Raw genomic sequence first — 144179 nt, 5'->3', positions numbered from 1 at the left:
AAATCAGTCAGTCACAGGACGACAAATACTACATTGTCTCACCATATATGGGAAATCTAAATCAAACTTGCAGAAACAGAGTGCAAAGGTGGTTATTGGAGGTCATGGGAGTAGGAGAAAGGGGCTACTGTTTAAAGGGTGCAAACTTAGTCATAAAATGAGTAAGTACTGGAGACCTAATGAACTGCATGGTGACTATAATTAATAATCTGGTAGTTAATATTCTGAAAGGAAAGGGGAAAATGGCAACTCTACCTATGTTATATAATTTCTGTGACTCTCTAGAGAAATCATGGTTAAGTACCTGCTACTCAGAGTGTGGTTTGTGGACCAGCAATATCAGTATCACTTGAGAATTAGTTAGAAAGGCAAAAATTCGGCTCTGACTGGGTTCGGCGTTTCGGGCAATACGGCGGCGGGGAGAGCAGGAGCTGACGCTAAGATACTTGAGTTAGCTTTAGCAGAAGAGAAATGGAGGAGCCGTAGAACATTAAGGATGAATTCAGGAAGACCTGAGACCATGGAAAACTTGCCTGCTCTCTACACTATTTTCCAAGGAGAGGTCTGGTCCATCGAACTCACATGTCCTCCTGTCGGGTGGACAAGCCTTCTGAGATAGTAGATGTCGGAGACAAAGTGTGGGTGAAACTGATTGGCCGAGAGATGAAAAATGATAGAATAAAGTATCACCTCTCCATGAAAGTTGTCAACCAAGGGACTGGGAAAGACCTTGATCCCAACAACGTTATCATTGAGCAAGAAGAGAGGCGGAGGCGTCCTTCCAGGATTACACTGGGACAGAAGATCACCCTTGAGGTGTGCTGACACGACCTGCAAAAAGTGCGGCTGTAAAGGCCCTTTGCAAAAGATGGCTTCATGCAGCCAGGTGGGACCAGATATTCTTTGATACCTGATGAGGAAGAGGAGAAAGAAGAGACAAAGTCAGCAGAATTTGAGAAACCTGATCCTTTGAGGATTCTTCCCCGGAAAAGAAAGAAGGTTCCAGTTTTCTCAAGACCACCTATTAGAAGATTCTACTGAGCCCTTGCATTACATTGAGCTCCACAGAGACAGCGCCAGGGCAAGTGAGAGCCGGATGGGCGAACTCTGTGCACCCGCTGAGGAAAAACAGCTAAGACGGGCAAAGGAGCTCCTAAGAAAGCTGAGAGGCAAAATGCCATCACGTGCATTCTTTGTGCAAACTGCCGGAGGAGCACAAGGAAGGAGCACCCAGCTGCTTCAGTTAACTTCACAGAGTCTTCTAAGAAGTGCTCAGAGAGATGGAAGACCATGTCTACTAAAGAGAAAGGAGAATTTAAGACATGGCAAAGATGGACAAGGCCTGTTATGAAAGAGAAATGAAAACCTATATCCCTCCAAAAGGGGAGACAAAAAAGAAGTTCAAGGATCCCAGTGCATCCAAGAGGCCTCCGGTGGCCTGTCCCATTGGTGATGTTGCAAACAAACAGAGATACGGAATCACTGCTGCAGATGGAAAGCAGCCTTAGGGAAAGAAGGCTGCTGAGCTGAAGGAAAAACACGAAGGGGATATTGCTGCCTACTGAGCTACAGGAAAACCTGATGCAGCAAAAAGGGAGTCGTCAAGGCTGAAAAAAGCAAGAAAAAAGAAGGAAGAGGAGGAAGATGAAGAGGATGAGAAGAAAGAGAAAGATGAAGAAGGTTATGATGATAAATAAGTTGGTTCTATCACAGTTTTCTTTTCTTGTCTATAAAGCATTTAACCCCTTGTACACAAACTCACTCCTTTTAAAAAAAGACATTGAAATGTTAGAAAAAAAAAGGCTCTCTTTCTCCACTGAATGATCTTGGCCCCCTCATTAAAATCGTTTGGTCATATAAAAAAAAAAAAAAAAAAAAAAAAAAAAAGAAAGGCAAAATTCAGGTTCAGCCTGGACTTACTAGGAAAAAAAAGGTAAAAAAAGTAAAAAAGTTTTCTCATTTTAACAAGATCCCCAGGTAATTTGTAGAACATTAAAATTTGAGAAGCACAGTCATAGTACATTGGTGAATCATAAAATGCTATAAAATATGAGCTATCATTAGCCTATGCTCACCAGAAATTGCCACAACCCAGCTTTGTAGATACATTCTGATTCCAGCAAATAAGGAGCATGAAGTGAGAAAGCATGTCTACTTATATTTTTTAAGGTTGCTCCAATTCCAGAACATGTTGTTTTGAAGTATTTTCTTTCTATTGTTTGTTTTCTAAGCTGGTCTCAATTCCCCAAGTCAATAGACACCTACATTGAAAGCTCCACAATTAAAATGCAATTGGTGAACTTTATTGCTGAGTTTTTCAATTGCTTCAGCACCATTTCCTAGTAATTCAACAGTGAGGCCCAGGAAGAGTAGTTTGATAAAGTAATAAAATGTTGAACGATACAGACTTAGATTTGCAGTTTTATTGGCATGTTGTGCTTCCCAGATTCATTTTGTGTCTTACATCTCCTTCCTGGGAAAGATGCCTCAGTGTTTTCCTGCTGGCTGTTTAGGGGTTCTCCATTCTTTTTTCCAACAGTGTTTTTGTGAAAGTGAGAACTCAGGAAGTGGTTGATGATTTGGTAGGAAAGGACATTGTCCTTGGATTAGGGACTAATCAGGCCCTCAAAAACTGTTTTAGAGAGAATATGCTTTGTCAAATTTTTCTTACAATAGTATGACTCAAAATTAAACACACACACAGATCACCCAGAAATCATTTCAGTTTAGTATTCACTAAGTCTGGGATGGGGTCCAAATTCTTCATTTGTAATACACTCCCAGTTGGTGCTGGGATTACTGATTCCCAGACCACACTTTGAGAAGCACAGTCCTGTCCTACCAAAACTCAAGAAGACCCAAACAGTAATTTTGAAACATGAGGCTCCTCCAACATATTCAACAAAGACTTCTGATGAAAACCTATGTCCAGAAAACCAACGTTGATTTGCTGATTCTTTAGGAATTTAGAAATTAAAGGACACATATTAAAACTATAAATACATTTTTAGACATCACACTTTCTATAATAGCTAGAATAAAATGCATCAAAATGTTAACACTTGATTTTCTCTTTCTTTTTACTTCTGCATTCTAACTTTTCTGAAATAATAGACTTAACGTTGTGATAAAACTCAATAAATGCTAGCTTTTAAAATGCATATTTTTACAAATTATTCTACTCTCATGCTATACACACTGAATACTAGGTAAAAACTTTTTGACTTCTGCATAAATATCAATGTAACATATATTCACATCCTCTCTACCTCTCTTCTCCATCTTCTACCAGTAACTTTCTGACAGGGACATCTCTGAGAACTGCAAGAGTCAAGTTTTGGCAGAGTCCAAGTGTAACCAGACATTATTTTCTAAGGTAAAGAATTCCTCTTTGATTTTTTATTTTGTCATCTTAATGGCGAGGGTGTATGCAGTATCATTAGTAGTATATATCTGCTACCTTCTGAGAGTCTTTGTAATGAAGAAGTCTCAGAAAAAGCTGGACTTCCTAGAAGCACTTTGTGAAACTTCTTTGATTGATAATTCCATTATTGTCTTCCAGCAACTCAAAGACAAAACCCAGATCGTCATTGATGATTCAGTTCTATAGACAGGTAGAAAAGAGCCATAAGAGTAGCAATGTAGTCTGGCCATTGCTCCCTTAAACTATGGCCTTACACCATCTCCAAAAATTCTCAACATTTCTTGAGCATTTGTGCACAGGGATTGTATTAAGAACATTTGAGGGATTATCTCACTTAGTATGCAATCTATTTTCCTTATTTTATAGATGAAAAACATTAGAGGTTAAGTATGTTGTATGCTGATACAGCTAGTGACAAGACAGCAGGTAATTGGCTAACTCTGGGTCATAAGACCTAATGACACTTTCAGAAGTCAGTTTGTCAAAAATGTAGTATTTACCAAATCATCACAGATTTCTTTCTGACTTTCCAGACTGATAATTAACCCCAAACTTATTTGTTAGCTGCTTTCATTCTGCTTAAACACACATTATTTTGTAGCCACTGATTAATTCCAGGTTGTCCCTAGGGGCATCAGAGAAAAGATTTACTTATTTCCCAAATTGACTCCATATATGTATTATTATGTCTTATAATTTTCTTACTTTAAAATAAAAATTTTTGGAGTCCTTTTATCATCATTATTCCACGTTTCCACATCATTATTCCATTTGGTTTTCAGTCTCCTTTTATCTTAATGTTTCTCATTGTGCTCCTCTTAAAGGTATACCTTCTTTTGGGACAGGGGCCATGTAATTTTACTTGAAACAACTGACCTTTGGGAATAAAATACTGAAAGATTAGAAGGGAAAAAAAGCCTGCTAGCTGTGATTGCTTCTCTATTTTCCAAAAAGTGCTTATAACTGAGAGAAATTATTCTTTGAAATCTTTCAACTTTCCTTGTTTAGGACAGTAAATGTTAATTTCAACAAAATACCCCCATCAACAATGAAAAACATTAAGAGGTGACACCAATAACAGAAAGATGTAATAGTCTTATATTTGTCCCAAACAGGAGTTGTATGTCTTAGAGGCCTAGTGAGAGGGAGTCATGCCAATGAATGAAAGGAGAGAAGTTGGAGGTAAGATGCCTAGCCACCTCACCACTGCCTCCTGAATTCAAATGGCCAGGGCTCATAACCCCACAGTGTTTTCCACAAGTTCAAAGAATAAAACTTCACCAAACTTCACATGATAGGGGACTCTAGTAAAAACATGGCCAAGCACCTGCCTTAGTGCATGAGTCATTCATAGTCCCAGAGATGCCAAGCACCTGCCTTAGTTCATGAGTCATTCATAGTCCCAGAGATGCTTTTTCTGGGTAAAGCAATATTCTGGAATTTCATCTGGGAGGATTTTAAGTGTAGACTGATATAAAAGCTATAGAAAGATCACTTCCATCTCAGGGGAAAAAAAAAAACTTGGAAGCTAGAAAAATTTCAGTATTTTTAACAGGGATATATTTCTTCATCATTGCTGATATTTTGAAATAAGTAGAAACCATTGCTCTCTCTGCTTCCTGATGCTCTTTTTATAATTGAGCCTTGTGATGTCATCAGGTGTGAGTTGGTGACATCATAGAGCATCGTTGAGTCAGACTCATCATCCAAGTACTGCAGAAAGGGCAAATGCTTGAGAGAATGACTGAAAAATGTTGCAATCTCCTCCTCTGCATGAGTCAGAGAGGAAATTGCTACCACTTCAAGTTCACTGAGGAAGTACATACCAAGTGCTGGAAGCACAGGGAGATCCCCAGCTGACTTTGTCTGAGCAACCCCAAACCAAGATCAGAATGACTGCGCCATGAGCTTGGGACAGGCCACAAGTAGAATTACAGGTGACAGACACAGAGGAAATGGAGAACGTAGGAACTTTGAGATGAAATTAAAGGCATAGTGAAATTCAGACTTCTTATAGTTAACAGAAGCTCATCCTTTATCTCTTTGGAAATACAGATTTCCCCCTGAGCAGAATCCTAATGAGGTAGGATTACCTTTAATGAATCCTTAAAAGATAACCATGAGGAAACCTCAGTTTCCTCATCTGTGAACGATATAATTGTACCTAACTCAGAAATACTATAAGGACTCAATGAGAAAACATACAGTACACAGAAAGTATTCAAGATCTGGCATATAGGGTCTACAAAAGATAAGTATTGCTAATTGTGTGTACATGTGTACATGTGTATACAAAATTGTGTTTGTAGTTGGGATATTTTTTGTATCTCCATGACAAAGAAAGATGAGAAAAATTCTGGTTTTGGTTTTGGACTCATGAAAGGTGATTAGTAGCATGTGAAATGTTTTATGTGGGCAGAACCCCAGTAACGAGTCCAATAACAATGCACCATGACAAAGTTATACTATATTCTGGGTTAATGGCTTTTCAGACTCACTGGGAGTCAGTTTAGGTAAAATATTGTGTAAGTTTCCGTGTCAAAGACAAATTGCACAAGATGGAGTTAAAGATACAAGAAGATATTATTTAAGACTATTGCTGCAGGGGTCAAATATATTGTAATAAGGGAGAGAGACTGAATTCAGTTCCCTAAAAAACAAAAGGAAGGAGAGTTTTAAGCACTAGGGTGAGCTCTAGTGGAAAAATACTGAGGACAGTGGTGGGGAAGGTTGGTCATTGGGAGTAAGCCATCTATGTTTGCTGTTCCCACTTATTGAAGTCAGGTTCCTCCCTCCATAGAGACTGGAAGATAGAGGGCCCTATCTTTCTTGATGTTTACATTTCAAACAGAAGGCCCCAGGCTCTTGAGAAAGACATTCCTGGATTGTAAAACTGCCAAGAGGCTGGGAGAGATTTATGCCTCAGAGAAACAAAAGAATTTGAGTTGCAAACTTTCTAAAGTAAATACTCTTAAAGAAAAAAGAGGTAGAAGCCTATAGTCAAAAAGAAGCCTGCCTATGTTCAGGTCAAGTTGAAGAGAACTTCAGGAACATCTTAGACACGCACCCAGATTGGCAGGTGTGTTAGTTTTTCATCACTGTTACAAAATATCTGGTATAATCAATTTTTTAAAAAGTAAAAGTTTATTTTGGCTCAGAGTTTCAGAGGTTTCAGTCCATAGTTGCCTGGTCCTGTTTCTTTGGACCTGTTGGCAACACAGTACATCATGGCAGGAGCTTGCAGCAGAGGAGGCCTGTTACCTGGTGGTCGCCAGGAAGCAAAGACAGAGACAAGAAAGGGCTGGATCTAAAATTCTCCTGCAAGGGCAAACCCCTGATGACCTAACTTCCTTCCAGGAGGCCCCACCTCTTAAAGGTTCCACAACCCCCAACAGTGCCATGGGCTGAGGATCACGCTTTAGCACATGGGCCTTCATGAGACATTCAAGATTGAAACTATAGCAGCTGGGTCAGTATCAGTGCACCAGTGAAGGAAATCGCCACCTAAAGCTACCTCCAGGTGCCACCTGTCCACAAGGCACGGCCAGGCGCTACCTGTCCAAAACTAGCTCTCACTCCCATTTGCAATGACCTGACTCTTCCTTTTCTGTCTAGACATTCAATCATTTGAGTCAACCCTCTGCGTTAGACAACAAAGAGGGTACATAGACTGGTAAAGGTCATGGTTAGGATTCTCATGGGATTGCGGGGGAAACAATTAAGAACCTACTGTAGGTTACCTCTGCTAATCCCACTTTCAGGGCAAGACCCTCAGAGAAACACTTCAAGGTAGTTGAAGTTTTCACCAATTTTTTCCTATTTGTAGCTCCTCTCCCTGTTTCAGATACCATGTGCTCACAGTCTCTTGCCTTGCTTTTCTTTCCTTCCCAGAAAACTTTCTTCTCTACAATAAATGTAAAAAACTGGCTAACTGCTTAGAGGAAGCCAGAATGTTCATATACTGAGAAGTCCTAAACTCAGTGGGATTTCTGGTTCTTATCAGTAGTAGGATGGAATTTGGGAGGCTCTTCCCCCTTGATGCTGAAGCTGCCCCCTTCCAGAAAATGGCTGCCACATTCAAACACAGGGCAAGAAAGTATCAACAGTGACCCAGCCTCCTAAGGACAAGTGTGGACAGCTAGGAAGTGGTCCAGTACCACACAGAGGAACACAGACACTAAAGTAGGTACCTGGAGGTGGAGGAGGATGGGTGCTCCTGGAGGCTCTTGAGGAAAGTTATCAAAATAACAGGTGCAATCAATCCTAGGACATGACGACCAATGTTTCTTCCCTATCACTTTGCCTCAGACAAATTCTAGAAGTGAAAAATATGTGTGACCCCAAAAAAGGGCTCCACTATTCACTTTACCCCTCAAGCATCATCTTAAGCCTTTCCTCTGACTTCAAAGTTCTTTTAAGAGAGGGAATTTCCCTTAGTCCCAATGCCATATCAATTGATTTGATACCCCAAATCCCTCCGATAATGCACGTTTCATGTATACACCCAAAGAAAAGTTAAATGAGCTAATGTAGGTAATGCAGGAAAAGAGTATCTGGTACATAAGTGTTATACTCATATTAACTATTATTTATTGATGATGATGATGCCACAGTCTAATTGTGAGGGAACTTTGGCAAAGCCAGAGTATAAAAGTACCCCAGCTACAGTGCTAGGTCAGCACTAACAAACAGAGGAACCCAGTAAATTTCCATAAAGGAAGATGTAATTGTTCTGTTCTTTTAAAGACTTAAGCAGAATGGGTAATATTTGTCCAAAGACAACTTCCCCAAGGATGCTCATCTTGTTGCCTTGGATTAGTCAACTCAACCTATTCTTAGTTGGGACTACTTCTACGCAGCACAAGAAATACATGTAGGATCTGAATGGGGAAAATTCCAGCTCTCAGGAAGTGCTTTTAAGGTACTTCTTTATAAGAAGTTTTTCAGTAAAGCAAAATGTAAGGGAAAGTCCTGTGATACTTGAGGGACAGTCTCGACTCTTGTCAGCATCCCTGAAAGGGGTCAGCCAGACGGATTCATAACACCAGGTCACACAACAGCAGTTTTTCTTCCTGGGAAAAGCCAACTTCTAAAAAATCACTATAGAATTATTGATATAGGGTAGTTCAGAACTAAATTGACCTAGCAGGGTGGGTTTTTTTCTCAAAAGGGAACAGTGCAGCAAAGATAGTTTGTTTTCATGCCTGACCTAAACCTTTCACTTCCCCTCACAGGACAGAAGCAGATGTTCAGTGCAGGGCTGGGGAGGGAATGGGGGAGATGAAGGAAACAAACCAAATAAAATTGTTGTTCAAGATATCCTTTAAGAGGGCTGGGGATATAGCTCAGTTGGTAGAGTGCTTGCCTCGCAAGTACAAGGCCCAGGGTTCAAATCCCCAGCATAACCCCCAACAGTGCCATGGGCTGTAAAATTAAAAAAAAAAAAAAAAGAAAAGATATTCTTTAAGACATCAGACAGATACTAGATACTCATTCTCCCATTTAAGTGTTTAGAACTTTGGTAAAGAAGAGCATTTTCATCTTCATTCATAAATTAATTCTTTTGCTTCACCTACTCCACCTTTTCTTTAAAGGCACAAACAAAATTTTAAAAAACAGTCAAAAATACACAAGTCATCTTTTTAACAAATGGTGCTGGAACAATTAGGAATCCACAAAGAAAAGGGTTAATGAAAACCTTACTTCACATCATACACAAAAATTAACTCAATGAATCACATACCTAATAGTTTTTACCTACATAGAAGAGAAAACTATAAAATTTTTACAAGAAAACATAAGAGAAAATCTTTGTTACCTCAGGGTCAGCTACGATTTCTTAGATAAAGCACAATTCATAAAAGAAAAAGTTGATGAACTGGACTTCATCAAAAATAAAAAGTGTTGCATTTCAAAAGATACCAGTAAGAAAAATTTTTAAAAGTCACAAATGGGATAAAATACTTGCAAATTATGTATCTCATGAGGAATTTGTACCTGGAATACATAAAGAACTCTAATAATTCAACATGAGAAGACAACCCATTTTTTGAAATATGCAAAGTATTTGAAAAGAATTTTGTTTCACAAAAGAAAACACATGAAACAGACATTAGTGATGTGCATCTGTAGTCCCATCTACTCAAGAGACTGAGGTAGGAAGGTCACCTGAGCCCAGGAGTTCAAGGCCCACCTGACCCCATCTCAAAACAAAAAAACAATATGTCCAACACACATCAAAAAGTTGCTTAACATCATTTGTCACTAGGGAAATGCAAATTGTAGCCAAAATTAGATATCACTGCATGCTACCATTTAAATAACTATAATCCCAAAGACAGACAATGACAATTGTCAACTAGGACATAAAAGGAACCCTGATACATTATGGGTGGAAATGTAAAATGGTACAGCTACTTTGGAAAACAGCATAGTTTCTTTAAAAGTCAAACGTTAATTAACAATAATACCCAGCAATTCTACTTCAGGCGATCTATTCAATAGAAGTAAAAATATACATCCACACAAAGAATTGTACACCTATATTATGCTCAGTGAAAGAGGCCAGTCACAAAAGACTATAGATTTTATGTTTCTGTTTATATGAACTGTTCAGAATTGGCAAATCTATAGAGACGGAAAGTAGATAGGTGGGTTGCCAAGGACTAGGAGAAGGGATTTGGGGAGGAAATAAAAATATTCCAAATTTGGTTTGCGATGATGGCCGAGAACTCTCTAAGTTTAAAAAGAAAAAAAAGCATTGAATTGTACAGTTTAGAAGGTTGATTCTGCGGTATATAAATTATACCTCCATAAGCTACTAAAAAAGAATACAAATATTATAAAAGCAAAGTCAACAAATGCTCATGTCAAAAAAGAATGAGTTTAAAACTGATTTTTCTTATAGGGTAAAAGCAAATAAATCATGGGTCTATATAACTTAGCGTTCCCTTTAAAGAAAAGAATAAGAAAGAAAGCAAAACTTCTTTTAGAAAAAGACTTTTTTCCTGGCTCTGATCTTTAACAAATAATAACAAAGAAAAAAATTCGCACGTAATCCCATTGGAGAGCTTTGGTAAAAGTTGAGAGAATGTTGTTAGAGTTTTCTGTTGCATAAGAGTAACATACTGGGGGGTTTTCAAGATGGCGGCCTAGAGGGTGGGCTGCATTACGTGTTGCTCCAGAACTCAGGATTCAAGAGAGGAGATATTGAGACGCTTGGGACCAACTCAAAGTAGCCGGGTGACTCTCACCCCCTGGGGGGGTATCCGGGATGGGACGGGGGTCCCGGAACGCAGGAAACTTTGTGAAGTAGAACTGCCGGCGAGACGCCCCTCCCCCCGCTGGAGCGCCATAGAGGAGGCCGCTCGGCACAGCGCTGGGACTCGGAGCAGCCACTGGGGCTCCGGCGGCTGCCCGGGGGAGGAGTGGCGGGGAGAACTGTGTGGACTCAGGACACCGGGGCCTGCCCTGAGGAGGAGGAGAGGAGCGTGGCCACTTGGATTCGGAGAGACTGCGCCAGAGCTGCAGGCGGTTGCCAGAGGAGAAGCCGCGCGGCGAGCTGTTTGGAATCAGAACGACGCTTCTGAACACCGGGGCCTGCCCTGGGGACAAGGAGGAAGAGGAGCAGGCCGCTTGGATTCGGGTGACTATACGGGAACTACAGGCGGTTGCCAGAGAAGGGGCTGCGTGGCGAGCTGTTTGGACCCTGACCACTTCTGAACCCCGGGGCCTGCCCGGAGGAGTAGGAGAAGGAGGAGAAGGAGCGCGGCGGGTCCTTTGGACTCGCAGTGACTGCATTAGCGCTCCAGGCGGCTGCTCAGAGGAGAAGGCGAGTGGTGAGTTGTTTGGTCTTAAAGTGACAGCTCCTGAACACAGGGGGGCTGCCTGGAGGAGAAGCGTGGTGGGACGCTTGGTCTTGAGGGACCACACCAGAGCTCCGGGCGGTTGCCCAGAGGACCCGGGCAGCGGGTCACGTGGATTCAGAGCCACTCAGAGGGACTGCTCCTGAACACCCAGGGGGTTATCTGGAGAAGGAGGAGGAACGGGCAGGGTCACTTCGACTCGGAGTGATTGATTGCCCCGGGCTACGGGTGGTTGGTGGGAGGAGGAGGCACGAAGTGAGTTTCTTGGACTCCTAGTGACCGCACCGGCATACTGGGCGGCTGTCTGGAGGAAGAGGCCTGTGGCGGGTCTCTGGGACTCAGAGCGATTGTTCGGGGCCACAGGTGGCTGCTCAGAGGAGGGGCCACAGCAGCCAGGCGATTAGGTGCAGAACAGGGTCCCAGGATCTAGGAGGCTTCTTGGGTGGAAGAGCCGCACAGAGACAGGCTTAGGGCGGAGCGAAGGTTCCAGGCCTATGGGCAAATTCTCTGAGGAGGGGCAGCCTAAGGAGATTCATCTGCGAAGGGTGAGGCTCCCAGGCCCAGGAGGTAGGGCCGGGCCCCTGGAAACTTTGCAGAGGAAGGCAGCCCAGCCCAGGCAGTAGCTGTAAATTGAGGGGAACCTCTAGGAGGAAACTGACCAGCGAGACCTCCCCACCGGGTGAGTCTTCCCTGCTGGGTGAGGTTTCCCACAAGGACGGTAAAACCAGAGACTCAGGCCCAAACAGGCCTTGCCTCAGCCCACAGCCTAGGTCCCCTTTGGATGACCATTGGTCAACAAGTGGAGGCACCTCTGCCCACTAGCAGGGAATATACCCCACCTGAAGGCCACCACTCCTAGAGAGGCAGCTTCCTTGTGGAGCACCGCATTATCAACCTCCTCCAAGACTTCAGCCTACTGAAGGCTAGGAGGGGATATATATAGAAATCTTCAGGGTCATTGTAAATCAACAGAGGAAATCTGCAATATCTCAGCGGTCCACTGATATCTGAACAACATGAGAAAACAAGGAAAGAAAATGCTGCAAACAAATCTAGATGTTACATCAATAAAACCCAATGACAGCATGGCAGAAGAAATGACAGAAAAGGAGTTCAGAATGTACATAATTAAAATGATCAGAGAAGCAAACGAGGAGATGAAAGAGCAAATGCAAGCACTGAATGATGAGATGAAAGAGCAAATGCAAGCATTGATTGATCGCACCAATCGACAGTTAAAAGAGCAAATACAGGAAGCAAAAGATCATTTCAATAAAGAGTTAGAGATATTGAAAAAAAAACCAAACAGAAATCCTTGACATGAAGGAAACAATAAACCAAATTAAGAACTCCATAGAAAGCATATCCAATAGGATAGAACACCTGGAAGACAGAACCTCAGACATTGAAGACAAAATATTTAACCTTGAAAACAAAGCTGAACAAACAGAGAAGATGGTAAGAAATCATGAACAGAATCTACAAGAACTATGGGATATCATGAAAAGGCCAAATTTAAGAATTATTGGGATTGAGGAAGGCCTAGAGAAACAAGCCAAAGGAATGAACAACCTATTCAATGAAATAATATCAGAAAATTTCCCAAATCTGAAGAATGAAATGGAAAATCAAGTTCAAGAGGCTTACAGGACTCCAAATACACAAAATTACAACAGACCCACACCAAGGCACATTATAATGAAAATACCTAACATACAAATAAAGACAGAATTTAAAGGCTGTGAGAGAAAAGAACCAAATTACATTCAGGGGGAAACCAATACGCATATCAGCAGATTTTTCAATCCAGACCCTAAAAGCTAGAAGGTCCTGGAACAACATTTTTCAAGCCCTGAAAGAAAATGGATGCCAACCAAGAATCTTATACCCAGCAAAACTTACCTTCAAATTTGACGATGAAATAAAATCCTTCCATGATAAACAAAAGCTAAAAGAATTTACAAAAAGAAAGCCAGCATTACAGAACATTCTCAACAAAATATTCCATGAGGAAGAGATGAAAAACAAAGAAACAAATCAGCAAAGGGAGGAATTATCCTAAAGGAATTGTCAAATAAAGGAGGAAACAAGTTGTGTCAAACAAATAAATAAACAAAATTTTTAAAATGAACCAAATGACCGGGAAACCAAATCATTTCTCTATAATAACCCTGAACGTTAAGGCCTGAATTCATCAATCAAAAGACATAGACTGGCAGACTGGATTAAAAAGAAAGATCCAACAATATGTTGCCTGCAAGAGACTCACCTCATAGAAAAAGATACCCATAGATTAAAGGTGAAAGGATGGGGAAAAACATACCATGCACATGGACTCAGCAAAAAAGCTGGAGTATCCATCCTCATTTCCGATAATGTGGACTTCAAGCCAAAGTTAGTCAGAAGGGATAAAGAAGGTCATTTCATACTGCTTAAGGGAAGCATAAATCAGCAAGATATAACAATCATAAGCCCCAAACAGTGGCTCATCTATGTATGTCAAACAAATCCTTCTCAATTTCAGAAACCAAATAGACCACAACACAATAATACTAGGTGATTTTAACACGCCGCTCTCACCACTGGACAGATCTTCCAGACAAAAATTGAGCAAAGAAACCATAGATCTCAACAACACAATCAATAATTTAGACTTAACGGACATTTATAGAATATTCCATCCAATCAAGAGTGAATACACTTTCTTCTCAGCAGCACATGGATCCTTCTCTAAAATAGACCATATATTATGCCACAAAGCTAATGTTAGCAAATACAAGAAGATAGAGACACTAGCATGTATTCTATCAGATCATAATGGATTGAAGTTAGAAATAAATGAAAGAGTAAAACACAGAAACTATTCCAACATCTGGAGATTAAACAATATGCTATTATATGATGAATGGATAACAGAAGATATTAGGAAGGAAATTAAAAAATTCTTAGAGGTAAATGAGAACAAAGAAACATCATATCAAAACCTCTGGGACACTATGAAAGCAGTACTTAGAGGGAAATTTATTTCATGGAGCGCATTTAATAAAAGAAGTAAAACTCAACAAATAAACAACCTAACACTACAGCTCAAAGCCTTAGAAAAAGAAGAACAGAACAGCACCAAAAGTAGTAGAAGACAGGAAATTGTTAAACTCAGAGCTGAAATCAATGAAATTGAAACAAAAGAAACAATACAAAAAATTGACAAAATAAATAGTTGGTTCTTCGAAAAAATAAACAAAATTGATAAACCTTTAGCCACACTAACAAAGAGAAGACGAGAGAAAACCCAAATAACTAAAATTCGGAATGAACAAGGAAATATCACTACAGACAGGATGGAAATACAAAACATAATTAGAAGCTATTTTGAAAATCTATACTCCAACAAAATAGAAAATTTCGAAGACATCAACAGGTTTCTAGAGACATATGAATTGCCTAAACTGAATGAGGAGGACATAAACAATTTAAATAGACCAATTTCAAGTACTGAAATAGAAGAAGTCATCAAAAGCCTACCAACAAAGAAAAGTCCGGGACCAGATGGGTTCTCAGCCGAGTTCTACAAAATCTTTAAGGAAGAGCTCATTCCAATACTTCTCAAAGTATTCCATAAAATAGAAGAGGAGGGAACCCTCCCAAACTCATTCTATGAAGCCAATATCACACTGATACCTAAACCAGACAGAGACTCATCAAGGAAAGAAAATTTCAGACCAATATCCTTAATGAACATCGACGCAAAAATTCTCAACAAAATTTTAGCAAATCGCATACAAAAACATATTAAAAAGATAGTGCACCATGATCAAGTGGGTTTCATCCCAGGGATGCAAGGTTGGTTCAACATCAGGAAATCAATAAGTATCATTCACCATATCAATAGACTTAAAGTCAAGAATCACATGATTATTTCAATAGATGCAGAAAAAGCATTTGATAAAATACAGCACCCCTTCATGCTCAAAACACTAGAAAAAATAGGGATAGTGGGAACATTCCTTAATATTGTAAAGGCCATTTATGCTAAGCCCATGGCTAATATCATTCTAAATGGTGAAAAACTGAAAGCATTCCCCCTAAAAACTGGAACAAGGCAGGGATGCCCTCTTCACCACTTCTATTCAACATCGTTCTTGAGACTCTGGCCAGAGCAATTAGACAAACCAAAGAAATTAAAGGGATACGAATTGGAAAAGAAGAACTCAAACTATCCCTGTTCGCTGATGACATGATTATATATTTAGAGGAACCTGGAAATTCCACCAGAAAACTCTTAGAACTCATAAGTGATTTCAGTAAAGTAGCAGGTTACAAGATCAATGCCCATAAATCCAACGCATTTTTATACATAAGTGATGAATCTTCAGAAAGAGAAATTAGGAAAACTACCCCATTCACAATAGCCTCGAAAAAAATAAAATACTTGGGAATCAATCTCACAAAAGAGGTGAAAGACCTCTACAATGAGAACTATACAACACTAAAGAAAGAAATTAAAGAACACCTTAGAAGATGGAAAGATCTTCCATGTTCTTGGATAGGAAGAATTAATATTGTCAAAATGGCCATACTACCTAAAGTGCTATACAAATTCAATGCAATTCCAATTAAAATCCCAATGACGTACCTTACAGAAATAGAGCAGGCAATTATGAAATTCATCTGGAAGAATAAGAAACCCAGAATAGCTAAAGCAATCCTTAGCAGGAAGAGTGAAACAGGGGGTATTGCAATACCAGATCTTCAACTCTACTACAAAGCAATAGTAACAAAAACGGCATGGTATTGGTACCAAAATAGAAAGGTAGATCAATGGTACAGAATAGAGGACACAGACACAAACCCAAATAAATACAATTTTCTCATACTAGACAAAGGGGCCAAAAATATGCAATGGAGAAAAGATAGCCTCTTCAACAAATGGTGCTGGGAGAATTGGAAATCCATATGCAACAGAATGAAACTAAACCCATATCTCTCACCATGCACGAAACTAAACTCAAAATGGATTAAGGACCTCGGAATCAGACCAGAGACCCTGCAGATTATAGAAGAAAAAGTAGGTCCAAATCTTCATCTTGTTGGTCTAGGACCAGACTTCCTTAACAGGACTCCCATAGCACAAGAAATAAAAGCTAGAATCAACCACTGGGATAGATTCAAACTAAAAAGCTTTCTCTCAGCAAAGGAAACTATCAGCAATGCGAAGAAAGAGCCTACAGAGTGGGAGAACATCTTTGCCAATCATACTTCAGATAGAGCACTAATCTCCAGAATCTATAAAGAACTCAAAAAACTCTACTCCAAGAATTCAAACAGTCCAGTCAACAAATGGGCTAAGGAAATGAATAGACACTTCACAGAAGAAGATCTACAAGCAATCAACAACATATGGAAAAATGTTCAACATCTCTAGTAATAAGAGAAATGCAAATCAAAACCACCCTAAGGTTCCATCTCACCCCAATTAGAATGGCGATTATCAAGAATACGAGCAACAACAGGTGTTGGCGAGGATGTGGGGAGAAAGGTACACTCATACACTGCTGGTGGGGCTGCAAATTAGTGCAGCCGCTATGGAAAGCAGTGTGGAGATTCCTTAGAAAACTTGGAATGGAACCACCATTTGACCCAGCTATCCCACTCCTTGGCCTATACCCAAAGGACTTAAAATCTGCATACTACAGAAATACAGCCACATCAATGTTCATAGCTGCTCAATTCACAATAGCCAGACTGTGGAACCAACCTAGATGCCCTTCAATTGATGAGTGGATAAAGAAACTGTGGTATATATATACTATGGAATATTACTCAGCCATAAAGAATGATAAAATTATGACATTTGCAGGCAAATGGATGAAATTGGAGAATATCATGCTAAGTGAGATAAGCCAATCTCAAAAAGCCAAAGGACGAATGATATCGCTAATAAGTGGAGGTGACACATAATGGGGGGGAGGGAAGGGTTAGAGTTAGGGTTAGGGAGGGGGGCAAGTATGGAGGAAGGAACTACTGTATAGAGGGTAAAGAGGGGTGGGAGGGGTGGGGGGAAGGGAAAAAAATAACAGAATGAATCAAACAACATTGCTCTATGTAAATTTATGATTACACAAATGGTATGCCTTTACGCCATGTACAAACAGAGAAACAACATGTATCCCATTTGTTTACAATAAAAAAAAAATAAACATAATATTCGAATGTAAAAAAAAAAAAAAAAAAAGAAAAGAAAAACAGTAAAAAAAAAAAAAAAAAAAAAGAGTAACATACTGTAGAACTGAGTTTGGGTTACAGTGACTCAAAACCAGGAAAGAACTCAGAGTTAAAATTAATTCATAAGTTAAAATTAAAGAACAGAGACTGTCACAATTACTGCTGCTTCAAATTTAAATTAACCTCAAAGAGTCCACTCTTTGAGGTCTCACAATAGGGATTGTGAGAGAATCAATGGAGAAAAATAAAAAGGCTTAATGAGACCCTACCATGTTGCTTGAAGTACATGTCACAAAAAAATTTAAATATTCTTTCATCAGCAACTAAAGCTATAATGTACTGATAAAAACATTTTTTAAAAAAACTGACTAAAACTAGACAAAGAATTTGAATAGACATTTCTCTAAAGAAAATGCACTAATGGTCAAAGAGCACATGAAAAATGCTCGATATCAGTAAGCATTAGGGAAATGCAAGTCAAAAACCACAATGGAATACCATTTCACACCCATTAAGAAGGCTACTGTCAAACTAGTGCAGCCACTCTGGAAAGCAGTGTGGAGATTCCTTAGAAAACTTGGAATGGACCTACCATTTGACCCAGCTATCCCACTCCTCGGCCTATACCCAAAGGACTTAAAATCAGCATACTACAGAGATACAGCCACATCAATGTTCATAGCTGCTCAATTCACCATAGCCAGACTGTGGAACCAACCTAGATGCCCTTCAATTGATGAATGGATAAAGAAACTGTGGTATATATGTACAATGGAATATTACTCAGCTATAAAGAATAATAAAATTATGGCATTTGCAGGCAAATGGATGAAATTGGAGAATATCATGTTAAGTGAGATAAGCCAATCTCAAAAATCCAAAAGACGAATGATCTCACTGATAAGCAGATGATGACACATAATGGGGGGTGGGAGGGGGGCAAGAATGGAGGAAGGAGGGACGGGACCGTATAGAGGGAAAAGAGAGGTGGGAGGGGTGGGGGGAAGGAAAAAAATAACGGAATGAATCAAACATCATTACTCTATGTAAATGTATGAATATGCAAATGGTATGCCGTTACTCCATGTACAAACAGAAACAACATGTATCCCATTTGTTTACAATAAAAATACATTTAAAAAAACGAAGTCTACTGTCATAAAAGTAGAAAATAACAAGTTTGGTATGGAGGTGGAGAAATTGAAACCCTTGTCTACTGCTGGAAGGAATGTAAAATGATGCTGTCACCATGGAAAAACAGTATGATGGCTCCCCTGAAAATTAAAAACAGTTGCCATATTATCTAGCAATTTCACTTCTGGGTGTATAGCTTAAAGAATTGAAAACAGAGACTCAAAAAGATATTTTTACATCCATTTTCATAGCATTATTTACAATAGACCAAAGGTGGTAAGCACCCTTTGTATCCATTAACAGATGACTGGATAAACAAATGTGGCATACACATACAATGGGGATATTATTCAGCCTTAAAAAGGAAGTTCTGAGACATGCCAGAGCATGGATGAACTTTGAGGATACACTGAGTGAAATAATACAAATGCTATATAATACCATTCATGTAAGGTCCCTCTACCATTGTCAAATTCCTACAGACAAAAAATAAAATGGTGGTTGCCAACAGTTGGGATAAGAAGGAATGGGAAGTTGTTTCAGGCTTACAAGATGAAAAGAATTCTGGAGATTGCGCAAAAAAGTGAATATAGTTAGTATTAATTATACGTTTAAAAGTGGTTAAGATGGTGAAATTTATACTGTGTGTATCTTAACATACATAAAATTGTTTATTTTTAAATTTTAGGGACTGGGGAGGTAGCTTAGTGGTAAAGCACCCGCCTAGTACATGTGAGGCCCTGGGTTCAATACCTAGAACTGCGGGGAGGTGGAGAAAAAAGTAGAAGAGTTTTATACCATATCACAATTTAGAATTTTTTAATGTTCTTAATCAGTTTCTCCACTAGGTGAATTATCCTATCAACTCACAACCACAATTGCCAACCAGCAACTGTGAGCAAAGTCTGCCTGATACTAATGGAATGTCGAACCAAGTGAGCCAGACCTGTGACTTTCTAAGAAGAAAGGTGATGTTCAGGTGCTCTTTAGTAGCTCTTGCATACTACATGTGAATTCATCTTTCGGTGCCTCCACCTTATCTTCTTAAGGCTTGAGTTTTGAGAAGAGGTAACAGATGCAATAACATCTACAAAATATTTCAGCCAACACCTAAATATATATTTTTTTATGTGCTCATGGAACGTTCTCCAAAATATACCAGATTTTAGGTCCTGAAGCAAGTCTTAGAAGATACAAAAAAGTTCAAATAATTCGTTGGATCTTATTAGATAATTCCTTGGAAATTAGAAATCAACAAAGAAAACTACAAAAACTATACAAACATATATAAAGTGAATAATACAAATTTAATGTTGAGTGGATCATCAAAGAAATGAGGGGAGAAATTTAAAAATTCTGAGACTCCAACAAGAATAGAAATACAACATATCAGAACCCATGGGACAAAGCAAACAGTTCTAAGAAGAAAGTTTATAGCTACGAATACCTTTCTTAAAAGAAAAAAAATATCAGAAAGGTCCAAAATAACCAATTACTGCATCTCAGTCCTAAAAAACAAGAAAAGATCCTTCCCAAAGCCAATACAAGGAAAGAAATAATAAAGATCACAGCTGAAATTGATGAAATAAAGAACAAAAGATTAATACAAAGGACCAATGAAATAAAGAGTGGGTTCTTTGAAAAGATAAACAAGATTGATAAACCCTTAGCCAAACTAACCAAAAGAAAGAGAACACACCAGTTAATAAAATTACAGGAAAATAGGAGGTGTTGCAGCAGACACCACTAAAATCCACAGCATCATTAGGGAAAGACGATTTTAAAAACTTATATTCTAATAAATTTGAAAATCTAGAAGAAATGGAGAAACTTTTGGACACATACTACCTACCAAAATTGAACCAAGAAGATATAAAACCTAAATAGAACAGTAACAAGCAATGAGATTGAATCGCTAATAAAAAGTCTTCCAACAAGGAAAAGCCCAGGACCAGATGAATTCATAGCTGAACTCTACCAGATCTTTGAAGAACTAATGCCAATGCTCCCCAAATTCTTCCATGAAATAGAAAGGGTGTGAACAATTCCAGACTAATCTTATGACGCCAGTATCACCCTGATGCAAAACCACATAAGGAGACCTCAAGAAAACTGCAGAGCAGTGTATCTGATGAACATAGATTTTTAAAAATCCTCAATAAATTGTTAACCAATAGAATTTAAAACTACATTAAAAAGATCATACACCATGATCAAGTTGATTTCATTCCTGGGATGCAAGGAGAGGTCAATATATGCAAACCAATAAATGTAATTAAACGACATAATTACAACCAAGGACAAAAATCACATGATTATTCAATAGATAGAGGAAAAAGTCTCTCACAAAATTCAATAGCCCTCCATGATAAAAACCCTGAAGAAACTAGGGATAGAAAGAACTTGCCTCAACATCATGAAGACTACATATGTCAAACCCAAAGCTAACATTGTACTGAATGGGGAAAAACTGAAAGCATTTCTCCTACAATCAGTACAAGACAAGGATGTCCACTATCACTACTTATGCTCAATATGTTATTTAAAGTTTTAGCCAGAGCAATTGGACAAAAGAAATAAAAGGGATACAAATAGGAAAGGATGAAGTGAAATAATTCCTCTCTGTACATTACATAATCCTATATTTGGAAAACCCTAAAAGTTCCACCAAAACTTATAGTGTTGATTTTTAAAAATGCAACATAGTAGCAGCATACAAAATCAACATGCAACTATTGTAAAAAAAATATATGAACCACTTCAACATGTAGAACCCCTATAGCTCAGGAAATCAGAGAAAGAATCAATAAATGGGATGGCAGCAAATTAAAAAGTTTCTGCACAACAAAGGAAACAGCAGAGCTAAAAGACAGCCTATAAAATGAGAGAAAATCTTTGCAAGCTACTCTTCCAAAAGAGGATTAATACTCAGGATATATGAAGAACTCAAAAAGCTCAACACTAAAAAAAAACCAATCAATAAATGGATAATTGAACTGAATGGACATTTCTCAAAAGATGCACAAATAGCCAAAATTATATTTTTAAAATTCAACATCTTAATGCCAATAAAAATTACACTGAGATTCCATCTCACTCCAGTTAGAATGGAAATCCTCAGGAAGACAAATAGCAATAAATGCTGGCAAGGATAGAGAGAAAAAAGCAACTCTTCCATACTGTTGGTAGGACTGTAAATAGTGCAGCCACTATGGGAATCACATTGAAGGTTCCTCAAAAAACTAAAGCTAGAACTACCATATAATCCAGCTATATCACTCATATTATTTATGCAAAAGAATTTAAGTCAGCATTCCACAGTGATACATGCATACTCATGTTTAATAGCAGTGCCGTTCACAATAGCCAAGATATGGAACCAGCCTAGGTGTCCACCTACAGATGCATATATACAATGGAGATTTACTCAGGTATAAAGAAAAACAAAATTATATCATTTGCAGGAGAATGGATAGAATTGGAGAACATCAAGCTAAGTGAAATAAGCCAGACTCGGAAAGTCAAGGGTAGCATGTTTCCTCTCATACGTGCAAGATTGAGAGAAAAAAGGATGGGAAATCTCATAAAAATAGAAAGAAGAACAGTATAGGAAAGGGAAAGGAACAGGGGATGGAGGAGGAAGGAGAAGGGGAGATTCTGGAGAATGAAATAAACCAAATTATGTCATGTACATGTAGGAATATATCACAACAAATCCCACTGTTATATATAATTATAATGCACCAATGTTAGCAACATTGGTAAACAACCAAACTTTTAGGGTTCAGACAAAAAGACAAAGAGATTTAAGGAAAGCAGCAATAGTATCCAACTGAAGACTGAGAATCCAGACAAAATGGAAGCAAAAAAGGAACAATGAAGAAACAGAAAACAGTTCTGCAAGTTTGCAGGAGGAAGCAGAAATACGTGAGGGTGGAGATAAAAGGTGATGGGAGCTAAGCAACTCAGTGAGACCCTGTCACAAAATAAAATACAAAAGAGGGCTGGGAATGTGGCTCAGTGGTCGAGTGGCCCTGAGTTCAACCCCGGAACAAAAAAAAAAAAAAAAAAATGGTGACAAGAAATGGAGAGGGGCACACAGAGGGCCAAGTGCCTCCCATACTGCCTCCATCTCAGGTCCCTCCACACATATCACCCCTCCTCCCATTCCAGGTGTCGAGAGGAAGTGAGAAAGAAGATGTGCCCAGCTCTGGATGTCATTCCACCCCAAGAGGTCCAGAGGCCCGAGGGAGAAAGGCTTGCTAAGAAACCCTGCTACCAGAGTCAGCTCTATCAGAGTGAATTCAAGATCATTGGGCAAACATCTCCCATCCATGCCCTTGCCTAAACTCAAATACATACATAACAGCAAGACCGCTTCCCACCTGTTACCATGGCAATGGACTCGCTTCTTCCTCCCTGTCCAAGGTTAATCCGTGTTCTGGATCCCTGCTCCTCAGGAATCATGTTTCCTCCACATTCCTTCATTTCCACTTTCACCCATTTTCCTCCCCTCCTCATGCACATATCCTCAGATATGGTCTATAACTTAACAAATACAAAATAAAAAATAAAAACTCCTAAGTCCTATGTGCCCTTTTAAGATGCTCACTTCACAGTCAGAATTCTTAAAATTTCAGTCCTCCATTTGTCTTCTTATCCTTACTGCTTCAGCCAAGTGAAATCCTGCTGCACCTGATCTAAGATTAGCAATAATGCCCCCGTTATCCAACGTACAGACATTTTAAAGTATTATGAGGTTGCTCTGCAGCACCCGACCCTGTTGACCAGGCTGTGGTCCTTGAAACAATCATTGCCCTTTGCCACCTTTGACTCTCTTCCTTCTTGGTTTTCCTTCTTCCTCAGACTGAGTGCTCCTCAGACTCCAGTAGTCATTCTCAGATCCTCTCACTGGGGGTCCACATTACCTCTTGATCTCTAGTCCCAAAACATAGCACCATGTAACACTGAGTAAACCTCTAAAAATACTGATGAATAGATTTGGTTCATCTAACACAGTGATTCTTAACCCTGGCTGCTCACTAAATTCATGGGCACTACTAACCCCTTTGGATCTAGTTCTGATTTAATTGGTCTTGAGTGAAGCCCCAGGTACCGGTCTTTTCTAAAAGTTTCCCAGTTAAAGTTGAGTGTTCAACAATAACCTAGTCACTTCATGCTAGATCTAGAAGGACAGGAAATCTGCAAAAGGCAGAAGTGTCATCTTAGAACTGTGCCCTTTCGTTCGATTTTAGGGAGAGCAATAAGATTCTGAGAGAGTAAACTTTTAAAGTCTCCTTAAAAGTTTACATTAGAAAGTTTAAAATTGCCTCATTTAATGGTCATAAAAAAGCTATAATTCCAGGAGACCGCTCTCACCCTCTCAGCCAGGAGCCTAAGAGATCAAGTCAAAAATTTCATTGAATGAACCTGTGGTCCCAAGGCTGTGAACACGAATGGCTCTTCCTCTCCCTTCTGAGTTTGCCAAGGTTCTTGGGAGTGTCTTTGCCACACCCTCCCCTGTCTTCCAGGAATCAACAGGCCCTGACCCAGAGGCACCGGCCTGTCCTCCCCCTTCTGCTTTGAGGGTGCAGAGTCTGTTAGGCGCTTACCTGGCTGGAGTACTTCTGCAGGTTACTGGTTACTATTGACGAGGGAGGCACCTCTCACCAGGATGGCGTGACCAAAGAGGATATTCACACAGAGGCCGTTTTATTTGTTTCATGTGTTTAATGATTTAACTGTGATTGTGGATTCTGGGGGTTGAGGGTGAAAAGGTAGGGAAGGAGTTGGTTAAAAGAGAACTAGACAGATAGGAGCAAAACAACCATAAAAGCTGTGAGACTCCACCACACTGAGAAATGATTCCATTCACTAGCCCACCTTTTCTTCCCATGGTTTGCTCTACTTATCCAACCACCTACCCGCTCATCCCAGAGGAAGAGGAAGGAAGTTCACAAGGAGGGCCAACACTTCAAAACTGCATCTTGAATTGTGACTTTAGTAGCAAGAAGATTTAGTCCTAAATGTCCAAACAGTGCTGGTGGAAGATTCTGGAAACCTCATGTTGCCAGGAGATAGGAAGTCTGAATATTTCCTTTCAACCACCTCCTTCTGAGCAAAGCTTCAGAGTTTTACCAGGAAAAAAGAAAAATCCTTCGAAATTCATTGCATGAAAACTCAGGCCTTTATCTGAAACTCAGAATAGCAAAGCATAGATGTCCTATATTGAAAAGGGCTTATGAACCAAATTTATGCTATTGTTGGTAAAAACCAGATTCTCCCTATTTTACATATTGGAAGAGTGGGCTAAAGAGAAGGGAAAGGGGCAACGAGGGGACAGAGCAACCCATCTGCCAAGGGCAGAAAATTGAGAATGATGATTGCACAACATGTGGGCCTAGTCCTAGCGTTTGCCACAAAGGTTGCTGTGCTTGTGACTTCAGCCTCAGTATTTGTCACTTCTCTACTATGAGAAAAGGGTAAAAGCTGTTTCCTGTTACAGAGTGGATATGAGTTTGGGGTGACCACTATGGGAAGCAGTTCTGTTAGAGGGCTTCCCAAAAAGCAATGAGATCCCTACATGACATGCACTGATAAGCAGAGCGCCTGTTGCTGAGAGTTGCAGAGAATCAAGTCAGAGGTGCTAGGGTTTTTTGTTGTTGTTGTTTTTGATGCTTTTTGTTTTTTAATCGAGGATCGAACCCAGAGATGCTTAACCACTGAGCCACATCCCCAGCCCCTTGGTTTTTGTTATTTTTCAGTTGCTGAGGCTGGTTTTGAACTTGTCATGCTCCCACCTTGGCCTCCCATGCTGCTGGGATTATAGGCATGTGCCACCAAACTCAGCTAGGCGCTAGGTCTTCAAGACATCTTTTGGACCAGACACAATGACCATAGCAACACACTTTATTGAAACTGTCTTTCAACCTCTAGTGATCAACAAATCTATTACATCTAACTTCTGCTTCCTCATTCCTATAAAACCTTTTAAAATAAAATAAGTTTGTTGGCAAATTTAAGGATCTATTAAGTACTCTGCATAGGGTCAGTTTTCTGAAGAAGAGAAAATTCAATGTGATAGAGAATTAAATTAGAAAGTTAAAAAAGAGTCATCTAATAAAGAGTTAAAAAAAAGAAAAAAGGAAACAATCAGAAAACCCCCAAAATCCCTGGAAATCTCCTTTCTCCCAGATAATAACCACAGAACCTGATTCTCTATAAGAACCACACTACACCAACATTCTGCCTGAGTTCTCTCATAGCTGACTCATGTTTACTCAAGGGTTGGGAGGGCAAAATTCAAGTGAGAAGTGAGGTGTTTGTTGAGTTTCAGCCACATTTACAAACTTAGTCAAGCTCACGCTCGGTGTGGGTTTTGCAGCTGGTTGCCTCTCCTGGTGATTAATGCAATTCCACAGAAACATTCTGTTCTCTCCTCCTACGATTACCCAGGGCAAGTACCACTGGTCCTTGGCTAGAGGTGAGAGGAAAGATCAGTGTAAAGAAGATATATTTGTGGGGCTGGAGTTGTGGCTCCGCAGCAGAGTGCTTTCCTGGCATGTGTGAGGCCCTGGATTCAATACTCAACACCACACATAAATAAATAAAATAAAAAATCCATTGACAACAACAAAAAAAATTTTTTTTAAAGAAGATGGATTTCTGATAAAATATGGCAAGATGAGGAAACCTGATGCCTTACTCACAGTGGAATCCTTGAGTTAAGAACTCTCAAACCTGGACTGCACTGTAATGCAAGAACCGTTGTCAGATCAGTGTTCTTGCTGGGGAAACAGGAACTTGAAACCTTGGCTTTCCCAGGTTTGCTGTGGACCACAACCCAGGCCCCACACAGCCTTCAAGCCTTTCTAAGTGACAACTTAATCCTGGGTCTTCCTTGACTTATTTCTGGGAATCCCTCTCTCCCATATCCTAACTCCTTTGAACAGAAAACAAGACCCTCCAATATCCAGTCCTTGCCTCTTTCTCTCTCTCTCTCCAGTCTATTTTCCACCATTTCCAGTCTCAAACTCTTACAAAAGAGTCAACACAAAGTTCTGTTTCATATCTGTACCTTCTGTGCATATCTTTCCCTCTTTCTGACCACCTAATGTACCCAATACTATCGAAGGTGTAGCCAATCCAGGGTTTTCCCTAAGACCAAGGAGAGGCCAAGTCCCCAGGGGCATTGTGAAACGAAGCCACGAGGAACAAGCAAGTTCATGTTCATTTTGATGTCACCCTGTGCAATCGACTTCCTGGGCTCCTCCAGATCCCTCCTTCTGGAGATGAACAAAGCAACACCTCTTTCCAAGCCGTCATGGTTAGCCCAGTTCTGACCAGAGGGAAGATGACGGAGGGAGGCTTGAGGTGGTATTTTTCCTTAATGCTCCTGAGGAGAGTAAAGACTGCCTTTTTCTCAGAAGATTCTAGGTAACAAAGATCCACACCCCAAGGAAGATACTTGCAGAGTTAGACATGGACCTGTGAGAGTCCTATCCTAATACTACCCCCCTCCTCTTGGTCTTTCTCCCCACTTGTCTCCATCTCACTTCACCATTTCCACCAAGTTTAGTGTTTCTTGGTCACCGGATATGGATTAAAGATTTAGCAGAAAATAATCAAGTTAATTCAAATATTCATTTCTTCAAATCTTTTCATTAAAAAGTCACATTTAGATTTTGGATACATTGGAGAAAATGCAAGTCTTTATGTGGCAGACTTTTCTAATATGCTTTCTTTGGGATAATACAAAAGATGGTTTATATTAAAAATATACTTAGAAAGCTATATCTATTACTCAAAATACCTTTGTAAGTTCCTTTAAAACTGTCTTCCAAAACAATCTCAAATATGTGGTGTACCAATCACTGCTCGATGCTAATCCTGTGAAACCAGGGAACATAATCAAACACTTAAATTCTAGCAGCAATACTACAAGATCAAAAGCAACAAAGAATACTCTGAAAACTCAGAGGAAGAAAGTTTTAATTGGAAAGATGAGACACCCTAGAGACATTCTAGAGACAAATAAGAATTTGGGAGGAATGAAGACAACCACATTAAAAATTTTCTGGAATAAAGGAGTACTACATACAAATCGCTAGAAATTTGAATAGTCTATTTCTATAAGGAACAGCCTAGTTGAAGGCATAGAGTTGGAAAGTATTGAAGGTTAAGTAGTTCAGCACAGCTAACCAGAGTTAATGGCAGTATCATGGGGGGAAGAAAAAAGTAAATAGAGGTTGAGCTCCATCAGGAACTTGACATTTCTACTCTGCAAAGAAAAGACATTGCAAACAGAAAATATCTTCACATGGAGCTCAGTTTTTAAAAGCTGACTCTGGCAGCTCTTTATAAAAGAGATTAGAGCAACAAGAAATGGGAGCTGCTCAGGCAGGATTGGTCATGTTCTTGGATCATGTTGTACCACAGTTGATGTTACTCACTGGAGGTCATCTACTCATTTGACTTCAAATGACATTCAGCTGTTTTCAAAAATCAACAAGGAGGAAAAGCCAACTGTCATAAGAATATTAAAACCAAAAAGTTCCCCCCAAAAAAATTCTCGAAGCTTGGAAAATACAATCATATTGAAATATGCTTACATTTTAAAGAGTACAGGCTGCATTGAGATATGTAAGTCGAGATGTGTTTGTCAGAAAGAAAATGTTGCTTGAGAGTTGATAATGGGGACAAAGTGTGTATGAATCTGTGGGAAAAGTATAAATATGTCAAAGAGAAATAAAAGAGTGGAAAGACAATGTGTTAATGGTTAGTTTTCATAGCTCTCTTGTTCTTCAGACAAAAGAGTTCCTGTCATTCAGTCACCAATCCAAATCCAAGTTAAGTTATTTTAACTTAAAATAATCAAGAAGCACTGTAGCACTATAGAGTGCCTTTTCCTTTGTTTCAACTCCAACTCAATTCTTTTTTTTTTTTTTTATACCAAGGATTGAACTCTCAGGGACACTTAACCACTGAACTACATCCTGAGCCCTTTTTATTTTTTATTTTGACATAGGATCTGCCTAAGTTGCTTAGGGCCTCACTAAGTTGCTGAACTTGGCAATCTTCCTGCTTCAGCCTCCTGTGTTGCTAGGATAACAGGCATGTCCCACTGCACCCAGCTACTCCAACTCAATTCTGTTAATATGAAGACTGAGTTTCAATTGTGTGTATATTATATATATATATATATATATATATATATATAAAATACACACACACATTCTCATATATATATATGAGAAAAACTTTATAAATAAAGTGTTATTTTTGTTACTATTATTCATATTTGGGCTTCTTATGTAACAGAAAGAAAAATATTAATCAATCTCTTAGAAACATTGTGAGATGTAAATTAGTTATGTAGTGAAAACTACAGCATCGTAAGTTTCCACCAAAGTGTTCAATGTTTTTTCTTTAGAATTACGTAAAGTCAGCTGCATAAAATTGTGGCTCATACTTTAAATAGGACTTAATTACATAAAATTTGTCTCACAACCACAACAGGGAACTGACAGAGTAGTCTTTGTTTCTTTTTTCCACTAGTTGCTGAACAAGGTTCTAGAATAGCCTTCAGGGAATCTCAGTACCAAGATTGTAGACTCCTGTGATTATAGACTCATAATTATTCAAATCATGTTTTATTTTAATAACTCAAATGTTCTCTCTTTTTGTATTAAACAATATATTTCCTTCTCCTTTTTTTTTTTTGATACTCAGCAGTTTCTTAACTACAAAATCAATTTCCCTTTTGTGACCATCCTAACATAGATATTCATACAAGAGTCTCCATAAAGTACTATCCTAATTAAAACAGTGCTTAGAATCAAGACTTTTTAAATGCAGATTGCAAGACCCATTGGTAAATATGGAATTTTTCTCTGGAAAAGAGAGAATATTGTAAAATAAATAAAGCAGATGATTAATAGAAACTAAGATGAAGCTGGGCATGGTGGCTCCTGTCTTTAATCCCAGCAGCTCAGGAGGCTGAAGAGGAGGATCTTGAGTTCAGAGCCAGCCTCAGCAATTTAGCAAGGCCCTAAGCAACTTAGTAAAACCCTGCCTCAAAATAAAAAATATAAAAAGGGCTAGGGATGTGACTCAGTGGTTAAGCACCCCTGGGTTCAACCCCCAATACCAAAAATAAAATAAAATAAAATAAATAAGATGAGCCATGCCACAATCTGATATTATTTGCTTTGCCACCTCTCTCAACTTTCATTCTCAGAAGTAAGATAATCTATGACATAAGGTTATTAGGAGAAATAAACCAAATCATGACCATGAAATCAGTTTGTAAATAGATTTATATGTGTTATTTTTATTATTATGGCCAGAAGTTATCAACTCTGGATAGCCTTCCAGTAATGTACACATAGGGTGGGAGGCTGGAGTTGGGTAGAGCAAGGGGAGCACAGATCAAGTTGTAGACAGGATTGAGGGGCAGAGAGGAAGAGTAAAAGTTAGACTTGGGAAAAAGAGTGCTATAATATGGACCTGCATGGAGTCATGTGGAAAAAAATAAGACAAGTAAAATATGTTTACATATAGACCAGAGACCCTGCACCAAATAGAAGAAAAAGTAGGCCCAAAATTTCATCATGTTGGTTTAGAATCAGACTTCCTTAACAAGACTCCCAAAGCACAAGAAATTAAAGCAAGAATCAATAAATTGAATGGACTCAAACTAAAAAGTTTTTTCTCAACAAAGTATATAATCAATAATGTGAAAAGAGAGCCTACAGAGTGGGAGAAAACCTTTTCCACACACACACTTCAGATAGAGCACTTATCTCCAAAATTTATAAAGAACTTACAAAACTTTACACCAAAAATACAAAGAACCCAATCAATAAATAGGCCAAGGAACTGGACAGACACTTTACAGAGGAAGAGGTACAGTGGTAACACTTCACAGGTGAGAACACAAAGTCCTGGCAGAATGAATGACGTGCTCAAAGTCCAAAAACCATGAAACTTTTACTCCTCTGTGTCTGGCTCCAATACTACTGTAATTTTGCAGACAAAAGAAATCATGTCAGAACTTTAGGTTTCACCCAAATGATTCCTTGACCTAAAACATGAGTAAAACTTTCTGGGCAGGTGAGAGAAAGAGAAGCATGTCTATATCTTCACCTCATTTGACCCAGATTAAGGTCAAGAGCTAGCTGTTCACAAATGAGGTAGCTTTATCCTTTGTCAGTATTAGGTTCTTTTTTTGTTTTATTTTGTTTTGTTTGACAATGAACTGACATGATTAGTTAGAATATTTTAGGGGGTTAATATCTTTTACAAGAGAGGACTAAATCTTTACTTCCATGGTAAATATATTGAAACCAAACACCTTGAGACTAAGACCACTGGGGTGGAAGTCCACAAAGTCAATATGGCACTGAAAATAGCACAATAGATAAAGGGGTGAACAACAATGCGACTTGTGGCCAGTCCAGGCCTGAGGACACAGTGATAACTTTAACTTTACTCCAAGCCTCAATGGAGAGGAAGTTCAAAGCCAGTGAGCCATAATGGGAAATTCATCCCCTTTCGACATCCTCTGTTTTTCCCTTTTTCATTTCCACAGTTGCAAACTAAGTTTCTATACGCAAGCAGACAGCTATGGGTAAGCCCAGTTGAAATACAGCCAACTGACAAGGTCACACATAGATGTACACCACTTGGTAGAAGACTGGAGAGAACTTCAGAATAGGACCTTTAACTTTTCATGAAAAAAGAAAGTATTTGATCAGAAATTTTCTTAAACACCAAAAAATACCTATTGAACAGATTTATGAAAATTATTAAAGTGTTGGGCTAACAATACAGTTAAAAACTTTGTTCATTAATGCATTCAGCAAATATTTATTGAGCAAATTGGAGATTCAAAGATGTGTAAAAGACTTACCTCAAAGGGCTTTGTTTGTCGTAATTAGGAAATAAATATGTGAGCATAGTATGCTATAAGGAATTAAAGGAGCTATGGCAGGTGGGTGGGCAGGTAAGTTTGGAGACAAAAAAGGGAATTGGCAGAAAGCAAGAGATAGGAAGTATTCATCTTTAATAATGTGTAGGTGCACTGGCAGATAAAGAAAGGGAAGACTTTCAGGCCAGTATGAACAAAGGCACTCTGACACCACTGGAAAATATCAAATAACTGGGACTACCAGAACACTATTACGGAGTGTAAAAGACCAGATCCAATAAAAATAATTCTGGAGAAGAAAGAAGGGGCCTCATGAAGAGCTGTGAACTATATGCTAAGGTGCTAAACCTCCATGGAGAACTTTAAAAAGCCTTAGAATTTTAGAAACTTCGCTCTGGGTGAAATGTAGAGATTTTCTTGAATACAAGAAAAGAAGAATTAGATGCATGGAAATCAGTATGAAGTTCACTGCAATGTATTGGACAAGATCATGAAGCATGAACTAAGGCATAGGTAGTGAAATAGAGACGCATGCAGATCAGAGGTTAGAGCTCTTAAAAGAGGGGAGATAATAGGTTATGAGCAAAAACCCAGGTGACCTGCTGACCCTCATTCTCATTCTTCCAAGTACTCATGTTACTTGCTCAAATGATTCTATGTGGAGCATAAATGAGTAAGACAACCATCTAAATTCTGTTTCACTTCTCCAGTACAGTATTCAGGAGTACTGCTGATCAATAAGACAGCTGAAAAGTAGGCAAAGTAGCACAGAAACAGAACACAGAGTCCAGGGTAATAAAAATAAATAATTCTCAGTGGTTGCCAGATATTGACAGTTGGGGTTAGAGTTTGACTCAAAGGGTTAGCAAGAGGGAATTCTGGGTGAGGAGATGAAACCGTTCTATATCTTGATTGTGATGGTGATTTTATGATTTTCTACTTTTGTTATAACTCATAAACCTGTACACCAAAATGGGTGTATTTTACTATATGAAATTATTTAATAAGATGAAAAGGCAAATGTATGTATGGAACACTCAGTGGTCAAGTTTATAGGAATCTGAGAAGGGAAGCCTACTTACTGTTGGGTATCCACCCATTCACTTAACAAACACTTGCTAAGCCCATGATCCATGCCAGGAACCATGCTAAGTGCTGGATACATGGTAGGAAACAGGTTCCATGGAACCTAGAGTCTACAAGAAAAGACACCCAGTAAATATTTATATTAACTTGATCACAACTGTGATAGGAAGAAAGGAGAGAAGAGCATACTGTGAAAACATCTAACAATCTTCCCTGAGCTAGTATACTGAGGCTAAACTCTAGCTTAAGGTGGAAAGGTTGTGTCCAAGGCAAAGAACATTTGAGAAGACCCTGAGGCAGGAGCTCTCACATACCCATGCACACACTCAACACTCACAAGCTCATGAGTGCCACACAAATCTACCTATCCACTATGCACATATTTCCCATTTTTCTCTCAGATCTTTTATGCTTATCTTTTATAACTTTTCTATAATATAAGCTCACAAAAATTTTTCCATAGTTTTCCCATATCTAACACATACTAGATAGGTCACTTCAAGAAAATTATTTAGCTCTTATGTTTCCTCAGTTTTCACTTCTGTAAATAGGATTATTGATTAGTAACCAATCTTCAGGTACTAACTAGTAATTAACTATGAATTAACTAGTAATTAATTAGGTTATTATAAAAAAGAAATTGGTTAATACAAATAAAATTTAAGGATAGCACCTGGAACATTAAGTTATTACTACTACTACTATGTTTACAAACCTCCTTTTTGTTTATTTATTTTCTCTTCACAGATTTTTTTTATTGGTGCATTATAGTTATACATAATGATGGGATTTATAATTACTATTTGTACATGCACACAATATAACAAAGTAATTTGGCCAGTATCACACCCTAGAACTCTCCCCACTATTCCCTCCCACCCTCTGGTTCCTTTCCTCTACTGATCTCCTTTTGATTTGCATAAGATTCCCTACCCCTCTGCACCTTTCTTTTCCTTTGTCTTCTCTAGCTTCCACCTATAAGACATAACAACCCTTGACCTGAGTTTGGCTAATTTCACATAATGGTCTCTAGTTACACCTATTTTCCTGCAAATGACATTTTATTTTTTATTTAGGGCTGAATAAAACTCCATTGTATATATTTATCATATTTATTTTCTTACCCATTCATCTGTTGGTGGACACCTACACTGGTTCCATAGTTTGGCTACTGTGAATTGTGTTGCTATAAACATGGGTATACATGTGTCACTGTAATATGATGACTTTAATTCTTAAGGATAAATACCGAGGAGTAGTATAGCTGGGTCATATGATGCCTAGTCTTTTTTTTTTTTGGGGGGGGGGGGTGCTGAGGATCGAACCCGGGGCCTTGTGCTTACAAGGCAAGCACTCTACCGACTGAGCTATCTCCCCAGCCCCTCATGTCTAGTCTTTTGAGGAACCTCTATATTGATTTCCATAGTGGTTGTATTAATTTATAGTCCCATGAACAGTGTAAAAGTGTCCCTTTTTCTCCAGCATTTATTATTATTTGTTTTCTTGATGACTGTCATTCAGACTGGTAAGAGATGAAATCTCAGTGTAATTTTGATTTGCATTTTCCTAATTGCTAATAATGTTGAACATTTTTTTCATACATTGGCCATTTGTATATCTTCATTTGAGAAGTGTCTGTTTAATTCACTTGCCCATTTATTAATAGAGTTTTTGGTTTGTTGAGTTAAATTTTGGGGGTTCTTTATGTATTCTAGACACTAATCCTTTGTGAGAAGGGTAGCTAGCAAAGATTTATTCCCATTCTGTAGGTTTTCTCTTCACATTCCTAATTGTTTCCTTTGCTGTGCAGAAGTTTTTTAATTTGATGTCATCCTGTTTATTAACTCTGGTTATTATTTTCTGAGCTTTATAGGGTTTCTATTGAGAAAAATCATTGCCTGTGTCTAAAAGTTGAAGGGTTGACCCTACATTTTCTTCTAGGAGTTGCATAGTTTATGGTATAATTCTGAGGTCTTTGATCAATTTTGATCACCTGTACCAGGTGAGAGATAAGGGTCTAGTTTCATTCTTCTATGGACAATAACCAGCAACATTTGTTAAAAAGGCTGTCTTTTCCCCAAAGTATGTTTTTGGCACCTTTGTCAAGGGTCAGATGACTGTGAATGTATGTCTGTGTCTTCTAATCTGTACAATTTGTCTACATGTCTATCTTTATGCTAGTATCATGAAGTAATTGTGTAGTATAATTTGAAGGCAGATATTGTGAAGCCTCCTGCATTGCTTTTCTGAATTAGAGTATCTTTGGCTATTCTGCATCTTTTATTAATCCAAATGAAGTTTAGCACTCTCTTTGTTAGTTCTGTAAAAAATGTCACTAGTATTCCAATGGAGACTGCATTGAATACATTGCTTTTGGAAGTATGGCCATTTTAACATTGTCTGCCTATCCATGAACATGAGAGGGCTTTCCAATGTCTGAGGTCTCCTTCAAGTTCTTTCTTCAATATTCTATAGTTTTCATTGTAGACATCCTTCACCTTCTTGGCTATATTTATTCCTAGGTATTTTATTTTTATTATTATTATTATTATTATTATTATTATTATTATTATTATCATCAATGTTTTTGCTACTATGAGTGAAATTGCTTTCCTGATTTCTTTTTCAGAAGACTCATTATTGGCATATAGGGAAGCTATTGGTTTTTTATGTTGATTTTGTAACCTTCTACATTGCTGAGTTTATTAGTTCTAGCAGTGTTTTAGTGGATTCTTTTGGATCTTGTAAGTATAGAATCAGATCATCTGCAAACAGTAATGATTTGACTTCTTCCTTTCCAATTTTCATCCGTTTTATTTTCTTCTCTTGCCTAATTGCTTTGGCTAGAATTTCTAACAGTGTATTAAATAGAAGTAGTAAGAATAGACATCCTTGTCTTTTCCCAGATTTTAAAGGAAATGCTTTCAGTTTTTCACCAATTACTATGAGTTTGATTGTAGGTTTTCATGTATAACCTTTATAAAGTTGAGGCAGATTTGCTTTTATAAATTTTCTTTTTAGTTTTAAGTGGACACAATGCCTTTATTTTAGTTATTTTTATGTACTGGTGAGAATCAAACCCAATGCCTCAAATGTGCTATGTAAGTGCCCTGCTGCTGAGCTAAGACCCATGCTCAAGGCAGGTTTCATCTATCCCATGTTTCCTCGGTGTTTTTTATCATGAAAGAATGCTGAATTTTGTCAAAGAACTTCTCTGTATCTATTCAAATTACTGTGAATTTTGTACTTAATTCTATTTATGTGATGAATCACATTTGTTGATTTGTGTATACTAAACCATCCTTGCGCCTCTGGAATAAAATCAACTTGGTTATGGTGTACAATCTTTTTAATATGTTGTTGAACATGTTGTTCATATTTTTTTAAGTATTTTTGCATCTATATTCATCAGGGATATTCATCAGTAGTTTTCTTTCTTTGATATGTCCTTATCTGGTTTTGGTATGAGTGTAATACTGGCTTCATAGAAAGAATTCTAAAGTGTTCCATCCCTTTCTATTTCATGGACTAATTTGAGAAGTGTTGACATTACTTCTTCTTTAAAGGTCTAGTAGACTTTAGCTGAGAATTCATCTAGTCATGGGCTTTTCTTTGTTGGAAGGTTTTCTCCTACTACTTCTATCTCATTACAACTTATTGATCTGCCGAGGTTTTCGATGTCTTCTTAATTCAATTTTGGCAGATTGTATTTGTCTAGAAATGTATCCATTTCGTCTAGGTTTTCCAATGTTTTGGAGTATAAGTTTTCAAAATAGTTCCTAATGATCTGCTTGATATCTGTGATATCTGTAGAGATTTCTCCTTTTTCATCTATAATTTTATTAATTTGGGTCTTCTCTCTCTCCCCCCAACCACCTTTTTTTTTTTTTTTTTTTTTTGTTTCATTGATCCTTTGGACTTTTTTGTTGTTGTTGTTCTCAAGTACATTGATTTTGGCTGTGATCTTAATTATTTCCTTTCTTCTACTAGTTGTGGAATTGATTCAAGGGCCTTGAGATGCATCATTAGGTTGTTTATTTGGGATCTCTCTGATTTTCTTATGTAGGCACTTACCATAAAGTTTCCTGTTAAAACTGCCTTTATAGTGTCCCAGAGGTTCTGGTGTGCTATATCACTATTTTCATTTGAGTCGAAGATCTTTTAAATTTCTCCCTTTTTTCTGTCACCCATTCATCATTTAAAAGTGCATTTTTCATGTGCACTTTTATGTGCACTTTTCATGTGTCCATGTGTTTATATAGCTTCTGAAGGTTTTCATTGTGTTGATTTCTAATTTCATTCCATTATGATCAAAAAAGATGCAAGGAATTATATTAATTTTTTTTGTATTTGTTAAGAGTTGCTTTGTGACCTAAAGTATATTCTATTTTGAAGCAGTTTCCATAAGCTGCTAAAAATAAAATGTATTCAACATTTTTTTGGATGAAATATTCTATAGATGTCTGTTGAGTCTATTTGATTTATAATATTTTTCAGGTCCAAAGAGTCTTTCCTGAGTTTATGTCTGCATGACCTAACTAATGGTGAGAGCAGTACATTGAAATCACTCAGTATTATTGTACCAGGGTCTGTCATTTCATTGAATGTGTCTCTTCTATGTAACTAGCGGCACCCACATTTGGGGAAAAATATTTATCATTGTTATACCTTCTTTTTTGGATCATTCACTTTATGAAGAGACCTTGTTTCTTCTAATTAATTTTGGTGTGAAATCTTCTCTGTCAGAATGAGAGTAGCTACTCCTGCTTGTTTTGAGGCTCCATTTACATAGTATATCAATTTCCATCCTTTCAACTTGTGATTATCTTTGCCTGTGAGGTACTTCTTTTGCAAACAAAATATAATTGGTCTACTTTTTAAACTCAATCTTCCAGCCTGTGTCTTTTAATTGGAGAGTTGAAAATATTTACATTCAACTTAATTATAGAGAAATGTTTATTAATTTCTGCCACTTTGATTTATTTAGAAGGTTTAATTCAGTCCTATCTCTCATTTGCTTAGCTACTCTTCCAATGAGAATGTTCACTTATAAGCTCTGAGTTTGTTTGTTTGTTTGTTTGTTTAGTTTCTTCTGAGTCATTTCTTTAAGTTCTATAGTGCTGGTTTAATAGTCATGCATTCTTTAAATTTCTGCTTATCTTGGAAGATTTTAATTTCCTTTTTTGTTTTTTTAATATCTCTTCTGGAGGTAGTTATCTTTGTTGACAGTTATTTTCTTTCAGAAATTCTATCCTTGTTCTGTATGTTAGGTATTTTAATTATAAAATTCATGGAAAGGTTCTTTTTTGATCTTGTCTATTTGAGGTCCTGAATGCTTCCTATATGTGAATGTCCATCTCATTATTGAGGTTTCAAAAGTTTTATTTTTATTTCTCTAAAGGGGTTATCCATTCCATTAGTCTGAATTTCATAACCCTCCTCATTTACAATAATTCTTAAATTTGTTCTCTTACTATTGACCCAAAATTCTTGTATATTCTGATCATGGTTACTTTTTTTTTTTCCTTAATATTGTCTGAATGAAAAGTAGGCCCAAATCTCCATCATGTCAGCTTAGGAACTGAATTCCTCAACAAGATTCCTACAGTGAAAGAAGTAAAATCAAGAATCAATAAGTGGGATGGTATCAGACTAAATCAGTTTCTTCCAGCAAAGGAAACAACCAAGAACTTGAAGGAAGAGCCTACAGAATGGGAGAAACTCTTTGCCATTGCACTTCAGATACAGCATTAATCTCCAGGATATATAAATAACTTTAAAAAACTTAACACCAATAAAACAAATAACCCAATCAATAAGTGGGCAAAGCAACTGAACAGGCATTTCACAAAAGAAGAAATACAGTCAGTCAACAGCTATATGAAAAAATGTTCAACATCTCTAACAAATAGAGAAATGCAAGTTAAAACTACACTGAGATTTCATCTTACTCCAATCAGAATGGTGGTTATAAGAATACACATAACAAAAAATGTTAGCAAGGATAAGGTACACTCATACATTGCTGGTGGGATTGAAAATTGGTGCAAACTGGTGTAGGGCTTCTAAGGACACAACCTTCTCTTGCCAAAGTGTCCTAGACTGATCTAGTGAAACCCCTTCATAGACTCATGGACGTCACTTCTACAGGAAAAACAGACTGACGTCCATGAGTGGCACCTGAGGTTCCCCCCAATGCATTCCTGATTGGATACTGGGGGTTTGTTTGGGGTTTGTTTGTTTTGTTTTGTTTTTGTCTTCTATTCTTTGTATAAAAGTATCACTGAAGTTTGAGGGTGGTTAATTTGTACATGGAGCAAGACGTGCTGTCTTTTGGCTGGGAAAAGTTTAGCAGCAGCGTCTCTATCCTGTGAACTTGTAGTATCCCTGGGGATTCACAGCAAAGGGGAAAGCAAACAGTAGCAACAACCAAAGCAAACAATAAATAGCAATAAAATAAATACTCAGTGCCTCCTATGACATCTACAACACTAATTACCACAGAAGTAGAAAAATAGGATAAATAAAGAGAAAGAGAACAAGTTTAGTTATTAGCAGGAGAAGAAAAGAAAGAGAAGAGAAACAAATGAAAGCAAAACAAAACTAAAATATACAAAACCACATCCCTAATCCTCAAAAGGCAAGGCAAGAAAAAATAACTACATTTAGAAAATGCTAAAAATGAGAGAAAAAAAATGTCAAATGTGTATATGTATATATGTCCATGAACCATCAGCACACAAGAACACACACACAGGGCTTGGCGCAGTGGCACACACCTGTAATTCCAGTGGTTTGGGAGCCTGAGACAGAAGGATCAAAAGTTCAAAGCCAGTCTCAACAACTTAGGCTCTAAGGAACTTAGTGAGATCTTGTCTCAAAATAAAAATAAAAAAGGGTAGAGATGTAACTCAGTGGCTAAGTACCCCTGGCATCAATCCCTGGCGCTGAAACACACACACACACACACACACACACACAAGCACACACAAAGGAAAAAAACTGTTAATGAAAAATCATCTCCACTGAGGTGATAAAAATAGTGGATAAGAATAGATGGTCACTGTCTCTGCCCAACTGTCTTCCTTTCCATTTGTTCTTGGGCTATGTACTGAGAGCAAGAGCAAGGATTGGAGGTTGTTAACCCCTTCCTGTTTCTGTGTTGCTCACTGAGCTGCCAGTTGGAGTGGCCTAAGCCTGAAGCTGTTCAAATAATTCTCGGCTTCCCTCCTCACCACTATGAGGTAGGATGGAATAGGAAGTACTGCCATTTGGAGTTTTGTCTGCACAAACCAGATCAATGCACTTCCAAGTTGCAGCTGCTGCTGAATTCTGTTAGGGGAGTTCCAGGACCTGGGGATTAGGTCTAATCTGGTTTCAGAGGTTTTGTTGGCGGGTGTCTGTCCTGGAGAGATTGGATCAACATAGCCCGACAGCTTGGCAGTTGCCAATCTCCGTTAGGAGTCTGGATCTCAGGAGCCTCCCAACAATTCTATTCAAGGGGCAGGGAAGTCAATCCTCCGTGCACTCTGCCTTCCCAGCCTACCCAGGCATAGATCCTGAGAGTATTCACACCCATCTGTTTAGATTCCTCGACTGCTTGTGCTGATCATGTGAGTTGCCACACTCAAAGGAGAAGCAAGTTGGGCTCCGCTTTTCGGACCTGAATACCCCTGGGTGCAATCTTCTCTGTGCCTGTTTCACTCACGTTGTGATAAGTATGAGATAGAAAAGGCCAGGCAGTGGAGAGTAAGGAAGGGACAGAAAAAGGACGACAAGAGGGCAAACACGAGGACAGCCATCCTAACATGCCCCGACTTGTTATGAAACAGTTCCTGTTGATCAGAGAGGGCATAAATCTTCATTTCGCTGAAAGCAACTGCATAATTCATAATCCAACCCGCACCCACCACGGGATAATTGAAACATCAAAAACCAATCTAGAGGAGTTTATCAACTTCTCCTTAACAGCCTTTAGAAGGAGGAGCGCTGTAGGACTCAAAGGGCACTCGTGCCCCTCCCCCGCGCACTGCGTCAGGAGTTTTCAATCTTTCTCCCACTTTCCGTCTTAATACAGTTCCTGCTTGCTTGCTTGCTTGCTTGCTTGCTTGCTTGCTTGCTTGCTTGCTTGCTTTTTGGGCGGCGTTGGCAGTGTTCATTCTTCCACTCCGTGGGACGCAAACCCGATCCTGCCTCCTGCTGGTTCCAGGGACACCCTAAGCCACACGATAGGTGCTTGCCAAGACCGCGGGGCAGTGTTTGCTATGACCGTCCAGCTCTGCAGCATCAGCGGCAGCATGGCCGCCTGGAGATGGCTCCATCTCAGCTCTCCACGGCCAGTTAAGAAACAGAACACTTTTCAATCCCCAGTTCACAGGCAGCCTCTGGATCAGACAAGTTCAGGCCGCTCGTCTGATCTCAGGTTTTTCCATGCCAGATCTGTCTGTCATCGTGTTTCTCTCTGTGTTCTCCCTCTCCTCTATGGTGAGCCAGTACTACTGCTGCCGCCGCCATGGCCACTGCGCAACCAGTTCAGCCCCATTGCTTTTTCTTCTTTATTCAATGTACCCAAATTTCGGAGACTCTAAGATCCTGTGACTGTCCAATATTACATTTTGGTGACATCCCTCTTTCACCCACCTTGCTGAGAAGCGGCACTCCAGCTGCTTGAATCCTGAGCCCCGGAGCAACTAAGAATGCAAACTTCCTCTACTCCACCATCTTGAATCCATCTTCTTTTTGTTCCTTAGAGAAACGACAGGCATATCATTTTTAGAAAGATAAAGAGGAACTACTCTTTGCTTCATCATACTAACTTCCTGTGAATGAAACCATAGACTGTAACTCATGACTATTAAACAGAAGCTTGGGGACTCCTCCTTTGTAATTTTAATCCCAATTTTTTTGGGGGGGAGGGGGGACAACGGGACTGGGATTTGAATCAGGCTAAGTGCTAAGCACATACCTGTCACAAGCTATACCCCCAGCAGCTGTAATTTAATCTTTAAGAGCACATCTTGAAAATTTTCCTTTCCAGGTGTGATGGAGCAACTGTTACTGGACTAACCCTCTTTCCATAAACAGTTAAAGTGGAAATACTATGTGAGGCGATTGTTTTTAAGCAATGAACAATAAGAAACTCAACACTGTAAACTTGGAGAGAGGAGAAAAATCATAAAGGAAACCCAGTGATACCCTGTATTTCTTCCTGAGTACAATTTTCCAACTATACCATAGGAAGTTAAAATCTAAACCAAGCACAGTGGTCCTGCTGAGCTAAAGAGACAAAGATCAGAGTTCAAATGAACTGAAGCAGTTGGAATTTATATAGTAAGGCATCAAAAAATAAGGAAGCTATGTTGGAGGTGGGGAGAAGTGGAGGGTTTCAAAAGTGTGGAAGATTTCTTATGAGACCTTGACTCAGAGGTAAGATGCACATGCTTATGGTAAAACTTCCTGAGGCTTATAGCAACTATAGAGAACAGTTACTATAGAGATAAGAACAGAATAGAGATTCTAGACATCCAACAGTGCTGAAGTTCTGGCCAAGCCATAATAAAAAGATTTTGTTACCAATTTATTATCACTCTAAGCATGTAACTTAGATACAAAAAATTAGGACCAGGTTTCAGGTCTACTCCTGGCTCATCCCAACAAAGTCCAAAACGAAGCCTTTATAAAAGATCAACAGAGAAGACCAAAATTGGAAGTTGAGATGTGCCAAAACAAACGAACTTGGGGAACATAGTGAGCTTGCTGAAGATGTACCCTAGCAAAGCATAAAGACAAGCCCATGGAAGTGCAAGGTAATCAGTCAGTAATTGAACTGCCTAAATCAAGAAAAGCTAACTTAAAGTTAACATTTCTCAATGAAGATAACAAAGTCCAGAACCTAGAATTTTCACAAATATATAATCAACAATGTCTCAAATACAATCTAAAAATTTGCTAGATATGAAAAAGAAAAAAGAAAAAAAAAGTACAACAGACAAATATGGTCCATAGTCAAGGAGGAAATATCAGTCTCAACAGTGCTGCAATGTTGGGTTTAAAAGTCAAGGACTTAAAAAAAAAAAAAAAGTCAAGGGCTTTAGCTACTATAAATATGGCTCAAAGTACTAAATGATATATGTTCTAAGAATTAAGGAAACTATGGGCTTACCGAGTGAAAAGGCAGGAAATCTCAGCATAGGAATTTAAACTATGAAAAAGAACTAAATGGAAATTCTGGAGCTAAAAAGTCCAATCACAAAAAAAAAAAAAGCCACAGTATACCAAAAATGGTAACAGAAATGCATGAAAATTGGAACACAGGAAAATATATCTACAAAAATTATCCATACTAGGGCTGAGGATGCAGCTCAGTGATAGAGTGCTTACCTAATATGCATGAGGTTTGGTCCCCAGCACCAAAAAATTACAAAATAAAAAAATAAAAATAAACAGATGCTCAGAGACCTGTAGGACAACTGGAAATGCTCTAAATAAGTTGGAGACCCAGAAGGAGAAGGAGAAAAGGAAAAAAAATTCTAAAATGATAATTAAAAGTTAAGCCAACGACTGGAAGAAGTTTTTGGAATGCACATATCTGACAATGGACTTATATCCAGAATGTGTGTGTATATATATTTTGAAATTTAGTAATATTAATACAACCTAATTATATTTTAATGGGCAAAAGACAAGCCCATGGAAGTGAAAGGTAATCAGCCAGTAATCAGCACTTAACCAAGGAAAATACATATTCAATAAGCACAAGAAAAAATATATACTCACCATCATCAGTCATCAGGGAAATGAAAATTAAAGCCATAAGATATGCTACACATTCATTAGATGCTAATATTGAAAAGATTGTCGATACCAAGTTTCAGGGGAGATGAAGAACAGATCTCTTATGAATTGCTATTGGGAGTAAAAAATGGTACAGTCACTTTGGAAAACAGTTTGGCAATTTCTTTAAGGTTAAACAAACACTTGTTTGAACCAGTGGGTATTCACTCCTATGTATTTACCAATACAAAATGAGGACAATGTCCAACACCAAGATAGGTCACAGCAACTTCATTGATGAAAGCCCCAAACTGGAAACAAAAGTTCACCAACAGACGCATGGCTGATGCGTTGTCATTTACACCATAGACTACTACTCAACAATAAAAATATGCATTACTAATAAATACACCCATGAGCATGAATCTCAGAAACATCAAGCTGAGTGAAAGAAACTTAACAGAAAAGGGCACATACTGAACGATTCAACGAAAGTGCTACAAGCGGCGATGCTGATCCCTAGTGATAGAAAGCAGATTGAAGGTTGCCTTGATCAGCATATGGAAGGACTGGCTGTGGAAGGGCATGAGGGAGCTTTCTGAGGACGAGAGTGTCCTGTTTTGATTGGGTGGTGGTTACATGGGTGTATACATTTATTGAACTATACATTTATAATGCCTGCATTTTATTGAATGTAAATTATACCTCAGAAAGTTGATTGTTAAAAGGTCACTTGCCTAACTGAATTAGAAACTTTATCTTCATTATCTTTCTGTGGTGAGTCATTCGGCAACAAGTTTTATAAGGAGCAAGTTCTTTATGAATCACACATAAGCACCCCGTATGAGTGTCTAACCCCTGGTGTTACATTTCATGACTGAGAAATAGGGGCCTGTTAAATTAATAATGCTCCTGCCCATCATGTCTGATTCTGGGCTGCAGAAAAAACTCTGATTTCTGCTCTCCTTTAAATGCCCTCAGGAACTATTTTTGGTTCCTCTATATTTATTTTGTAAATAAGTCATACCATCCAACATGTTGGCTACTACAAAACTTGAGGGTCTATTCCCTACAAAATCTGCCCCAGTCTTACAGCAGAGGTAAATGGTTAGAGTCTCACTACATAAAAAGCTGATACTATTGTTGGTCAAATATGCTGTCCTGTCACCTTCCCTTGCTCAAGGAACCTCTTATACAGTTTTTGAAAACGCTGGCAATAGGGAAGAGACTTGCCTTTTCTTCAGATACTCCTATCTGCAATGGGAAACTGATGGACAAAAGTGAAGTATCATAAACAAAGGGCACTTCTGGCCTGTGCAGTGGTCATACATGCTAAGGCCAATGTCCCCCATTTACTGGAAAATCTCCCTTGCTGATTTGGAGCCTTAATAAGAATAGAAGGCTGATTTTAAGTCCTTTGGGTATAGGCCAAGGAGTGGAATATCTGGGTCAAATGGTGGTTCCATTCCAAGTTTTCTAAGGAATTTCCATTCTGCTTTCCAGAGTGACTGCACCAATTTGCAACCCCACCAGCAATGTGTGAGTGCACCTTTTCCCCCACATCCTTGCCAACACCTATTGTTGCTTGTTGTCTTGATAATAGCCATTCTAATTGGGGTGAGATGAAATCTTAGGGTAGTTTTGATTTGCATTTCTCTTATTACTAGAGATGTTGAACATTTTTCCATATATTTGTTGATTGCTTATGACAAAGCCACATCAATGTTTCTAGCAGCTCAATTCACAATAGCTATTGTGAAACCAACCTAGATGCCCTTCAAAAGGTGAAAGGATAAAGAAACTGTGGTATATATATACAGTGGAATATTATTCAACCATAAAGAAGAATAAAACTATGGCATTTGCAGGTAAATGAATGGAGTTGGAAAATATCAAGCTAAGTGAGATAAGCCAATCCCAAAAAACCAAAGGCAGAATGTTTTCTCTGATAAGCGGATGATGATACATAATGGGGGTGGGGTAAGGGAAGAATGTAGGAAGGATGAATTGTGTAGAGGGAAATGAGGGGTGGGGAGGGGTGGAAAGATAATGGAATGAGACAAACATCATTACCCTATGTACCTGTATGATTACACAAACAGTGTGACTCTACTTTGTGTACAACCAGAGAAATGAAAAGTTGTACCCCATTTGTGTACAATGAATCAAAAAATAAATTTGAAAAATACATTTACTAGCAAAATCAATAAGAATAGAAGGCAATTCATAAAACAGTACTACAAGTTCAAACCCTGTATTACTTTTTGTATTATTTTCTATTGCTGCAAAACAAATTACTCTGAATTTAGCAGCTTAAAATGACACTTGTGTATTAACTAAGAGTTCATTCAATTAGAAATCTGAGTAGGCTTGGCTAGATTCTCTACAAGGGCATGTCACAAAGCCAAACTCAAGGTGTCATCTGGACTGAGCTCTTATCTGGAGGCTTTGGGGCAGAATTTGCTCATCATATTCAGTTTGGCAGAATTCAGTTCTGTGTGGATGTGGAACTAAGAACTGAGATCCTGTTTCCTTTTTATCTATCTAGAAACTATCTGCATCCATGGCTCATGTTCCCCTTGCTTCATCCTGAAGGCTAGTAATTGTGGATTGCATCCTTCTCAGGATTAGATCATCTCAACTCAGGGACACTTTACCACTGAGCTACATCCCTATCCCACTTTTTTTTTTATTTTGAGACAGGATCTCTCTAAGTTGATAGGGCTTCACTAAGTTGCAGAAGCTAGCCTTGAACTCAGGATCCTCCTGCTTCAGGCGTCCCAAGTTCATATGCACATATGTACATATGCCACAATCCCAGCTGGTTTCCCTGTCTTAAGGTCAACTGAGTAGTAATTTTTAATTACCTCTGCAATATTAGTTTGCCATGTTACCTAACGTAATCATGGGAGTAACACTAGATCATGGGGCCATCTTAGAATTCTGCCTACAATCCCAATGCTAGATTCTGTCCAGTACCACTCATCTGTGCCTTCAGAGATACTACTCAAAAATGAAAGTTGTGCTACACTGTGATTCAAAGACCACTCTTCAATTGCAAAAATTAAGACTCACCATTACAGAAAATACCACATCTGAAGTTAAACAAACTGTGTTTCAATCCCAGAAAGTCAGCATGAGCTGGAGAAGTGACACCAAAGCAGGATTTTCTAGAATGCATGGATTTGGGGGAAGCAAGGGCATGACAAGAGAGTCATAAACAGGGCATCAGTTGAAGCAGTGATGAAACCCACAGGAGAGCCTGCTGGGGAACAATGAAAATAAAACAAGAATGGCGAAGCAAAAGTAAAGATGGCTTTTTAAACCAGGACAAGAGTTTGCATTTGATTAAATAGGCCACACTGAGCTTATAAAAGCCATTTTATACTGACATTCTATGGTGTGTGGAGTGGGCTTTGGTTTATTGCAGGAAAAAATATATGGGAGGAAAAGAAGAAATTAGAGTGGCAGGGGGTTCAGAATACTATTCTCCCTATTCTTGTGTTGGTTTAAATGTTTCCATAATAAAAAGCTGGGTTAAAAAATGGCTGCAAATTAGTGCAGCCACTCTGGAAAGCAGTGTGGAGATTCCTTAGAAAACTTGGAATGGAACCACCATTTGACCCAGCTATCCCACTCCTTGGCCTATACCCAAAGGACTTAAAATCAGCATACTACAGAGATACAGCCACATCAATGTTCATAGCTGCTCAATTCACAATAGCCAGACTGTGGAATCAACCTAGATGTCCTTCAATTGATGAATGGATAAAGAAACTGTGGTATATATATACAATGGAATATTACTCAGCCATAAAGAATGATAAAATTATGGCATTTGCAGGTAAATGGATGAAATTGGAGAATATCATGCTAAGTGAGATAAGCCAATCTCAAAAAGCCAAAGGAAGAATGATATCGCTAATAAGTGGATGATGACACATAATGGGGGGAGGGAAGGGTTAATGTTAGGGTTAGAGTTAAGGTTAGGGAGGGGGACAAGAATGGAGGAAGGAAGGACTGTATAGAGGGAAAAGAGGGGTGGGAGGGGTGGGGGAAGGGAAAAAATAACAATGAATCAAACAACATTACTCTATGTAAATTTATGATTACACAAATGGTATGCCTTTACGCCATGTACAAACAGAGAAACAACATGTATCCCATTTGTTTACAATAAAAAAGAAAATGTCTATTGTAGTAAACCAGGAATGGAAATGTGAAAACCTTGACATAGGTAGTGGCAGAGAAAACAGAAACAAAAAGTTAACTCAACAGACATGTTGTCCTTGATAATGAATTTAACATAACTTTAGCTGAAGGGAGAAATAAAACTGACTCATGGATACAGCCTTGGAAATAAAAAACATAATAAAAAGAGCAATCTGTCAACTGTCTATAAATTCTTGCACTTTAAGTGATGTAACTGATGACTGAATGGTTGAAATGTGTATGGAAATTAATAATCTGGGTAAATTAAATTTGTTTGTACGTGTCTTTCTCTATGACACCACATTAAAACATTAGACAGTTTTTACTCATTAAATTTAGAGGGTCTGTTTGGAAAAGTCTGGCTTAGAATGCAGCCGTAATTGATCATTTACAAAAAATTATTTTGTGGGATCCTAAAGTGATCTCTACTCATTTTTTCTTTAAACAGACAAGTGTGCTATAATATATCACATTTAAAGTTTTCTATAAATTGATATCAAATTTTCCCCTTTTAAAAAATTCTTCCACGAATATTTGAGTAGAGACACCATCCAAATATTTGCTTGTTTTCCCATGTATTTTTAATTTTCCCTAGGTACACCTAAGAAGTTATATCAGACAAAAGGGCTATCCTGAAAATGAGCAATTCTTATTTTCATATCTCCAAGAGCCTAAAAAGTATTCTTTTTAAATTTTAAAGTAATTCTGGGAGGAACACTTCTCTGGAGCGAAAAGAAAGGATAGCTTTTTAAAGGCAAATGAAAGTGATATCTAATGTTAAAAAATGTCTGGAGCCAGTTCAGAAGGCAGACCTCTTGGCAGACAGGCTCTCCCTGAGACAAATGCCCAAACTAATTCTTGAGAGCTGGAAGAGAGGAGCAGTTCATCTCCAGAGCAGTCCATACCGCAGATCCTGGGAAAGCCAGTCAGGAGGTGCCTCACACTCCCTGCAAAGCACCTGAAACTGAAGCCCTCCGTGAAACCCATTTGGATGCAAGTAGAAGGAGCAGGCTGTGCAGATTAAGATACCATGAACTGATAAATAGTAACTTCAAACCTGAGCCCCAAATCAAGCTAAGGAATCTATTATTGTTTTGCAATCTGAAATAATTCTCTATTGACAAACCTGAAGAATTACTATGCTGTTCCAACAGAACATACATGCTGGATCCAACTACAAAGCTCCCAGAGATGCTTGAAATCTTTATATTCAGATCAATAGCCAGAATTCTGTCACTTAAAAAAATAATATGTAGACCCAAAGCAGTGTATGTCTATGCAATTTGGGAAAGTAAAATCAGTAATAACTCTTCGCTTTCTAACATTTGCAGTTACCATTGAGTACCTGCTCTATATCATTACAGGGGTGGGTACTCTAAAGCATAGGGTAGGTGTTTAGTTGATTATCATATTTCTTCCCACATGGGCAACTTTAGGTAGTATCATCCAAAGTGAAGAACAACAGGTTTATTCATATGTGTACCAGACAGAATAACTCATGATAATCAAAGAAGTTTCCTAAATTTAAAACAATTAAATCACTTTTAATCACTATAATACTTTTAAATTAAAGCTCAATAATTATTTTTTGTTTCCCTTAATATTTGTCTATCAGGTAAAGCATGGTGACATACACCTAATCCCAGCAGCTCGGGAGGCTGAGGCAGGAGAATCACAAGTTCAAAGCCAGCCTCAGCAACTTAGAGAGGCTCTAAGCAACTTAGTGAGACCCTGCCTCAAAAAATAAAAAAGGGCTGGGGATGTGGCTCAGTGATTAAGCACCTATGAGTTCAATTCCTGGTACCAAAAAAGAAATTTTTTTTTTTTTATCTATCAGTATACATAGGATTCCTGATCAATGGCAGTTATTATAACTAATACAAATAAATTAGATCAATAATTATGTATAAAAGCCTTCATAGATTCTGAAGACTATATAATTTCTCAAAAAGAATTATTTATAAGTTCTGGAATCTACTGTATACAACACTCTCCCTATAGTTAACTACACTTTATTGTACACTTAACAATGTAAAAAGAATAGCTCTCATGTTAAGGGTTCTTAAAACTATAAATTTTTTAAAACATGAAATCTTAATCTTATTTATAACAGAAATAATGTTAATAAGTCCTCTTTTCCTGGTGCTTAGTTAAATGGTGACCCCCCCCCCCCAAAGATAAGTTTACATCCTAACCCTCAGGACCTGGGAATTAGGCAGATCCTAAATCCAGTGACAAGTATCCTTATAAGAAATACACAGAGGAGAAACACAGGAAGAGAAGGCCACATGAAGATGGAAGGAGACCAATGTCATACTGCCATAGCAAAGGAACACCAGGAGCCACCAGAAGCTGGAATTGGCAAGGAAAGAATCCACTACAGCCTTTGGAGGGAGATGATTCTGACAACACATTGATTTCAGAGTTCTGTGCTCCAGATCTGTGCAAGAATAGATTTCTCTTGTTTAAGCTACTACATTTCTGCTATTTGTTACAGTACAGCAAAATAATATACCTGGGGGACTTAAAAACCAGAATGAGCTAAGAAAAACATTTTCTGAAAGCAGAAAGACAGACAAGATGACTCATGATTTCATCTTCTACTCTAGCATCTATAGCACAGAATCCATTGTGCCTTGCACATTGCATGCATTCATGGGCTGCTACATCATCCCTGTGGGTGTTCCACCAAGCCATTCTGTTACCATCACATAGCTACTGCCCCACCACAGCTACTCTCCTGAGTCTGCATTTCCCAGTTGATTTACACTACACTGTGCACTAGAACCATCTTCACATATGCCTCTCAGAAGCCCTGAAACTCCTGCTAATTCTGGGGAAGTCTGGAGTGGGACCTAGAAATTTGTATCCTTAACAAACTTCACAAAAATCCTAATATCCACCTATGACTGAAAACTTGAACCTAGGGCATTCAGCAACTGGACCATCTGGCTACTCTAATCCCCCTTTGGAGGGAGTATGATTCTGACAGGGATCAGGGAGCACAGGCTATAGGACAAAGAATAACATAAGTGGGACACACTTCAGTAAGAATCTACAGTCTTACTCATGGAAGTAAATACTTCATCCACGCAATATTTCTGGGTCTACACAGACTCAAAGTTGGCATGAGAGGACTGAGACAATAAAGTGAAATCAGACTTTATATGTAGTGGAAGCATTAGAGTATTTCTGGATTAAAGTACATACTCCACATGAATGATGAAATGTTTATGTACTAAAGTTTATGTCAGAAAAAAAAGAGCTGTAACATTAAATTTAATTTAAGAACTAGTTATTGAATGTCTACTGTCTCAGATACTGTGTGAGGTATAGGTCCTCTAAGGTTGAATATGACAGCCCCTCCCCTTCTCTCAAGCACTAATCTGGTAAACCAGAAGCATGGTTATAACTAATCTCAAATTGCACCTAGGCCTGATCTCAGGGCCACCACTAAGAACAAAGCCAGTGGCTAAAATGAATTTCTCCCTGTGGTTACTTAACAGTACAGAACTGATGTTATTAAAAAATGGAAGTCAGTGGCAGTAAGATTAAGTTGACATTTATTAAAAGTTAGAGGAGTATGAGGGAATTCTCCACTCCTGATCAAGTAAAAATATAGAAAGAATGTTAATGTTACTGATTTGACTAACAAATAGAAGTGAAAGATTTGGTTTCTGACTCTTGTGGGAATTCCTTAGTGAATATCAAACTACAATTCTAGAATTAGTCCTTTGCAAAAAGGGACAGCCCAATGTAAAAAAAAGAAAGAGTCCCGCTATGCCCATTTTCATTAACATGTGATTGATGTTAAATTATATGGCTAAGTTCAGACTTGTGATCATCATTAATTCATTATTATTTAATAGTATAACTCTGGCTCAAAATATGACCTCCCCTCAAAACCAATGATCCCAACCAAGATTGGCATATGTTAATTCACTCACTGAAACAATATTCTACAAGCTCCTACCTTATGCTGGACACTGTAGTTGAGGTGGCAGCAATGAGCACATCTGCTTGACTTCTGTGAGGCTCATACCTAAGGCCTATTCCACCAAGAGTTTTTTCCATATTCCTGTTGCAGACATCACAGTATCCTCTCCTGCAAGGCCCCTAGGAAGCCTGAGGATCTTTCCCATCATGATACCCATAATATTATCTGTAAAAGGTGGAACACAAGATGAAACTGACTGTCCTGGATTCTAACCAAACTGCACCGGAATCACCTGCTGTTCCCACAAAATACTATGCGTTTGCTTCATGCTATCTCATATCTCACATCCATGTCAGCCATCCTAAGGATCTAGCACAAATGTTCTATCAGAATTAAAACACCAGACAGAATATTTGAATCCTCCCCATTCAATGTAAATTCCTCTTCTGAATGTCTATAATTACTTTTTCCTTTTGTTACACTACTTAACAGCAACCAAGTATAGTCAACCTAATGAAGGGCATACCATCTGTCACATAAGCATCTTAAAGCTAAGAAATGTCTTACATTTTGATCTCATATTATCTACCATATATCTGTGTGTGCGCACACACAAACTCTCTCTCTCTCTCTCTCTCTCTCTCTCTCTCTCTCTCTCTCTCTCTCTCTCTCTCTCTCACACACACACACACACACACACACACAAATATCCTTGCCAGACACTGATTCAATTGATTAATTATGAAAAGAATAATTAATCTCTACTCTTTGGGATTAAGAGAGAATATATAAATTCACTTGGGGAGAGCTCTCTGTATAGCTATTTTCAGTGGGCATATATCATTTCTATAGTTTTGGTTAGCATCAGGTTGTATTTGCAAAGCAAATTATCCTTAAGATTTCACTTGTATGATTTTACTTCTTATGCTTTAGTAAGTCAGGTCCTCAGCTGACATGATGACTTGGGCCTACTTTTTCTTCTATTGGGTGCAGGTTATCTATTCTAGTGCCTAAGTTCTTAATCCATTTTAAGTTGATTTTTTTGCAGGGTAAGAGATAGAGATTTAATTTCATTTTGCTACACATGAATTTCCAGTTTTTCCAGCACCATTTATTGAAGAGGCTATCTTTTTTCCAATGTATGTTTTGGCACCTTTGTCTAGTATGAGATAACTGTATTTATGTGGGTTTGTTTCTGTGTCTTCTATTCTGTACTATTTTGGTGGCAATACCATGCCATTTTTGTTACTATTGCTCTGTAGTAGTATAGTTTAAGGTCTGGTAGTGTGGTGCTCCTGCTTCACTCTTCTTACTAAGGATTGCTTTGGTCTCTTGTTTTTCCAAATTAATTTCATGATTGCTTTTTCTAGTTCTATGAAGAATGTCATTGGGATTTTAATAGGAATTGCATTAAATCTGCATAAGACTTTTGGTACTATGACCATTTTGACAATATTAATTCTGCCTATCCAAGAGCATGGGAGATCTTTGCATCTTCTAAGGTCTTCTTCAATTTCTTTCTTTAGTGTTCTGTAGTTTTCATTGTAGAAGTAAATTCAAGAATCAATAAATGGGATGGATTCAAACTAAAAAGCTTCTTCTCAGCAAAGGAAACAATCAATAATGTGAAAAGAGAGTCTACGGAATGGGAGAAAGTCTTTATGATATGCACCTCAGGTAGAGCACTAATCTCCAGGATATATAAAGAAATCAAAAAACTTAACACCAAAAAAAACAAATAATCCACTCAATAAATGGGCTAAGGAACTCAACAGACATGTCACAGAAGAAGAAATTCAATTGATCATCAAACATATGAAAAAATGTTCATCATCGTTAGCAATTAGAGAAATTCAAAACTACTCCAAGATTTCATCTCACTCCAGTCAGTATGGCAATTATCAAGAATACAAGCAATAAGTGTTAGTGGGGAAAAAGATACACTCATACATTGCTGGTGTGGCTACAAATTGGTACAAACACTATGAAAAGCAGTATGGAGAGTCCTCAGAAAACCTGGAATGAAACCACCACTTGACCCAGCTATCCCACTCCTCAGTTTATACCCAAAGGACTTGAAGTCAGCATACCACAGTGACACAGCCACACAAATATTTATAGGAGCTCAATTCACAATAGCTAAACTATGGAACCAACCTAGATGCTCTTCAATAGATGAATGGATAAAGAAAATGTGTGCACATATACACAATGGAATATTAGCCTTAAAGAAGAACGAAATTACAGCCTTTGCCAGTAAATGAATGGAGCTGGAGAATATCATGCTAAGCAAAATAAGACAAACCCAAAAAACCAAAGGCTGAATGTTACCTCTGTTAAGTGGATGCTGATCCATATGGGAGATAGGGGAGGTAGGGAAGAATGAAGGAACTTTGGATTGTGCAGAGAGGAGTGAGGGGTGAGAAGGGAGTGTGGGGATGGGAAAGACAGTGAAATGAGAGGGACATTATTACCCTATATGTGTATGATTACACTACTGGGGTGACTGTACCATGTATAGTCAGAGGAATGAAAAGTTGTGCTCCATCTGTGCACAATGTGTCAAAATGCATTTTATTGTCATGTGTAAGTAGAACAAATTAAAAAATAAAAAAGATTTCACTTGTATGAAAGAAAAGGTTTATCTAATGTACAGAAATAGAACTAAAGTAGATTCTCAGACTGTATATCATGGTATTCTGGAGTGTGTGAAGCCTTTGATATTGAATATAGGGTTTGTGTCCATATGCTTATGTACATTTTTCCAGGGAAAAAATTCATACCTTCCACATTCTCAAGTTATAAGAACTAGGTTATATGTGTAGTAGTTGTGATGATTGACACTGACAGATGTGTTTGTCCTCCCACATGTTGAAATGTCATGTAGGGAAAGAGAAGAATACCGTGTACTACTGCCCCCAGACGTGTCCCTCTCAGGGTGATACTGGTAATCTCCAAACTGTTTTTCATGTGTTTGCTGCTCCCAATAACTTTTTGGTTTTTTTAACCATATGAGCTTCTGAATAATCATAGTACCTATTAAGCTTCCATGATATTTTCAGAACTTAAACCTCTACTAATGATGAACATTTTTTATTAAATCTTATATACCTTCAGGAAACATGTTCTCAAAAAATCAAAATTAAAATATATTAAGTAATTAAAGATATTTATCTTTGTCATTAATAGTATTTTTTCTATCTACAGAAATAAATAAGAGCAGGAAAAGAAAATGCATATCCTTAGGACAAACATTCAGGTATTAATGTTCATTTAAAACCATGTGTGGTTTTTTTCCTAGTGGAAGAGACTGGGTTTAATCACACCATGTTTATTTATAGATGCCAAGTGACTATACCTAATTTTTGTCCACAAGACATACCAAGCAAACATTGTAATCAATCCTTATGGTATCTTTTTAAAAAGAATGTAAGTACTTAGCTACAAAGACACTTAGTCACTTATCAGACTTATCATTTTTTTAAAATAAGAGTTTTTTAATGAATCAGATTTGTCACAAAGAATTAGGATGCAATTAAAGCCAAATACATTCCTCAGGGCATGCCAGAGGTAAGCAAATGTTAACAGCATCAAAGTTGCTAAAAAAAAAAATGAAAGTTTTCTTCTGAATGACAATATAAACATCATGGCACATTATCATTATTTGACAATAGAAAAGAGAAAGATATGTTTCTATATTGACTTTTTGTTGTTTCTCTAAAGATTTAAAACAAAAACTTTGATAGATCATGTAAAATTATAAGTTCTAGAAGGTGAGCCATAAAGAGGTTCTCTTTAAGAGCATGCAATAACCTACAAATAATGTGTCTCATTTCAATGCATGAGAAGAAGCATATTTACAAACCAGACATGGCTCTTTCAGCCCCCATTTACTTTATCTACAAATACTCTAGTTAGGCACAGTGATACCTCCTTTGAATGTATTTAATTTTAAAAATTAAATACACTTGTTTATTAATTCACTTATTTATTTCCATTTTATTGATTAACACATTTCAAATATCCATGTTACAGGTCAAATACATACAATAATTTTAAAGACAAAAATAACAATTATATACAGTTTGCAAAGATCAAATCCTAACCATAGATGCCTTCCATCTAGTCCAATGACTAGAGACCCGCCAACACCAATAACAATTACCAGGTAGTGTATCAGACTATAAGAAGCCTCAACACTATAACCAGATTTTTTTTTTCCTTTCAAATTCTTTCATTTTCCTTAAAGAAGTGTTTACAATTTACCTGCCCAGAACCAGTAATGGCAACATGAGTGATGCCTTATGCCACAAACCAGTTTTCTCCTACCCAAAAGCTACTGTTAATTGAAAGCAATTTTACCATTCAGATCAAATTCAGATGTCTAGATCCCAGATACCTGGGTATGAAATATGCAAATCTGCCAAAAGAAATTAGATATTTTTCTTCTTTCTGTTAATATAACCCACTATATAATAGTGAACTAAATATGTTTGTTTCATAGAAACAACTTACATTTGCCAATACAGGGCAAATGGTCTATGTACAGATACATTAGGACTGCCTAACTGACAGTGAGTGTTGCTGACCAGGCTCCAGGGCAGTGGAGCTAATATGGTGGTGCTCTCTGCTGAACAGACTTCCCCTTCAGGATACGTCGAATCTGGAAGAGAAATAAAAAAGATTTATGAGGTTTACTGTTGTGGGTCAAAGTGATACATTTTCTTCAGATTTTAATGCCTTTCTTATATACTCTACAGCATTCCTTGAAGAAATGTGTAAAATATCTGTCAAGATTAAAGTGATTCAAAAAATGTAACTCCTTTTAAAGCTTATTTAAGAACTCCTATAGTGATTTTTGAGTGCAATACAATCAAACATCTCCACTAAAAATTATCTGAAAAATCATCTTAAGTTGAAAATCTATAGCTATAGCTATAGGTAAAATAACATCTTTCCTCACAAATTCTGAATTATTATTTATGAAAATATTTGACAGTAATTATAATATATTAAAATACCTCAGTTATCCTGAAGCCAGCCTAACTAACAAGTTACCATACTTAATAAGGAAGTATAACCTACCTAATTAAAGTACATGCCATGTCCACCTTATGCACACACGTATAGCCTTAATACCCTTCAAGCCAAAAGAGCTGTCATAATGTCATAATATCCAGGTGTTAAATAAAGCAACTACTTTTATGGGTCACAGGAAAGCTCCCAGGTTCATTCAGAGGCTAGTGATTGATTGTATGCCTCAGTCTGACAAATTGTATCATCTGTCTTTGAACCTCAACAAATTAGAAGCAACGATTCTAGAAGAAAGAAGACTGAGGTAGGGGATTTAAATGATAGTCTGACAATAAGAGCAAAGGGAAAGGCCCTCTCCACTCCCCAATACACACAATACAAAAGCAAAAAGGAGAGTAATCTAAGAACATTTTTAAGGAAGCAAATGTGCCTCCAGACCCCAATGCTCCCTGAAAGCACTGTTACCTGAGAGCAAACAACAGTGAAGCGGAGCAGATCCTGGGCTTCAGACTCTGATGTGCACTAGTTAATGATGGTTCCTGTCCTCAGAACCTCTCTAGATACCGACTTCCTCAGCTGAATGTACTGCAAAGTTTCTGTAACTCTTAAGTGACATACAGGAAATCTGCTACAAACTACAGAGACTCTAACTTATGAAGAGGGGTTATGGTATCATTATGGTCATAATGACAGCCAGAAATCAAATAAAGTTAAGATGCATTTCACATATCTTATTTTAATTAGTGACGGACACTGACAGAGCCTACCTGAGGAGCACCTTTCACTTAAACAACCTCATCCATCTCCCTTTATTTCAGACCAGAGTACCTGAAGGTATTCCCTCTTCCTCCTGTGACCCTTACCTGTTCTCCCACAGGGCCATCAGGAACCAAATGCACTGGCTGTTCGTTCTCCAAGTTCCGGGTACTTGGGTCTGCTCCCTTCCTCATCAACAGGCGGACAGCATCCAACTGTGTCACCCGATACTGCAGGCTGGCAGCAACATGGAGTGCAGTGTTTCCATTATAAGCCTGAAGACAAAGAAATAAAATAACTCACATCAGGAAGGGGGACTTTCATGAAAGGAGCTTGAAAACTTGAAGCAGGTGTAACAAAGGTTACTTCATCTCTGGTGTTATTAAGGCTTCTAAAAGCACCTTTGAATTCACGAAAGACAGGCAACCGGGCAGCTCCAAGAAGAGGCGAATGAGTTCCAGATTTGCTTCTTCGGCTGCCAGATGCAGTGCTGTGCGGCCACTTTTACGATCCTTGTCAGAGAAAAGAACAGAAAAAAAATTAAAATCCAGATACCAAGGGTTGGAATATACTTTTTACCCTGTCTCTCAAATGTCTGAATCAGCCTTAGAAACTTAACTTTGAATGTTCTCTTCTACACAGTCTTCCTGAAACCCAAGCTAAATGGAATCTCATTCCTCTTCAATTTCCTACTAATTTGTCTATTTGACTCTCATCACAACCTATCCTTGTAAAAAGGGTGGCCATAAAATGTAGAAACATGATACTTTTTTATCATGTATTATAACATCAGTAAACCATTTATTATGTATCACCATTTTTCTACTTTGTAGTACCAAGTTCAGCTATCATGAGCCATATCCCTTTGCTCTTCTGTTAGTAATCCCCCCAAATGCCCAAGTGATTTATGATGTAGACATTTCCCCCTAAAAGTAACTAACACTGTGCTTTAGGACACAGGGAATACTCAGTAAACAAACCCCCAATTTAAAAAGAACAAAATATTTTATAGCTTAAAAAACAGATGCTTGGTGAGGCCAAGCAGATTATTTAACAATAAAATATAAAGTGCTCATGAAAAAAAAGAATAAAAGATGTTTAATTCCTGATCCTACAACAAAGAAACCCACACAAAAAACACTATATTGTCATAAAATACAAATGGAAGCCTAAATGACAATATCAATTTCAAGCATTTTCTTTTCCTTTCAAAGACTAATTTATTTCACAGCTAAAAAATCTTTTTTTAAAAATATGTTTTAGTTGTAGATAGACACAATACCTTTATTTTATATATTTATTTTTATAAATAATTGAACTCAGTGCCTCACACATGCCAGGCAAGTGCTCTACTACTGAGCCACAACCCCAGCGCCTAAATGATCTTTTTTGGAAAATAATCCACAGATTACAAGCAAATCAAGAAAGCAGATTAAAGATCTTTTATAATGTAAGCTTCTTAACTATCCATACATTGATACTCACTCCATTAATTTAAAAACAAGAAAAAAGTTGTTTTCATCTGTACTTGGGAATAAGATCTTTTGCTCTAACTACTTATCTCTCCAACCTCATCTCAAACCTCTTGTGAATTTACCTTTGCTTCCACTGCTGCTCCCATTTGAATTAGACACTTGATGGTGTCAACTAGACTCTTATTCTTCAGTAAAAGCTCCTGAACTTCAGGTGAATGAGGCTGTTGATTTCTCTGGAGCTCATGTACCACAGCATTGTGGGCCAGGACGGCACAATGGAGGGGAGTCAGGCCTAGGAGAAAGGGACAGTAAAGCAGGGGTCAAGCATCTTGTCAAGTCTTTTGATTGCACTGTAATTAGAAAGTTTGAGGATGGCCTCTCTGATTGCCTATCAAGAGACTCCACAAAAACTAGTAAGGCCATCTGAATATGACTTCTATTGGGCCTTACTGCTAATTTTACCTAAAGAACATTTTAGTTTTAATTACCTCCCGTCCTTCTTAGTATGATACTTAATACCCTTAGAAGGTAAGGGCTCTACTTTCTACATGGTTCTTCTCCCCTTTTCATCCTCACCAGCACTGGGGATTAAAGTCAAGTGTGCTACCACTGAGCTACATCATCAGACCTTTATATTTTAGGGTCTCACTAAGTTGCTGAGGTTGGTCTTAAACTTGTGAACCTCCTGCCTCAGCCTCAGCTGGGATAACAGGTGTGTGTCACCACACCCAGCCCTCCACATGGCTCTTAATCCAATAAGGTTTTAGTTGCTTACCATCATAGTTAGTTGCCTCAAGATCCACAAACTGATTGCTCCTCACTGCTCCCTTCTGGATTGCCTACAAAATTTTAAAATAGATATCGTTAGCAAAATATGAGAACACAAACACTTACCTACTAGTTTTCCTAAGAAATGAATAAATCAACTCAAAACACTATTTCAGTAAGCAACCTACATGCAACTTCTAATATCTAAGCCTTATCTCTTTGGCCCTGCAATGGTGGAAGTCTGGTTCACTGCCTCTTACCTGAAGCACCTGGGAGTGGCCCTTCTCAGCACAGACGTGCAGAGGTGTTCTTCCCCAGCAGTCTGTGGTGTTCACCTGGGCCCCAAGATTTACCAGATCCTGCACGATGAGATGCTGATTGGCAGCCACTGCCACCTGAAAGGCACTCTGTGGATATTCAGGGGAAAAAAATATTATTTTAAACATATAACACTATAACAAAGAAAGTGAAACTAAACTATGACTGAGGGGAAAACCAAAACCCACAGAGAAAATAAATCCTATTAATAAACAATCAGACACCATAAGAGGAGGAAACTAAAATATGCCCAGGGTGTGGCTTAATTATACTTAATCTTTGGTCAATAACTACAAAGTTAACATTAATAACGTCAAGGCTGATGGTGGCAAAAAGTCAATTATTTCAAAGTTAATATTAACTAAAGTCTCTTGATCTTCAGCTTTGACGCAAGGTGCACTCGAAACAGTCATCAATCACTTCACCATGACCATATCTTTGCCACTTCAGACTCTGTCAAGTTCCCCACCTGTCCATTGTGCTCCTTAATATCTAGCATGTGAAGCGCATTCATCTTTCTTGCAAGAACATAGGAAAGTGCTCTTCTCCCTTGAGCAACAGCAATGTGGAGGAACCTGGGGAATGAGGAAAGAAAAATAGGTGAAATTCATTTGATTTCATTAAGTTCATCTTTAAAAAAAAATCTTTTTTCAGCCCTTTTTTGATATAATGGTGCATTCAAATGAAACATTACAGAGCATAATCAGTCTTTTCTGCACGATGGATGGTACACCTAAATTGTAACATGGTGAATTAGTTACAGAAATAAGAGAAGAATGCCCAACTCCATGTTGACTGCTTTAAATTACTTTTAAATACTCATAAAAACCCTAAGAAGGAGTATTACTTTTTATACATCAAGAAATAGAGGCAGGTTATTTCAAGAACTTTGCCCAAGGCCAAGCAGACATCAAGACAGATCAGGGACTGAGGTTGTGGCTCAGTGGTAGAAAAACTGCCTCGCATGTGTGAGGCACTGTGTTCAATTCTCAGCACCACAAATAAATAAATGAATAAAATAAAGGTCCATTGACAACTAAAAAAATGTAAAAATAAAAGATCAAGATTTGGTCTACAAATCAACTCACCATTTATGCCTAGTAATGATCTGTTTCTGCTCTATAAACACAGTACGGCTGGCATTCAAAACCAATTTATTCAAAGACACATATTTTTATTAATTTAGAACAGGTAATTATTTCAGTCAAAAAAAAGGCATATCCTTTCTTGAAATATTAGCTATCGCTAAATAGCACTTTCTACCCACACTGTTGCTTGTTAACCAATCGCTAAGATATAACCTGGTATACTCTAGAAATGCTATGCCCACTAGTCCCAACAAGTGTGGCATACCAAATTAAGCACAGGAGACAAAAGGATACTTACGTATCACCATCTGCATCCTTCGAAAGAAACTGGTCCTGGGAAATATTTGCCAATTTATTTTCTTCCTGCTCTACTTGCCACTGAAAAAATGACTTCCCTAACTGTGTGGTGTTCATTTGGTTTCCGATAAGGTTTGGGAATGGCTGGGACATGTTTAAAGAGGCAGCACCTGCATCAAGTGGCCGCAGGGCTTCACAGGCACTGAAGTTCTGCAGGTGAGCATCACTTGGTTGCTGCACACTGGGGGAAGTCTGAAGGGGAACAGCAATATTCTCAGATTCCCCATGACCCCTTAGAAGGGATACAAAATTTTGGTTTGAGCAGAACTGTGGTTCTTGACCATCAAAGAGGTTTGATTCATAGTTAGGCGACTGGGAAGTTCTAGAATAAGGACTGTATTCCAGAGTTGGGTTGGGGATATAGTGGTGCTGCTGCTGCTGCTGCTGCTCTACATTCTGGTTCTGTGGAGAATACTGGTACAGGGAAGCCTGGTCCATCACTTGTGGGGAGCCACTGACTTGGAATGGTTGATATTTCTGAGGTGGAGAGAAGACATGCCCTCCATGGAAGTCCTGACACTGCTCTTGAGGGGAGCTTTGAGGTACCACAGGGCTCATCCAGCTAACTTGGACTGTGTTCAGGGAAACTGGGCTGCATTCATTTTTAATGTTTATAATGTTCTGAAGTAGATCAGCACTGCTGTCTGGTTTGGATTCATTGTGATGAACATCTTCCATGCTCTCACCAGGTGTTGGTGTTTGAGGTGGTGTCTGAAAAGAAAGAAAATTCAACTTGTACACGCACTTCCTTCTAAGATTTTTCCAGAGGCTAGGGGTGTAGCTCAATGGTACAGCATGTGCTAGGGTTCAATCCCCAACATGCACACAAAATTTTTTTAATAATAAAATTATTCCAGGAAGGATATCTGAAGGGTATTCAGAGGAAAACAATGAGATACTTACCAAAAACAGAGCAGACCTTTTGCAAGCTGGTCCATCAGACGGAAAATCAGGTCCTTTTCTTTTCCCACTATATGATACTGTGCTCTTCAATTCTATACTCAAAAAAGGGATGTGGAATCTGTGATCATTCTACTTCACAAATTTTACTCATAATCACACTGTTATTTTAGTCTACAGCCCCAATAAAATTATGAATAAACGTTACTCTTACCTGTGAATTGTTCAATGTTCACACTCTGTGTCTATAAGGAAAATAAATTTCCTATTTAGTATATATAAAATGGTTTCCTGCTTAATACACACCAATAAAGAGTTATCTCTACTACTCTTTATAGCATACCATAAAGCTCTGATATAGTTATTCTATCAATATTTATTTTCTACCTCAATATTCATTTTATCTTTCAACTTCTCCATTTATACTTTCATCTTAGATCAACTCAGGTCAAGATGAAATTACTAAGACCCTTTGATTTTTCCCTTTCTAATCAAATGTTCCATTTCAGTTGAACCTTATTTATTTCCTTATCCCTAACTTGCTTTCACTTTTTATTCACTAAATTTCTCTTGCAAACCTAGGTGCCTGGCACTGGGTTAAATGATAGAAATATAACAGACAAAAAGACAAATAGGGTCAGTCCTGTGAACTTGGTCATTTATGAAAAATTTTAAGCGACTTACTAAAACTAGTTTTGTAAAAAAATAAAAATAAAAAAATAACCCTAACAGACTAGTCTCCTCCCAACCCCACTCAAAATGAAAACTAGATGCCACCTTAAAATCATCCACGGCTTGGCCAGAAGTCTTCTGTTTATGACTTCGGATGTGCAGCAGGAGCTCCTTCACCGAGTTCTTCACACGAACACCTTGAAAGGGTCCTCTCTGCTGCCTGCCAACACCCATATGGGGCTCAACTGTTTAAAGAAAGCAAAAGATGCCCCAATTAAAACTCTTCACAGACACAAATCCCAATGATCCCTAAAGTATAGTTGCCTTTGTATAAAGGCTTTCCAATTCTCTCTGGTCAATGGCCTTGTGTGTCTGCTCTCAAGAATTCTGTGTTGCTCAATAGCTCTCTGCACCCTAGGAATTAAAGCTCAGCCCAACAAGGTCCAGGATCCCTGGAGCCAGCAGAAAAACCCAAATGACGCTTTCTCTATAATTAAAATAATTTTTAATTATTTTTTTCTTTGGGAAAAAACCTTGGGGGAGTAAAGAATAAATGGTGCATTTTTAGCTTTTCAAACTAAAGGTTTTATGTTCACATAGAAATATTGAAGTCTCTTAATTCCACTCATCTAAGAAGGTACAAAACAAATGAGTAAAAAACAACTTCCTCCAAAGATCCCAGAGAAGCAAAAGCCTAACAATTAACAATGCTTATATTTATTTCTTATGATTTCCCCCAATTCAACTGTACTACGGAAGCTACATAAATTTACTGAGTTTAAACACATTTTTCACATACATACACAGGACTCCCCTTCATTAAGTGTTTTTAGAATTGCTTATACGGGCCTACTTAGTAAAAAGGAAATCTGCTTGTTTCACATTAAAACTTCAGAACACACTTTAAAATTTTCTCTAGAAGTACAGTATCCTACATCTAGTCACTACTATGTCACAGCCTCTTGGGAAATATGATGAATACATTGAAAAACTCAGGAAATGAATAACTGGGCCACCCTGTGGAGAGTGGGTAAAATTAAGAAAATGGGACAAGAAACAATGTATAATTTGAATATATTTATCATACTTAATACATGAGAAAAACAACTCAATGATGAAGCAAATTAAATGATTACTTGGTCTTACATTTAAGTTTAGGGATTTCAACAGATACCAGAATTGCCACAATCTAACACAACATTCCTCTGTAATGACAGCAGTTAGCAACTCAACGTCACAGGGAGAAAAAATGCAGTTTCAGGAATCCCCCTAGGCTGTGCGGGAAACCAAGAACTAGGAAAATAAGTTTCAGCCAGAGGAAGGCCAAAAGTCCTAAAAACCTCAGAAAAGGTCCTTAATACACTTACACACTTTTCAGATAGGCTACCCTCTTAACACACTGTGGTTTAAGTCACTCTTTAAATAATTTTAGATGAAAAATAACCTTTTAAAACAAAAGACAAAACAGGAGTGGCTAATAGTGGGAAGAACTGAAAAAAAGATTATGTTCTTTTAAAATCATGCCAATAAGACAACTTTTGAGATTATCTAGGTGTTAAATTTTACTCACACCGCATCCTGTTTTCCCCCAAATTATGCCACTCTGTTCATTAAGAAAGGAAGCTAATTCACAACTGAAGAAAGCAAACTGTATGCCTTTCTTCGCTAGACAGAGCTTATCCATTCTAAAGCACACAGAAAAACAAGACCACAAAATTCTGGGCAGGCTTCCGAAATTCCCCAACGCCACAAACTAAAGGCATAACGTGTTGTTTTTCAGATCACCTTCTCCTGTTCACATCTTGATTAAGAGGGGTCTGTTCTTTGATGGTAAATTTCCAAGGTTAGAAAGAAATAAGTCATGACTTTTAACAGTTCCCAAAGCCTTATCCTCTGCCAGTTTTTCACTAAAATTGCCACAAGAAAATCACACCTATACCAGGCCCCCAAACTTCGGCATAGTAGATTATGGGGGGGAGGGGGGGGGTGGCAGAGGGGAAGAGGAGGAGGGCGGGCGTGAGAGCTCAGTCTAACATCCTTCGCCAGGAGGTCAGCGCTTTAGTCCGGTGCTTCAAACTCGGAGGCCGGACGGACGGCGCCCGCACTTCGCAGACTGTCAAAGGAGCTAGAGGGCACCAGGTAAGACATGCAGCAGTCGCCTAATAAATGATTGCTAATGTGCTTAAGTCTTGCCGCTAAGGAAGGCGCAGGGGCCACCTTCCGTCTGGTCAAGGCCCTCACCTCCGGGCATCCCGCCCTCCCCTCCCGACCCCGTGGACCCCAAGCAACCTGGGCGCCGAGGCCGCGCCCCGCGGGGCCGCCGGGTACCTTGCAGGCGCTCGGCACGGGCGCCGCCTCTTGTCCGGGACTCCACGGCCCCGCAGGAGGACACCGACGAGGCGGAGGAGAAGTCGGAGGAGTCGGAGCCGGGCGAGGCGGGCGCCGAGGGCCCCGACGACGAGCAGCCGGCGTCGCAGGCGCCCGGGGCGGCGGCGGGCGGCGACGCGCCGTAGAAGTAGGCCAGATTGAGCGGGCTGGTCATGAGGCCGCAGTCGCCGGCCGAGTCCAGCAGCCCCTCTCCGCCGCGGCTGTCGTCCAGCAGCTTGTCCACGATCATGCTCCTGGGCTCGGCGCTCGGAGCTCCCCCGACACCTGCGCCACCGGCTCGCTGCGCACGGCTGCCTCCGGCCGCGGGGTGGCTGGCTAGGGACCTACGGGCGGCGGGCGACGCGGACGCGGGCACGGGCGCGCCGCGGGCTACCCGGGTATTTAACCGGCCGTCGCGCCCGGCCGGGCCAGGGGCGGCGCCGGAGCCTCCTCCCGACCCCTCCTCCGGATACGCCGTTTCCAGTAAAATGTACAGGATGAGGCAATATGCCCTCCGCCCTCGCCCCGCCCGCCCGGCTCCGCCCAGACCGACCGGTTGTTTTCCAGCCCTTCACCTGGAAACCTCGGCCCGGCGCAGCCTCAGGCCTCCCGCCTCTGGCACCAGGACCCTCGCCCCAGCCGCCCGCCCAGAGCCAGCCCTGCCCTCGGCCCGCCGCATTCCCGGCTGGGCCTCGGTGCCCAGGAAGAGGGCCTGCAGGGCGAGGCGGGAGGCCTGATTCCGGGAGTGGGAAATCCTGGAAGGTGCGTGCGAGCCCCGTGCCACCTTCCTGCCCACCCGGCGCGCCGGCCCGGCGAGCTTCTCCACTGCCACAGCTAATGGGTCAGAACACTTCCCCTTCTCAAAATTTAGGAGTTCGCCAGCTTTCTTTTAGACAAGGTCCCAAAGTCAAAGAGATGTTGACGCATTTTTCTGTCCTTAAAGTATCTTGGCTACACTTTTTTTTTTTAGTTGCAGCTCCAGAATAAAAAGCACTGCCCACTCTTTTATAGACCTCAATACGACAATAAAGCCATCTTAGCTTAATGATGTACATACGTGTGTCTAAGTATATATGTAATTTTTTAAAGTCTGTATAGCTTTACATTGGGTTTGATAAGCAGGAATTTGAACCTTTCCTATCTTGAATACTTTCCCCCAATGGATTTATACGAATATGTATCGAAGTCCAATTAGGGAAAAAAACATGTAAGTTTTCAGGAGAAAAAGATGCATGATTAAACCTATCTTTCAAGTACATTATAACTTGGAGGGATGATAAGGTAAGTACGCATATACTATATGCAAAGGAACCGATGATGATTAAATATCACGAGGGATACAAAGTTCAGTGAGCAGCCTAAAAAGAGAGGCGACTTGTCTGGGAGAGGAGAAGGGAGGTCACGAGGAAAGTTTGCAAAAGAGGTGACACTGCAAAGGCCTTAAAGGGTGGGTGCGATTTCAGCCACAGTGTTTGTAGGAAGGAGGACAGCATGAGCAAAAGAATTAAGGAGAGAAGTCAGCTAAGACTTTACAGTCCCTTACAGGATGCTCAAAGGGAAGATGCTGACAAATGTAAAAGATAACTTGGTGCCTCTGGATGAAGCACCTTCAGGGACCCACTAAGACACTGGGTCAGTTTACAGGACTTAAGACTGAAGACCCAATGGCCATTTTAAAAGACTGCAATAGCTTAGGAGAGAACCAACCTGGCCCTGGGCCAGAAACAGTAGTAAAGAGGGGAAACAAATGAAAGCAGAGCAGGGTCACAATCTATAGGTCTGGCATAGTTGGTGGTGAAGGGCAATGAAAGGGATTGGTCCCTCGGTGGCTTGAAGCCATGAACAGGTGAACAGGGATGTGAAGTTCAGATCAACGGGAAATCAGCAGAAACAGAACGTTTGGGTTCTAGGAAAGGGGGAAGGACACAATAAGCTTGGATTGTAACTTCATTAATAGATACCAGGCTCTGGTGGGAATAGTTCCATAATAAATATTTCCTTGTTTCTCACAAACGTGGCACTACCCTGTAACTTGTTAATGTCTCTCCCTCCCTCCAGTTTTTGGTAACATAAATAAATAAATCAGCAACAACTCTCAATGTATCTGTGGAAAATACAAGCTCTAGTAATTACAGTTCCTTAGAAACAAAATCACTTAAAAACGAGATGTTCGTGTGATGGTTAATTTTATGTGTCAACTTGACTGGGTTAAGGATGCTCAGGCTGCTAGTAAAACATTATTTTTCTGCAAGTCTATGAGGGTGTTTGTTAGCATTGAATCAACAGACTGAGTAAAGAAGATAACTTTACCAACACAACCAGACATCATCTAATCTATTAAGGGCCAGAATGAAACAAAAACGTATAGTCTCTCTTCTTGAGCTCAGTTATCTGTTTTCTGTTCTCAGACATTAGCACTGCTGACTCTTGGGCCTTGAGACTCCAATGGAGGATTATGTCATCAGATCCCCTGTTTCTCAGGCCTTTGGGTTTATATCAGAACTACACCACTGGCTTTTCTGGTTCTCCAGTTTGCAAACAGCACAAGGCGAAACTTCTTGGTCTCCGTAATAGTGGGAGCCAATCCTTCATAATAAGTATCTGTGTATCTATATATATGCCCTATGGGTTCTGTTTCTTTGGAGAACCTCAATACATTGGACTTTCTCAATTAAATCTGTTTGGATTTTTTTTCCTCCACATTAATACACTTTATGTATAATAAAGGACTTAAATGCCCATCCAAATAAATTCATAGGCAATTTCGTTTTCAAAATGAATCTTCCCTCTAAAGTTATTTACTGTTTTACTTGGTAAGTAAAAATTCAGTGGGAGGCATGATGGTTCACACCTGTAATCCCAGCTATTCAGGAGGCTAAAACAGGGTGATTGCAAGTTTGAGGCCAGCCTGAGTAATTTAGCAAATCCCTGTCTCAAAAGGGATTAGGGGTGTGACTCTAAATAAAATGAAAAGGATTATGGGTGCTTGCCTAGCATGTTCAAGGCCCTGGTTTTAAATCCCCACTATGAAGAAAAAGAAAAAAAAATTCAAACTGAGGTAGGATAAAATAAATAAGGATATGTAGAAAGGAGAAAAACAGGGAAGGACAAAGGAATTGTCACTGCTTTAATTTTAAAAGCTCCATAAAGGAGCTCAACTTCACTATCACCACCCTAGGCCTGTTTTCCTCCAGTCCTGAATTCTTAAAAGCTCCACTATATCTTAAGAGTACTGTAAGTTTTTGTTAGTTGACAGAATGTTACTTTTAGACTGATTAAAAGAACTCCAAACAAAGACCAGTTATTGTTTGGATATGCCATGTCCCCCAAAAGCTCCTGTATTAATGCAGGTGAAATGATTAGTCCATCCTACTTCAAATAGACTCATTGGATGGTAACTGTAGCCAGGTGTGGTGTGGCTGCAGGAGGTGGGTTACTGGGAGTTTACCCTGGAAGGGTGCATCTTCCCTGTGGCCCCTTCTACCCTATCCCCCTCCCCCCATCTCTGCTTCCTGATTGTCATGAGTTGAGCAGCTTTCCTCTGCCATACCTTTCCACTATGATGTTCTGCCTCATCTTGGGCCCACAGCAGTGGAGTTGACCAGCATGGACTTGAACCTCTGAAACCATGAGCCAAAATTAACTCTCCTTCCTTTAAGTTATCCCTGTCAGATATTTTGGTTACAGTGGTGAAACACTAACACAAAACCCATGATATGGGTATTGTTCAAGTGCTGTTAACTAGGTAATGTCAGCCTGAAGATTCTAAAAAAGAACTAGCCCACTATGACCTACTCTATGCTCCATTTTCAAACAAAAGAATTGAGTTCATTAAAACTGACACCACCCCTCGTATGCTTCTCATGCTTACCATTTAAGAAGTTTCCTTTAAAAGAAGACCTCTGAGATCCAAAAAGTATATCTCACTCTTGAGTGCTGGCACCCTCTCCCTTTGAGTGCTTTCTTATTTGCTTTCTTGAATAAATCTTTGCTTGTGCCTCTTTTCACACATCCTGAAATTCCTTTCTGTGGTGTAAGAAGAGAACCTGATTTGAAGTTCCCTTTTCTCTTCGGAAGTCCTCCTCAGGCCCCATCAAGTGACAAAAATCACAAAAATCATGGTCTCTGGAGAACTTAATATAGTCAGTGAGCCACTAATGTTTTATAATAAACAAGTTTTCCATAAAATACTAAAGCAAAAGTACTAAAGCAATAGTGGTTTGAGAAGACCACAATCCCCAATTCCCAGAAACTCTCCCAACATGGTCAGGAATAGGTTTTGTTGACATCACTTCTTATAAGAAGAAAATTTAGATATACTTTGCTTCATTTAAATGTTGAGGTATAAACTTGATTTGGTCTATTAGTTTGAATGATATAACACACCCATTGTTCTAATCCAATATGGATGAACATTCACTCTGGGGAAGAAAGTCACCATGTTATCAGGACACTGGCTGGAAAAGTCTACTGAGGCCAGACCAACTTGCCAGTCGTTTGAATGGCTACTTTGAAAACAGATCCTTGAACTCCACACAGCCTTCAGATGATTCAGTAGATAATACTGATTATAATTTCATGAGAAACCTGAGCCAGAACCCCAGTGCCACTTCCAGATTCCTGATGCACAAAAACTATTTACAAAAGGTGAGAATTTGTCCAAAGTCATCATAGGTAAAGAGAGATTAAAATTCTCATCTGTCTGATACTGGAGTCTGATCTTTTGCTTTAAAAAGGGAGATAAGAAGACTTATTTTTTCAAGGCTCAGATGTACTATCTATATCAAAAGACACTAAAAAAGATGAAAATGACATATCAGAGTTTTGTCATTCATGGAAAGAAGAAATCTATTCCAAAGTGACTGGAAGAAACTGTTAAATTAGAACTAAAATTGGCAATGCTATCTTTCCCTTGGCTTTATAGCTGTTAATAATTTACCTTATTGGGTTTTATGTAATAAAACATTTTGAATAGTTTTATGGTCCCAGTTATGTTGTAACTCCATTTTGAGATATAAAAGGAATGTATGTGTTGTGTGGCATGTGTGTTGCTCGGTATTGAACGCAGGGCATTTTGTATACAAGGCAAGCCCTCTACCACTGAGCTACACCCCGAAGTAGATAACTATAATTAACTGTAAATGTAACAAACCTGAAAAGCCAATAACTATTTATAACAGCTTTTTACACTAGAAATGAAAAAGCCAGTATTTTACAGGGTGAGTTATCATACTGTGTTGGCTAAGGAAGTGAACAATCATAGGTGAAAAACCAATAAAGACTGCTCATTTATTTTCCTGGAAGCCTTGTAGATGAAAAATCAGCAAGAGAAATCACAGCACTGTCAACTTCCAAATGTACAGTTACTCCCTCAATTAAAGACATTAACTGCAAATGGATCCAGTCTGCTGAATTATGCTTATGCCTCAGAAAGGACAAATCTACATAACTGTTCAGACTTGCTATGTTGGTTATAGTCATCTGGTACCAGCACCAGCTAATTATCCAATCTTTTATATGAATGCTTGACAACAAACACAAGGTGTATTGAAATGTTCCAAGTGTACAATAACGTTTTTGAATCTCATTATTTATCCTGGAACAAGTACATTGACAGTTACAATGATGGTATAACAACAATGATCAGCAAAGTTGCTGGTATCTCAGAACAAATCAAGGCAGGGCAGCAAAATGAACCAATAATCACTGGATTATTCTTCTCCACCACTCGCTTGCAGATTTTTTTGTGTGTGTCTCTCTTTGGAACTGGGAGTCAAACCCAGGGTTTTGCGAATGCCGCCACGCAGACGCTTTGCCACTGAGCTGCTTCCCAGTCCTACTTGCAGAATTATTTTTTAAAACCAGTTTTACTTTGACAAAGTCCTAGATGAAACTATGGTTATTAATTTTATTAACTCTTGACCCTTGGTCTGGGAATGTAGCTCAGTAGTACTGTATTTGCCAAGTACATGTAAAGCCCTAGGCTTAATCCCCAGCATCACAAAAACAAAAACCAAACAAACAAACAAAAAACAATAAATCTTGACCCTTGAAATGTACATCTTTTTACTATTCTATGTGGCCACATGGGAAATATGCATAAAAGTTTGTGCTGCATATTGAAGTAAGATGACTGTCTACTAGAAAGGGCCTGTGTGTTAGACTGAACAACATGGCTTAGCCATTTGTTCTAATCAAACACCGAGCTGGGAGCTGAGCTCATTCCTGTATGCCATGGCACACCAATTTTACTTGACTGACAGGGACTTTGACAGACTTTGGTATTTGTCAAATTTTAATTTTTTTTTAAATGAACAAAGTAAGCCTGTTATCTCAAGGAAAACAGCTAACAAATATTTGTTGCCAATGATAAAATTCAAGTTTTCAAATGAATATTATGAATGAAATGAATTTTGGAAGACTTCTATCAGACATCCTGAGCTTGACAGCTGCCCAATACTTGAAGACTTTTTTTGATGAGACCTATGGTGATGTTATTCACAAATGTGATTTTTTTTATATTACATAAAGAAATATGACATCATTTGGAAAATGTATATATAACTAAATGAACAAAGCAACATGGGGTAAAATATCCATTCAAAAGGCAATAGGGACCCATGGATTTAAATGGGTCAGTGTATAAAAAGTTCATCAGTATGGTTTCAGGTTCCACATTGCATCTACCCTTTAAATAACTAGCACACAGTAGCCCTTTCCCATGTTTATCTGCAGTTTCATTTTCTGCAGTTACCAGCAATAAACCATGGTCTGGAAATATTACATGGAAAATTCCAAAAGTAAACAATTCATGTGTTTTAAATTGTGCACCATTCTGCGTAGTGTGATGAAATCTTGACCTGCCCCTCTGTCCCATCCTGGACATGAATCATACCTTTGTCTAGAGTATCCTCACTATATCCACTGTCCACTCTTAGTCACTCAGTAGCCATCTGGGTTATCACATCAATGGTCAGTATCAGTATCATAATACCTGTGGTCAAGTAACCTTTACATAACAGCCTATGACACAAGGCCTGTCTCTCACCTCATCATACAGGCTTTGTATCATCTGACCTCATCACAAAAAGAAGGGTGAGTACAGTTCAGTAAGATACTTTGAGAGAGAGGCAATATTCACATAATTTATATTACAGCATATTGTTGTAACTGTTCCATTTTATTGTTGTTCATCTCTTACCATTCCTAATTATAAAGAAAGACTATAGTAATGTTGTTATAGTTTGCATCTGAAATATTCCAAGGCTCATATGTTTAAAGTTTGTTCCTCACTGCAGCATGTTCAGAGGTGGGGCTTTTAAGCAATGATTAGATCATGAGAGCACTAACCTCAGCAATGGATTAATCTGTTGAAGGAGTCATAGCTGGATAGACTAATGGGAGGCTGTGGAAACTATAGGAGGTAAGACCTAGTTGAAGGAAGTGGGTTCTCGGGAGCATGCCCTTGGGAACTTCACCTCTTGTCACCAGGTCCTCCCAACCCCAGCCTTTCTCTCTCTCCTTTCTAAGCAGGAGGTGAGTAGCACCTATGCTCTGCCACACACTCCTGGCCATGATATTCTGCCTCACCATAGCCCAGAAACAGAGTCAAGTGACTAGACTATGAGCCCAAATAACTCTTTTCTCCTTTAAGTTGATTTTCTCAGGTATTTTGTTATAGTGATGGAAGATCAACTAACAAATGTTAAAGACTACCCAAATTATCTGAAAAGCTATTAAACTGTTTTTTTCCAACTAAATACCTGCATAAAGCAACATTATTTTCATGTACTTCACCAAAACAAGTTAAATGCAGAAATACACATAAGACTCTCTCTCTTCTGTAAAAACAGACATTAAGATTTACAAAAATGTAAAACAATAGTTTTTCTCACTAAACATTTTTCTAGCTTAAGAAATATAGTTATTTAAACAGTAAGCATAGATTTGCTAGAATGCAGACAATGTTATATTGTCCAACTAAATAGTTCCAGATTGGACTATTGATGGTTGAATACCTGGTTCTGGAAACTTCCTCTCTTCCCTATCTCTATTTCCACTGTACAAGACAGAAGAAAAGGTTAAATTGAACTCACTGCCTCATTAATATAGAAATGAGATATTGTACTTATAAATCTTCACTATATAGTTGCTTAACAAACATGTTTATTAAACTGTTTTTCAAAACATTCATATCATAATCTCCTATCCCTTCCACCTTTAAACACAGATAATACATATCTGTCAAAATAGATGAAGAATAATCATAAAATTTCATTCCTTATATAAAGACATGAATGCCTTATTGCCACATCTTTTCAAGAATTTTAATTCTATAACTTTGATTTTTTTTATATAATCTTTTTTGGTTTTTTGTTTGTTTGTTTGTTTGTTTGCAGTGCTGGGGATCAAACCCAGGGCCTGTGCTTGCAAGGCAAGCACTTTACCAACTGAGCTATCTCCCCAGCCCTAGATAATCTTTTTATCTAGAACTTTTAATTCAGAATTTAAAATTTAAAGTTTTGGGGGAGATTATCTTTGACATTAGTCTAGAGGGATTTATTCTGGATTTCTATCACAAGGACAATAGCATACATCAGATATAAAAAGACCAATTATAAAAATGTTTAAGAGCACAAAAATAGAAAACAGCCTGGATCATGTGCAAAATAGACATCAACACTAACAAAATAATAAAAAGTATAGACCCACAATATAAATATACTTTGACATATTTATAATTTTAATAATAATATCACTACTGAAAGTCCATATACTGAATAATATGTTAGATAACTTATACATACACTATCTCTAGTGATAAGTAATAATTGGGAGAATGGTCAAAGATTGAAGTGAAATACACAGTTATGAAATCTTACCAACCACAATGCCAAAGTAGCAGATAAAATAAAACAAATATGCACAGCTACAAATGGGGAAAATGTTATGATCCAAAGATAATTTAACACTGAAAGTAATTCATGAAGAAATCTGCACTCTTACTAAACAACTATGCAAATTTAATACACAGTTAATGACAATTATTTATTTAAACAAATGCCTCCCCCTCCCCCAAAATTGTTTTTGCTTAAATTTGCAGGATACTTTAGGCCAGGAGTTGGCAACTACCACCTGCAGGCCAAATCCAGCCCTTTGGGCAACTTACCACCTAAGAATGGTTTTTGCATTTTTTAATGGTTACATTTTAAGTGTTTATATAAGTGGTCAAGTGAGTCATGAATGGTTAAATAAGTGCCTACATAATATCCTCCACCTTGTCTCTTGGGCCAAAAAATCTAAAATAAATTTACTACTTGGCCCACTACATAAAAAGTCTGCCAAGCCCTGCTCCAAGCAAACCCAACTCCAACAATTACCAGTTGTGTGACCGTGGGCAAGCCCCTTAACCTCTGAGCCTCATTTTACTCACCAATAAATTCAGATGCTAGCATCTAAATCAAATTGCTAAAATTATATGAAATAAGGTGCAATGTATGTAATATATTCAATCAACACATCCTAGAAACTTTATGTTAAGTCCATAAATTATAACCATTGTGAATGGTTATAATTAATGTTAATGCTATGGGAAGCAGAAAGGATAGACCACAGCCTGGACAAAGCCTCTTAGTTATACCTTGTGTCTGCATAGCATTTCTCCTCCAGAGTACTTTTACATTTGTGCAACCAAACTGGTTAGGAGGGAACCCAAAATATTTTTTTAAAATCATAATTATTGAATTTACAGTCAGAAAACCATTATAATGAATAGTTCTAAAGATGCACTAAGCTGGCAATGAGGTTTAGCAAACAGGTTCTCCCCTTAACATCCTTCCACTTTTCTCTATTTCCAATAATCATGTTCAAAATTTCATCTCTTAATTTCTTTCTGGATTTTACCAGCTTGTCCTGTTGCCTAGAGTATCTTCTTCCTGTTAGCCTACTCATCCTATACAGGATAAAAGTTCCACAAAACTCTGACAAACAGGATCTGGGACACCAAATAGCAATCCTGTGGTGAAGAGCAGAGGACAGAAACAAAGAAAGTTGCCTTTGTATTAAGTGTTCAAAACTCTCAGAATCCTTGCTCAATCACACTCAACCCTTTTCTTTCCAGCATGTCCAATGGGAAAGACATGCTCCCCTCAGAAAGTGCTGATCACTCACTTTAATCTTCAAACTGGTCTGTGGCACTAGAAAACACTTCTTCAGTGACTCTGACAGTGCTTTAAGGAGGACTTCCCTACGTGTTGGAGAAATGCTTTAAATTACCCAACAATTCTAGGGCTATTTACACCACTTGGACTACTGGAAGAAAGAAGTCAGATGTGATAGATCTTGCCTACATGGAACACAAGTAGATTCATATTTCCCTTTGATGATGATTCCTCAAAGGACAGAAGACTTGGTTTATGCCTATCCTATCTAAGGCTGCAATTATGACAACCCCATACCAGGGAAAAGTATGGAAAATGTCATAAAAAGAGTTCTCAGGTTGGTATGGACTGCTGGCATCCACACAGGTACCATGAGGTGGGAGTCTTTAAACACAGGTATGGTGGGTAAAAGCAGAGGAGACCTGACAAATAACCTTCTATGAAGATAACAACAAAAAAATGTAGATGCAAACAGATGAACTAAAAGTAACCAGATTGCCAAAATGCCTGAATTCTCAGAGTCACATCTACTTCCTTATAAAGAAATGCTGTAGAGGGGTAGGAGGAGGGAAGAGAGAGGAAGAAGTGCTATGGAGCTACACTGGCCAAATTATGTTGTTATATTGTGTGCATGCATGAATCTGTAGCAACAAACCCCCCATTATGGACATAACACACCAATAAAAATATAGAAAAAAAAGAAACACTAGATCAAAAAAGAGACTGGATGATCTTAATCTGGAGAAGGCAGAAGGTGGAGGAAAACCCAAACAAGACTAAGTTTTTAGGTCGCATATTTTGGATTCTCAAATACCTGTGACTGTAGAGTCATTTACCAAAAGGCATTTGTTAAAAGAAGGAAATTTTACTTCAAGAAAAGATAAAAAGGCAATATCTGGAAATCTAATTATCATCAACTTAAATTCTATTGATTAAAAAATTTACCTATTCATAGATTCATTGGATAATGAACACTCTTCCAGGTAGTAGGAGCACCATACTGAAGAGATAAGCGGTTTATGCCCTCATGGAAACTGCATTCTATGGGAAAGACAGGCAATAATCAAATAGCTGTGTATTACAACATATAATACAGTACCAGGTTGTAATGATGTGCTATGAAGAGAAACATCAAGGTAAAGGAGAAAGTCAGAGGTGCTGTTTTAGATAGGTCCTCAAAAGCCTCCCTACCACCTTAAAAACCTACGTAACAACAAAGAAGTTCAAGGCCTGAGAATCCTTGTCTCCTGTCCTTTTTGAACTCTGAACAATGTTACCCACTCACACAGGCTCAACTCTGACCAAGGCAAAGACTCCAAATGCCCAACCCTAACCCTGGCCTCTTCTCTAAATTGTTATCCCACATTGACCAAAGTATAATTGACAGGTCTAAAACCAAACTGGCCATACTCACTCTTTACTCCTGTACCCCCACAAAAAGACTACCTTCACTTTTCCAGAAATCTCAAAAGATTTAAAGAGTTGACTCTTTCTGCTCCTTCACTCCACAATAGAAACGTCTTAATAGTTCTTTTTCCACAGTGGTCCCATTCACCCCTTAGAACTCATTCTAAAATCACATTTAAGAGTAGCTGGAAGTTTAGGAAAACATTGCTTCTGCTTGCCCACAATTAGACCCTGTAACCTCCCATTTTAAAACTAAATCCTTATCCCTGATTTGCACATCTTCTAAAATTCCGCCATATCAAACTTATCAGTCATAGAAGGAATTGTACCCTCCAAAAAAATTCATATGTTGAAGCCCTAATCCCTAATACCTTGGAATGTGACTACATTTAGAGACAGGACTTTTAAAGAGGTAACGAAATTAAAATGAGACTCAGACTGAACCCGAATTCAACTCAGCTGTTGTCAAAAGAAAAGGAAGAGCCATCAGGGATACATGTGCATAGAGAGAAGGCCATGGGAGAACACAGGGAGAAGGTGGCCATATATATATGTCAATCAGAGGGGCAGGCAACTCAGGAGACATGCTACCTGCTGGCACCTTGATTTTGGACTTCCAGTTTTCAGAACAGTGAGAAAATGATTTCATGTTAAGTCACCCATGGGGGAGCAGGTATTGTGCCATGACAGCTCCAACAAACTCAACCCCACAGTACTTCCATCTATTCCTTACATGCAGACCTTAGGAATGATCTTCTAAAACACAACATTAATTCTTGCCACAAACTTTTATCTAAGTTAGAATTCTTGTCTATAATATTCTTCATCCCTTACTTAAACACAGTGCTATTTCTGTTGAGTTTTGGTTTTTGTTTGTTTGATTTGTTGATTGATTGGGGTTTGGTTTGGTATGGTTTTGATAACTGGGAATAGAACCCATGGGTGCTTTTTACCACTGAGCACATCCCCAGTCCTTTTTATTTTTATTTTGAGACAGGGTCTCACTAAGTTACTGAGACTGACCTTGAATTTGTGATCCTCCTGCCTCAGCCTCCTGAGTTTCTGGGATTACATGTGTGTACCACCAAACCCAGCTAAAAATATAGTGCACTGAAGTCAAACTTGGGTTCTATGCTAGCTCATTTTACTTAATAACCACCTACCTTTAATTAACTTCTCTAGGTCTATGTTTTCTCATCTTGTTTTTTTAAAATATTTTTATTAGTTGTTGATGAACCTTTATTTATTTATTTGTATACAGCGCTGAGAATCAAAACCCAGTGCCTCACACATGCTAGGCAAGCACTCTACCACTGAGCCACAGTCTTAGCCCCTGTTTTCTCATCTTTAAAATGGATATTTTAACTGCATTAAATCGTTATGTAGGTTCACAGAGATGGTGTACAAGATATGCCTAGCACAACCCCTGGCACTTAGTATGGACCCAATGATGACAGTTATTATCCATTTTTCAAAGCTACGCTTAATACTTGATTTTTGAGCATTCTGGTATCTTCAGTCCCCCAGGTGAACTTGAAGAGAACACCGGAGAAGGAGAGAATCATGGAGGTGAGTTTTGAGCCCCATGCCATAGGGCCTTGACACTGCCCGAGAACTCTAGAGTGATCATGCAAGGAGCCACAGGGAGCCACTCAGAGTTTCTGAAAAGGATGAAGACATGCTCAGAAGCAGCAGCTGTGTGAACGCAGGTGATCAGGGCAGAAACTTCGCAACAGTCAAGGTAACAGGTCATAAACAGCTGAACTGGAGTGGTGCCCACGGGAATGAAGAAGGGGAATTATTTAGAGAAATATTTCAGGCAAATAATTTAAAGGACCAGCACCAGACTGAAAACAGAACAGGAAGAGTAAGAAGTTGCTCCATGAGCTTGAGATGGATAGAGGGGCAGTGCCAGGAACAGAAATAAGGAAGCCAGGTGAAGGAGAACAGGGGCATGAGTTTGATTTTACTCAACGTATTCAGTTCCCTCTTCTGTTCCCACCACTGCATCTCGCTTTTTTTTTTTTTTTTTTTTTTTGCGGTACTGGGGATTGAACCCAGGGCCTTGTGCTTGCAAGGCAAGCACTCTACCAACTGAGCTACATCCCCAGCCCGCATCTCACTTTTTATCTGCTCCCTGATAGGGCAGTCTCTGTGTCCTCTTCTTCCAGAAGAACTTCAAGAAGGGATCTCAAAATCTCATCACCACAAAGGCATAAACGGAAATCTCTCCTAAAGCCTATTTGCAATTTAAAGAGAGGCTTTCCCAAAAAAGGAAGTATCATAAAATTTGAAAGCTGACAAAAAGAAATCAGATGTGGTATAAAGAGAGGGTGTCCTTTAACATTATTATCCCCACGCATTCCACCTCCTGCCTGTTACAAACCCTGGCTGTAATCTGTTACCCTGCCCTAGATTTTAAATGTGTGTTGTGTTTACGAATCCCTTATCTTCGTGCTGGATGCTGTTCAACACCACATGTAAACAAACAAAATTGTTTCCACTGGCTGTTTAAAAGATATAAAAAACATGAGCACAGAACAGCAGGGGTGGGAAGGTCCTGACACATCAACCTCTGCCATCTTCAGAAACTAGTTCATCTGTATGACTAGAGATTCCAAGGCTAAATTGAGAAGCCTGGTCCATCATTTTCCGTTTTTGCCAATGCTTGTCTTCCACCTTATATTAAACCTACCTCCTTTGCCCTTACCAGACATACTAAATAGAAAGTTCTTATAGCCTTCATAGTAGCTTTTCACAGCTACTGTGATTAGAAAATAAATCATTCTTTCACTTTTTTTGCATCTTACGGATTATCTGTTCAATCAAAATTCATGGATTCTGCAGAGATGAGGGAATAGGAGTGGAGAAAAAAAGCATGGCCAAAATCAGAACTCACACAATCCAAGGTTTTCTGGTTCATCTTCATTCACAAGTCCTAATCCCCATATCTGTGGGTCGCCTTTGTAGCTCTGCCCCTTTTGAACCTCTGGCAAGCCTTCTGGGTTTCTTTAAATGTGGAATTCCATGGCAAGTGGTCCAGATTTACAAGAGGACCTGACCCATATGGAATCTAAATGCATTACTTCAATGATTCTCAAAGGACTTATCTCCAACTATGCACTCATTTCTAAGTGTGCTTATTGAAGTACGTGGACAGGCAAGGGTGCATGTGTAGGGAAGGCTGTTCTGTTTTAATGGTTGTCTTGCTGAATCAATCGGCAAATTATTTACTCTGAACTTTGTATTATTTTCTGTCATATCTGTGGTGTGCACTTACTCACTGTACTCTGCCAAACACTGTACAAACTGAGTTAAAAAGAAACACTGTGAAACCATTGTTTAAAATTAAACATGAAATCACCATTATCCAGCAATTTGATTTCTGATCATATATCCAAAAGTACTAAAAGCAAAAACTCAAGCAGATACTCATATGCACATATTTACAGCAGCATAATTCATAATAGCCAAAAGGTAGAGGGAATCCAGTGTCCACTGATAAACGGGCAGACAAAAAAAAATGTGGCACTTATACACACACACACACACACACACACACACGCACACACACACATATGCCCATAAAGGAATATTATTCAGCCTTAAAAAGGAAGGAAATTGTGACATACGTTACAACATCAAATAACCATGAAAGCATTATGCTATGTGAAATAAATTGGTCACAAAAGAACTTGTGATTTATATGAGGGACCTACAGCCATGAGTTCACAGAAACCAAAAGCAGAATAGAGGTTGCCAGAGCTGGAGGGGGGAAAGGAATGGGGAATTATTCTTAAATCAATATGAGTTTCAATTTGGGAAGATGAAAGTTTCTAGAGATGAATGCTGATAATGGTTACAAAGTAATGTGAAAGTACTTAATGCTACTGAAATATACACTTAAAAACAGTTAAGATGGTAACTTTTATGTTGTCTACCACAATTTAAAATTATGTTTATCTATCCAAGAAGTCAAATAATCCAGTCGACAAATGGGCTAAGGAAATGAATAGACACTTCACAGAAGAAGATCTACAAGCAATCAACAAACATATGGAAAAATGTTCAACATCTCTAGTAATAAGAGAAATGCAAATCAAAACCACCCTAAGATTCCATCTCACCCCAATTAGAATGGCGATTATCAAGAATACGAGCAACAACAAGTGTTGGCGAGGATGTGGGGAGAAAGGTACACTCATACATTGCTGGTGGGACTGCAAATTAGTGCAGCCACTCTGGAAAGCAGTGTGGAGATTCCTTAGAAAACTTGGAATGGACCCTCCATTTGACCCAGCTATCCCACTCCTTGGCCTATACCCAAAGGACTTAAAATCAGCATACTACAGAGATACAGCCACATCAATGTTCATAGCTGCTCAATTCACAATAGCCAGACTGTGGAACCAACCTAGATGCCCTTCAATTGATGAGTGGATAAAGAAGCTGTGGTATATATATATACAATGGAATATTACTCAGCCATAAAGAATGATAAAATTATGGCATTTGCAGGCAAATGGATGAAATTGGAGAATATCATGCTAAGTGAGATAAGCCAATCTCAAAAAGCCAAAGGAAGAATGATATCGCTAATAAGTGGATGATGACACATAATGGGGGGAGGGAAGGGTTAGTGTTAGGGTTAGAGTTAGGGTTAGGGAGGGGGGCAAGTATGGAGGAAGGAAGGACTGTATAGAGGGAAAAGAGGGGTGGGAGGGGTGGGGGGAAGGGAAAAAAATAACAGAATGAATCAAACAACATTACTCTATATAAATTTATGATTACACAAATGGTATGCCTTGACTCCATGTACAAACAGAGAAACAACATGTATCCCATTTGTTTACAATAAAATAAAAAATAAATAAAATTTAAAAAAATTTAAAAAATATGTTTAAAACATTTAAGTACATAATAGAAAAAATAATTTTTCCTTAAATAAGGAAATTTTTAAAAAAGAGAAAAGTAATTGTTCTTCCTCTGGAAGCCAAGTGTTTTTAAAATTGATGGCAATAATCAGACACAAAGCGAAAAACAGCAACACAACAGACCAGACCAAAGTGTTTTGCATCAATTGAATAAGTACCTGGAGAGCATTAAGAGCAGCCTTTCTTTCGCTATCATATGCCCCCAAGAACATTTTTACACATTTTTTCCTTGAAATATCCCTTGAGGAAAAGTTTAACTGCACACATACACTGTATATCTGTTTTTTGTACCATGGCTCTTTGCAGGACCACAAACCACTATCTTTATCTTGAGATTCTTCCCCCAAGAACAATATTTGCCTTCTGGGGGGCAACATCACCCTCTTTGAGAATGCATGATTTACTCTATAAAAGGGGTGCTATAAAAATAGCAAATATGACTGAAATAATCAGAGGACGGAGGGTGCACATATACTACTCATATACTAGAATGTGTCCAAAAGTCCCATATCAGTATTAAAAGTATCTGAACACTGTGAAACTTCTGAACAAAAAAAGAAATCCATTTCTACTGTCTCCAAATATCTGGAGGTTAGCATTGTACACATAGAGCATCTAGGTGTTTAACAGAGTTTTGATAAGCTTAATTCGGATATTTGGCATCATGAATAGAGAATGTAGCATTACCATTGTTTAACATAACCATGACAGGATCTATTTTCACACATGGTAAAATGATATATGCAGATTTTATAGAAAAATTGCATAATTTTTCTTATTAACAAAAATTTAAGGGGCTTTGAATTTTACTACTCAAAGTGTGTACCTTGGGCCAGCAACATCAGCATTACCTAGGGCTTGTTAAAAGGCTAAATCAAGCTCCTCTCCACACCTGCTAAAACAGAGTCTGTAGTTCATCAGTATCCTTAGGTGATTCTATTCACATTAATTGAGAAATACTGCCTTAAAAGACAAATATAAAGCTGGGTGCAGTAGCATACGCCTATAATCCCAGCTACTTGAGAGGCTGAGGCAGAAGGATCACAAGTTTGAAGACAGCCTGGTCAACTTAGATACTGTCTCAAAACAAAAAATAAAAAGGGCTGGGGCTGTAGTTCAGTGGTAGAACACCCCAGGGTTCAATCTCCAGTACTGTTTAAAAAAACAAAAAAAGGTAAATATGAAAACTCTTCCTTAATTCAAAGCATTTTATTTTTAATCATCCAAGTCGATTCACTTATTACTCCTCTCAAATGAATCTAGTTCCTATAGGGCATGCAGGAAATGCAAACTAGAAAGGGATCATAAGAGATTCCTTAAAAATCACCAGAGACCTAAAGCATATAAATTACTATCCTGGGAGCTACCTCTGGAAAAAGTTAACTTCTTTCAGGTAGTTTATTAACTGATCCCTGCTCTTACAGGGATGGTCTGGAACAGGTGAATGGGTTTGCTATGTTCCCAAGGCTCCATTCTTTAGAGGCAGCCGCCATGGACCCTTCACCAGAGCTGTGATTTAGAATGCTCCAACATTTCGCTTTCCAGCATGGAAAGAAAGGTCCTGCCAGAAGCAAGGAAAATGGGTAGCACAACACCCACTTCTTTACATTCCTAGCTGTTTCTAAAAATGGTTTCTTAAGTAAAGGCCTGCCTCTCTCCAAAATATTAGCCCAGCCACTTCATACAGCTTCACTCTGAGTTCTGAAGCATTTTCCTGTGGTTTTCTTAAAATACAGAGGGTTAGGGCAATTATCAACTAAAACTTTATTAGTTAACTACGAACGGGGAGGAGGTAGTGACCAAGGGTGTGAGTTGGGGAGTGGGGCTAAGTAATTCAGGACCTTAGGAAGAGCGGACCTCTCCCTATTATACCTTTGCTAATATCTCAGTGGCCTGGTGGCAAACCAGGGCTCTCCCACTTACTACCTGAAGGACCCTGAGCCAATCGCTCAATCCTCCTGAACCTCAGTTTCCTCACCTATAGAATAAGGTTAATTATACTCATCTCAAATGTTATTATGAAAGCTAAAGGCACCCTAGTTGGTCAACTCCTAAAACAAGTGTTTACAAACACCTGTTAATTCCCAGTCCACTAACTCCTCCAGGATCTGTAAGATAATTTTAACAACTAAGTTTGAAAGGAAAATGTTTTACCTCATAGAGAGCTCCAAATTAAAGGAACAGGAAGTGCTTTAATCAGAAACCACATACGCTAGCTTTAATGAGCCTTTTCACCAAAACTGAGGGTATGATGCTTTCGGAGCCTGTTAAAGATTACCTAACCCTGAAATTTGGTCAGCAGAGAGCTGAATTCCCCTCTTAGATGTGTTCATATCCTCCTCCCATGAAAAATAATGGAAATTCAACAGATTTGTTTAAAAAAATACTAAACCACCAAAAAACTTTAGTTCACAAGAAATCATAGAAACATGCCTATGAGTAAAATTCATAATAGTTTAGAAACAACTTAAAAAATTGGTTAAGAAGACAAGAACTGTAGAACCCTCAGAAAAGATCACACTCCCCATTTTGACTTCATCAACCAAAACCTGAGTGACACTTAGATCCTCCTTGGTTAAACATAGCTGCCCTTCTCACCCTTGGGAGTTCAGCATCAGGCCAAGGAAGTCAGAAGGTGAAGTTCAGCCTGGGCCCTCATGATCTTCCCATGAACCTGAGGAGAAAAAAATCAAGAGGCCATCAAATCAGTGTCAAGTTAAGAGCCAAAAGGAATTTTTTTTTTTTTCAGGAGCAATTCATGGTTGATTTTAGAAAAATTTGAAAATATTCCCCTTAGTAATGTTCTCAGGCATCTGTAGCTTCTTGGAAAGTGTCTTTTGATTTCTGAAAGCAGAACCTATTTCAAGACAAAGTACAAAGATAAGGATTTGCCTCCCTTCCCTTAGTGAGGAGCAACTCGTGCTGTCCCTGGTCCTCACCTCCACACTAGAAAGGATGCCAAGTGTTCAACATGCTGGCTTCATGTACTAACTTCTCCCAGATGGACTTCCACCCCTGTGCACCTCACCTGCACCTGCCCAACTGTGTCTGATGCTGAAGAGATGGTGGAGCCGCTGCTGGATCATACCTTGTATTCCGAAGCTAATTAAAAGACTTCAAGGTTACCTGCATATTATTACCTGATCCTGTGGCTGACTCCCTCCTCCATCAAGGAATACTGAGAGTGGTGAATGGGCCTTGGAAACTTTACTCTCCTTTTGTTGTGGAACAACCTACTGTCTGACTAGGAGAAGCAAAAGAACCCATTCTATTCAGCCAGATAATGTATTTCTTTGGATGCCAGTTTCAAATCGAGGGGATAGATAGATAGATAGATAGATAGATAGATAGATAGATAGAGATAGAGATATATAACCAAGTGCTAAAATTTACATAATAAATGGCATCCTCTTTGGGACAACCCCCTCACCTATTTCAGCCAGTTTTCTATCCCTGTGAAGAGAATCTTAATTCATGCTATAATGAAACACGATTTGATTTGGACAAAACCTCTTAAAATAGTTTGTACAGATTTTTATGAACCTGATGATCCAGCCAAGTCATCAAGTTTCACATTTCCTTCATTCACAAAATGCATTCATAAATTTTAATTTTATAGAGGTAATATAAGAATTTTCGAGGGCAAACTACAAAATATTTCCATATACTCTGATATATTTTTCCATAAACACACAGTGACATGGCTGCCCTTTGTGGGAAAGCAGACCTCTAAAGCCACACAGCAAATGACCTGGGAGATTTCTGCCTTGTGGCATCACAGTTCTACCTCACTGACTAAGGCTGAACTATTTACATAAGATTGAGGCTGCCTTCACCACCTGTCCTATCCACCTCCACTACCAGCATCTTAGTCCCTCCTGTCTTTAAGGTAAACAGACACCATTCCTGCTATTAACAAACTATAGAATCATCCCGCATCTCCCCGCTCCCACCAAAAAACAAAAACAAAAAAAACCCTGCCCCCCAATATTTTGCCCCAAAGCAAATGTAATTACTCAAACATCAGAAAGTGACTCCCAAGGAAAGAATATGGGGAAAGGAAGGGGGAGGGAACCTTAGCATTTTAAGACACTTTTTCATACTAAATATCAAATAATAAAAATATACCTTTGTGTTTGAAGAGTCAAGTCTACAAATACGTAAAAGCAAATCAATTGTTTCCAGCTGTAATCAGCGATAATAAACCAAGTACGTGAGAGCATGAACAAGATGATCAGTTTCCTTTTGAGGTTACATGATAAGGAGCAGCGAGGCCGCCTTTCCTCTACCAGCTCGCAGTCTGACCTCGTGGCAGCAGGAGGCTGCCGAGTCCCCGGCCCCCTTTATAGGGTTCGCCTTCTGCTCCCCACTGGAGCGGGCAGAGGGGGCGGGGAGCGAGGCGCGAGCTTTCTCAAAGGCAGAACCCGGTCCTCCTCTGGTTCCATCCTCTGCGTGGGCACACAGGGGCAGGGGAGGCGGCAGGGGGCAGCCAGGACTAGGTCTGTGGATTTTTTTCCGCACCCTGGAAATTCCCAGGCCGAAAAGGTACCGACGCGAGTCGGGGACATTCCCCAGGAGGGCGGGCTCCAAGACCCGGCCTGGAATCGCGCGGGGGAATCAGAGGCCACCTCTAGCAAGGAAACTTTTTAAGATGCCTTTCTCGAATGTCTCCGATGAATCTACAGCGGGGATTAGAGTTGACTCCTCATTAGAGCCGCCTCTACTTATTTCGCTTTTTCTGTGCGGCCTCAGCGGGTTGGAATGAGGGTATGGGGGGAGCTTGCTTTCCACAACGCAGCTTTTTAAACACCGCAATCGAAAAGTAGTATCCCTGTCATGTGCTTTCACTGGAGAATTAAAGGACGAGGAATCTGCAGCATAAATAAAGCAGTAGTCCCGTAACACGATTTATTTTCACTGGCGATGGGTGGATTTAAATAGCGAATGAACCATTGCAGCGCATAGAAAGGATTTCGCCCATCACATTTAGTTTCATTGTCGCTTTTCCTTTTGGGACACGCTACTGTGAACTCTACTGCTTCCTTTCTCTTTCTCTTTTTTTAAGAGTTGCCCTCTCCAGGTCATGTTTGCAACTACACAGGAGATGACCATGTCTGGTTCTGCTGTAGAAATGGGCTTATCTGTAGCCACATGCAGGTCCCTAAAACTCCAGAGGCCTAACCTCCTCTCATTTAATGCTAATATTAAAGAGGAAATTGTATATTTAATGTACTTTACATTTTTAAAAAACTTAAGTGCACTTTCAACCTGAAGTTGGTGCAGTGCTTATGTGCTCTGCTCCTATAAACTGCCCTCAACAACCTGCTGCCCTTCCACCACCTCCTATTCTCCTCAGACTGCCAGGTGTCCCTAAGCCTCAGGACACTGCATTCTCACTTTGAAAGAGAAAAACAGCAAATCCACATCTTATTTCTTTATTGCACACATCGATGCCAGGCATTCTGAGTTCACTGAGACTGCACTGTTGAATAAACCTGGAAAGAATAATGCTTCACACAGGAAAATGAATACATTTAAAGAAGAATTTCTGGTGTTAGTGACTAGCTAACATTTAAAAGCTGGCTTTACCCAGAACCCACAAACATAATGCTAATCAGTTTTTCTGTTGCGTTGAGGAGTCTTATTTCTGTTGGCTCCCTTGGGTGTTTATTTCCCTGTACCTCTCAGAGAACATCATTTCCTTTAACAGATCCAGAAAGAGACTCACTACTGACATGTAACACATGAATATGTAAAGACTTACCGTATTTGTTCTTGTCATGAACCCTGATTTATCAATCTGAAACTTAAGCTTGAAGCCAAGAAATGTCAGTCAAGTGGTATTTAATAGAAGTATTATGGAATGATAAAAATGTATCATCCTGGGGGCTGGGGTTATAGCTCAGTGGCAGAGCACTTGCCTAGCACATGTGAGGCACTGGGTTCCATCCTCAACACCACATAAAATAAATAAAGGTAAAAAAGAAGAAAAAATTTAAATGGATCATACTGGGACACCAAAGGTCTGTTTGCTACCTGCTAAAGAAAGGTGACCTTTAATAGGATAACTTCTATAAAATATAATTTGCATAGAAGGGCCTTATTATAGTTCTCACTTTCACAATACCATCAAATCAATCACTTTAGTTCTGGAATATGAGATTCACTAACTTATATTGTCACTCCAAAATAAAAGTCCATATTTTAATTCAATGAAATCATATATAAACCACTGTTTTAATATTTTATTGTAAGCCTAAATATTCAACCATAATGGCCAACTTATGTAATAATAATATTAGTAGAACTACTAGGCAGATGTTTATAATTAAGTTGTTAAGGATATTTAACATAAAAAATATTTATACTATATTTTAAATTTAAAAAACAGATCCAAACTACCTATTCTCTATGATAACTACAGTTGTCCCACAGTATTTTGGTTCTAGAACTCCCTGCACACACCAAAATCTGAGGCTGCTCAAGCCCCTTAAGTAAAATGGTATTGTAAAACTTACGTTCATCATCCCATCTAATGTATCATCTCTAGTTTACTTGTAATACCTAAAACAATGTAAATGCTATGTAAATAGGTGTTATATTATATAGAGATTAAGAACCAGACAAGTCTGTATGTATTCAGTATAGATGCCATTTTTCCTAAACATTTTTTATCAGAAGTTTGTTGAATCCACAGATATGAAGGGCCCACTATATGTGGTTTAAAATCCCGGAAGAAAATATACAAAAATGCTGATGTTGATTGCATTCATGTGATGGAATTATGGATTTTTACCCAGTTTTTTCTTCTAGGTTTTGTAGTCTTTAAAAAGTATGATGCCCTTTATATTTATAATGAGACATGCATATTTAAAACAAACTACTTTTTGGCTGAAATGCTAATATACACAACTATGTGGTACTGCCCCAAAATAAAATTTTCAGAAGAAAATATTGTGCAGGTTGGTGTTCCTCATTTGAAATGCTTAGGACCAGAAGTGTTTCAGATTTTGAAATGTTTTGGATTTTAGATCATCTGAATATTTATATGAGATATCTCAGTGATGTGACCCAAGTCTGAACAGGAAATTTGTTTCATATTCACTTTACACACATTGCCCTAAAGGTAATTTTATGTGACATTTTTGGTGCATCTTTTTTGACTGTGTCCTATCACATGAGGTGAGGTGTACACCTTTTCACTTGTGGTATCCTGTCAGGTGCTCTAAAAGTTTTGGTTTTTGGAACATTTGGGGTTTTGGATTTTCAGATTACAGATACTCATATCTAATTGTTCTAAGAAAAGTTTGTGTAGGGCTGGGGTTGTGGCTCAGTGGTAGACTTGCCCAGCATGTATGTGGCACTGGGTCTGATCCTCAGCACCACGTAAAAATAAAGGTCCATCAACAACTAAAAAATATTTTTTAAAAAAGAAAGGTTTATGTAATATTTCAATTTATATCAAAGTTTACACATCATGCAGAAAGACAAAAGAGGAATGAAAGTGACTAAGACTACCTCAAGAAACTGTGTCAGCAAATCTTTAGAACCTTAAGTAACCAAATTAAAAAGTAATTAAAACTGGACAAGGTCACAGGAAATCAGTTGCAGCAGCCTCACTCCAAACCCCTGGAGATTCAGTGTTTGCTTTCTTCCTAAAATTGCCCTGAAAAAGTGACTCCTCAGCTTGCTCCAGCAATCCTTCTAGAGAAAGTGCCAAGAAGTTCTCAAAAAATAAAACTTCTGCTGGGCATAGTGCTAGTAATCCCAGCAGCTTGGGAGGCTGAGGCAGGAGGATCTAGAGTTCAAAGCCAGCCTAAGCAACTTAGTGAGGCCCTAAGCAACTCAGTGAGACTCTACCCCCAAATAAAATACAACAAAAGGACTGGGGATGTGGCTCAGTGGTTAAGCACTCCTGAGTCAATCCCCAGTACCAAAAAATTTTTTTTAAAAACTTGTTCACAAAATTCTAAGACGCTGAACTCCCACATACCTTAGTTCAAATCCAACTTAAAGTTCTTCATCTATAAAATGGAGCAACTACCACCTATACTATTGGATCATAATCAGAATTAAGTAAGTTATGGGTAAGCCCTTGAAATAGTAGACAAACAGTCTTACTTCCTGCATTAGAATCACTGGACTCTTGTCATAAACGTTAGTTCCCCAATTCCTGGAAGCGCAGACCCTAATTCTGAAATTTTATCAAATATAACAAGCTTAAGGTCCATTAAAATTAATTTAACTACTTTGGTCCTCTTCAGGTTCAGAAAACAAAAATTTTCTTTGCTGTAAAATGTATTATAACTGATAATCTTTAAGAACAGGAAAGGAAGATCTTAGACACTAAGTTAAAAAACCAAATTCTTTGACTTATTCTTCTACGTATGCATACTTCTCATGCTTTAAGCATCCGTCATTACCTCTAAAACCTTCTTCATGTGTCTACCTAGCAACAACTAATACTAGACTGTAATCTAGCATAGAACAGTACTTACTAAATGACCCCAAATTAACTTCAACTAATTTAAAACTAATGAGATAGTCAAATAAAATTGACAATTAAATGGTTTTTAGCATGAGAGAATGTGTATACACATGCCTAAATCAAGAAATACCTGTCATGAATTTTAATATCTGATTTTATTAATATCTAATTAGATTTTAACTTCTAATTTTGGTATATAGTTCAAAATAACCAAAAAAGAAACACTTGAAATTGGCAGGAAAAAACTTCTACGTCTTTATAATAATAAATAGCATTCTTTACATAAAAGTCAATTCTTAAAAGCCCTCAAACTTTAGAACATAAAAATAAACTTCTGGGTATAGATTTCCCCCTTTCAGTTCCAAAAATGGTTATTTTAGAATAAATACTTGTTGCACAAAAATTTAGCTGAACCAAATAAGAAACAATCATTCAATGCAAATATCAATTCAAAGCACAGATTTTATCTATACTGCTTTCATAATTTCCCCTTTACTTCTTTCCTAGATAAAAGAGGGAAATTATTAATATCCCACACTATAAAATTCTGACCAAGCACATTGGCCTTTTCAAGTAATTCAGAAAAGGTAGATCAAGAAAGACTCCTGGGACACTGCAATCCTCAGTGTGTTCACAGGAGCCTGTGACTGTAAGCCCTCTTTAATTCACAACCCCCCCCAAAGATGGACCACTTGTACTATTCATGCAGATATATTCAATTTCCTTTACCACATAGCTACGAACACTTCCACTGACAACCAAATTTGTCCCTTCCATTTACATCAAAACATTTCTCACATGCTTTAACATAGTAGTCTCCACTCCCAGAAGCTAGTTCAAATAAACTCATTAGCATCTTTGGTTACAAGGGCAATACAGTGTGTAGATGCTGTTAATAAGGATTCTACCATGGTTAAGTCAACTGGAAAAAATCCTAAAGGTAGATATAAATGTAGCCTGAATTTTCCAAGCTCCTTACAGGTCATCATATAAAGTACAGCACTTTTTGAAGTGTTACATATATTGATGGTAGCCATCTCATAGTGGGGTCACCCACAAACTTTATGTACCACGAGTCAATTGGAGAGGTCACAGAATGTGATTCATCTAGTCCCCTCTAGCACAAGCTAGGTCTCCAAGGGGCACACAAAAGATAAGAACATGTCCATCTGGTTCTTCACAATAACTTCATCTGGGTGCAACTTGTGGGGTAGATAATGGGCCAGGGTCATCTCCCAGGCATCAACGAGATATACTCCAACCCCTGAGAACATCCTCCGAAGGATGGTGTCCAGTTGAAAGTTGTACCAGTCACTGTTGAAGAGGCTCACTTCAGGCCCCAGTTCTTGGGCATTGGCTGTCCGGATGACCACCACAGTCTTAGGGCTTCGATCCAGGAGCTGGACCACTGACCGACGGATGTTCCTGAGTCGACGGATATACACTTCCAAGGGGAAGGTGCTGAAGTGAGACCATAGGGCTATGGCAATCACTGTGTTCCTCCCTCCCACAATCCCATTCAGTTCATTTGCCACATAACGGAGATCATTGCTAAAGACGGTTGTGAAGCGGATAGGTGGACCATGGCAGCGGTATTTGAGCAGGATGTTGTGCTTCTGGTCCACTGCAAGGAAGGGACCCACATTCTTGGGACTACCCATTTGAAACTCCACTAAGTCTGAAACAAGGAAAACTCAAACTCATAAAAACATTCCAACTATGCAAATATATTTGAATATTATTTACCAAGTAGCTTCAAAGAACAGTTTTTAAAATAAAAGTACAGCAAAAACATACAATACAAATATTAAAGGAATACCTATTTCACTGTTCCCACCTATGAATCAAGACCTTTATTTTGACATATTATTCAAATAACCCCATAAATGTGATATTATAAGTAATGCCATTAGTGAAAGATTCTACATCTATAAATATGCCTCAAAAACAACATACCTGTTAAATTATTAAGCCAAAAAATCTTGCTGTTTGCATTGATAGTTGAATATTTAGAAGTCAAATTGGCATTTACACCTCATGCTTCTAATAGGTAAATATTACATCTTCCAGAACAAGGGCTATAACTTCTATTTTATGAGCACAATTAGTAATCAAATAATTCTCTTGGAAAACATGATCAACTTGGAGGACATTATGCTAAGTGAAATAAGCCAAGCACAGAAAGACAGATATGCATGATCTCCCTAATATGTGGAATCTTAAAGTTTTACACTTACAGTAGAATGCAGAAACTCACAAGAGGCTGGAGAGTTTGGTGGGGGTGAGGGGATGAGAACATACTGCACAGGTACATAGTTTCAGTTAGGAGGAATAAGTTTTTGGAGTCTATACAGCAAAGTAACTATAAGGGTAACTATAGTTAATAATGTATTGTACATTTCAAAATTGTTTAATGTTCTTATTACAAATAAATGCATTTGTGATAGATGTTAATTAGCTTTATATAATCATTCCAGAATATATACATGTCAAAATATCACATTGTACCCCACAAATAAGCTTTTTTTTTTTTTTTTTGCAGTACTGGGGATTGAACTCTGGGATGCTCCACTACTGAGCTACATTACCAACACTTTATTTTTTGAGACAAGGTCTGGCTAAATTGCCCAGGCTGGCCTTGAATTTGTAATACTCAGTCTCAGCCTCCCAAACAGCTGGGATTAGAGGTGTATGCTACTGCACCTGTCTGAAAATAAACTTTAAAATAAAAATAATTTAAAAAAAAAACACACAATGTAAGTTGTAATCCTGGTGTGGGGTGGGGGGAAGAAGCAAGTTCCTCTTTTTGTAGTAAGTAAAAAAAAAGAAGCAACTCTGTTTCTTTTGACTTTCGGTTTTACTCCATGGCTGAAAAAAATCAGTCAACACCCTAGGAGAGAACTTTTTCTGTCCTGAGAAATGACAAAGGCAGCAACACAATTTAGACTTCCCTTCTGTCCCTCCCCCTTTACCTAAGTTGTGTTTCAAGGTCTATTCCTCTGAAATATTCTGAAGATTCAAGGAATCTGTGGGACCCCAGTTACTCCTAAAAAACTCTGTACTTGATCTCTTGATATATGCCCCCATGAGGAAAGGGGAACTCATATTCATTAATGTTCCCAAAGCGCCTTACAGGGAACAGAGTAAGCAAACACTGGCATCACAATTCCATCAACATTTCCTAAGCACCCAGGAAAGGCTCCACAGCCCTTGCCCTGAGAGAGTTTACAGTCAATGCTGAGGAGATGGTATCAGACTGTAATTTTCCACATTAAGGGTTCAAGTAGGTTTTACTTTTTCCATGCTGCATTCCAAGGCTTCTCTATTAGATTTTCCTACCAGATTCATCACTATTTAGCATCCAGTCCTACTTAAACCAAATAAAAGCTCAAGCTACCATTTTCTTTTGATTAAGATCAAGCAACCACACAAAGCTTTATTTTTATTGGATGAAAATTTGTCTTTAAAGGGGCTGTGGAAAACTATCAAAACACTCAAAGTGATCACTGTTATTTAAGGAGACAACAAGCTACAATGTTAGAAATTAAGAAGCAAGAAACTATAGGTATCTGAAAAGCCCTGCCTGGTCAACATCAAATCATGCTTAGTACCAGGCTATACAAATTAATTCCCTTCAGATTTTTAATTTGTTTTATCAACAAAAACTCAACTATGTCTGTTTCAATTTAAAAAGAAAAAAGTGAAAACTGCAATTGACTTTTCCCCTTTTGGGGTAATATCTACTTCATCCTTTTCTTCTAAAAATTAAATTTGAAAGTAAGCTGATATAATCAATAGAAGAATGAATAAAACACATCACAAGCAGCAAATCTAACAAACTATCAGGATTTGCTTTATGAAAAGCCCTGCCCATACATAACCATCCAAAACAAAACAAACAGGGGCTGGGGATACAGCTCAGTTGGTAGAGTGCTGGTCTCACAAGCACAAGGCCCTGGGTTCAATCCCAGCACCGCAAAAAAAAAAAAAAAAAAAAAAAAAAAAAGTTCCCACAGAACTATCAACTCTCTGAATTGTAACCAGTCCTTTATTTTTACTACCAGGAGTCAACCCTCCTTGCCCCATCTACATTCCTTCCAGAAAGAAGAGAATGCCATTGTGAATAAGTGGTGGGTTTTGTTCTGAGTCTGGAGAACAGCCCCAGAGAAACAAGAAGCTAACAGCGCTGGAACTTACCCACACTCCCTCAGGAGGAGCCAGCTGTACTTCAGAGTGCCCCCAGTGGTAGGCAACAAAGGGATGGTTTTGCATTAAAATGAACCACAGTAAGTTTCCTTCCAGTTAAATCTACTATAAATTTGAGGTTGGACCAAACAACTAGAAGAGAAATGACTGGAAATGTCTACCTTTGTCTTACATCCAGAATATAAGAAGTAAAAGACAGCTGTAAAGCGACATACATGGTCCTTCAATCTCATCTCACACATGGAAAAAGAAAGCTCTGAGAAGTAAATGACTTGTCCAGGGTGGTCATAGAGTTAATCAGAGGATGAATCTTTCTGAATTGATCAGAAATTGTCACACATCTCTCCAGAGTCAGGATGCCTCTTTAATCCTACAGAGAAATTGCTTCCTCACCTGAGACCTTTTTTTAGGGTTAGAGTGAGTCTACTTATTTTAAATTGGATTTCATCCCCGTGGGATATAGTTATGAAACAAAAGTAAAGTACCAACCTGGAACAAATGTAGTGAGGTATTCAAACCATTGCCTGATTGTCGAGTCACCAAATAAATACACCATTTTTCTTTGTAAGCATTCTGTAATGTTGTCAGGGTCATTAAAATGGCGCATCTTAAATCTTCTGGGCCTCCACTGGTCTTTGTAATAATACCCAGAAGGAAAAGTTTCTGAGCCTTCAGGTACTTCTACATTGTTAGTTTCTGTAAGAAAAAGAAAAAAAAAATATATATATATATACATACACACACACACATATATTCTGAAATTTCCTTCCAATAATAGATGAAAAATGTTACAGGAAATACAATCATGTCCATATATTTGTTAGCCTGCTAGCATATGGGCAACATTTCCTGTTATCATATCTCAAAGAAATCCCAGACTTTCCCCTTCATACAGAGAGATTCTCTTTTGCACAGAAGTGGGAATATGTGAAATGCATGTAGGAGTACGGTGAACATCAGGGAAAAGGGGGTCTCTGAGCGTTCTTCTGATTATGTATGTTTTTATCAAAGCCAAAAAATAAAGGCAAAAACCAAGGAAATGTGTAGATGTAACTATGTGTCCATCAATGCTCCAGAAAAAGCAGAAGTATTTTTTATCCAAATACCTATGAGGCAAGTAAGAATTTTATATTTTTACATATGTATAGTAACATTAGTCTGACATATCTTGGTTCATTAAAAGGAAAGTTTAAATCTATGTGTCCTAAATTCATTGACCACATTGAAACAAATGACATACAAAGGATTATTCTTGGCCAGGCATGGTAGTGCACGCCTGTAATCTCAGCTGCTCAGGAGGCTGAGGCAGGAGGACTTCGAGTTCAAAGCCAGCTTCAGCAAAAGCAAGGTGCTAAGCAACTCACTGAAACCCTATCTCTAAATAAAATATGAAATAGGGATAGGGATGTGGCTCAGTGATTGAGTGCCCCTGAATTCAATCACCAGTACCCCCCAGAAAAGGATTATTCCCCACAATGCAATAGGTTCATAAGGTGTGTAAGCATAAAAAAGCATCAGCAACATGTATTCACCTTTGTAACCTAGCTACACACAACACAAGCCCCAACTACCTTTTAGAGGGACAGTCAACCTCTTTCTGCCCTAATACCTCCCTTGGAAAATGCCTCCATGGAAACAACATGCTTTACAAATGCGTCAAAACAGATAGCGATGACTAATATTTCTTGCAGTTTATTCTGCATCAGACACTGTTCAGAGCAATTACACCTAATATCTCATATGAAGCTCACAATAACTCTTTAAAGAAGGTGCTATTACTATCCCTGCATTTCAGAACAGTTAAGCAACTTGACCAATGTCCCAGAGCTAAGCTAGTAATAATGCAGTCAGAACCTGACCTGAGCAGGTGAGCCCCAAAGCCCAGGTTCTTCACCATGGTGCAGGAGCACTTCTCAGAAATAGATGTTAGTAGATGTCAGCAATTTCTTTCTGCTTTTTTTGTTTCTTGAAGATACATATTTATTTCAACAATTATTCAAATCTATAATCTTCAAAAAAACATCAATCATTTTATGTCACTTCTTTACACAACCTGAAGTTCAACCTTGATCATATTCTAGTCATTTTACAGTGTAGTGGTCTGTTAAACCACAATTTGAAATGCAAATGTTTACATCAGTCAGAAATTTTAATTTAAGTAAGTCCCTTATATGCAACTATTTTCAGTTTATCTGACTTCTCAACATTATCTATGCCATTCAAAATTGTTTTGGATTTTTTATTTCCTTCAAAGAAAATGTCCTGTTTCACAGAGTGTAGAGCTAATCATTTTTTCCCTTGTGTATCTTTGTAGGTTCAGGGACCAAATGGAAAGGTAAATAGTGTTTTAAAAGCTTTACTTTGGCAAATATGATTAATACAGAAAATGGAGGGGTGATGAATAAATGTTTATTTACTTATAAAAAAAACTTTCTCAGTCAGGTGAAACCTCTAGTCCCCCAGTGACTTGGGAGGCTGAGGCAGGAGGATTCTGAGCCCAGAAGCTCAAGACCAGCCTGGATATCAGAACTAGACCCCATCTCAAAAAAAAAAAAAAACCAAAAGAATCTTTCAACATGTTGTAAAGTGTGGCTTTACCATGTAACCACACCTTGCTCAAGCTCCCACATTTCATCAGTACATCAAAATTGCATGGTTAGAGAGCTACAGTGAAAACACCCAGGTCCACAGAACACATTTACTAGAGAAAATTAAAAAGTGGTTTTGAAGTTAAAATTTTTAATTTGGTAATTTGGCTATTTTGTGTCAAATACATGTTAAAAAGAAATGTATATATCACACAGGAAAAAATACCATTTCTATTCAATTTGTTAATTATTTACTACCAGAGTTAAGTCAAACAAAGCAAATCAATTACTGAATCTGACATACATTCTTTAAATAATAACAACTGTATTTTTTTTCTTTTAGGTGAAATGTACATGCCTATGCTGCCCCCTTATGGCCATTGGAACAAAAATATTACCTGACTCATGTCAAGGGGTCAGAAGTTGTTGAACTCAATGCATTCTCATATAAGGTAACTAAGATATGAAAGTCTCTTAAACTGATGATATAACCCCTAATGTTCTATTCATTTGGAATTAAATTAAATCAAAATAAAGATTTACTGCTCAATTTTATGGTTATCTTGAATATTGCTGGTGAGAGGAAATGTTTACACTAAGGTACTTGTAAAAGGCAGATATGAAGATATCTGTATAAAATTAGAAGGTTTATCTTTGATTTGCAAATAATGTCCAGTAGTCTCTAAAATGGCCTTTAAAGCCCATGGCTAACATTTTCCTACAAATGGTGTCATCCCATGCCATCATTAACCATAATGAAGGCTATCTGGGCCCAAAAACGGAACAAAAGGAGAGGGGGCAGGGATAGTAAGGCAGTAAAATAAATTTTCTTAAACCACTTAGAAAGAGCTGGACAAGAAGGATACAATCAATGTAAATTAAGAGTTCTGGTATTTATTTCAATAGAAGAGGTAAGCATTCCCTGCTGCCTCCCACCCCCAAAAAGCTCAAGTTTCTGGTGAGGTTAGAATCCAAAAAGGTCACTGAGTCATTTAGTTGTGATAGTCTGGGGACTACAGTACAATGCTAATAGAAGTTCAGTAGTAATTCTGACACTTAAAAGCCTGTCAGAAACCAAACTTGGTCTTGATAAGCTAGCCTACTCTAATTAAAAACTGGGTTTTTTTTTTTTTTTTTTTTTTTTTTTTTTGCTCTTGACTGCAATTATACCCATACATGAAGGTATTACTGGCAGTCTCAAGCAATCCACTAGACTCTAAATAGGAACCTTGGAATAATATTACCTTATAGGGGAGTTAATTAACTAAAACAAATATAGCAAAATTTTATAGAGTGCAAATTCCAAAATACAGGTTTCATAAGTGAAATGATAAAGATATAAAAATTATGAACACATCCAGGGAATGGCAAAAAAACAGAAGAGGAGGTTAGAGTATCTGATGGTGCTAGAAAGTAAAGTGTTTCATAAAAAAAAAAATGAGAACATGTCAAAGGTATAGGAAACTCCTGTAACAATTCCAATTGACAATGTCTCAAATCTGGAACAATTTGGGGGGGGGAGATTAAGCTGGATTATAACCCAAATATGAAATTATGATGAGTTCATGCTGATATAAATAAATGTAGGAAAAGGGATAATACTTCTTTATGAAAGAATTTCAACTAACGAATGTTGAAGGAATGACAGATATCATTATTTGGTTGTCATTAGAATTCCACAGAATTCACTGCTAAGAGCTAATGAGTGCTAAAATTAACAGATGATTATTTGAGCAGAAACAAAATGATGGCAGAGGAGAAAAAATATGAACCCTTATTCAGGGCCTTTGAGTGCCCCCTGTGGGTCACTGCAGTGAATTTCAGTGAGGTACTGCTAAGCAGAATTCCTTTGAAAATCCATAATGCTCCTGCCCTTCTCTTTTTCTTTACAATTACCTCCCTGGTACAAGATGATTTCTTCAACGAAAGCTAGCCTATGCTGTTCCTACTGATTTAGGGTTTATTCCTCTAAAAATCCATCAAGAGCCTTACTAGTTACAGAATCTGTCTTTCCTTTAACCAGAATAGTACATCACATACCCTCACCACTTCCTGGCTGATCTTTAAAACCTGTCAGGTGGAAGTAAACAAAAAAGCTCCTTCCACCAACCATTTCACAGGCACCTGAGACATCACAGACAGGGCTGTGGAAAAGAAGTGTAGATGTGGTGTTCGGGTAGGGCCTCCTCAGGATGTCAGACATGGTAGTAGTTGGAGTACTATAAGAGGTATCATGTCTACTGACATCTTGGCCATGGGCTGAAATTAAGATAGATAAGTATCTCCATTAATGATGTTTCACATATTTACCTTCTAAAACTTGTGATTCATCTAGTTTAAGTAAACCAATATAGCTTTTCAATAGGTAAAGACTGAGATTTCTTATGACACACAATAGTAGAGACCAGAAATAAAACTGACAGTTTCCTGCCTGTACTGGGGCCACAGACTAATTTTATTTAGCCCACACACTATTTTGAGAATTCTGAATTGGAAGCTAATGCTATAAAATGTGGAAATATCACATTTTTAAAATTAACATTTCTGGGGTTTCATGAAAAAAAAACAAAAAAACAAAAACCAATCTACAAATCTGGCTGCACTGGGTTTGCTTCTGTGGGGAAACAAAGCTGCACAAACAGCAGGAGGAGAAGAAAGGTTTCCCCACTGAGGTGGCCCTTGCTTTTGATTAACTCCCCACAACTCACACAAGGCACATGTATGGCTAATTGCCCATTATACTTGATTTTATACCTTGCCCTTATAGCAAAAGGCTTTACAACATCTGCTGTGTGGGATACTATTAATGTTTTCAACTAAAAGGAACTCGCCCACCATTTGTATAATAATGTTCACCCTTTCTAAAAATCATGATAGCTAGCTACATCTATTCTGCAAAATCATAACACACTCCTCTGAATTTCATCCTTTTACTATTAATATCCTACAGCAATGCATCAGAATGATCTGGAAAGTTAAAATACAGTTTTCTGGGTCCCACCAGCCAGAGTCTGAGGTGGAACCCAGAAATTGGTAATTCTAGCAATTGCTATTCTAGTAGTGCTGTATTCCTGATGCACACTTTGAGAACAGTTACTGTTCATCAACTCAATAGTTTCTTAGTTTCTGTATGTTGTGTGTGTGTGTGTGTGTGTGTGTGTGTGCGCGCGCACATATGCTGGAAATTGAACCCAGGATTTTGGGCATACTAAGCACTACTACATCCCCAGACCATACTGAATGCTTTGGATTTTTAAAATTTCCACGCCATTACTCAATCATAAAGAAGCATGACTTTATGGTATTTGCTGGTAAATGGATGGAACTGGAGACTATTATGCTAAGTGAAATAGACAAAAAGTCAACTGTCAAATGTTTTCTCTGATATGTGGAAGCTAATCCCAAATAAGGAAGGAGTATAAAAAAAGAATAGAAGAAATATCACTGGAGCAGACAAAAGGGAATGAAGGGAAGAGAAAGACAGTGGAATGAATCTGACCTAATTTCCCTATGTACATACATGAATATACCACAGTGAATCTCACCATCAAGTATATCCACAAGACACTGGTTTTTTTTTAATTTTAAAAAAATAATAAATAGCAGAAAGATCAGTAGAGTAAAGCAAAGGGAACAGAGGGTAGGAAGAACAGAGGGGAAGGTGAAGTACTGGGGGCCGAATTAGAACAAGTTATATTCCATGCTTTAAAATTATGTCTAAATGAATTCTATTGTCAGATATAACTAAAAAGAACCAATAAAAATTTTTCATGCCAATTTTACACACATTCTTTGAGTATCTCTAGTGTAGCAATATCTAACAGAACTTTTTGCAATCGTTTATAGATTCCACATAAAATGCTGTCAAATATGATAACTCTTGAGTATGTGTAACTAAAGAACTGAATGTTTATTTAATTTTAATTAATCTAAACTTAAATAGCCTCATGAAGTTAGTAGCTTCCATACTGAACAATATAACTCTATGGGCTCTTGAGAAGATAAACAGAAGGGGAAGGAATGATGAGAAAGACAACTTTTACATAAACATAAATAGAAAAACCCAGAATTAATCACATAAGATCTAGCTAATGTTTTTTTAATCAGTTTTTAATATTTTCAGTTATGTCAGAAGTAACCAGGCATGTTAAAGTGGCAAACTGATTTATAATATCAAAATGACAGAGATTCAACCCATTTAGCAAGAAAAACAATAAATCATCAAACTCATTCTTTTTTTTTTTTTCTTTTTTTTTTACCTTTTATCCTCCTGGGAACCACAGTCACCCAATCAGGTCCACTGGAATTGATCGGCATTTTGATATTGACACCACTTTAAGAGGAATAAAAAAGCACAAGCTTAGATTCAGGGGCATTTATTTCCAGTTATGCATCTTTATCTGCACATGAAAAAAAGGATATGATTTTACAGAGCCTTATTATGGTAAAAGGTGTTAGCCAACAATATGAATAACTGACAAACTAGGTCTTTTGTAATAAGTATGCTATATGGGTATATAAATCGAAGAGGACGTTAACGTATTCTTAATAAGTTTCCAACACACTATATATTCTTAGCCATTCCTAAGAGTGCAAAATCCAAAAGGACAAATGCTGGCTTATATTACTTACTCTTCTAGCACTCAGAATAGCTCACGCTGACAAAAATGCCTAATTTGTCACTACCTGCTTTTCACACTGCACAACTCCGTAGAATGCCAGATTCCTTAGGCCTTGCCAGATGTGACATGAGACCCACTTGAAAAGACGCTTGCCTCCAGTGCGTACTGACACAGTGCTTTGTTCATCATTCCTGTGACTCTCAAGTGCCTGTCCCCCTTACCAAAATATACATTCATCAAAAGACATGGAAGGCACCTCATTCACCCTTGACAAGCCCTGGACTAGAATCCATGTTCAGATTCTTTTTGAATGGCTGCATGAAAAACTGAGGGAGAGTGAAGACCAGAAGAATACTAAGAACCCGATACAACTACTGCAGATACTGAGCCACAATAATTACCTATTATACTTAGATCAAAACAAATTTAAAAATGAAATTTCCAGACTCTTGATGAAGGAACATTCATTTTTTTTTTTATTGTTTCATCAATTTCAGAATAGATGTGTTCATTCAACAAATAACTCTCAAGCTTCTACTACATGCCAGGAACTGTCCTAGATGCCAAGAGCTATTATAGTAAACAAAACGCACAGAACCTCTTTCTTCATGGAATGACTTTGTGATGAGAGACAATACAAAAAACAAGTAATGAAGAATGTATTCAGGGCTGGTTACATAGAGATAAGTGATATTTAAGGAGAACGTGACTTTTAAAAGAGCACATATAAACTACTTTCATAAGCTTAGAGAATTATCAAATGACAATTATATAATAACTTTCCCATAAAAATATTTGTAGAAAAATTCCCTCTATAGTTTTCCTGCAAAAATACGTAACCTGAATCTAGTCATGGAGAAACAATAAAGCAAACCCAAAGTAAAGGAATTCAACAAAACAGCAATATTTAAACTATCCATGTCATAAAAAATAAAATAGGCTAAATTGACCTCCTGGATTAAATAGAGAATTAAATACACTGTGTAATCACAGATTAGATTAGCTAAAACAGATGACTACAAAGGATATTACTAGGATGAATGGAAAAACTTGAACATGGATTGAATATTAGATAATAGTACTATATCAATGATATAATACAAGTCCCCATTGTGATAAATGTGTTATGGTAATATATTAAAGTCCACATTTTTAGATTCATACTTATGGGGTACAGTTACATGATGACTGATTTACTCTCAAATGGTTTAGGGGCAAAAATTATACACACACACACACACACACACACACACAGAAAGACAAACCAAATGCAGCAAAACATTAACAATGATGAATCTAGGCAAAAGCTATATGGGTGTTCACTGTTATTATTCTTAAAATGTTTCTAAAGACATGAATTTTTTAACACAAAGTTAGAAAAAAATATTAATTGTGCTAAAGTAAAAGGGAAATTTTCAGGTAACAGACTCATTCTTTCAAAAGGCCTTCCCTTACATTAATAGGATCTTTTAAGGAAAGTACTTCTGTCTTTCCAAGACAAACACATTTTTTCCTTTAAGGTAAAGAACAAAGATTACCTTGACTTAACTGTCCACCTGTTATTTAGGGTACCAAATACCAAAAATAACTTTCTTAATACTTTCTAACTTAAGCAAGGTTAGAAGCCACCAAGGAAAAGAGGTACATATAGGTATGAGTTCAACATATTCAGACCATGAGCTCAAACAGCATACCCTAAAGTTTTTCCAAAGATCAATTTCAATCTTTCTTTTTTTCTTTTTTGAATAGCCTGATGCAATATTTTGAACTTGAGCAGAGAAAAAGGTAGGAATATTAGCTATTAGAATTCTGCAAATGTTTGGTTTCCAAAGATACATGCCACCTCATACATTGTTTTCTCAGCAAACTTCCAGATAAGAAGAGTTTTGTAATGATTCTACAAGACCATCATCTGGCCTCACCCAGGACATGCAAATAAGTGTGGGAACAAAGGCATTATTTTATCCTTCTAGATTTACATGTGCTTTTGATTGTAAGATTTAGTATCAGGAATATTTTAAAGATTCTCACTAATTCTCTAACTTTTCTCCCACTATTTTCCACATGGAATTTGGATAATTATAAACTGTACCTCTTCTTCTCTGCTAAGCCATCAAGTAGACTGACAACACAACTCTAAAAGGGATAGTTGGGTAGTCTTCACATATAGGCCAAAAAAAAGTACATAGAAATGAAATAATCTGACAAGTCATTGATAAATAGCATGTCTGAGATCTGAATGAAGAATTAAAAGAAAACTTCTGGTTTGGTTTGGTTTTTTTCTTTTCTTTGGAATATGTGTGTGTGTGTGTACGTGTGCGTATGTGTGTTTCGTTTTCACTCTGCACTGAACTATACCTAGTCTTCTCAAGAACACTACAGCAAATACAGTAAGTCAGGCGCCCTCTGCTGGCTCTGTGCCTAAATGTTACGACTCTGCTAGATGTACTTACACTGACTGCCTGTACCAACAGAGGAAGTGGAAGCAGAGGGTTTAATTTCAGGAGGTCCCACAGACCAAACATTATGACAATAACTTTTCCTCCACCGCACAGAGCTGACATAAAATATGCAGTCTTAGGGATACCCAGATGTATTAAACAAAAATAACTTTCTATCAGGCAAAGTTTAGAAAGTATAGACTTCATTTAAAAGTTAAAAACATTTATACTGTCTACCAAATAATTGTGCTTTTTGACCAGGTGGCTCTTATAAATTTTTACTTCTTTTTTTTAAATTTTTTATTTTTAATTGACATGTAGTAACTGCACATACTTACGGAGTACACTGTGACTTTTCAATACATGTATGAAATGTGTAATGATCAGATCAGGGTAAAAAGCAACTCAGACATTTATTTGTGTTGGAAACATTCAAAATCCTCTTTACCAGTTATTTTGAAATATTCAATTAATTGCTGTGAATCACAGTTATTATACTGTGCAGGAGAATATTGGAGGTTATTCTCTCTATTCAACATACCTTTTTATTTCTTAGGAATGTTAATTTACTTCAGAACTGTAAGGAATGTTGAAGAAAACATAAATTTCAATTTTTACTGTTTCCATACATTCCATTCTGCCCATACTCCACACACTGACTGTTGTACTAAAAAATTTCTATGCTTTACATTCAAAAGAGGAATTTGAGCAAAATAGTGCAATAATTCAATGATTGTTAACTTAAAAATTATACGGCTTGCTGTGGTATGCCAGTAACATTGCCATATTCTTACTTTTCTATTCATCAACAAATGTTTATATGATTGAAAACTAAAATTATGTCACTTTTTAAAAATTGTTTTTAGTTTGACACAAAGAAGCTAAAACAACAACCTAACCACTAGATACCACTAGCAGCCCTGTTCTCAGATGATTTTTTTTTTTTTTCTTTTTTTTTTGCAGTGCCAGGGATTGAACCCACGGCCTTTTGCTTGCGAGGCAAGCACTGTACTCGGATGATTTTTTAAATCTGTTCTGTGAATAAGTGACCTTGCCTCTCTAGCTACTAATACGGTGTGTATTTTTAAGTAAAACACCTCAGGCAAACATCAACAATTAAAGGATGAAAGATAAATTTTAGCTTGGACAAGCACTAATTAAAACTCTAATTAAACCAGGCATGGTGGCACATGCTATAATCCAGCTACTTGGGAGGTTGAGGCAGGCAGATCACAAGTTCAAGCCTAGTCTAAACAACTTAGCAAAACCCTTTCTAAAAAGTAAAAAGGGCTGGGGGTGCAGCTCAGTGGTAGAGTGCCTGCCTAGCATGTGCAAAGCCCTGGGATCAATACCTCATGCAGGGGTAGCAGGGCACAGTAATTATAAATACAACTTTGTGGATTTTTTATTCACTACCTCTCCTGAATTGGGTCAATCTCAGAGAGTTAAGGAATACATGCACAAAACAACGAAGTCTCCTAAATGTGACCAGGGCAGTAGAAAAGGACTCAAATTACCCCTAGAGCAAAAAGCACATACCTCTGGAAGAAAGCACTCTCTGTAGCAGTTAGAAGGCCCTTCAGGTATCCACCTTTGTAATGGTTAATTCTGCTGCTGCAAGGGAGCTTCTTTGGTTTGAAGCAGAACCAGGGCTCTCCAGTGTAGAGATCTGTAAAGTTACACAGGGGTAGACTCCCAGGAAGACACACATTGCACTCTGTGGTTTCAGAAATCCTTCCTGAACGGAAGAGGCTCTTAAAATAAACCCTGTCAGGCTTCTCTTCCTGTAGGTGCTGAAGAACTCTGATCCCTTCACTTGGGTGAACCAGAGATATGGACACTTTAACTTTGCCTGGCCAGAGCAAAGTAAAAAAAACCTTATAAAACCCATTCTGATAGTCCACGACTCTGCCCACAGCCCCTGCCTGCAGCTTCGGGGAGTGGATTCTGGCCTGCAAGTAGTCTCCACCATACTTCTTGGGCTTTCTTTGAAAATCCTGCACATGAACCAGCACCTCCAGCTGGCTTCCCACCCTGAAGAAAGCTGCAGAGTTCAAGATGACAAAGTAGCTGGAAGAAGGGTCAGTGCTCTTCACGAAGGGCACTAGGCCCACATCAGGCCCCTGCCACTGTAAGGCGGCCAACAAGGAGTCCTCCTCCAAACGTTCCTGACTGGACAGAGTCTGGTGTTCGTAGCCACAGTAGGGATTTCGGCTAATGCCTGTAGCCTGGGATAAAACGAACTGCCCACTGCTGTCGATGAATGTGGCTGAAACAGTCTCATGGTCCAAGTACTAAATAGAAAGATACAACAACAGAATCCATCACTACACTAAATCTCTGAATATCAGTCGAATAAATCCCTGCTTCAATTTAAATTTGCATAAAATCAACTGAGATGACACTGTTTAAAAAAAACATAGTTAACAAGTTTTACAGGGCTATCTTAGTGTAACACAATAAAATTAATATGAGAAATATATTCACAGAGTAGTCTCTATACTTCAGCAAATTTCACCCAGAGGAGCTTGCCAGATTCTTACAGTGAATTATTTTTTTCACTCAATTTTTTTTTTATTGGTGCATTACAGTCATACATAATGATGGGACTTGTTGTTACATATTCATACATGCACACCACATAATTTGGTCAATGTCACTCCCTAGAACTTCCCCCCCTTATTGTGTTATTCTTAAGAAAGCCCATCCTCAACAGAAATTATTCCACCAGATCCTAACCTGCTAGGGTTTTATCAGAGCCTACCTACCTGGAAGGAGTCAAAAACCAATTGTAGCCTACTTGGGGAAAAAACCCAAAAGCACTACTCTTAAAGACTGAGACCTAATTACAGCAAGAGAATGCATACCCTCCCCACAAACCTTACTACCATACCTCTAAACTCTGTTTACCAGAATTCCTTTCACCCAGTACATTATGCCAGTTTTCCACCATAAAATATATATACACACACATACATACACAAAGCAAACTAAAAGGCAAAAAACAGTTGAAGACACAGAGCAAGCATCAGAACCAAAGAGATATGGCAGGAACATTAGAATCATCAGACTAGAAATTTAAAACAAGTTAGAGTTCAGGGTAGAGTGCTTGCCTAGCATTGTGAGGCCCTGGGTTCCATTCCCACCACCACCATGAAAAATTAAAATTAAAATTAATTTAAAAATAAAACAACTATGTTGCTATGCTAAGGGCGCTAATGGAAAAGGTAAACCACAGGTGAATACAGATAAGCACTGTAAACAAAGACATGAGAATGCTAACAAAGAATCAAAAAGAAGTGCTAGAGATCAAAAACACCATCCATAAGAGAAATAAAGAATGCCTTTGGTGGTTCATTAGTAGACAGGGCACAACTAGGGAAGGAGTCCCTAAGCTTGAAGATCTCTCAATGGATACCTCCAAAACTGAAAAAAGGAAAAAAGACTGAAAGAATACCCGAGAACTGTGGGACAACCCCAAAAGGTGTAACACAAGCATAATGAGAGCACCGGAAGAAAAAGAAAGGAACAGAAAAAAATATCTGAAGCGATAAAGACTAAGAATTCTCCCCAAATTAATGACAGACACCAAGCCACAGATACAGGAAGCATGAGAAACAGCACGTAGGGTAACTGACCATAACACCATAATACTAGGCCTGTCATACTCAAACTGCAGAAAATCAAAGATAAATTGCAAAATGTTGGAAGAAGCCAAAAGAAAAAAATCATCTTACTTACAAAGAGACAAAGATAAGAAATACACCCAAGTTCTCCTCAAACATTAAGAAAGCAAGATGACAGGTGAAATGAAAGGTTTAAGAGTGACAGAAAAAAATCAGCGTAGAGTTGTAACCTGTCAAATCACCCTTCAGTAGTGAAGGAGAAATAAAGACTCTTTTAGACAAACAAAAATTGAATCGAAGGAAATTATTGCCAGTATACTTGCCTTCGAATAAATGTTAAAAAAGGTCCTTCAGGGAATGGGAAAATATAGGTCAGAAACTTGAATCTACATAAAGGATGGAAGAACATCAGAGAAGGGTTAATTGAAGACAAACTTAAAATGCAGCTTTTGCTGTTGTTTTGTTTTTTGGAAATAGAGTCTTAAAACTGTGGCCTCAACCTCCTGGGTTCAAGCAATCCTCACGCCTCAGCCTCCAAAGGAGTTGAGATTACAGGCATACATCCACAGACCAGTCAATTTTCTTATTCTTAAGTGATCTGACAAAAAACAATTTGCTCAAAGTAACAATAACATGTATTTGATTACGTATGCTTCTGTAGCTACATACACTTGTATTTGCTTACATAAAATGGATGATGGCAACAATACAAGCAATGGGAAAGAGGAACTAGGAATGTTTTATTATAGGTAACTGTACTACCCATGAAGTAGTACAGTATTATTTGAAAGTGAAATATGATTAGATGTAAAAGTGTATTACAAAATCTTGTACAATCACTAAAAAATTGAAGTATAATTGAGAGTTAAGAAAGGAAAGAAAACAGAATTATATAAAATGCTCAACTAAAATCAAAAAAGGCAGAAAAAAGAGCAAAAGTCAAAGCAGGAACAAAGAAAAAGGATAGCAAATAGAAAACAGTAAAAAAAAATAAGGTAGATAAAATTTAAACATCAATGATTTAAATATACCAATTAGAAGAACTAAACACTCCGGATAGGTTTATATCTATTTTAAAAAGTGAATCAATGTACCCAAAGGACTTAAAACTAGCATACTACAGTAATACAGCCACATCAATGTTTATAGCAGCTCGGTTCACAATAGCTAGATTGTGGAACCAACCTAGATACCCTTGAACAGATGAATGGATAAAGAAACTGTGTTATGTATACACAATGGAATATTATTCAGCCATAAAGAAGAATAATATTATGGCATTTGCAAATAAATGAACAGAATTGGAGAATATCATTGCTAAGTGAAGTAAGCCAATTCAAAAAAACCAAAGGCCGAATGTTCTCCCTGATAAGTGGAGAATGATATATAATGGGGGTGGGTGTGTGGGGAGTGAAAGAAGACTAGGCGAACTTTAGATTATGCAGAAGAAAATGAGAGGGAGGGGGGTATGAAAAATGGTGGAATGAGACAGACATCATTACCCTATGCATATGTATGATTACATGAATGGCATGAATCTACATGGTATACGACCATAGAAATGAAATGATGTACCCCATTTGTGTACAATGAATCAAAATGCGGTTCTGTAAAAAATTAAAAGATAAATTAAAAAATAATAATTTTTAAAAATTTTTAAAATTTTTTTAAAAAGTGAATCAATACTTAATACCTTCCAAAACAGAGAGTACCAGGCCCATATGTGTTTACTGGTGAATTCTACAAAATATTAAAGGAAGAATTATACCCATTCTCTATGATCTCTTCCAGAATATAAACACAAAGGAAATAACTTTTCCTTTTTTCCTAACTCGTTCTATAAAACCAATGTTGTTCTGACAACAAAAATTACACGGACTACAAGAAAACTACATACCAGTATCTCTCATGAATTTACATGTAAAAAAAGTATTAGCAGTTGAGAGCTGGGGTTGATTCAGTAATAGAGCACTTGCCTAGCACATGTGAGGCACTGGATTCAATTCCCAGCACTGAATATAAGTAAATAAAGTAAATAAACAAATGTCTTTTGACAACTAAAAAATATTTTTTAAAAATATATTAGCAATTGAATCCAATAGTGTATAAAATGAATTTTACACCATGACCAAGTAAGATGTATCTCAGGTATGCAAGAAAGTGCCTTAATAGCACTCCAGTGCTTCCTAAGGAGAACAATTTATATCTCCTAAAAAACAATCCTTAATCTTCACTTTGGTCTTCTTGCTTAGAAGAAAACACCTTTAAAAGACCTCAGTCTGTTGTAAAGTGTGACTTCATTAAACTAAAAAGCTTTAGCACAGCAAAGGGAATAACAGAGTTAAGAGACAATCTACAGAATGGGAAAAAAATATTTGCCAACTATTTATCTGACAAATTAACTTTTAGAATATATAAGAAATTTAAACAACTGACTAGCAAAAGAGCAAATAATCTGATTTTTTAAAATGGATGAATGACCTGGGAAAGGTCATTTCTAAAAAAGATGATAAAAAATGGCCAAAAAGTATGTGAAAAAAAATGCTTGACATCACTAATCATCAGGGAAATGCAAATTGAAACCACAATGATGTACCTCCCTATTACCAAAAACGGCAAGACTACAGACAGAGAAACTCTTGTACCCTGTTGGTGGGAAGTTAAATTAGTTTGGACAGTAGGGAAAACAGAATAGAGATTCCTTAAAGAACTAGAAATAGAACTACCATATGAACCAGCAACTCAACTAATGAACAAATACTGAACAGAACCCAAAGGGACTGAAATTAATTACAGGAGAGCTATCTACATCATATGCAGCACTGTTCATAATAGCAAAGATACAGAGCAAGTATAGATCTCCACTGAAGGATGAATGGAAAAAAGAGGATATGGCATATATACACAATGAAATATTCAGTTAGAAAAAAACAATGAAACCCTATCATTTGTAGCAACATGGTTGAGCATGGAGGATATTATATTAAATGAAATAAGTCAGGCACAGAAGACTAATAGCACATGTTCTCACTTATATATGGAAGCTAAAATGTTGATCTCAAAGAAGTAGACAGTAGAACAGCAGTTCTTAGAGCCTTTGAATAGTGCAGAGGAGGAAGAGATGGACAGGATAGATAATGGGTACAGGGGTACAATTACAATTGGATGGGAAGAACAACTTTCAGTGTTACACAGCAGAGTAGTAGAATCATGATTAATAATTAATCAAATATTTCAAAATAGCTGGTAGACCCTCTCAGGTCCTCGCTTCCAAGATGACCAAACTAAGAAGGAATAATGGTCATGTCAAAAAGGGCCGTGGCCATGTGCAGCCTATTCGTTGCACAAACTGTGCCAGGTGCATGCCCAAGGACAAGGCCATTAAGAAGTTCATCATTTGAAACACTGTAGAGGCCGCAGCCATCAGGGACATTTCTGAAGAAAGTGTCTTCGAGGCTTATGTGCTTCCCAAGCTCTATGTGAAGCTATGTGAGTTGTGCCATTCACAGCAAGGTGGTCAGGAATCAATCTCGTGAAGCCAGGAAGGACCCCATTTTAGACCTGCTGGTCCTGCCCCACGACCTCCACCAAGGCCTGTGTAAGGAGCTGGGTCCTTAATGAGTGAAGAAAAGCGATCTTCTGGAAAAAAATAAAATGGGAATTATAAGTCAAAAAAAAAGGCTAGTAGAGAGGATTTTGAATGTTCCCAACCTGCAGAAATTATGTATATCTGAGGTGACAGAAATACAATTACCCTGATCTGATGACACATTATATAAACAGATTGAAATGTCACACTTTACCTCATAAATATGCACAATTACTATAAATTAATTTGCATCAATTAAAATTAAAAATACATACTTTTTTAAAAGCTTAGTCCTTTCTATTCTGGACTTTAATATTTGTAATTTATAGGGGAGCACGGATGCACATGCCATAGTCCTAGCTGTTCAGGGCGTTGAGGCAGAAAGATCCCAAGTTTGAGCCAGCCTGGGCAAATTAGCAAGACTATGTATCAAAAATAAAATAAAAAAAGAAGGACTGGGTAGAGGTAGCTCAGAGGTACAATCTGAGTTCAGTTCCCAGTACTTGCCTCTCCCTCTCTCTCTCTCTCTCTCTCTCTCTCTCTCTCTCTCTCTCTCTCTCTCTCTCTCTCTCTCTCTCTCTCTCTCTCACACACACACACAAATTGTATTTATACATTTATATTGCATTTTTATTTTTCCCTAGTTGTGGTATAACACAACAGATTTCTAATATCCCATTACTCAAAGTTACTTTACAAACTCTAGATGTGAGGGATTTTTTAAACTACAGACTGGGATCAGGATAGTACAGGGAAGCTAAGCTGCACGTTGCAACTTCTCCATGGTTCAAATTCAAAACAGCTAGAGAATACCCACACAGTGAGGTGGATACCTGGGGGAATACATTGAGGACCACATAAACTAACAGACACTTGGAGAAACTCGGAAATCCTGGGTACTCAGACAATGAGAAAGAGTTCAGTTCTGAACCTACCTACAACATGTGCTGCCAGGACAGGGAAGGGAGAGGGGGCACCATAACAGAGAAAAAAAGCCAAGTGTGGTGGAGCACGCCTGTAATCCCAGAGGCTTGAGAGACTGAGACAGTATGATCACAAGTTCAAAGCCAGGCTCAGCAATTTAGTAAGGCCCTAAACAACTTAGACTCTGTCTCAAAATAAAATATTTAAAAAAAAATGCCTAGGGGTGTGGTTAAGCAACCCTACATTCAATCCTTGGCACAGGAGGCAGAAAGAGAGAGAGAGAGAGAGAGAGAGAGGTAGAGTAGGTAAGGACATTTTTTAAGATTTTTTAATATTTTTATTTGTATGGACATAATACCTTTATTTCACTAATTTTTATGTGGTACTGAGGACCAAACCCAGTGCCTCGCATGTGCCAGGCAAGCGCTTTACTCTACCATTGAGCTATAACCCCAGCCCTGAAAAGATCATTTTGAAAACAGAAGAATACATCAGACCAAAATTGCTAGTGTGGGAGAAGTGTTCTGGTTTTTTGTTTGTTTTGGTTTTGGGGTTTTTTGTTTGTTTGTTTGTTTTGTAGTTTTTCAATGTTTAAGCGGAATGCCCTGACTGGTAGTCACTTGGTGAAAGTCACACCTCAGCTGGCAGTGCCAGGAAAATTAAACTCCAACATCTTCTCACTCCTGAAGATTGCAGCGAATTTGATATGGGAGAATAGCTCTGAATTATACAGTGCGAGCCTAGTGACCTAAGGGCTGTGAGAACTGCTATGGGCAGCCAAGGGAGCCGAGAGGAGAGTAGTGCCCTCTTTACCCAGACTTGCAGCACTCAGAGCAGAGCAGAGACCCCTGGCTACACACACCAACCTGCCAAGTGGAAGACGCTCCAGACAGCATCTCTCTGGAGAAGGAAGAGGCAGAAAAGACTGTTCAGTAAGCAAACCTAGTGCAAAGCTTTCAGGACAACCTGATGGAGGCGGAGAAGGACAGTGAGATCTGTGTTAACAGCACCACGCACAGGCTTTTCCCCCTCCAGTATAAGAGCCATTGCCTGCACCAAGGTAGATTCTGGCCTCTGGGCTGCACAAACTCCAGGACCATCACATTTGTGCTACCAGAGAAATCTCCAGCCTCTGGGTCTGACACGGAGCCACTAAGAAGACTAGGATGCTGTTCTAGACATGAAAAGAATGGGCACAATGCCCCATCCCAGCATGGAGCCTGTGAATTCAATTGGGACTGCCATACTCAGACTAAAAATACCCCCATACAACATGGAAGAGCTCCATCCTGATAGGTATGCAAATCTTAGTGTAAAAATACAGGAAACTTGAGAAAACAAGGTAATAAGATGCCTCCAAATATACTTAACTCCTCAATAACTGATCCCATGGATACCAAAGTGGAAAAAATGCTGGAAAAAAAATTTTTAAAGCTAATTGTTAAAATAATCAATGAAACAAAAGAAGAACAAAGGAAGGAACTAAACAACAATATAGGATATGAACACATCAAAAAAGAGAGACTGTGAAAAAGAACCAAACAGAAAACTTGGAAATGAAAGGCCCAATAATTCAAGAAATTTAGGTAAAAGTCCAATAGACTAGTTCAAGTGGAAGACAGAATTTAAGGACCTGAAGAAAAGGAGGACAAACTGGAATATTCAGACAGTAATAAAGAAAAAAGTAAGAAACTATGATCAGAATATACAAGAACTCTGGGACAACATTAGGAGACCTAACTTAAGATTCCTAGGCATCAAAAAAGCAGCAGAGATACAGGCTAATGGCATTTCTGACCTATATACCTACCTATATGGTGAAATACTGGCAGAAAACTTTCCAAACCTTAGAATAAGATGGAATTCAATACTAAAGTCATTTAGAACCCCACATAGTAAAGACTAGAAATCAATCTCTACATGGCACATTATAGTTAGAATGCCAAAACTCCAGAACAAAGAAATAATTTTGAAAGCTGCAAGAGAAATACCTTCATTTATAAAGGCAAACCAATCAAAATAACATATCTCAGCAGAAAACCTAAAAGCCAGGAGAGCTTAGATCAATGTATTTCAAGCCCTGGAAGAAAATAACTACCAATCTTTGCTATATCCAGCAAAGCTATCCTTTTAAATCAAAAAGGAAATAAAATCTTTCCAAATTAAATACAAACTTAAAGGAATTCATGACCACTAAGCCAGCACTGCAGAAGATAAAGGAATCCTAAACACAGAAGAAAACAAAAGCAAGCAAGAGATCTCAGGAAAGACTAAATCTCATTAGAAGACTAGATGAGTAAATGAGAACTAGAATCCAATGAAACATTAGAAATAAAACAAAATGACAGGAAATAATATGTTCTTCTCTATATAACACTGAATGTAAATGGTCTCAATTATCATTTAAAAGCCTGGATTAAAAACTAGACACAATTATATGCTGCCTGCAAGAAACAATGTTTGCCTCATTGGCAAAAACATCCAGAAACTGACACTGAAAGAATTAAAAATAATCTATGCAAACATAGCAGGAATCGGTACTCTCATATTCAACAATGGACCTTGAGCCAAAATTACTGAGAAGACACAAAAAGATCCCTACATATTGGTAAAGGAGCCATCCATTAAGATAAAACTACTGTAAACATGTATACTCCAAATGTTGGTATATCTAAATACTACTCAACATGAAGTCTCAAATAGGTCTCAATATACTAACAGTGGGTGATTTCAATACAACTAGTAGGTCATCCAGACAAAAGTAACAAAGGTGATACAAAGTTAAAATATACTATAGATCAAATGGACTTAACAGACATTTACAGAATATTTCAACCAATACCTAAATATATTTTTTCATGTGCTCATAGAACTTTCTCCAAAATATATCAGATTTTAGGCCCTGAAGCAAGTCTTAGAAAATACAAAAGCTTCAAATAATTTCTTGGATCTTATTAGATAATTCCTTGGAATGAAATTAGAAATCAAAAAGGAAAATTACAAAAACTACACAAACATATAAAGATTGAAGAACACAAATTTAATGTTGAATGGATCATCAAAGAAATGAGGGGAGAAATTTAAAAATTCTTAGAATCCAACAAAAATAGAAATACAACATACCAGAACCCGTGGAACACAGCAAATGTAGTTCTAAGAAGAAAGTTTATAGCTATGAATGCCTTTCTTAAAAAAAAAAAAAAAATCAGAAAGACCCAAAATAACCTAATACAGCATCTTAGAAAAACAAGAAAAGATCCTTCCCAAAGCTAATACAAGGAAAGAAATCATAAAAATCACAGCTGAAATTAATGAAATAGAGAACAAAAGAATAATACAAAGGACCAATGAAATAAAGAGTTGGTTCTTTGAAAAGGTAAAGAAGACTGATAAACCCTTAGCCAAACTAACCAAAAGAAAGAAAGAGAACACACCAGTTAATAAAATTATAGGAAAACAGGATATGATGCAGCAGACACCACTAAAATCCACAGTATCTTAGGGAGGGACTATTTTGAAAACTTACATTCTAATAAATTGGAAAATCTAGAAGAAATGGAGAAACTTTTGGACACATACTACCTACCAAAATTGAACCAAGAAGATATAAAACCTAAACAAATCAGTAACAAGCAATGAAATCGAATCACTAATAAAAAAGTCTTCCCAACAAGGAAAAGCCCAGGACCAGATGGATGCACAGCTGAACTCTACCAGATCTTTGAAGAACTAATGCCAATGCTCCCCAAATTCTTCCATGAAATAGAAAGGGTGTGAACAATTCCAGACTAATCTTACGACGCCAGTATCACCCTGATGCAAAACCACATAAGGAGACCTCAAGAAAACTGCAGACCAGTAATATTTGATGAACATAGATAAAGAAATCCCTAATAAATTGTTAGCCACTGGAATTAAAAAACACATTAAAAAGATCATACACTATGATCAAGCTGGTTTCATTACCAAGGATGCAAGGATGGCTCAATATATGCAAATCAATAAATGTAATTAAACTACATCATTACAACCAAGGACAAAAATAATATGTTATTTCAATAGATAGAGAAAATTTTCTCACAAAATTCAATAGCCCTCCATGATAAAAACCCTGAAGAAACTAGGGATAGAAAGAACTTGCCTCAACATCATAAAGACTACATATGTCAAACCCAAAGCTAACATTGTACTGAATGGGGTAAAACTGAAAGCATTTCTCCTACAATCAGTACCAGACAAGAATGTCCACTAGCACCGCTCATACACTGTACAGTACTTGAAGTTTTAGCCAAAGCAATTAGACAAGAAAAATAAAAGGAAATCAAATAGGAATGGATGAAGTCAAATTATCCCTGTTTGTAAATTACATGATCCTAAATATAGAAAACCCTAAAAGTTCCACCAGAACTTTGAGTTGATAAAAAATTCAACATAGTAGCAGCATACAAAATCAACATGCAAATATCAACAGCTTTTCTATATACCAATAATGAAGCCACCAAGAAAGAAATCAGGAAAACAATTCCATTCATAATTGTTTTAAAAGAATTAAAATACTTGGTAAGAAACCTAATGAAAGAGTTCGTGAAGCACCTCTACAAGAAAAAATACAAAACTCTGATAAAAGAAATTAAAAACATCACCAGAAAATGAAAAAAATCTCCCATGTTCATGGAGAAGAATTAATATTGCTAAAAGGTCCATATTGCCAAAAGCAACCTACTGATTCAATGCAATCCCTATCAAAATACCAAGGACATACTTCTCAGAACTAGAAAAGGCAACCCTAAAATTTATAAGCAAGAACAAATAACTCAGAATAGCCAAAGAAATCACAAGCAAAAGAACAATGCTGGAAGCATCACAATATGCAACTTCAAATTATACTACAAAGTCATAGTAACAAAAACAGCCTAGTATTGGCATAAAAACAGACACAGGAACCAATAGAAAAATATAGAAGACACAGAGAAAATCACACACACCTATAGTCATCTGGCTCTTGACAAAGGTGCCAAAAACATACATCATCCTCTTTAACAAGTGGTGCTGGGAAAACTAGACATTCACATGTAGAAGAAGGAAATCATACCTCTGTCTTTCACCCTGAACAAAAGTCAACTCAAAATGGATCATAGACTTAAATATAAGACCAAAAACCTGGCAACTATTGTAAGATAACATAGATGAACCACTTCAACACACAGGCATAGGCAAAGACTTCTTGAACCAGAACCCCTATAGCTCAGGAAATGAAAGAATCAATAAATGGGATGGCAACAAATTAAAGTTTCTGCACAACAATGGAAACAGAAGAGCAAAAGACTGAATGGGAGAAAACCTTTGCAGTTACTCTTCCAACAGAGGATTAATACTCAGAATATACGCAGAACTCAAAAAACTCAATACTAAAAAGCAACCGAATCAAAAAGTGGACAATTGAACTGAACAGTCACTTCTCAAAGAAAGTACAAATAGCCAACAATTATATTTTTTTAAATTCAACATCTTTAGCCATAAGGAAAATGTGGATCAAAATTATACTGAGGGGCTGGGGATATAGCTCAGTTGGTACAGTGCTTGCCTCACATGCATAAGGCTCTGGGTTCAGTCCCCAGCACCACAAAAAAAAAAAAAAAAAACACTGAGATCCCAGATCCCTTGTCATTCTGGTTAGAATGGCAATCCTCAGGAAGATAAATAGCAATAAATGCTGGCAAGGATGGAGGGAAAAAAGCAACTCTTCCACACTGTTTATGGGAATATAAATAGTACAGCCACTACGGGAATCACATGAAGGCGCCTCTAAAAGCTAAAACTAGAACTAACATATAATTCAACTATATACTTTAGAGATATATGCATACCCATGTTTTCACAGCATAACTCACAACAGCCAAGTTATGGAATCAGTCTAGGTGTCCATTAACAGACGAATAGATAAAAGAAAATGTCACACACACACACACACACTTTGGAGTTTTATTCAGTTATAAAGAACAAAATTATTTCATGTTTGTCATGAAATAATATGTCAAAATACACTCTACTAACTAAAACGAAAACAACAAAAAAGAACAAAATTATGTCATTTGCAGGAAAACGGATGGAACTAGAGACCAGAATTTTAAGTGAAATTAGTCAGACTCAAAGAAAAAAATATATGTAATATTTTTTATATTACATATATTTTTTTTCTCATATTTGGAAGTTAGAGGGAAAAATAGGGGTAAAAAAAGAACTCCATGAAAGTAGAAGGTAGATCATTAGGGTAGAGAAAAGGATCAAGGGTAAGTAGAAGGGGAGCATGGGGCATGTATTGAGCAATTATTTTTTGGTATGTACAAACATTCCATAATGAAACCTACTATTCAGTATAATTAATATGCACCAATAAAAAAGTGAAAACATTCTATAAAATAGAGAGGAAACTCTAAAAGCTTCCAGAAAGATAAACAATGTTACCAATTCTTAAAAATTAGACTGGCATTAGAATTGTCTTCTGCAACACTAAAAGACAATAAAAACAAAGTTATCATGATTCCGAGGAAAAATAAAGTTGAATACAGTCCAGATTTGGATTATAAAATATAAATTGTAATCATATATAAGGACAGTTTCAGACATGTAAGATTATTTTTCATGTGCCCTTTCAGGGGAAAAAAAATTACAGATTTCATCCAGTAAAATAGAAAGAAAAATCCAAGAACATAAAAGTCATGAGTAGCAATGTTTTACACTTACATATATCTGTTTTCATTTGAAAGACTCTCATTAGAAGTCTTCATTTTAAAGGAATATTTCCTCATTTATACAATGGTATAGAGAAAGACAAAACTGACTGAAAAATTCCCCTTACCAACTGACTATCTTTGAGGACATATTCTAGTCCCATCAAAAGCCTTAATATGCTGGCATAATACTATCTAAAATATTAATAAATATCACCACAGGCACCATGTGGACGAGGAAAAAGGTTCCTGTTGGAGGGATGGGCTGGTTGTGAAATAACAGCTAAGAAATTTATTTAATAGAAAAAACAACAAGAAACAATTATCTTTTGAATCAGAGGCATGACCAATTGAGCCATCCATAAGGGACTGGCTCTAACAATGGAGGAGTCCATGTTTTTTTAATTTATAGCAATATAGATCAAAGGAAGACTGGTAGGAGCTTCTTTCCTGAGAAACAGGATGGGGTGGAGTTAAGCAAGCCATTTTGCTCTAGCAGGTCATCCCAGCAGGGCCTGCAAATTGGTGGTGAACCACTGTAGGGAAACCACATACTCCAGGAAATCTCTCATGATTGTCAGTTCCTGAGAGCCAAATTTCCATGTCTGATAGCTCAACCAAGCCTGGTTTTATTTGTGGGCCATGGATGGTGCCCCCAGCAAATAAATAAGGCAAAAAGAAGCTAGAAGCCAGGCTCAGTGAGAGCTTATAAGAGAAATGAAAGACAGCAAGACTCCCTGTAATCTTTTGTTAGACAGTGCTACATATACCTTCTTCTCATATTATGTGATACTCCTAATTAAAATAGAGCCTGTATTTTTTAGAAAATGATTAGATACTCCAATCACAAGAAGAAAATAATAGTCAGGGTCAGGGCACAGGATAGAAAAAGAATTAAGGAATGGAGACTTGCCAAGGCTCTGAAAAGACTTTTGTATATCACCCAAAGCTTCTTTGTACATTATCATCACAATACTAAACTGAACAGTTTAAAATTCATTACAATATTCTCACCCTGGACAAGATGATCTCATGAGTCAAGGTAAAATGCTTTATCTCACTCCACTAAAAGATCCATTTATTACTGTCAATTTCAGACCTGTCCTACATATTTATTATTGCCACCTCCCTTGTACATTATTATTCAAGGCAGTATTCATTTAGATAATTAGATTTTTTAACTAGCATTCAATCCAGAAGTTTCTGAGAACTACAACAAGACTAATGGGGAATTTTCCAACATTCCTTCCTGACTGCAATAACATTAATTACATGAGACTCTGACCTACTCCCTGAAGTCTCTCTTCTTTCTCCCCCTTTACCTTCCTCCTCATTCACCCAAGACTTACACAACTATCTTTTTTCTCCATTCTTATACTCAGGTCATTAGATGTAGTAAAAATATGCACACACACAAAGTCAATGCAGGTGAGTACCATCCACTCTTGAAGTCTTGAAGTATTTTGTACCCCTACAGAGTCAGCTCCATCTTCCAACCCCTTCTTTCAAGTTCCAAACAGGGCCTCACCCTCCTTCCACCTTTCTACCTTCAACCTTCTCCACAAGCAGGAATTCCCTTAATGTACTACTCTGCAAATGCATCTGTCATGTCATCTTTCTCTCCTGGGTAGAAGGAAGGAATGTGGCTCCTCCTACATAATTAGTAATAAAATAACAAGCATACTCATAAGGTACTTTCATTCCTTGTCCTACATCTGGATATATGCTCTGTGCTCTAGATCCCATCCTTTCCTCTTCATCTCCAGCTCTTGCATTATTTCTTGACTTTCAAATTTAAGTCCCTCTGATTTCCACTTCCAACCAAGATACATAAACAGTGACCAAATTTATCCTCCCATCTGAAATAACTTTTTTTAAAAGACCAAAATAAATGAAATGATGATTATCAGACAATAAAAGACAGTGTTGCCTAAGAGGCAGTAAAGAAACAGTTATCCCAAGATTGCCATTTGCATATTGCCCTGAGAGAGTTTCCAGGATGCAGAACGTGAGGGGAACCCTGGTGGAGCCTGATGAACTAAGTCAGTCAAAGAGATGGAGCTGAGTCTTAAGACCACCATGATCAAAATTTACAGGACAAAGTAAAAGCTGCACAAAGAAAGAGTTCAAGATCTAAAAAGGATCCCACCTGAATATTCAGCAGAGTACTGATAAGCATATATAAGGAAACTACTAGAGGCTGGGGGGGGGGGGGACAATTAAAAAAAAGAGGGAGAACAGTAACTTTAGATCATACCAGGCCAGGAACAGAACTTATTCCTATCAGCCAGACTAAAAAACCTTAGCATTCAAAGGATATGGAGTAGAGTACCCAGCAAAGTTTTAAGTCAGTAGTGAAGAAGAATTAGCTCATAAATACTGATCTTGTCCCAAATAACAAATTCTAAAATCAAGAACCAAAAGAATCAAACTAGGGGTGGGAGATAGAGTTCAGCAGTAGAGTACAAGCTCAGCATATGCAAGGCCCTGAGATGGATCCCCAGCACCACCAAAACATAAGGGAAAAATGAAAAAAGGGAAACAAGCTATTTTCAAGTAAGTTATAGTACCCCAGAATAGACTCAAGATTATTTAGAGAAGTACCAAAAATACCCACCATCCAACTGGGTCTAAAATCCAACCAAAAAGAGAACACAACCTATAAGGAAATGAAAATCAATCAAATGAAGTCAGCCTGCAACTAACACAGATATTAGAATTGGACAAAGACTTAAATGAGTTATTATAGCTATATTCCATATATTAAAAAAAAAAACAAGAGGAAAGACTGAATGTTACATAGAGATATGGATGAATAGAAAATATTAAGAAGAGAAATAAGGTAGGGATGGGGATGTGGATCAGTGGTGGAGCTTGGGGTACATGAGGTCCTGGGTTCAATCCTTAGCATCACAGGAAAAAAACAAAAGAGAGGAGGAGGAAAGAAATAAATCCTCTGGGATGAAAAATACACAGAATGGGATTAATAGCAGATTAGACATTTCAAAAGAAAAGTTTGTGAACTTAAGGAAAAACCAAGAGAATCCATCCAAAAGAGGGAAAGAGGCAAGTTGAAAAAAAAAAAAAAAGACTATAGCATCAATGAGCCCTTAGAACAATGCCAACAGAACTAACATCCAGGTAATTTCAGCACTAAGGGGAAGAAGACATAAAAAAAAGTACTGAGTAGGGTATTGTGGCACATGCCTATAATCCCAGCAGCTGAGGAGGCTGAGGCAAGAGGATCAAAAGTTCAAAACCAGCCTCAGCAACCTAGCGAGGCTCTAAGCAACTGAGCGAGACCCTGTCTCTAAATAAAATATAAAAAAGGGCTGAGGATGTGGCTCAGTCAAGCATCCCTGGGTTCAATCCCTGGTACCAAAAAAAAACAAAGTACTCAATGAGATAATGGACAAGCTCTCACCAGGCTTTCTCATGAAGGTGACATTTTAAAATTTTTGCTAATTGTTATAATTATTAACATATATTAAGTGTACAACTTAGTGGGTTTCACTGACATTTCCATACATGCATATATCATGCTTTGATCATGTTCACCTTTCCTTCTTCCCTCTCTCTTCCTCCTCCAGGTTCCCTTTCCCTTCCCTAATAATGCCTCTTCTACCGTCAGGTTATCTCTTCTTTTTTTTCCAGGTATCCTTTTCATGTGCTGACTTTCGCTTACTTTGTATATAAACCCAGGAGTGGGACAGGTAGGTCATATGACAGTTCTCTTTTTAGTTTTGCAAGGAACCTCCATACTATTTTCCATAGTGGCTGTACTAACTTATATTACCCCAGTGTAAAAGGCTTTGTTTCTTGAAGCTATTGCAAATGTGGATGTTTTCCTAATTTCTTTCTCAGTAAGTTCGTTCTTGTTGTACTGATTTTTGAATGTTGATTTTGCATCCCTCTACCTTGATAAATACAATTAACAATTCCAAGGATCTTTTGGTGGAGGCTTTAGGGTTATCTAAGTATAGAATCAGATTCTATACTAAAACAAAAGGATGATTTGAGTTCCTCCTTTCCTATTTGTATACCTTTTAGTTATTTCTCTTGCCTGATAACTGTATCTAAAATTTCAAGTACTATTCTGAATAAGAGTGTGAAAGAGAATACCCTTGTCTTGTACGTGATTTTAGAAGAAATGCTTTCAACTTTTACCATTCTGTATGATGTTGGCTATAGGTCTGTCATAGACACACACACACACACACACAAACACACACACACACACGTAGCTCTTATGATGCTGAAATATTATCCTTATCTACCTAGTTTCTTCATACTTTTATAATGAAGAGATGTTGAATTTTGTCAAAGGCTTTTTCTGCATCTACTAACATGATCTTGCAAGTTTTGTCATTGCTTATGTTTATTTGCTGTATTATTGTATTAGTTAGTTATTATTGTGACCAAAATACCTTACAAGAACACTTGGAGGAGGAAAAGCTTATTTTGGGCTCATAATTTCAGATGTCTCAGTCCACAGTCAGCCAACTCCATTGCTCTGTGCCTGAGATGAGAAAGAAGATTCTGGCAGAAAGGCATGGAGAAGGAAAGCCCAAAGAGAGTGGGAGTAGTCAGAGATAAAAAATGCACTCCCCAAGGCATGTCCCTAGTGATCCACTGCCTCCAGTCACATGCCGCCTGCCTCCAGTTACCAACCAGCAATACGTTCAAATTATTAATCCATCAAATGCACTAATTCACTGTAGGTTACAACTCTAATGATCTAATCATTTCACCTCTGAAAATTCCTGCCAAGCCTCACGTGAACTTTTTGGGGTGAAACCGCGGTGAAACCTCATACCCAAACCATAACATTCCACCCCTGACCACCTAAAACTCATATCCAGCTCAAAATGCAAAATCCCTTTAGTCCATCTCTAAGAGTCCCCAAAGTCTCAACAGTTTCAGCATTGCCCAAAAATCCAAGTCCAAAGCTGTGTACCCTATAAAAATCAAAAGTAAGTTACATATATCTGATACATGATGGCACAGACTAAACAATCCCATTTCATAAGGGAGGAATAGGGACATAAAAAGAAAGAAGGAGAGCAAAACGAGACCAGAATCCAGTGGGGCAAACAAGTCCTATAGTTCCATACCCATTATTTGGTGCACATGGTGGCAAAATGTGATGTCCAAAGGATTTGTGCTCCTGGGGCTTTGCCAGTTGCAGCCCACATGCCCTCGCTCTTAGGCTGGATCTGCAACCAGCAGCTTTCCTCAGCAGTCATTCATATTTCTAGCATCTTTTAATCTTGGAGGCCTATATTACAGCTTCATGCCCTCTCAGGGGCTGCCTTTAGGAAGTTCAATCCCACTACACTTTTACCTGGCCTCCCAGACCTTTTTTTGAAATCTTGGTGGAAAACTCCAGGATGCCTTAACTCCAGCATCCTGGATTCCTACAGAAACAGTTACCATGTGGATGATGCCAAGGTCTGCTACCAGCTCAAGCAGTAGCCAATCCCCCTTGGATCGCAGCTGTAGTAGCCTCTAAGTACAGTGACACATACTGGGGAATTTCTAGGCACCCCTGTATAAGCAGAGTGACCCCAAGGTCTCTTAAGTGAGTTTTCACTTCTATACCCTTGAGCCTGCAATAGGTATCGTCTTGAGTCCTAAGATGGTCTCAAGGATCTTTCCAAGTGTCTCTGTGCAAAGTAATTAGCCTCTTTTTAGTGGCAGTAATCTCTTCAACAACCATAACTTTATTGGCCCCAATTTTACATTGGCCAAATTACAAGTTTTTCAAATCTTTCTTCTCTGCTTTCTGCTCCTGATTTTCACAGTAAACCTAGCTAAAAGTTGCCAGCAATATCCATGCCACCTAAATGATGTGCTGCCTTGAAAATTCCTCCACCAGAAAAGTAGCCCATCACCTTTAATTTTGGCCTCATACAAAAACTCAAGACCTGGACCAAATGAAGACAAGTTCGTTGCCAAGATGTAACACAAATGGCTTCTAGTCGAATTCCAAGAGAGTCCTCATTCCCCTCTAAAACCTGATAAGCACAGTCTTTACTCTCAGCATTTTTCTAGGCATTTAGGTCTTCTGACCTCCCACCAGAATCACACATTAAGCTCTGCTTACAATATTCTAAGATTTCTCTAACCTATATTCCTAAATACTTTCAAATTCCTCTTACAAACCAGTTCCAAAGGCTTCTGAACCACATAGCCAGGTTAATCACAGAAATAACCCCATTTGTTGGTACTAACTTCAGCTTTAGTTATCTTTTGGTCACTGTTAACAAAATACCTGACAACAATCATTTAGGGGAGGAAAAACTTATTTAGGGCTCATGTTTTCAGAGGTCTCAGTTCATGACCAGTTGAGTCTATAGTTCTGGGTCTAAGATGAAGCAGAACCTCATGGCAAAAGGGCTTGGGGGAGAAAAACGACTCAGCTTATGGCAGCTGGGAAGCAGAGACAGAGCAAGGGGAAGGGGCAACAGGGAAGATAAACCCTTCCAAGTTATGCCCCAAGTGACCCCCCTCTTCCATTCATGCCCCTGCCTATGGTTACCACCTAGTTAATCCATTCAAACTAGGTGAGATTGATTAGGTTACAGCTCTCATAACTAATCTTCACTTCTGAATATTCCTACATTAACAAAGAAGCTCTTAGGGGACACCACATATCCAAACCACAACAATGACATTTTTAATGTATTATTGAATTCAATGTACAATTATTCTATTGATGGTTTTCACATCTAAGTTCATCAATGATATTGGTCTGTAGTTTTCTTTTTTTGTTGTGTCCCTGTCAGGTTTTGGAAGGAGGGTAATTGCCGGAAGCCCTCCATGAATGGTGTGAGAACCAAGCAAAGTTTGAGTCATTAGATAGGGAAACCTGGTCTTAGGAACTTAGAGTTGGATGTCCACTGTTCAAGAATGCCTGATTCAAATGGTAACTTGTTCTAGATCACAGCTCAAGGTTCAAGCACAAGTACTGGAGATGGGAGTGACCTGCTAGAGCCAAATGATCTGCTAAACACCACCCCTATCCTGTTTTTCTCAAAGACGCTTCTACTGATCCTTTTCAATCTGTACCACTATAAATAAAGCAAGCACAGGCTCCTTCTTTTGTTAGAGCCAGACCCTTCTGGATGGCTCAACTAGTCATGTCCCTACTCTAAAGATATTCTTGCTTTTTGTCTTATTTTCTGATATACAAATTTCATAGCTTTTATTTCACAGTCAGCCCATCCCTCCAACAGGGACCCTTTCCCTTGCCCATGCGGGACGAGAGGGAGAGGTAATAGCAGATTGGTTGAATGTGTTTGGAAGGGTTCCTTCCCTTTCTATTTTATGAAACAATCTGAGAGACATTGATATTGGTTCTTCATTAAAAGTCTGATAAAATTCATCAACGAATCCATTCAATCCTGGGCTTTTTTTGGTTGGGAAACTTTTTATTACCGATTCAATCTCACCGCTTGCTACTGATCCATTTGGATTTAAAATATACTCTTGATTTAATTTTGGTAGGTCGTATATGTCTAGAAATTTGTGCACTTTTAGATTCTCCAGTTTTTTGGCATATGATTTTTATTAATATTCCATAATGATTCTATGGATTTCAATGTAATCTGCTGTAACATTTTTTATATCTAATTCTGTTTATTTATGCCTTCTTTCTCTTTTAATTAGTCTGGCTAACAGTTTACCACTCTTGTTTATCTTTTCAAAAAACCTGTTTCATTGACCCTTTGAATTATTCTTTGATTCTCCATTTCATTTAGTTCTACTCTGCCCTTTATTAGTTCTCCTTCTACTAATTTTAGATTTAGTTTGTTATTGTGTATCTAGCACCTTGAAATGCATAATTAGGTTATTTATTTGTGACATCTCTGCTTTTTAAATGTGGGCAAGAGTAGCTATAAACTTGCCTGTTAGTAACACTTTCAACAAATCCCACAAGTTCTGGTAGTTTCCATCTCATTTGATCCTGGGAAATTTTTAATTTTCCCCAATTTCTTCAATGATCCATGCTTGTTCAAAAAAGCATTGTTCAACCTTCATGTCATTATCATAAGATGTCAAGAAATTATTTCAATTTTTTTGTTGAGACTTGCTTTATGGCTTAAAAGATGGTCTATTTTGGAAAAAGTTCCAGTGAAAAGAATATGTATTCTATAGCTATTGTATGACATGTTTTGTAGATTTGTGATAACTCTAATTAACATGTAGCAAGATTTAATTCTGATGTTTCTTTGTTGACTTTTTTTGTATAGGTGATCTACCTATTGATGACACTAGGAAATTAAAGTCAACCACTATTATTGTAGGAGTCTATTTCTCCCATTATGACCAGCACTGTTTGTTTTACAAAATTTGATACTAGGATATTAGGTGCATATATATGTATAATCATTACATCTTTTGATGGATTGTTCCCTTTATTGTCATGAAGTGACCTTTGACCAATTTTGGCTTAAAGGCTATTTTGTTAGATATGAGTGTTAGATACTCTTATTTGCTTTCAAATTTCATTTGCATGGAATATAATTTTCCATCTTTTAATGTTCAGTCTGTGTAAATTTTTGCTGATGATGTATCTTGCAGGCAGTATATTGTTGTATCTCATTTCTCAATATAACCAGTCTGTCTTTTCATTGAAAAATTAAGATCATTTATATTCAGGGTTATTACTGAAAAGTGTGTATTAGTTTTTGTCATTTTGTTGTTTCTCTTCTGGTCATTTTAAATAATCTGTCTCTCTCCTTTATTTGTCTTAGAAGTTTAATAGTTTACTATATTAATGATTTTTTATTATTTCCTCATTCTCACTTACTCATCTATTCTTCTAGTGAGATTTATTCTTTTGAGTGCTCTTGTGATTAGGTTTATCTTGCTTCCTCTTCCAGGTGCAGGATTCCTTTAAGCATTTTCTCTAATGCTGGTTTACTAGTCATTAATTACTTTAGCCTATGCTTATCTTAGAAGGTCTTTATTTTTTCTTCAAACTGAAAGATAACTGTGTTGGACATAATAATTTATGTTGACAATCATTTTCTTCCAGAGCCTAAAATACAGCATTCCATGTCCTACTAGCATTAGAGTTTCTGCAGAAATATTTGCTATTATTCTGATGGGTGGGTGTGACTTGGTGCTTCTCTCTTGTAGCTTTTAATATTTCTCTCTTTGTTCTGCACTTGTGGCAACCTATACCATATTATGGAGAGGTTCTTTCCCGGTCTTGCCTTTTGGGGTTCAAAATGCATTCTATAACCAGATGCCCATATAGTTCCCAAGATGTGGTAAGTTTTCTTTTATTTCAGTGACTTGGTTTTCTATGTCTTTAGCATCTTTAGTAACTCTTCTCCCTCACCTATTCAGAGTACACATATGTTTGGTCTTCTCATGGTCTCTATGTTAGCTTCCCATCACTGTGACTAAATACCTAAGAAAAATAACTTAAAAAAGGAAAGACTTGATAAAATTATGACATTTGCAGGCAAATGGATGAAATTGGAGAATATCATGCTAAGTGAGATAGGCCGATCTCAAAAAGCCAAAGGACGAATGATATCGCTGATAAGTGGAGGATGACACATAATGGGGGGGAGGGAAGGGTTAGAGTTAGGGTTAGGGAGGGGGGCAAGTATGGAGGAAGGAACTACTGTATAGAGGGTAAAGAGGGGTGGGAGGGGTGGGGGGAAGGGAAAAAATAACAGAATGAATCAAACAACATTGCTCTATGTAAATTTATGATTACACAAATGGTATGCCTTTACGCCATGTACAAACAGAGAAACAACATGTATCCCATTTGTTTACAATAAAAAAAAAAAAAAAAAAGAAAAGAAAAAAAAAAAAAAAAAGGAAAGACTTATTTTGGCTCATGGTTTGGGGGGTTTCAACACAAGTTTGGCTGACTCCATCACTTTGGGCCTGAAGTAGAGCAGAGTATCATCGTGGCAAGAGCACATGGTACAGAAGGCTATTTACCCCATGGCAGTAAAGAGGAAGTAGAGAAAGAGAAGAGGACAGGGATAAGATATAACCTTCAAAGGTTCAATCCCAGTTATTCCCCCCTCCCAAATAGATTCCACCTCGTAAAGTTTCCACCACTTTCCACTGTATCCCCAGCAAGGAACAAAGCCTTCAATACACGAGTCATTGGAGGCAATCCAGATCCAAACTATAATATTTCACCTGGTCCACAAAGGCTCATGTCCATCTCATAGTGCAAAATATATTTAGTCCATCTCCAAGAATCCCCAAAGTATCAACATTTTTGGCATGACTCAAAAGTCCAAATTCAAAGTCTCTTTTGAGACTGAAGACCAACTCTTAGCTATAAGCCCCTGTAAAATCAAAAAATTATATACTTCCAATGTACAATGGTGGGATAGGGTACACAATTCCATTTCTAAAGGGATGATTGGGAAAATGAGGAATTGGACCAAAGCAAGACCAAAACTAAAAGGGTAAACATTACATCCTGTTACATACGTTCCACATCTGGCACCTTGGACACATGTTGATGTGATGTGAGCTCCAGAGGTTTTGGGCAACCCTACCCCTATGGCCTTGCCTGCTTGCAGCCACATGGCCACTCTGCTGGGTTAGTTCTACTGTCTGTGGCTTTCCTTAGCAAACATTTCACGTTCTTAGAATCTTTAACTCCCCAGGGTCTCCACTGCTTCAGCTTCACTAACACAGTTCATGCATATTCCTCTTAGGGGTTTCTCACAGGGACTTCAACCCTGTGACACACTGCCTTACCCTCCAAGCTTTCCTTTGAAATCTGAGTGGAAGCCTCTGTGACCCCACAACTCTTGCATTTGCACACCCGCAAAATCTGCATCACATGGACAATGCCAAGGTCTGTCACCTATGGAGCAGTTCCTAGGCCCTTGTGGACCACGACTAAAGCAGCCTCTGAGTGTCTGAATGGCTGAGAATGGTGAAACAAATCTTAGGATGCAACTTCCCACAGGGCCCCAAGGGGGCAGGATGCCCTAGTACTCTTTCCTCAAAGAAAAGTCTTTTACACCCTAGAGTCTACAATGATTGGGACCCAGTCAATTTCTAAAATGCCCTCAAGACATCTTTCCTATTGTTCAGATGCAAAGTACAAGGATTCTTTAATAGCACTAATCTCTTCAGCAACTACATTTTCTGCAAGGCCCCAACTTTACAAAAGCTTCTTTAGTGGCCAAATTCCAAGTTTTTCAAATCTATCCACTTCACTTTTTGCTCCCAATTCTCACTATAAATCTGACTAAAAGCATACAGCGATACCCATGCCACTGCCTGAATGTTGTGCTACCTTAAAATTTTCCCTGCCAAATAAATTAGTTTAAAACCTTTAAAGTCAGTCTCACAAAGCCTCAGAGCATGGGCAATATACAGATAAGTTCTTCACCAGAATATAATAAAAATGGCCTCCATTCCAAATCCCATTAGTGCCACAGCAATTCCTTGCTGCTGTCCAAGTTTCAATGGCATGTGGACCTGAAAAAGCAGGTACATACTTATTCCCAAGTCCTAAGCTATATGCCTGGTTGTATGGCCAATGTCTAGTCTATAGCAGCTCCTTTCACAAACCAAGCTTCATTAATATATGGGTCACATTGAGCAGATGTATATTAAGCATGGATGTCTCTAGTCTGTGCACTCAAGATGTGGCAATCATACGACAGACCATAGGATGTGGCTATCATAGGATAGCCCTTAAATGTCTCCCCAGGTGTGGGGGAGTGGAGCAAAACACCAAGTTCTGTGCTGGGGGTGGGGGCACAGGAAACCACAGATTTTCCAGTTTGGTATCAATACCTCCAGAGCTGGTCTCCATGTGAAGCCATAAATGACAGACTGGGTCGTGCTCCTCACAGAGGGCAATAACACAGACTGCTATGCTCTCAACTCCTCTCCTTATCACATCCATGTTCCCCACAGCTTAAATCTCTCAGAGGGTGTCAGACACTCCGCCAAGCCACAACTGTTTCATATTGCTCTCTCCTACATAGTCAATGTGGCAGGGTGTTCATAGTGACCCTGAATTGTTATTTGTTCCATGTTTTCTGATCCCTAGTGCAGTTTAGTCACTAACACTTGATCCCCTTCTCAAGATGGCTCCGGGCTATAGCACCCTGAGCCATGCAATGAATTTCTTCTCTGAAGCTAGTTATTTTGTGCAGGAGAGGTCACTGAAAGACCAAATTCCCATTCTAGGTTTAACCCATTAAATCCCAAGTTTTCAATTCTCTGAATATGTCAATGAAATTGACAGTTATATTAATGTAGGTTGGAAATCATAACCTAGGATTTTTATTCATAATTCATCACTAATCCTATCACTAATCATTCAACTATTACTTTCCTCAAAAGAATAAAACTCTAAAAACACAAATATTTATTTCAAAGTTACCCTAAATTGTTGCTCAATTTTGGTTGTACAGGTATTACAGAAATGGGACAAACTGGATTAAAGCATATAAGAACCATGAAAGTCACCTGCAACTGACTGCTAATAAGCTGCTATTATTGGGGTTTTTTCTCTCTTTGGCTTACCTTGTACTTGCAGCATTCAATCTGACATCATCTTTGAACCCTATATGTCAATCCTTAATAAGCCACCATGATGCCCAATGAAGGCAGGGCAAACCTGAAAAGTACAACTACTTCCCTAAGATCATCCAACTTTTAGGTGATTATCCAAAATGCTTCAATGTTGGAGCCAATAATAAGGGCACAAGAGATGCAGCAGATTTGCATGTCTCTCCATGAGAAATCTGTGTTGAGGGGTAAGAATACCAGTATGCTCAAGGCCACTTGAAAGGGCAGCTGGAAAACCCACTTGTTTCTAAAGAAACTATTCCCTCAATCTGAATTAATGTAGGCTTTGTATTCCCAAAGGAGGACCTCACTGAAATCAGGAATATGCTGTTGGCCAACAAGGTGCCAGCTATCACCTGTGCTGTTGCCTACGTAACGTCATCAGTCTGGGGCCCAAGAAGATCTCTGTCTAAGCTTGGGCTGCTTTAGCAAAACACCACAGAATAGGTGGCTTTAACAGACATTTATTTTCTCATAGTACTGAAAACTGGAAGTCTAAGAGAGGAGTGCCAGCATGGTCATGTTCTGGTGAGGTTCTTCTTCCTGGCTTGCAGACAGACAGTCACTGTGTGCACATATGACTTTTCTTTATAAGGATATTAATCCCCTCATAAGAGCCCCATCCTAAGAATAAATTTTAAACCTAATTTTCTCCCAAAAGGCCCCATCAAATTGAGGTTATAGCTTCAACACATGAATTTGGCAGGGGACACAGGCAACCTCCTTCTTCCAGGCTTAAAGCATTACTACTACTAAAATCTCCAGAGATAACACTGAAATTCTGAGCAACAGACAGCTGAATAAGAGTTTGTAGTCAGCAAAGCCACAAATCTGAACATCTCCCTCTTTGGTTTACACAGGAGACAAAGACAATGGCAATATCTACAAACCCAAAAAGTTTGACTTAACAGAAGAAACTGCATTCTCATTTCCTGGAGGGTATGTGTAGTTTTGCCACTACATATCTACATATCGATTACCTGTTACATCAGTACCCCACTCAGTCATCAATGGGTACAAGTGGGTCCTGGCTTTGTCTAAATAGACTGATTATATCTTTCCGTTTTTACTGAAAAGATCAAGGTCATTTTGGCTGATCCATCCACACTTATGGCCACTACCCCGAGGCCATCTCTAACACTGCTGCTACTGCTGCTACCATAGCCTCATCAAAATTGATGCAAAGGAAGAGTTAAAGGGCTGGAAAAAGATATGGGATTTGTCCTCTCTAGTTAATCACCAAAAAGAAGTCAATTCAGCCAACTTCATTTGTGAAACAGAAAAATAAAGACTTCTCTCTTAAAAAATAAAAATAATGGCCAAATATTTACCAAATTTAATGAAAACCACAAACACAAACCCAAGGACTTATGAACCTCAAGTAAAAGAAATATTAAAACTATACCAGGTTGGGGTTTAGCTCAGAGGTAGAGCGCTTACGTAGAATGCATGAGGTCTTGGGTTTGATCCCCAACACCATAAAGACAATACACCAAGGCAAGTAAAAATTAAGTTGCTCAAAACGAATGAAGAAAAAAAAATTGTAAAATGCATGGAAAAATAAGAAATTACATAAAAAGAAACAAAGATAAGCTTCATCTCATCCAATGAAATCTCATTTCAAATCACAGTGTGTTCCATAAATATGTACAAATATTACGTGTCAATTTTAAAAAATAACAAAAAAGTAGGAGAAGTACTAGAAGCAACCACATGCTTAAAGAAAGGGAAAAAATTATTTGCTCCTCCTAAACTCTATAATGACAGTTTTATAGTAACTCTAGGAAACCAAGACGTTACATCATTTCTAGTTGATGAGTCTCGGGTATGAGCATCACAGTATTATCATCTGAAAATGACCTGATGTTATCCTATGTACACCTATGGCATTTGTGTTGATGTCTTTTTAGCTTTCCAGGAAGATGGAGAACATTTATCATTGCAAATCAGAAAATAGACTTGGGAGAATTAAGTGAGTCCCCCAAAGTCACAGCCAACATGTTGCAAAAGCACAGCTATAACTCAGGTGCTATCAACTATACCATGCAGTACAGAAACAGCAACTCCAGAGCTGCCCCACCACAGTTGCTATCACAGAGACCCTCATGCCCTGACACTGAGAGCTAAAGACATAGTTCTTATATATATACACTTTGAGAAATGTGAAACAACACCATTTAAGCAAAGATTGTCAGATTGGATTAAAAAGAAAACAGAACCTACTACACACTGGCTATAAAACATCTGCCTTAAATATAAAACCACAAATAGATTCTTAAAAATAATAAAAAGAAATACCTACTAACACTAAACAAAGAAAAGCTAGAGTGGTTATATAATATCTGACAGAGTACATTTCAGAGCAAAGGACATTACCAGAAATGAGAGAAGAGCATTTTATGATAATAAAACAGTAAATTCATCAAGAAACACAACAGTTCTAAACATTTATGTTCCCAATAACAGAACTTAAAAATACATGAAGGCAAAGCTAGCATAGTTACAAGGAGATATAGACAATCTACAATTGTAGTAAAGCTTTCAATATACTTCTTTCAATAACAGAGCATGTAGACAGAAAACAATGATTAAAGAAGACTAATACTGTGAACCAAGTTGATCTGACATTTATATAGTATTTCATCCAATGATGGTGAAACACACAATCGTTTTCAATATACGTGAAATATCCAATGATCGAATATATTCTAGGTCATAAAATAAGTCTCAATAATTTTAAAAACACCTCAAGTCATACAAAGTATGTTCTCAGGAGAATTAAATTTAAGAATCAATATCAGATTCAACAAAATGCCTAACAGCCTGGTATGATGTCACATGCCTATAATCCCAGCAACCCAGGAGGCTGAGGCAGGAGGATCACAGATTCAAGGCCAGCCTCAGCAATTTGGCAAAACTGTGTCTCAAAATAAAAAGTAAAAATATCCAGGGATGTAACTCAGTGGTAAAATTCCCAAGTTCAATCCCCAGTAACAAAAAAATGAAAAAAAGAAAGAAAATATTAAGTATCAGCAAGGATGTGGAAGAACTAGAGTCCTTGTAAAGTATTGGTAGGAATGAAAAATGACACAGCTGCTGTGAAAAACTGTATGGTGGTTTATTAAATAATTAGAGCTACCACTAAAAATTAAAACTACTGCTGGGGACTGTGGTATATGCTTGTAAATCCCAGCTACTTGGGAGGCTGAAAGAGGAGAATCACAAAGGACAATTTGGCAAAACCCTATATCAAAATTAAAAATAAAATGGGCTGGGATGAAGTTCAGTGGTAGAGCATTTGCCTGGCATGCATAAGGCCCTGGGTTCAATCCCTAGACTTCAGGGGAAAAAAAATTAGAATTACCACATGATTCAGCAATTCTACTTGTGGGCACATATCCAAAAGAATTGAAAACATGTCTTGAAGAAATATCTGCATACCCAGCTTCATAGCAGCATTATTTCTAATAGCCAAAAGGTAGAAACAACCCAAATGTCCTTCAACAGATGAATGCATGTATATGTTATAGCATGGATCAAAATTTCCTTTTTTTAAAATAGTTTTTTTTTAGCTGTAGATGGACACAATACCTTTATGTCTTTTATTTATTTATTTTTATGTAGTGCTGAGGATCGACCTCAGACACGCTAGGCAAGTGCTCTACCACTGAGCCACAACCCCAGCTCCAAAATTTTCTTCCTTTTTAAGGTTAAATAATACTTTTCTCCCTCTCCACACCCCACTGTGTGTGCGTGTGTGTGCATGCGTGCATGTGTGTGTGTGTGTGTGTGTGTGTGTACAGAGGAATAATACTTGCCTTAGGAAAAAAAGCCTGATCCACAATACAACATAAATGAACTCTGAGGGCATCAGGCTAACAGAAAAAGAAATAAGCCAGTTGCAAAAGATAAATACCATATGATTTCACTTAAATGCAATACCTAAAGTCATCAAATACACAGAAGCAGAATACAGAAAAGTAGATGCCAGTGGCTGAGAGGAGGAAGTAAAGGATAATTGTTGTTTAATGGATACAAGTTTGAGTCTGGTAAGATAAAAAAGTTCTAGATATAGATGGTGGTAGTAGCTGTACATGTGAGTGTACTCAATTCCACTGCATTGTACAATGAAAATGGTTAAAATGGCAAATTCTATGTTATGCATATTTTACCTCGAGAGAGGAATTTCTTAAATATCTAGATTATCATTGACAGCTTCCAGGTAGAAGGTGCTATCAACATGGAATTGGCACTGCCTTACCTGTAGCAAAACATGCAAGAACAGTTTAAGCAAAGAAGAAGAAGTAATACCTAGTTTTTATGCTTTAAGAACATTTATAACAGGAAATCTTTAACAGAATCACTTCACATTCTTCAAAATACCTAACACATTTTATTAATGGCCCACAGGGGGGAAAAAAAAAACAGAAGACCATGGGACTCGATATGCCCATTTCCTAGTAAGATCAGGTGTTCTGCTAAAAACCACAAAGTTCCAGCAGGAGAAATGAAAAACCTGTGACTCAGCTTTTAAAACATCTTGTGCCTATAAAACCCAATAAGCAAAAAAAAAAAAAGGTCATAATTAAATTAGACATGTAACCAAAGAATTACCACAGCCAACAAAATAAGAAGAGCAGCATCTTTTTACAACTGCATAAAATGTGGTAATATAGGGGGTGAGGGTTCAGTAAGCCATGCTCCCTGTTCTTGAGTGCCATAGAACACTCTTCAAAACAGACTAATTCAACCATTTCTCCTGACATAGTTCTTCAGTTTTTTGCCAGGCGTCACTAAAAGATCCCCTCCTTGAAGAAGCTTTTTCTTCCTCTCCTAAAGCTACCTTAGAGTAACTCCCCGTCCTTTCTTATAGCACTTTTCACAATCTCTAATTAGCATTATTACTATACCATGTGATTAGGATTACTACTACTATTATTACAGGGTAAGCATCCCTAGTCTAAAAATCTGAAATCTTAAATGCCCAAAAAATTTTTAATGCTTAGGTTCTGAGCATTTCTGATTCTATATTTTCAGATTAGGGATGCTCAACCAATAGTTACACAAAATTTCCAAATTCAAAACACTCATTTGAGTGAGCTAAATAAACCTCTTTTCTTTATAAAGTAAAACAAAAACCTCCAAATTTTGAAACTTTTCTGGTTCCAAACATTTCAGACAATGGATACTCAACCCATATTATTTTCTCTCATGCACAATCAGAATGTGAGCTCCATAAGAAACGAAATCATCTCTGTATTCTTCACTGCTGTACCCTCAGTGATCAGCATAGTACATAACCACCAGGGACACTCAAATATTGAAAATGGAAGGAAGAATTGTAACTTAGGATAAGTTTCCTGATGACAATACTGCCTCAGGCTAGTTAATTCCAAGTCCCCAGATCTGGCTTCTTTAGTTGTGGGTACTTACCTCTACCTCAGTAACAATGATGACCAGCACTACCACCATCAGCACTGCAAGCAGACAGCAAAAAAATCGCAGTTTGAAGAAATTGGTCCACATTGTCTGGCTGTGTCCTGATCACCCATGGCCGACACCATACTACCTTCACTCCTCAAAACTCCATGTCTTTGTTTTTCTGAGCTGCAAATGAGCTTTCAGTTTAATTTGCTTCTATCCTGTTAGTAGCCTTAAGAGCTCTTTGTGTAGAGGAGAGACTGCAGTTGATTCAAGAAGCACATTTTTCTTCAACAAACTCCTTCAAATAGGAGAAATAAAGAAAAATCACCAATTGCAATATCCTGTGGTAAAGAGGTAAAATAGATTTCCTCTTCCTGAACCTTATCAAGGGCCATATAACAAGAAGAAAGCAAAGAGCCAGAGCAAACATTCCACTTATCAACCCAGGTTTCCTATCCCAACTCCAGAGTGTAACATTTGCCCTACTACCTTTTTAGGTTCAACTTAAGAGAGCAAAGGTGAATGTCTTCAAACTCAGAAGCCACAAAATGAAATTTTTTTAATTTAAATTTTGTAACTGTTAAATATGGAAATGTATGTAAATAAAATAATTTCCTTTCTCTTATAGCTTAAGTTATACAATATTATCATATTAATTATATCTAAAGAGCACTAAGAGAAAACCCTGTGTTTTTATGAGGAGCTCTGAGATATTGTGCAAACCATCCTGACATTCTCTGAAAACAAGGAGGGCTACCCTCTCAACAGCAGGAGACAGAAAACATCCAGCTCCCCTACCTGTTCTCCCTCAACTAAGAAACAAAGTGCAGGAAGAAAGATGCCCTGAAGATGTGGAGGAGGAACATTAAGCTGAAGGAGTGGGTAACAGGATCCCCAAATTTTCCATCACACCTGTTAGAGGCAGAGAACTTCAGAGGCAGCTATTCCTAACAATTCTCTACATAACAAATTCAAAACACTTTCTCCAGTTGTTATTTGATGTAGGTAAACAGCAAAGGTTCAAGTATTTTTGCTCCCAGGGAGGCTTTCCATGGAGGGCAGTGTAGCGGTAAGGTGGAAAAGGTGCATAATCATGCTGCAGAGTATCTCAGAATAGCTCAGCTGCATCAATATTCCCCTCTCTTTGTGCTGGACCTGACAAGTGTTCTATTTTCTCATTCTTCTACTCCACCTGTCTGAACCATTTCCATTCCACAAGGACCATTACCAAGCCTTCTTCAACAAAGCTTCAGAAAGCAGACGAGACTGGGTTATTCCAACATGCTCTCTATCCTCACAATTCCCACAGTGCTTATTTTCACTTCTTATCTATCTCTACTAGTATGTATTTCTTGTCTAACAAGGCTATACTAATTATCACTATATTAAAAAAAAAAAACCCAGAAATTGTATTTCAGAGAAAAAGCAACTTAATGTAAATGCATTATACTTTTTCATTTTCCTCTTAGAACTTAGCTCTTTACATGGTATACAATGACTCAAAAGCCTACGTTAACAAATTATAGTGGTCTACTCTATAATTGCATTGTACTGTCAGAAATTGCCCTTGAAAAGTTTATACTCATATCCTTCACTCTGGAAAACAAAGAATGCCATCTCCCTACATGGCAGGAGGCAGGAGGCAGAAAACATCCTTTTTCCCTCAGCTAAGTAGCAGGGTATGGAAGATACCTGCCTTGAAGGTGTGGGCAATTCTCTTCTTAAAGATAAGGTAGTTCCCCTCCCAGAAGAATAAAGGCTAGGAGTGCAGCTCAGTGTTAGAGTGCTTGCCTAGCGCACAAGGTCCCAGGTTCAATACCCAGTGCCACAAAAAAAGTGGGAGGGAGTAATAAAAGAAATAAATCTATCACTCTGTATACTTCCATCAGATGCCAGGGACTAGGAAAGACTTCATTTAACATCTTATGGCCCCTGACACCATCCCTCTCTAATATCAAAGCACTCATCCACCCTGAAAATTCTGACAAGCACAATTCTATGAAACAGAAGAAAAGTCTATCACCAAGATCTCCAACTGTTCTGCTACAGAAATTCTCTCTCTCAGAGTGGGCCACAAATATCATAGGTTTCCTTAATGGACAGAGTGGGAGAACAACAAAGGTGATAATCCAATCCACAGGAATTTGGCTGCATCATGGGCAGGCATGGTCTGTGAGTTTGGTGGATGCTGGTCATGCAGAGAACATTAGAGTGGTTCAGAACGTCAACAGAAGCACAGGGTGATCAGTGAAACAGAAGGACAACAAGGGCAGCAGACTCCAAAGCTAAAAGAACCATAGGGCTACAGGCAGAAATATAAGAAGCCCCTCACAGCTAGAGACTTCTGCAGACATTAATTATGAAAGGTCATAACAGGAAAAGACCTGTTTTCCTGCTATAAGTAAGTAGAGCACTGACATTTGAGAGACTCCTTTGCACAACTAAGTAGATATTGTTTGAGGCACACTAGATAGACCTCTCTTTGAAAGACATATTAAAATGTTCACCTCTGGGCAGTTTTTGTTTTCTACTTAATATATATGTCTCAATTTTCCACCAAGAAATAAAAATCCAAAACATAAAGAATAAATTGATTTCTAAGAATAAAAATTATATGCTGGCTGGGTGATATACCAACCCAACCCAGGACGTTGAGGCAGGAGGATTCCAAGTTCAAAGCCAGTCTTAGCAACTTAGTAAGGCCCTCGGCAACTTAGTGAGAATCTGTATCAAGATAAAAAAATTGAAACAAAGGGGGCTGGGGATGTGGCTCAGTGGTTAAGCACCGCTGGGTTCAAACACTGGTACCAAGAAATATTAAAGCTATAAAGAAAAGAAAAGCATCAAACCATACTTGGGGAAACAATTCAATTTTAAATGAAATATTTTTTGAGGGGAGAGGGGAAACCAGAGAATGAACCCAACGGTGCTTAATCACTGAACCACATCCCCAGTCCTTTATTTTTTTTTTTTTTTTTTTTTTTTTGAGACAGGGTCTCACTACATTGCTTAGGGCCTTGCTGAATTTTAAGTCGCTGAGGCTAGCTTGAACTTGTGATCCTCCTGCCTCAGCTTCCCAAGCCTCTGGGATTACAGGTGTGTGCCACCACTCCTGGTTTAAAAGAAAGACTTCTAAAAAAAAAGGGGAAACAGGTAACAGGTTTCAGCTATCTTCCTACAAATAACAAAACCTAGACACTATCACAAGATAGCTATTTTGCAAAGTGAGCAAGAAACTATCATTTGGTACTTTAATCACTTTATAATCAAGTCACAACAATAGTACCTGATAGAAAAAACTCCATAAAAGTTAATATAAACCAAAAAATAAAATATATAATTCAATGTAATTTACCTTTTTTAGAAGTTTTCCAAGAGATATGTATTGGAATTAAGAAAATAGAATTTATGTCTAATTCCTTCCAGCATGAAATCCTGAACTCAGGCAATTATAACCAGTAGCCCTTATTCTTTTCTTGCCACATTTGAAGCACACATTGCTGTTTTTTCATTTTTATATCATTCTTCCTACTGCAACAGAAAAAAGCACATGATTTAAAGGTTAAAGATACTGAAAATGAAGTAAAGGAAAACATATTAGCAATTAAAACTACAATATTATTGGCAGAGAGATATGCAAAGATTTCAATACACTGTAGTGATACTGGACACAATGGTGCATGCCTGTAATTTTAGCAACTCAGGAGGATTCCAAGTTCAAGGCCAAACTCAGCAAATTAGGTAAATACTGTTGCAAAATAAAAAGGAATAGAGATGTAGCTCAGCAGTAAAGTACCTATGGGTTGGATCTTCATATCAAAAAAAGAAAAGAAAAAGAAAGTACAATGTAGTGAGAAGAGTAATAATAGGAACATTTTTTTTCTTTATGTAAACAAATGGGATACATGTTGTTTCTCTATTTGTACATGGAGTAAGGCATACCATTTGTGTAATCATAAATTTGCATAGGGTAATGTTGTTTGATTCATTCTGCTGTTTTTTTCCCTTCCCCCCCCACCCCTCCCACCCCTCTTTTCCCTCTATACAGTCCTTCCTTCCTACATTCTTGCCCCCCTCCCCAACCCTAACCCTAACCCTAACCCTAACGATAACCCTAACCCTAACACTAACCCCTCCCACCCCCCATTATGTGTCATCATCCACTTATCAGTGAGATCATTTGTCCTTTGGTTTTTTGAGATTGGCTTATCTCACTTAGAGGAACATTTATTTTTCCTACTAATAAAAAACAGAACTGGCTGTTAACCAGTTAACTTCAACCTCAAAAAATCACTCTAAGAACTTAGCTGAAGGTCAAAACTTCAAGTAGCAGTATAACTGAAAAAACATAAACCAAAGATAAAAGCTCCAAATATTAATGTTCCTAAAGATTATGTAATTATGTAGTTCAACAATCCATCTTCCCACTATAGAAAGCAACAGGTATTTGTATAAATTTAAATAAAAGTTGTAATTCAAGGAATCTAAACTTAAGCAATCTTGTTTTCAAATCTTTGTATAATGTCAGAACTCTACTTATGTGCAAAGGACAAACAAAAACCAAAATGCCGTCAGGCATGGTGTCACTTACCTGTAATCCCAGCAACTGGGGAGGCTGAGGCAGGAGGATCACAAGTTCAAGGCCAAGATGGGCAATTTTGTGAGATCCTTCTCAAAATAAAATATAAAAAGACTGAGAATATAGTGCAGGGATACAGAGCCCTACATTCAATCCCTAGTATGGGGGGAAACAAAGCAAAATGCATAATCTGTCTTGCAGGTAGAACCCCAGTATTCTGGGGGATTACTCTGCCAATTCTGATTAAGATCACTTCCAAATCCAAGACATATACTGAGAAATCTAACTTCTTTAGTATTTGTAGCAACAGCCATAGAATGACTTTCTATCCCTATTTCACAAGAGAACTACCAAGTGGTTGCTCACATTACTAGGAATTATAAAATTCATGACATAAATGAAATACCTAAGTTAAGTACTAAACAAACAAAATTTGACAAGAACCCCACCCTATAGGGAGATGGTGTTCTCTCAGGCAACCACTCCACAAAGACAATATATGACTGGATAACTGCATCTCTCAAGTCTCTGAAATAGTCCCTATCCTAAATAGTCTGACCTATTATCCACATAAATGTAATTCACTAGTCAGACCAAGCACCTGGAATATTAATTTAGAATGCATGCTCCCCTACATAGGGGACACAAGCACAGGTTCATATGGAATATATCCAAACATAAATGGTTATATTTTGAACTTCCCAAAAAGCAGCTATATTTCATCTACAGAAAGAACTGGAGACCTATCCAGGACCATGACAGGGATGAGTCAACCAAATAGGGTTAATTCTTCAATTAAGTTTAAGCAAAATTGGTAACATTAGTACAGGATTTGTTTTCACAGATTCCACTTCTTTCATGTACCCTCATGTTCAGTAGAGAAGTAACCAAATTAAATCAAATTAAATTAAATAAGTCACATAGTAATAAATGCTATAAGAAAAAACTAGGGAATTTGGTAAATCAACCAATTACATCGGACTCTGTGGAAGTACTTAAGAAACATTAAAAAAAAAAAAAAAGAGCCCTCAGACGATTATAATATACAGTCAAGTAGGGCAACCACTATTATAGGTAAGGGATGGTCTTTCTGAAATTAAATTTGAATGGTAACTTACCTTGCACACTCGGATTCTGGGGCAGTGAGGACATTCATCCCTACTTTAGTGATCTATCCTTTCATTTCTCTGTAACAAATAACAATACCTTATCAGCCCTAGAAAGTGTAAGGAAAACACACATTGAAAAAGAATAAAAAAAGGAAAGCAGAGCACAAACAATGGAGGAATAGTATGCACTGCCTCCAAAAAGCGGAATTTGAGAATTAGGATGTGGGAGTCCTGCCAGCTTCAAACACACCCTCATATTCCAAATGATAATTAAAGACAGTGAGAAGGGGGAAGGCCCACTAGAACAGTGTGATTCTTTATTTTTGGGCAATGTCACAGCAATCCTCCTTTAGCATAATGAAAAGCAAGGAAATTTTTACCATTTCATAAAACGTTGCATAACCCTGCCAAGGAACCGTCTTGACACCACCACCTCTGGTCTTGGGTCAAGCAGAGATGGGCCATAGGCCAGAGTCTCCACATCATACCTTGTGAAGTCACACTCCACATCTGACCCAAAATCTGATGTCCCCAGACTGCAGCTCAGTAATGTGAGAACAGTCCACTGTGTGTCAGCACCGCTAGCCAAAAGGCAGCTGGCGGGTGCTCAGAGCAGCTATGAGACTGGAGATGGGGGCTGAGCGGGCGGCAGGGCCGAGCACGCCGCATCCGTTGAGGGGAAGGATCGGGAGAGAGGGTTTGAGCAGCGTTCTCCTGCAGGTCAGGGCATACCGCGTCGCCGCAAGTCTGGACAGCTGAAGCTGAGGACACCCACGCCCCGTCCCGCCCCTCCCTGCCGTGGCGCCGGCTCCTGTGGTCCCAGGCTGCGGCAGCCCAGGGCTCCAACTCTGCCTTCCCCTTCGGCCCGGGCCCTAACTCCCCGGCCCCGGCGCTCTCAGCCAGGACTCCCAGGGCAGCACCTCCTCTGCACCGGGCGGGGGACTGCGGAGCCGGAGGCACGGAGGGAAGGGATACGCAGCCCAGAAGTGCGCCTGAGGAGCCAAGCGCGGGTCGCTCCGAGGCTGGGACCTCGCACATAGCCCGCAGCCCTGCACTCACCCCCGGGTTCCACCGCGCGCCGTTCGCTCCCCTGAAACCGGCTCCTGACACCCCGGTTTGCCGCGGCTGCGCCAGGCCCTTCACCCCCGGCTTCCTGACCCGACTACGTCGCCTCACCCCCGACCCCCGGCTACGATTGGTCGAAGTCCTGCGTGGGCGGGCCTAAGATGATGATTGACATCCAGGCGCGCGCAACGCGGAGCCCAGAGGTGAGGACGCGAAGTTAGGGCTTCTCTCTCTGCGAGTCGCAAGGTTCCAGCGCACTAGGTGACCCTGCAGCTCTTGCTCTCCTGCCTGCGCTTCAACCCCTTTGGCGACACAATTCCTTTTGACATCAACGTTTCCCCGAAACATCGGCCTCAAGGCTCTTCTCTGTCCGCGAAAT

At 38.2% G+C, this 144179-nt stretch overlaps 2 protein-coding genes and 2 pseudogenes across 7 annotated transcripts; 2 read left to right on the top strand and 2 right to left on the bottom strand.

Annotated features, from left to right (window-relative positions):
• Window positions 1-382: 382 nt before the first annotated feature.
• Window positions 383-993, top strand: LOC306671005 (zinc finger CCHC domain-containing protein 17-like; annotated as a pseudogene). The gene has a single exon. The product of its transcript is annotated as a zinc finger CCHC domain-containing protein 17-like (transcript).
• A 54067-nt stretch (window positions 994-55060) lies between these two features.
• On the bottom strand, window positions 55061-86302 carry NFKBIZ (NFKB inhibitor zeta). Of its 3 annotated transcripts, XM_079101394.1 has the most exons (13): window positions 85949-86302; window positions 84419-84494; window positions 63058-63197; window positions 62495-62525; window positions 62284-62375; window positions 61322-62091; window positions 60405-60510; window positions 59878-60024; window positions 59625-59688; window positions 58972-59141; window positions 57776-57886; window positions 57482-57649; window positions 55061-56247 (listed from the first exon to the last, which is right to left on the bottom strand). In XM_079101394.1, the coding sequence occupies exons 3-13, from the start codon at window positions 63184-63186 to the stop codon at window positions 56194-56196; spliced, it is 1842 nt and encodes a 613-aa protein (XP_078957520.1). In that variant the 5' UTR covers window positions 63187-63197; window positions 84419-84494; window positions 85949-86302; the 3' UTR covers window positions 55061-56193. The 3 variants fall into 3 exon arrangements, with proteins under 3 accessions (XP_078957520.1, XP_078957518.1, XP_078957519.1); XM_079101392.1 differs by lacking the exons at window positions 84419-84494; window positions 85949-86302 and adding an exon at window positions 65242-65728; XM_079101393.1 differs by lacking the exons at window positions 84419-84494; window positions 85949-86302 and adding an exon at window positions 65281-65726.
• Window positions 86303-90444: 4142 nt separating this feature from the next.
• NXPE3 (neurexophilin and PC-esterase domain family member 3) lies at window positions 90445-143896 on the bottom strand. 2 transcript variants are annotated; one of them, XM_079101397.1, is made up of 9 exons: window positions 143795-143896; window positions 142745-142813; window positions 141635-141715; window positions 140403-140575; window positions 137057-137345; window positions 105705-106459; window positions 101362-101435; window positions 95004-95210; window positions 90445-91986 (listed from the first exon to the last, which is right to left on the bottom strand). In XM_079101397.1, exons 5-9 carry the CDS (start codon window positions 137147-137149, stop codon window positions 91436-91438), a joined length of 1680 nt encoding a protein of 559 aa, XP_078957523.1. In that variant the 5' UTR covers window positions 137150-137345; window positions 140403-140575; window positions 141635-141715; window positions 142745-142813; window positions 143795-143896; the 3' UTR covers window positions 90445-91435. The 2 variants fall into 2 exon arrangements, with proteins under 2 accessions (XP_078957523.1, XP_078957522.1); XM_079101396.1 differs by having other exon boundaries at window positions 140403-140578; window positions 141639-141715.
• On the top strand, window positions 109269-115525 carry LOC306637792 (small ribosomal subunit protein eS26-like; annotated as a pseudogene). The gene has a single exon. The product of its transcript is annotated as a small ribosomal subunit protein eS26-like (transcript).
• Window positions 143897-144179: the final 283 nt, after the last annotated feature.

The sequence above is a fragment of the Sciurus vulgaris genome (genome assembly GCF_902686455.1).
Source record: "Sciurus vulgaris genome assembly, chromosome: 10".
Lineage (NCBI taxonomy): Eukaryota > Metazoa > Chordata > Mammalia > Rodentia > Sciuridae > Sciurus > Sciurus vulgaris.
Note: the sequence above shows the minus strand (reverse complement) of the source record. Positions and strands in the feature narration are given on the sequence as shown.

Excerpts from the sequence above, each read along its gene's own strand:
- NFKBIZ (XM_079101392.1), bottom strand. The coding sequence starts at position 65,569 with ATGATCGTGGACAAGCTGCTGGACGACAGCCGCGGCGGAGAGGGGCTG. Across the intron at positions 57,650-57,775 it reads TGTCTTTCGTGAATTCAAAG|GCTTATAATGGAAACACTGC; the intron begins GTGCTTTTAGAA and ends CTTTGTCTTCAG. Across the intron at positions 56,248-57,481 it reads ATGGCCCTGTGGGAGAACAG|ATTCGACGTATCCTGAAGGG; the intron begins GTAAGGGTCACA and ends TTTCTCTTCCAG.
- NXPE3 (XM_079101397.1), bottom strand. The coding sequence starts at position 137,149 with ATGTGGACCAATTTCTTCAAACTGCGATTTTTTTGCTGTCTGCTTGCA. Across the intron at positions 95,211-101,361 it reads GGTTCCCAGGAGGATAAAAG|AAACTAACAATGTAGAAGTA; the intron begins GTAAAAAAAAAA and ends TTTTTCTTACAG. Across the intron at positions 91,987-95,003 it reads CCTCACTACATTTGTTCCAG|ACTTAGTGGAGTTTCAAATG; the intron begins GTTGGTACTTTA and ends TCCTTGTTTCAG.